The sequence below is a fragment of the Cenococcum geophilum genome (genome assembly GCF_001692895.1).
Source record: "Cenococcum geophilum 1.58 unplaced genomic scaffold K441scaffold_16, whole genome shotgun sequence".
Lineage (NCBI taxonomy): Eukaryota > Fungi > Ascomycota > Dothideomycetes > Gloniales > Gloniaceae > Cenococcum > Cenococcum geophilum.
In genome coordinates this window covers 2496536-2632690 of record NW_027137574.1, presented here as the reverse complement: position 1 = coordinate 2632690, position 136155 = coordinate 2496536, and the positions used below count along the sequence as shown (strand labels likewise).

General features: G+C 41.8%; 35 protein-coding genes across 35 annotated transcripts; 17 read left to right on the top strand and 18 right to left on the bottom strand.

Moving 5' to 3' along the window:
- Positions 1–28219: 28219 nt before the first annotated feature.
- Positions 28220–28612, top strand: K441DRAFT_555453 (uncharacterized protein; the record flags this gene model as incomplete). Its single annotated transcript, XM_067643277.1, has 1 exon — positions 28220–28612. The coding sequence occupies one exon, from the start codon at positions 28220–28222 to the stop codon at positions 28610–28612; it is 393 nt and encodes a 130-aa protein (XP_067505324.1).
- A 1011-nt stretch (positions 28613–29623) lies between these two features.
- Positions 29624–31478, bottom strand: K441DRAFT_555324 (uncharacterized protein; the record flags this gene model as incomplete). The annotated part of the gene is made up of 2 exons (XM_067643270.1): positions 29624–29776; positions 29817–31478. The coding sequence occupies 2 exons, from the start codon at positions 31476–31478 to the stop codon at positions 29624–29626; spliced, it is 1815 nt and encodes a 604-aa protein (XP_067505323.1).
- A 567-nt stretch (positions 31479–32045) lies between these two features.
- K441DRAFT_658561 (cell wall biogenesis protein-like protein Ecm15) lies at positions 32046–32824 on the bottom strand. The gene is made up of 3 exons (XM_067648370.1): positions 32610–32824; positions 32532–32554; positions 32046–32477 (listed from the first exon to the last, which is right to left on the bottom strand). Exons 1-3 carry the CDS (start codon positions 32782–32784, stop codon positions 32304–32306), a joined length of 372 nt encoding a protein of 123 aa, XP_067505322.1. The 5' UTR covers positions 32785–32824; the 3' UTR covers positions 32046–32303.
- Positions 32825–33332: 508 nt separating this feature from the next.
- Positions 33333–34367, top strand: K441DRAFT_526492 (uncharacterized protein; the record flags this gene model as incomplete). The annotated part of the gene is made up of 2 exons (XM_067642163.1): positions 33333–34022; positions 34086–34367. Coding segments are annotated over 2 exons (972 nt in total), but the record flags the coding sequence as incomplete, so codon positions are not given.
- A 276-nt stretch (positions 34368–34643) lies between these two features.
- Positions 34644–35592, bottom strand: K441DRAFT_658559 (uncharacterized protein). The gene has a single exon (XM_067648369.1). It carries the CDS (start codon positions 35465–35467, stop codon positions 34829–34831), a length of 639 nt encoding a protein of 212 aa, XP_067505320.1. The 5' UTR covers positions 35468–35592; the 3' UTR covers positions 34644–34828.
- A 302-nt stretch (positions 35593–35894) lies between these two features.
- On the top strand, positions 35895–37570 carry K441DRAFT_75299 (uncharacterized protein). The gene has a single exon (XM_067654431.1). The coding sequence runs from the start codon at positions 36328–36330 to the stop codon at positions 37417–37419; it is 1092 nt and encodes a 363-aa protein (XP_067505319.1). The 5' UTR covers positions 35895–36327; the 3' UTR covers positions 37420–37570.
- A 715-nt stretch (positions 37571–38285) lies between these two features.
- K441DRAFT_705053 (uncharacterized protein) lies at positions 38286–41981 on the bottom strand (the record flags this gene model as incomplete). Its single annotated transcript, XM_067653564.1, has 7 exons — positions 41851–41981; positions 40234–41798; positions 39650–40200; positions 39174–39312; positions 39059–39144; positions 38937–38977; positions 38286–38890 (listed from the first exon to the last, which is right to left on the bottom strand). Exons 1-7 carry the CDS (start codon positions 41972–41974, stop codon positions 38286–38288), a joined length of 3111 nt encoding a protein of 1036 aa, XP_067505318.1. The 5' UTR covers positions 41975–41981.
- Positions 41982–42067: 86 nt separating this feature from the next.
- On the top strand, positions 42068–42996 carry K441DRAFT_75292 (uncharacterized protein). Its single transcript, XM_067654430.1, has 2 exons — positions 42068–42509; positions 42565–42996. The coding sequence occupies exons 1-2, from the start codon at positions 42161–42163 to the stop codon at positions 42711–42713; spliced, it is 498 nt and encodes a 165-aa protein (XP_067505317.1). The 5' UTR covers positions 42068–42160; the 3' UTR covers positions 42714–42996.
- Positions 42997–44901: 1905 nt separating this feature from the next.
- On the bottom strand, positions 44902–45254 carry K441DRAFT_658556 (uncharacterized protein). The gene has a single exon (XM_067648368.1). The coding sequence runs from the start codon at positions 45198–45200 to the stop codon at positions 44988–44990; it is 213 nt and encodes a 70-aa protein (XP_067505316.1). The 5' UTR covers positions 45201–45254; the 3' UTR covers positions 44902–44987.
- A 337-nt stretch (positions 45255–45591) lies between these two features.
- K441DRAFT_676690 (uncharacterized protein) lies at positions 45592–46806 on the top strand (the record flags this gene model as incomplete). Its single annotated transcript, XM_067650986.1, has 1 exon — positions 45592–46806. The coding sequence occupies one exon, from the start codon at positions 45592–45594 to the stop codon at positions 46804–46806; it is 1215 nt and encodes a 404-aa protein (XP_067505315.1).
- Positions 46807–47099: 293 nt separating this feature from the next.
- Positions 47100–51044, bottom strand: K441DRAFT_75136 (uncharacterized protein). Its single transcript, XM_067654428.1, has 6 exons — positions 50687–51044; positions 49903–50625; positions 48918–49791; positions 48679–48865; positions 47928–48581; positions 47100–47876 (listed from the first exon to the last, which is right to left on the bottom strand). Exons 1-6 carry the CDS (start codon positions 50937–50939, stop codon positions 47394–47396), a joined length of 3174 nt encoding a protein of 1057 aa, XP_067505314.1. The 5' UTR covers positions 50940–51044; the 3' UTR covers positions 47100–47393.
- An 867-nt stretch (positions 51045–51911) lies between these two features.
- Positions 51912–52814, top strand: K441DRAFT_676688 (HAD-like protein; the record flags this gene model as incomplete). The annotated part of the gene is made up of 2 exons (XM_067650985.1): positions 51912–51920; positions 52086–52814. The coding sequence occupies 2 exons, from the start codon at positions 51912–51914 to the stop codon at positions 52812–52814; spliced, it is 738 nt and encodes a 245-aa protein (XP_067505313.1).
- Positions 52815–53202: 388 nt separating this feature from the next.
- On the bottom strand, positions 53203–54703 carry K441DRAFT_658553 (uncharacterized protein). The gene has a single exon (XM_067648367.1). It carries the CDS (start codon positions 54569–54571, stop codon positions 53660–53662), a length of 912 nt encoding a protein of 303 aa, XP_067505312.1. The 5' UTR covers positions 54572–54703; the 3' UTR covers positions 53203–53659.
- A 133-nt stretch (positions 54704–54836) lies between these two features.
- Positions 54837–56275, bottom strand: K441DRAFT_75097 (uncharacterized protein). Its single transcript, XM_067654426.1, has 3 exons — positions 56079–56275; positions 55623–55978; positions 54837–55542 (listed from the first exon to the last, which is right to left on the bottom strand). Exons 2-3 carry the CDS (start codon positions 55942–55944, stop codon positions 54935–54937), a joined length of 930 nt encoding a protein of 309 aa, XP_067505311.1. The 5' UTR covers positions 55945–55978; positions 56079–56275; the 3' UTR covers positions 54837–54934.
- A 285-nt stretch (positions 56276–56560) lies between these two features.
- Positions 56561–58711, bottom strand: K441DRAFT_555013 (WD40 repeat-like protein; the record flags this gene model as incomplete). The annotated part of the gene is made up of 3 exons (XM_067643256.1): positions 56561–56780; positions 56836–57997; positions 58066–58711. Coding segments are annotated over 3 exons (2028 nt in total), but the record flags the coding sequence as incomplete, so codon positions are not given.
- A 1053-nt stretch (positions 58712–59764) lies between these two features.
- On the top strand, positions 59765–64677 carry K441DRAFT_75152 (P-loop containing nucleoside triphosphate hydrolase protein). Its single transcript, XM_067654429.1, has 10 exons — positions 59765–59796; positions 59846–59935; positions 60047–60241; positions 60304–60336; positions 60398–60484; positions 60888–61324; positions 61372–61730; positions 61779–63841; positions 63894–63987; positions 64038–64677. Exons 2-10 carry the CDS (start codon positions 59929–59931, stop codon positions 64591–64593), a joined length of 3831 nt encoding a protein of 1276 aa, XP_067505309.1. The 5' UTR covers positions 59765–59796; positions 59846–59928; the 3' UTR covers positions 64594–64677.
- Positions 64678–68647: 3970 nt separating this feature from the next.
- On the top strand, positions 68648–71043 carry K441DRAFT_676683 (uncharacterized protein; the record flags this gene model as incomplete). Its single annotated transcript, XM_067650984.1, has 3 exons — positions 68648–68724; positions 69196–69582; positions 69762–71043. 3 exons carry the CDS (start codon positions 68648–68650, stop codon positions 71041–71043), a joined length of 1746 nt encoding a protein of 581 aa, XP_067505308.1.
- Positions 71044–71097: 54 nt separating this feature from the next.
- On the bottom strand, positions 71098–72050 carry K441DRAFT_74936 (uncharacterized protein). The gene has a single exon (XM_067654425.1). The coding sequence runs from the start codon at positions 71696–71698 to the stop codon at positions 71153–71155; it is 546 nt and encodes a 181-aa protein (XP_067505307.1). The 5' UTR covers positions 71699–72050; the 3' UTR covers positions 71098–71152.
- Positions 72051–73678, bottom strand: K441DRAFT_74929 (uncharacterized protein). The gene is made up of 4 exons (XM_067654424.1): positions 73201–73678; positions 72983–73146; positions 72649–72932; positions 72051–72583 (listed from the first exon to the last, which is right to left on the bottom strand). The coding sequence occupies exons 1-4, from the start codon at positions 73506–73508 to the stop codon at positions 72404–72406; spliced, it is 936 nt and encodes a 311-aa protein (XP_067505306.1). The 5' UTR covers positions 73509–73678; the 3' UTR covers positions 72051–72403.
- Positions 73679–73698: 20 nt separating this feature from the next.
- On the bottom strand, positions 73699–74829 carry K441DRAFT_658547 (uncharacterized protein). Its single transcript, XM_067648366.1, has 2 exons — positions 74390–74829; positions 73699–74202 (listed from the first exon to the last, which is right to left on the bottom strand). The coding sequence occupies exons 1-2, from the start codon at positions 74639–74641 to the stop codon at positions 73804–73806; spliced, it is 651 nt and encodes a 216-aa protein (XP_067505305.1). The 5' UTR covers positions 74642–74829; the 3' UTR covers positions 73699–73803.
- A 10-nt stretch (positions 74830–74839) lies between these two features.
- K441DRAFT_74927 (uncharacterized protein) lies at positions 74840–75466 on the bottom strand. Its single transcript, XM_067654423.1, has one exon. The coding sequence runs from the start codon at positions 75305–75307 to the stop codon at positions 74897–74899; it is 411 nt and encodes a 136-aa protein (XP_067505304.1). The 5' UTR covers positions 75308–75466; the 3' UTR covers positions 74840–74896.
- Positions 75467–76414: 948 nt separating this feature from the next.
- K441DRAFT_555749 (uncharacterized protein) lies at positions 76415–78671 on the top strand (the record flags this gene model as incomplete). The annotated part of the gene is made up of 4 exons (XM_067643296.1): positions 76415–77093; positions 77146–77206; positions 77264–77517; positions 77749–78671. Coding segments are annotated over 4 exons (1917 nt in total), but the record flags the coding sequence as incomplete, so codon positions are not given.
- Positions 78672–79857: 1186 nt separating this feature from the next.
- K441DRAFT_74902 (uncharacterized protein) lies at positions 79858–80545 on the bottom strand (the record flags this gene model as incomplete). The annotated part of the gene is made up of 1 exon (XM_067654422.1): positions 79858–80545. A coding segment is annotated over one exon (202 nt), but the record flags the coding sequence as incomplete, so codon positions are not given.
- K441DRAFT_507206 (uncharacterized protein) lies at positions 80024–80224 on the top strand (the record flags this gene model as incomplete). Its single annotated transcript, XM_067642064.1, has 1 exon — positions 80024–80224. A coding segment is annotated over one exon (201 nt), but the record flags the coding sequence as incomplete, so codon positions are not given.
- Positions 80546–80787: 242 nt separating the features above from the next.
- K441DRAFT_74900 (uncharacterized protein) lies at positions 80788–82518 on the bottom strand. The gene has a single exon (XM_067654421.1). It carries the CDS (start codon positions 82232–82234, stop codon positions 81176–81178), a length of 1059 nt encoding a protein of 352 aa, XP_067505300.1. The 5' UTR covers positions 82235–82518; the 3' UTR covers positions 80788–81175.
- Positions 82519–83808: 1290 nt separating this feature from the next.
- K441DRAFT_506072 (ankyrin) lies at positions 83809–84177 on the top strand (the record flags this gene model as incomplete). The annotated part of the gene is made up of 1 exon (XM_067642053.1): positions 83809–84177. A coding segment is annotated over one exon (369 nt), but the record flags the coding sequence as incomplete, so codon positions are not given.
- A 542-nt stretch (positions 84178–84719) lies between these two features.
- K441DRAFT_716949 (uncharacterized protein) lies at positions 84720–85855 on the top strand. The gene is made up of 2 exons (XM_067653986.1): positions 84720–85324; positions 85411–85855. Exons 1-2 carry the CDS (start codon positions 85064–85066, stop codon positions 85597–85599), a joined length of 450 nt encoding a protein of 149 aa, XP_067505298.1. The 5' UTR covers positions 84720–85063; the 3' UTR covers positions 85600–85855.
- A 205-nt stretch (positions 85856–86060) lies between these two features.
- On the bottom strand, positions 86061–87634 carry K441DRAFT_695724 (uncharacterized protein; the record flags this gene model as incomplete). Its single annotated transcript, XM_067652834.1, has 6 exons — positions 86061–86454; positions 86512–86597; positions 86653–86740; positions 87063–87105; positions 87182–87419; positions 87466–87634. The coding sequence occupies 6 exons, from the start codon at positions 87632–87634 to the stop codon at positions 86398–86400; spliced, it is 681 nt and encodes a 226-aa protein (XP_067505297.1). The 3' UTR covers positions 86061–86397.
- A 394-nt stretch (positions 87635–88028) lies between these two features.
- K441DRAFT_555759 (NAD(P)-binding protein) lies at positions 88029–88987 on the top strand (the record flags this gene model as incomplete). Its single annotated transcript, XM_067643297.1, has 4 exons — positions 88029–88084; positions 88137–88421; positions 88484–88644; positions 88710–88987. 4 exons carry the CDS (start codon positions 88029–88031, stop codon positions 88985–88987), a joined length of 780 nt encoding a protein of 259 aa, XP_067505296.1.
- Positions 88988–89347: 360 nt separating this feature from the next.
- K441DRAFT_658539 (uncharacterized protein) lies at positions 89348–90840 on the top strand. The gene is made up of 5 exons (XM_067648365.1): positions 89348–89493; positions 89550–89648; positions 89726–89840; positions 89890–90006; positions 90057–90840. The coding sequence occupies exons 1-5, from the start codon at positions 89404–89406 to the stop codon at positions 90581–90583; spliced, it is 948 nt and encodes a 315-aa protein (XP_067505295.1). The 5' UTR covers positions 89348–89403; the 3' UTR covers positions 90584–90840.
- A 302-nt stretch (positions 90841–91142) lies between these two features.
- On the top strand, positions 91143–93822 carry K441DRAFT_609400 (MFS quinate transporter-like protein QutD). The gene is made up of 6 exons (XM_067645511.1): positions 91143–91794; positions 91881–92090; positions 92139–92552; positions 92610–92757; positions 92889–93096; positions 93151–93822. The coding sequence occupies exons 1-6, from the start codon at positions 91523–91525 to the stop codon at positions 93519–93521; spliced, it is 1623 nt and encodes a 540-aa protein (XP_067505294.1). The 5' UTR covers positions 91143–91522; the 3' UTR covers positions 93522–93822.
- Positions 93823–94413: 591 nt separating this feature from the next.
- K441DRAFT_609397 (uncharacterized protein) lies at positions 94414–97685 on the top strand. Its single transcript, XM_067645510.1, has 3 exons — positions 94414–95987; positions 96027–97139; positions 97304–97685. Exons 1-3 carry the CDS (start codon positions 94580–94582, stop codon positions 97453–97455), a joined length of 2673 nt encoding a protein of 890 aa, XP_067505293.1. The 5' UTR covers positions 94414–94579; the 3' UTR covers positions 97456–97685.
- A 119-nt stretch (positions 97686–97804) lies between these two features.
- K441DRAFT_658534 (uncharacterized protein) lies at positions 97805–98270 on the top strand. Its single transcript, XM_067648364.1, has one exon. The coding sequence runs from the start codon at positions 97930–97932 to the stop codon at positions 98092–98094; it is 165 nt and encodes a 54-aa protein (XP_067505292.1). The 5' UTR covers positions 97805–97929; the 3' UTR covers positions 98095–98270.
- A 1665-nt stretch (positions 98271–99935) lies between these two features.
- On the bottom strand, positions 99936–100467 carry K441DRAFT_554955 (uncharacterized protein; the record flags this gene model as incomplete). The annotated part of the gene is made up of 2 exons (XM_067643253.1): positions 99936–100146; positions 100202–100467. The coding sequence occupies 2 exons, from the start codon at positions 100465–100467 to the stop codon at positions 99936–99938; spliced, it is 477 nt and encodes a 158-aa protein (XP_067505291.1).
- Positions 100468–101359: 892 nt separating this feature from the next.
- K441DRAFT_658531 (glutathione S-transferase II) lies at positions 101360–102817 on the bottom strand. The gene is made up of 3 exons (XM_067648363.1): positions 102160–102817; positions 101958–102103; positions 101360–101908 (listed from the first exon to the last, which is right to left on the bottom strand). Exons 1-3 carry the CDS (start codon positions 102419–102421, stop codon positions 101510–101512), a joined length of 807 nt encoding a protein of 268 aa, XP_067505290.1. The 5' UTR covers positions 102422–102817; the 3' UTR covers positions 101360–101509.
- Positions 102818–136155: the final 33338 nt, after the last annotated feature.

The following is a 136155-nucleotide window of genomic DNA, read 5'->3' as shown; positions in this document are numbered from 1 at the left end:
ATTAATTAATAGTTAACCTCACCAGTTGGCTATAGAGTAATAAGGTTCACTGCCGCCCTAGCAGCTTTGATTATAAGTAGTAATCTAGTACCTAGTAGTAAAACCAGCACCTAGTAGCTCTAGTAGTATCTAACCCTAGCTAGCTTAAAATATCGCGAGATATTCTACAGTATGTAAATCAACCCTTAGTACGACCTCTTTACTAAGCGCTATACCCCTAGCTTAACAGCACCAAACGCCTAATAGCCCTCGGGTAGTACCCTATTAGTAGCTACCTTAGCAGCTACCTTAGCAGCACTTATATAGTATACTAGCTTATATAGTATCTAGCGTTACAGTAACCTAACAGCCTCGCGCAGTATCTAATTACCTAATAGCTTTACGTAGTAACCCAGTGTAATAACATAACCTAGTAGTAAACTATTACCTAGTATGCGTTATAGCATACAAACCAATACCTAATAGCCTTGTGTAGTACTCTAGCGTCACAGCAACCTAGTAGCGTTAGCAGCACCACTTAATACCTAGCAGTATTAGCAGCACCCAATACCTAATAGTCTTATGTAGTACTCCAGCGTTATAGCAACCTAGCAGCGTTAGCAGCACTAAAGTACCTAGCTTCGCCATAAGCAATTAGCTCTAGAAGAGCACCCTATATAAGCTTGACACCCTGCTACGTCCCTAGCAGCTCTGCTGCGTTAAATACCACGTCTAATAGCGCGCCCGTAACGCCAGCGCGCTCCCCCCCTCCCTTTATCTTCTGCCCTCTACCCTATAACCGACTACCGGTACCGTGCTAAAACGCCTGTAAAACGCCTGCGTATTGACTGCGTATTACCTGTGTATCGCTTGCGTATTATCTGTTTTAGCTATTACCTATGGTAGCTACGAACCCTTAATATGGCATAACAGCTCCCTAAAGGATGGAAAAGCGGGAATTGCTTAACCACTAGACGGCCTTGTTATATTAATATTTATAACAACGAAGCCTAATAGGAGTTTCCAACTATAACCGCTTATTAGATATAAATTTAGGATATATAAAACACGATTAAGCGACAATAAGATGAGATTTGTTAAGTACGGAGTAGAGATATAGAGATGCGAACTAGGTAATAAAAAGAGATCTGTGAGCTACGAGCTCTTTTTAAAAAATAGTAAAAAGAGATCTAAGAGCTACAAACTAAGTAAGCTCCGTCCGTATAAGCTCCGCTAGCTTTACCCTCTTCGTTAACTAAAGCTAAGGAGCCACGGTAGCTAAGCTCGTATAAACCTCCGCAATCTCGAACCTGCGAAAAGTGCTCTACTACATTCCCCTTAGGTTAAGCGCTCTTTAGACATTTGCCAGATTGTTAACTATTTTAGTGTACTAAGTGCGGATCTACGTTCCCTTTGAATACTACTCTCTATAAGTATATTCGGGGGTGTTGTTATATAAAGGATGTAAACGGGAAGATAGAGGATTAGTTTTGATAAGAATTTGTGCTGATACGCCTATAAATACGACCCCGTTGCTGGCATTATACTGCTACCTAAATGACCCTGTGCTGGTACCGTACTACTACCTACACAGATAATAATCGTGCCGATATGCATACGATATATTGACTAACCGATAGCACTAATACGCCTGCTATTATGACCCTACCGACCGACTGATAGACGAGCTCTATGTTTAACCACTATTACCACCCGACGCTTGCACCGTACTGCTAGTGCTAGAATATATGGATAGAGGGTACGTGGTCACGTGTTTTAGGATGGCTGTTTTACGTATAAAGAAAGAACTGCTAGTGTCGGAATATATGGACAGAAGTTACGTAGTTACGTGTCGTCGGTCGTGTCTTTAATTAGTTACCCTTATGGTGACTAATTAACCCCCTACTTAGGCACCGTGATCCTTATGATCCTCTGCTTTCTATACCTATTAGACAAGAATTAATTCATCAGTTAATAGGCTATATAAGTGCACTTGGGTGATACCGACAAAATCCTTCCTCTTTCTATTAATACTTATCTAGCTTAAAGGAACTCTTCTTTTTACCCTTTATATAATATATCTAATTAGAGCTGTATAAAATTAGCCTCTATACCTCTACGCGGTAGAGCCTAGGAACCTAGCAGCTACTATTAGTATTTTATTAGGATTATACTAATAGACTACTAGAGTAAACGTAGAGACATGCGTATAGCAGCGCAGCGCTAGTACTGCGACGTGGTAGTAGTGCGTAGAATTTTTTTACTAGGAGGGTAAGCCCTAANAGAGGCTTACGAATATAACTATTACGTCTTTACGTATACGTCTAGTATACTTAAACCACGGCATCTACTTACGGCGTCCCCCTTTCTCTTATATGGTATAACGATATACTATACGGCACCTATACGTGGTTAAACTATATATACCTTGTAGGTAGAGTCTATCTACCTTCTTATTGTGTCTTCCTCTACTTTAACCCCCCTAACTTTATTCTATTATATTAGTAGTATAGGTACTTAGTTATAGGGGCTTAGTATACTTCTATTGCTAGTATAATACTAGATTAAGTACGCTATTAGATATAGAGAGATAGGAGGTAGGTTAAATACCTTAGGGAGGGTTATAGGAGGATAGTAGGTAGGCGTATATACGTATATATGGTAGTAAGAGGCTAGGGATAGGCAAACGATATCTAATAGCAATCTATAATAATATAGAAGTATAGTATAAAGGGTAGATAGGGTAAGATAGGCTATTAGGGACTATTAGTCTTAGAGTAGTTAACCTAATAGTATTTTTCCTCCTATTAATATAGTATAGGCGTAATACTTAGATGGGTATATGCTGTATTACTACTTACGTCTCCCTTAAAGGTTTTTTATACCTAAATTATTGGTATTTATCTATATAGACTAAGTTTAGGACCGTATAAGATATTAATTAAGAAGGTAGCCTTAATTTACTAGGACCTATATCTTATAACCTTCTAGTATTAGCTTTATTAGAATATTAACTATTTTAAATACCTAGCTAGTAAACCGGTTAGTTATCTTATTAATAGTAAGATAGACTCTAGGGTAATAATATTAATAATAGTAAGTTTAAATATACTTACTAAGGTCCTAAATACGTTTAAAGGTACTATAGAAGGCCTTATTACGATCTTTTTAAGGTATAGTATAGTAGAAATAGCGGTTAATCTGCTGCTATCTCGTATAGAAAATATATTCGCGATAATATATATATATATCGTTCTACGCCAAAAGTTCTATCGCCAATAGTCTTTAATAGTTAGGTTTAATATAAATTCCTATATAGATTAAGTAACTATAAAGTATGCATAAAGCTCTAGCTTATATATTAAACTTCTATATATATAGGCGTCCCTCTAAGCTATTTATCCTCTAGTGTTAAAATACAGCTCTATATATAGCTAGTAAAGTTTACTAGTTTTTAAGTAGCTTATTAGTAAAGAATAGCTAAATATACTATATGCATCGCCTAGATTAACGTTATATAGAAGATTTAGGCGTCTATATTCGTTATTATTATTAATATATAAGGGTATGAAATTAAGTAGAGGCCTAGGCTAAGGGGGGGGCTTTTTTCTTTAAACCAGCTAGCTAGTTTAGATATATAGTTAGTAGAATTAAGTCCTCGTTATTAAAAGCCTATTTCTTACCATAGTGTTAATATATATAGGGTGTTGATAGTATTGTTTACATTTTGGTGGTGGAGGTTTTGATGTTCTTGAGGTCGCGCATAGGCCATATCTGCACGGCCGACGACGGTGTAAACTAGGCCGTTTCGGGCCTGGCGCCCCGACCGTCCGCGCCTGGACGGTTACCATCCGAGAAGAAGTAATATACCCTATATGGGAGTCCACCTTATGGTAATAAGTAGTAGTGGATATTATGTTTATACCTTTTAGCCGTCTTAGATTTTGGTACTTGGCTATTACTTAAGAATATATATCTAGATGGGTGGAAGCTCGCGCCCTTTAAAATAAGGATATAAAAAGTATAGCGAAGTTTCTTTATAAAGATGTTATCTGCCAATAGGGAGTATTTAGATAACTCTCTATAGATAGTAGAGGAGAGAATGTTAATGTTACCGCTGTGCTTGCAGAGCTCTATAATATTAAGAGGGTTATAGCTTTTGCTTATTACGCTTAGGTATAAGGCTTTATAGAGTAAGGCTATAAACCTATAATAGACGTTTTAGTGAAGATGGATGGCTTATAGCTGGATAATCTTTATACCGTTTTGTGGGTAGATAGGACAACTATTAAGTAGCCTATAAGAATAATACCGGTAAGAGTTATATGCGGATATAAGTATGTTCTTCCTATTAAACTCTATATACTTACTTAGCAGACACTACCTTAGTAAATAGTCTAAACTACTATAGAGCTGCTAGTACTTTGTGCAAAGCAGTTTAACTAAAGAGACTTAAATGTAAAAGAGGTTATTGCGCGTATAAGATGACTAAGGGTAGTAAATAAGAAGTACTTTAATAACACCTACTATATTCGCTAGGACGGATTTAAGGTTAAAGATATAATTATACTTTATAATATATAGCTTAAGTAAGACTATTCTAGCAGTTATAAGTTAGATTTAAAATAGCTGGGCCTGTTCCGTGTATATAAGAGTTACCCTTATAAAGGATAGTACTTAATTAAGGATTTTAACGACACGCTATTTTATAATTAAACTCTAGGGAATAGATTAAAGAAGTTTTATTAATAATAGATATCTAAGGTTTGCTAAGAGGACTAGCTTAACTAATTAGGCGGAACTATACTATAAGAAATAATGGTAGAGCTAGAACCTAAGGAGGATGTTATATAAAATCTACCAGTATTATAATGCCGTGTAGTTTAAGAAGTATATGTTTTAGAAAGATTGTTTAATAGAACTAAGTATGAAATATTTAACTAGGGGATAGTTAAGTTTTAAGGTGGGGGAGGGGATGTAGATAATAGCCGTATAATCTATCTGTTTATTTACTATATTTCCTAAAGCTCTTTCTATTACGCTTTTTTATTTACTTTTTTAGTTATAGGAATTTAATATATGGTGGCAGTAAGGTAAGAATAGAAGAATGTTTGCGTATAACTATCTAGTATTATTTACTGTAAAGATGTTAGTTCCGCTTACCGCCTTTACTAAGCTAATAGTAATTTTCTATCCTAGGGATAGAAAATTATAATTGGTCTATTTAACGATTAGAGCTGGTAGAACTCTATACTATTACCTAAATTTGGTAAACTATTTAGATTAGAAAACCCTATTTAAAACTTTACCTTTTTACCCTTAATAAACCTTAAATATAGTTATAATTAGTTAAAGTTATAAATTAAATAGAATTAATAATAGTATATTTATTATATCTTTATCTAGTAGACCTTTAGTACTATATAAAGGAGCTAAGTAATAGATTAGTGACGTCCTTATAGAAGTTAGAGGCTTCGCAGTTAATTAGCGTTAAGTAGTACTCCTCTAAATTTGTAATAAGATTCTGCTCTCTTAAGAAAACTACATAGATACTGCTAGTGTGGTAGTTAATTTCGTTAACTAGGATAACGGGCTGTAAGTATCTTTAGAAAGGGACGTGTTCTTATTAATCTTTAAGGATATCTCTAACGTTAGTAAGATAGTAAAAGATTAAAGAAATTAGTATAATAAAGCTAGAGAAACTATCTAAAAGTTCTAGGGATAAGGTGTTCTTAATAGTTTACTTAAATACGCGGTCTTTTACTACTTTCTTTTTACTGCCCAAAAGCTTACTGTCTACCCACTTTATGAAGTAATGGTATAAGTTAATGAGGCCCTAATTAATAGGCTCGAATATCTAGGACGCGGTATTAAGAATACTACTTAACTATAGCTGACTAATTTTGCGCTCGCGCTAAAGATGCTAGGAAGGGCAGTATTAGACTAGGTGGTGAATAAGTATAGCTTAGGAAGATACTTAACTGGCTTTTTTATTTTAAACAAGGACCTGCTGCTAAGAAGTAGGAGACTAACTACCGTAGGACTAGAGGTTATTAATATTGGAATTAGATAAGTAGGAGAGAGCTTAGCTCTTATACTGCGAATATATTTATAATATGCTTTTAATATAATAAATCTCTTAGCCTTTTAGCCATTAATACCTGTTTAAGGAGGAGGTATTAGTATTATGCTAAGTCCGTCCTAATAAGGATTACCTATATTAGTTAACTTACCTTTATTATCTATAAATGAGAGCATTCTCGCAGCTAGAACGCCTGTTAGCTCGCCCTTGCGGCTGCTAGTATCTTTATTAAGAAGGAATTTAAGAAGAGGGCTAACGATTACTTACCTAGAAGTAGGAGGGCTAGGAGTAGAATTAATGTTTAATAAAAACGTTATTAAGCCGGGAGATAATAAGGAGTATATTAAGGAGGCTATAGATACTATAGCGATACTCCGCGTAAAATAAGGGTGTAACTGTAAGGATAATATACCCGCTTATCTTAAGGCATCCCTAAACTGAACTACTAAAATCGAACTAATTAAGGTTATAAAGCTCTTGCGTAGTTAGTATAGGGTAGCTAGTTCTAATCTAGAGATATATAAGGTTTACTAGATGTATATATAAGCTATAGAAGGACGTATGGGTTTAGTAATAAAGGGTTTAAACTATACCGCACTGTGTTATAGACTCCGTTTAATATATTACGCTTATAACTACCTTAGCACTATAAAGACTGATCCTACTATATACTCTTGGTTTAGAAAGGCTTATAGACCTTTAGTTTTATCTAATTCCTTAAAACCGTATAAGTTTATTTATAACTTAGCGCTAAGGTTTTTATATAATAGAGAGGCTTTACTTAATTAGATGATGTTACTAAAAGACTAAGAAGTTTCTTAGCGAGAAGGATCTGTAATTTTAAACGTGTTTAGATAGTGGTGGGATTTTAGTATCTTAGTGATGGTTAATAAGGAAATGTGTATATACCGCCACTATTAGCGTCTAATTAATGGGCGGCTAAATTATAGCTGGTTAAGAACGGTGGTTTATGGTCTTTACTAATAGCTAATAAGATAAGACCCTTAGTATTATTGTTTCTATTGCGCTCTTAGACCTAATAGCTAGTGGCGACTTATTTCCTACTCTTATTATATAAAATTCGCGGTTAAAGGAGACTCTATAGCTTTCCGCTATATTAATATTAATATTCCCTTGCTCCCTAAAAGTGGATATAATGCTAATATAATTTAAGGGGGCGTTTCTTTGGATAATAAAACTAAGAATAACTATACGATTATTTTACCTGGCATATATTACTATCTAGAATTATAATAGGAAGATCTTAAGGCGCGAGGATTAACTAAGGGCGACGGATTTGTTTATAAGATCTCTAACTAAGACTAGACTACTAAAGATATAGAAAAGTATGCGACTAACTAGGTAGCTTAGCTATATAAGAAAGGAGATATATGTATAACTATGCCTTACCTTCCTTATAGAGCGAAAGGACCTTTAACTAGAACCCGGTAAATAATGCTACTATAGTTTATTAGTATTTAGGACGATTATAATAACCTTAAGGTTACTAAAGGAGGTACTTAGGCAGAGTTAGCAGATGCGTACTAAGACTTAAGAGCGCCGCCTTATACGCCGTCTGGACATACCAATCTTTATAGCACAATTCTATATTGCTTCCCTGTAGTAGTTAAGCTTATAGCTGCTAGCGCTATATCTAACGCCTTTTTTAGTAAACGATAATGGGATTCTCTAGTAGTAATTTAAGATTGTGACCTTTTTCTTAATAGTAACTGGAACGAAGTTAGGAAATAGATATATTTCTACCATTTTAGGGCCGTTAAGAACCATAAAGATGCGTTTAAGCTGATACATGTAACTAAGATAGAACGCTTTAATAGCCGCTTTTACTTTTACCACATTAATAATGGAATCGATTCTTTAGCTGTTATAGTAGATCTAAGTAGAGTGCCCCTAGTTATTATAGAAGATAGAGTTATATAGAGTTGCTTAAAGAATTATAGGATAGAACTAAGCAAATAGAAGGGTATAAAAGAGCTATATTATTTAAGAGCTGCTAGTTTAAAGTCTCTTTTACTACTTAGCTAAGTAGCCGAGAATAGTCTTATTTAACTAGAATAGAGTCTCCTTATTTACTATCTTGGGTTTATAGTAAGGGTAAGGAACATATATAATTACCTACCGCGCCTTTATTTTAAAGATAAGGAGTTTTAAAGTTTTAGAAGTTATTAGGGGACAACAACTTAGGTGGGGGAGGTATATGGTGGTATAATTTGGCCCCTGGATTTAATATTTAGATTAGGTATAGCTTTGGGAGAGCCTAGGCCTTCTATAAGTTATATAGATTGGTTTAAAGCCCTTAGAGTCTTTAATAACTTAGGCGACACCAATAGATATATAATTTTCCTTTAATATACTCTTTTCTTTCTCTTCTTACTGCTTAATTTTAACTTATGGTGATTAACTAATAGACTAACCGACCGACTAATAGATAGTACTAAGACTTTCCTATTTTAGAGAGGTCGTACCCTCCCATATTATATCTCTATAAGGATGTATTTAGAGCATAAAAAGGAAAGAAAACGCTATCCCTAGTATTATTTAATATTAAGGGTGCGTATAATAATATAGCTATAAAGCCGGAAATTAGGAGACTATAGCAGTATTTATAACGGGACTAGCCTAGTTATAGTAGGAATGTCTTAGTAAAACACTTAACAGATAAATTCCGACACTTTAACTAAATTCTGCCAAATTTTGCTAGCTTAATTAACTTCTGCCAAATTCTGCTAGATTAATTGAATTTTACTAAAGTCCGTCAAAGACCGCGTGCGTATATACGCACGCATTAACCACCAAGTCCCTAACTATTTAATTATATGATTCTCTTATTATTCCCTTCTCTTCTTTACGCAACGTCTTATTCTTAGCAAGAGCTATATACCCTTAGATTTAGATAGAATTTATATTATTCCTTTAAATCTTCCCTAAAGTCTCTTCGCGCCCTTATATTACATTATGTTAAAATAACTACTATTAAAATAGTAAACGAACTCGAACCCTCCGCGTTAACTATAAGTTTATAGCCCTAGTTAAGGAATAGTTAACTATAATGCAACAGTCCTTTACGGATGCTTTAGCCCAACAGCGAGCGATATTAGAAGCTTAGTACTAGCAATTAATAGAAGCAATCCGCAAAGAACTTTATAACCTTAAAGTATTTACGTTAAAGACCCTAATAGTAACACCTATAAATAAAATTAAAATAACTATACGCGAACCTAACCCGTTAAATATAAACCCTAAACTAGTAATAGCAGCTTAACCTATACCTATAACAAACCTAGTACCTACTACAAAATCTAAAAAGCTTCCTAACCCTCTAATATTTAATAGAAATTAAAATAACCTACGTCCCTTTATAACTAAGCTTTATCTTAAACTTTTAATAAACTATAATTAATACCCTACTAAAGCTAGCAAGATTAGCTATAAAATATCTCGTTTAAGTAAAGACGCTATATAAACTATAGACCCATTCTTCCGCAATTGTTACAAACGCTTTAAGTACAATGTTACGACTACTAGGAGAAGAGTCGGAAGAAGCTAGTTAGTTAATACAAGCACGGTCTAGGATGGAACCCGTGGAACTATATAACGAGGAATAGTAGCTAAGGTTATATAACGTGCTACGTATTAAACGTAAGGGATAAGAGGAATTTACGTACCTTATGTATAACACGTATATCACGTATAAGAAGGATTTTATAGGAGTATAGTTATATATTTAAGGACCTTTAGTCCCTACCTAGATAGTTCCTTTCTTATAGTAATTCTTAGAATATAATTAGAGTTAATCTATTGGGTAACTACTCTACCAATTATTATTACATTGTTAACTTATCTGTTCCTACACACCTAGCCCATTAATAGAACCCACTGTAGTTCCTACTATAAGGTTCCGTTACATAATTACTACTATAGTTATAGTTAATAAGTTAAACAACATGCCACCAAAAGCAGCCACTATAACGCTATTGACGGCGGCAACTACTTTAAGATCAGGCAATAACACCAGTATAGCAGACACTAATTTATAACAACCCGTAACAGTAGGACAACTATAAGAGATAGTTAACCGGCTAACGGAAAATAATATAACACTTAAAAATAGGATTAACGGGATAGGAGTAGTAAAGATTAAGCTACTATTAATTAAGTAGTTTGTAGGAAAGAGACCGAAGCTTAAGGGATTCCTTATATAAATGTACTTTAAGGTTTTATAAGAAGGAGCTAAACTACTAATACTTATAGATTAAGTAGCGTACGCAGGATTATTCTTATTAGGAAGAGCACTTAAATGGTTTAAGCTTTACCTTATAGAGATATAAGCAAATGGAATAACGACTATAAACTAAGAAGTATGGTTTATATTCTTAAGCTAGGGCGGGTTTATAGAGCGACTTATATAAATATTCAGGGACCTAGAAGTAACAACAACAGTAAAAAGGAAGCTTTAGGACCTAACGCAATAAATATTAGCAATTAAGTATACAATATAGTTCCAAACGCTAGCTATATAAGTTAAGTGGAATAATAAGGCGCTTATAGCACAGTATAAATAGGGACTTAAGGCTAAAGTCTAGGACGCAATTATTCTAATAAAAGATGTGGATACCCTAAGGGAATTAATAGATTAAGCAATTAAGATTAATAATAGGATCTTCTAAAGGGAATAGGCTAAGAGAGGCCAGAATAGAGTTCTATAGTTATATAAGACGTAAAGTACGCAATAACTAAAGCTAAATTAGAAACTATAGTACGGCGTAGAGCTAACAGACCTAAGTAGTACTAAAGAAACCCGTAAGAGGTGGGGAAAACAACTATAGAAACCTAGAAGTTAAGGATTAAGTAATTAAAGGACTAAGGAGCATAGGCTAAACCAAAGATCTTAGTAGCAGAAGATGTTTGAGCGGACTCTATAATAAAAATAATAGTTTAAAGACGGAGCTTGTATAAATTGTAGAAAATAGGGTTATTTTGCTAGAGACTATAGAGGTAGCTAAAATCACTATATAGTAAAGGGAACTAGACCAATAGTATATGACATACACGTATAAAGAAACGATAGCGTACTACGGGGAATAAAAGAATGTTTAATCTAAAGCTTTGCGTTTTATTATAACAACGCATGCCGAGTTTATAAAGATACTAAGTATAGCGCAAGCTATTAGCTATAAGAGCTAGAGTTAAAAGGACTTAAGGGAACTATAGAGTTAAATAAAGAATAAGATCGACTCTATAAGCTAGATTAAGATATTACAGTAATATACGGATAAAGATTAGTAACGATAATAATGGAGTCGGAGTACTTATTAATTAATAGTAATAAGGTAAAAGAGGGAACTAACTAGGGGTATCTAAACCTTAATAACGTAACTAAAGTAGAGACTAAGACCGCTATAGAGCAAGGTTTAGTAGCGGGTATTATAACACCACTAGATACGGCATCTATTGCTTTATAAGACGGAAGGAGTAATATCTATAGGCGATTAGGTAAGTAAATAACTGCTAGTGCTAGCTTATTACTTAATAAAGGTAAAAGGCCAAAGGCTTAAGATTCTTAAGATAAGATAAAAGATAACTAAGATTCTTAAAACGAGATAAGGCACGCTTAAGGACCTATAATAGATGATAATTAATAGAGCAGAGCAATAGCTTAGTTTAGTAATATATAAATAAGCTTAGGACGAAGTTTCCTAAAGGTATAAAACTCTTAAGACAAGATAAGTAAGATTTAAGACTCTTAAAATAAGATAAGAACACTAGCAAAGCCTAGTTGGACTAAGGCTAGAGTATAGCTTAGAAAAGAAGCAAGCTCGGGATTAAAGAATCTAAGGGACTAAAAATTTGGAGTATAAATAAGGACACCCGTAAACAAAAAGTAAGAGACTTTACTATAGATTAAAGAATCTGCAATATAAACAGTAGTTAGGCTAGGAGACAGATATATAAACCTAGAAGACTTACTAGGGGAATAAGGTATTTAGCCTAAAGATTAAAAAGTTAATACCACGATTAAGAAGTAAGAAGACTTTAAGGATCTAGCTATAAGACACAAACACTAAAAGACTAAGGAAGAATTTAGAGTAAGGATCTTCGCATGGCATAAACAAAGACTAGATATAAGATCTAGTATATTAGGTTATATATAAGATAGAGTACTAGTATAAAGAATTATTAATAGGCCAAGGGCAGGCGCGCTAAAAGCTAAGTAGCTTACTAAACTAGAAGATAAAGAGGATCTAGAAATTCTAACTAAGTTTAAGGAACGGTATATAAAGGGCTATTATAATACAGTAATAAAAAGATACTTCCTTACGGATAGACTGTATATACTCTAGCAACTATACCAAAGGTAGTATAGACAAAGGCATAATAATAAGTAGGAAGATTTTTATATGTAGCTAAATAAAAAAGTTATTTAAGATTACCCGATTACGGAAAAGGCTATAAACTATATTAAAGGAGCCTTAATTATAATGTTAAGGGATCTAAAGGAATAATTAAAGGACTAAAAAAGCGAAAGATATATCTTAGTACCTATAAATAAAGTTACAACGTTTAGATTAACACAATAAAGGTTTAAACTTAAAAATAAAGACGAACTAAGAGTTAACCTAAAACACGTAGCACACTATACGCTATTATAGATCATATATGTAGATAATATATACAAGATACACAAGAATCCGAAAGAAAAGAATTAGAAATACCCTATAAGGATATATTAGGCGCCAAATAAGCGATAGTATAGGAATGCCAAGTACATGCACGGCTAGTATTTAGTAGAAGTTTAGGAGTTAGGAGACTTAATACTTTAACTAGGAAGATTTCTTACGGAAGAATGCTTAGACGGACGATAGTGGTGGGAATGCCTAAAGAATATATATCTATAGTATATAGAGGACAAAAAACAAATAAAGTATTAGCTAAGGAGTAAGTCAAGTACACTAGGATCTAGTAGCTAATAGTTAGGAAAAGTAGAGGCCTATAGGACCAGAGGGAGCTAGTAGTAGAGCCTTAAACCCTTAAGGGAATTTAAGAACAACACCTAAATTTATAAGTTAAATAGCAAGATTAATAGTTTAAAGCATTAGTAGATAATAGAGTAATAAGAAACCATATATCACCAATAGCAGTTAAAAGGATAGGGTTACTACACAGATAAAGGGAGCACCTATATTTATTAGTGACAATTTTAGGAGATCTAATAGCCTATAAAGGAGGCATTATTAATCTTAAAACAGGACCTATTTAAATAACCATTAAAGGAAGATAAGTTAAGATATCTTTTAATATATTACTATTAGGAAATAATAAGGCAGTATTAGGAATGCCTTAGTTATAGGAATATAATCCAAAGATCGATTAAATTACAGGTCAGGTTAATATTAGAGATACTTAATACCACAAAATGCAACAACAAGCTAAGATAGTATGGTACTAAGTTAGAGCGACATATAAGAAAACTAATTAAGGATTAAGTTATATACCAAAAAGATACTATAAGTATAGCAAGAAACTATAGTCGCTAGAAAGCGAAAAGCTGTTAGAATATATAGCGTAGAACTATAAAATAGAATTAGAACTAGGAATAAGTTTAAGGTTTTTTCTAATCTACAAACTTACTAAAGAAGAGGGGAGAGCACTAAAAGAGTTCATCTAGGAAAACTTATAAAAGGGATATATTAGACCATCACAGTTATTAGTAGGTTATCTAGTACTATTCGTACTAAAGAAAAATAGGAAACTTAAACTATGCATTAACTACAGATAGTTAAATAGCATCACTAGAAAAGATAGATATCCTTTACCACTAATTAGCGAGATCTAAGACAGGATTAGTAATATGTAAATCTTTATAAAGATAGATTTAAGATAGGCGTACCACTAAATTAGGATTAAGGAAGGCGACAAATAAAAGGCAGCCTTTAGGTCAAAGGAAGGACTATATAAGCTATTAGTAATGCAGTTCGGACTTATAAATGCACTAGTAACATTCCAAAAACGTATTAATAATATATTAAGAAAACACTTAGATAAATTTATTATAGTATACCTTAACAATATTATTATCTACTTAATAAGTAAGAAAAAGTACGGGGAACACGTTAAATAGGTCTTAAGGAAACTATAAGAAAAATAGATGCTAGTAGCAATTAAAAAATACAAGTTCTTTACTAGAAAGACAGATTTTATTAGATTTATTATTAAACTAGGCCAACTTAGTATAAATCTAAAAAAGATTAAGGCTATAGTAAATTAATAAGAACTAGAGAACGTTATATAATTAAGGTTATCCCTAGGGTTTTACAATTACTACAGAAGGTTTATAGCTTAATGGTTAAAGGATATTAAGCCATTTATAAGGTTAATAAAGAAAGAAGAACCTTAGGTATAGAAAGAAGAATAAAGGAGACTATTTAAAGAGGTTAAGGAGTTATTTACTTAAGACCTAATCCTTAAGATCTACTAACTAAAACTAGAGATAGTGGTTAAAATAAATACATTAGACTTTATACTAGGGGTATACTTCCTATAGAAATATAAGGACGGATAGCACCTAGTAGTATACTATAGTTAAAAGATAATACTACTAGAACTAAACTATAACATCTATAATAAAGAGTTATTAGGTATAGTTATAGTACTTTAAAAATAGAAAGCATTCTTATAAGGTATAAAAAAGCTATTTATAGTTAAGATAGATTATAAAAACCTAATAGGGTTCCTAATAACAAAGGAACTTAATTAAAGATAAGTTAGATAGGCAAAAATGCTTATAGAATACTATTTTAAGATTTAGTATACTAAGGGTATAGATAATACACAAGCAGATACTTTAAGTAGGAAAGCTAAACTACAAAATAACGAAAAGCTATTAGGGGCTTTACTACAAAAAGACACAAACGGATTAATTAGATATAATTATCCGAAAATTATAGCGACTAAAGAAATTAGTTAGACCTATAAATTACTAGAGAGTAACTGGTTATAAAGAATCTAAAATATATAGGCAGAGGATTAGGACTTAGAGTAGTATAAAAACTAAAAAGCGACGTATATACCTAGGAGTATTATAAGAGAGTTTATTAAGTTATTCTATAAGGGACTAACTTAGGGATATAACGGAGCTATAGGCTTAGTATTAAGACTTTAAGAGAAGTATATTATTAATAAAATCTAAGGACTAGCAAAATAAGTTATAAAAAAATATCTAGATTGCTAAAGAAATAAACTAATAAGGTATAAGCTATACGGAGGGCTATAACCTATTAAAATACTAGAGAAACTATAGGAGGTTATACTATAGGACTTTATTATAAAGTTGCTAAAATTAAAAGATCCTATTACTGGGCAAGATTATAACGTAATCTTAATAATAATAAATAAGCTAATAAAATAGGGATACTTTATAGCATATATAAAAGAAATCTTAGCGGAAGATATTACTAAAATCTATATTAAAGAAGTGTTTATAAGGTATAGAGCACTAAGTAAAATTATATTAGATAGAGATCTAAGATTTATAGCAGCATTTTAAAAGGTATTCTTAGCGGAATAGGAAGTTTAAGCAGTAACTTCTACCGCATATTATCCGCAGACAGACGGTTAAACGGAAAGACTAAATTAGACGCTAGAATAGTATCTAAGATATTATATTAATTATGCACAGAATAATTGGGTATTATTATTACTAGTTATACAGTTTATATATAATATAACACCCTAAGAAGGAATAGGAGTATTACTATTTAAGGCAAATTACGGATACAAACTAAGAATATCGTTATCGCTATAATAAGTAAAGAAAATAAGTAGCACAGCTAAGCAAAGAATAGAGATATTAATAAATCTTTATGCAAACCTTATAGAAATAGTAAAGGTGGTATAGTAAAGAATAAAAAAGTACTATAACGCTAAGAGATCTAAGGGACCAGATCTTAAGGAGGGAGATAAAGTATAGCTACTATATAAAAATTTTAAGAGTTAATAACTAAGTAAGAAGTTGGACTATATTAGATTAGGACCTTTTAAAATTACGTAAAGGATTTTATTGGTTACGTATAAGTTAAACCTACTAGCTAAAATAAAGATCTACCCTATATAGTATATCGCAATGCTAGAGCTAGTATATAGGAATATTAAGCCACTAGTTTATAAAGCAGACACATATAGAGGGCAAAAAGAGGATAAATAGCAAGTTTTAAAAATCGTTAGTTATAAGGATATTAATAATAAAATATAGTATAAAGTAAAGTAGATAGGCTATAACGAGACTACCTAGGAGCCACTAGAAAATTTAAAGAATGCTATAAAAAAGGTATAGAAGTATCAGAAGGGAAAAGGTTAGGTAATATTAATAAAGAAGAATTGCTAAAGAACAAACCACCTAAGGGGGATATAGGAAGAACAATTGCCGAACTACTTAGAGTTGTTTCCTTCTCCGCTAGAAGAGAACCTATTCTTTTATCGCTAAGTTCCTATAAACCTTATTCTATAAGTTTCCACTCTTTAAAACGGACCTTTTTATAAACTTTCTTAAGACAAAGTAAATAAGTAGACGCTATAATATAAGCATTTAGGGCTTTCTATTCCGCGTTATAAGAACACTTAAACTCTATAAGGGCCTACGCTAGGTTACTATTAAGCTTCGCAGTAGTAAGTTAAATATAAAACCCTATAATAAATTACTTAGGGAACTTAGAAACTATTAAGAGTTATAAGACGCGTATACTTAGCGTTAGAAATAGAACGAATATCGTAAGACAATTAAACGTTTGCTTTAGTGCACTCTAAGTAAGAAGAGGGTTATTAAGACAAAGGACTCGCTAACGTAACGCAAACTAACCCCTTTTTCGCACAACGAGAACACAGAAACGGTATTATTTTACTAAGCAATAATATTGCAGCAATAGTGCGGGCACGACGTTGTATATGTAAGGAAGAAGGTGCTTTAGGCATTATAAGTAATAATATTAACTAAATTAATTAAATAGATATTATACCTCTAGTAAACAACCTAAAGATGCTAGGTATCTTTAAGAACAAAGATAAAGAGAAGGGAGATAGTGTTACGAACGCTTTAAATACGATATTATAACTACTAAGAGAAGAGTTAGAAGAAGCTAGTTAGTTAATATAAGTATAGTCTAAGATAGAACCCGTAGAACTATATAATAAGGAATAATAGCTAAGGTTATATAACGTGCTACGTATTAAATGTAAGGGATAAGAGGAACTTATATACCTTACGTATATTACGTATATTACGTATAAAAAGGATTTTATAGAAGTATAGTTATATATTTAAGGACCTTTAATCCCTACCTAGATAGTTTCTTCCTTATAGTAATTCTTAGAATATAATTAGAGTTAATTTGTTAGGCAACTACTCCACTAGTTATTATTACGTTGTTAACTTATCTATTTCTATACACCTAGCCTATTAACAGAACCTACCGTAGTTCCTACTACAAGGTTCCGTTACGGCAATAGCACCTTTATTAATTTTAAAATCTTTATCTCTCTACTAAAACGAATATATAATAACACTAGCCGTAAACACACAGCTATTACTAAACTTAAAAACCTATAATAACGGAACCGAGACTTTACTAGCTTCTTTTCGGAATTTTTAGGCCTTATTAGTAAACTAGATTAAAATAAAGCTGCTAGAGTTACTACTCTCCATTAAGCTATTTCGGATAAAATTAGAGTATAGTTAGTAGGTAGAGAACTACTAAAGGACTTACCCAAATTTGCTATAATATATTAATAAATTAATAAGGACCTTTAATATAATAAACAAACTCGTTCTTTAAAGCCAACTATACCTTATATTTAAAACTTTACAAAACCAGTATATACCCTAAAGTGCGATCCATCTCTAAGACCTAAAAGCCCTATATATAACCCTATGGACCTTAATGCCACTTAATCCTATACACCCTTAGGAACTAATAAATAAAGAACACGAGCCGCAAATAGAGAATATTTTAGATATAAAAAAAAGGGATATATTTAAAGGGATTGCCAAACTTACCCTTTTAAAAAGGTCCGCCGTAGCTCCTCTTAGTCCTTAAGTCGCACTTATTCTATAAATTATACTCGGTTGCTATAAAGCATCTTACCTTTAATTAACTTGGAAAACGAGTCGTCCTAGGGCCAAGTTGCGCCTTAGGACAAGAAGTGGAAGAGTATAAGTGTTTAGGCTCTTCTAGCGCTAATACACAATATAACTCCCTTAATATACTTAGCGAAATTTAAATACTTAGAAAATAGAAGGAAGTATAAATCCTTATAGATAGCGGAGCTACTAGTATAGGCTTTATTAATACAAACTACGCAAAAACTTAACGCTTAAATTTAAAGAAACTTAATAAGCCCTAAGGCCTACGAGGCTTTAATAGTAAGCCTTTAATATACGGCAAACTAACGCACTACGCTCTTATAAAGATGCGGATAAGCAAATACCATAAATACGTTTCCCTATTTATAATACCCTTAAAGCATTATAAGGTAATACTTAGATATAAATAGCTAAAACAACACAACCCTTTAATTAGCTGGGTTAAAGAAACACTAAAATTCCGTACAACCTACTACCGAAGTTATTATTTAAAACACTAATTGCCCTATAAATATATATACGACTATTTAAATTTAATATAATATAAATTACCCTTAATATAAACCCCAAACTAATATAATAAAGTTATAACTACTAATCGCGGTAAAGAATACGAAGATAATATATTAAAACCCCTTAAAATTCATATAATATAAGCCGCACCCTTTTATTTGCTAGCAAGAAAACGAGACTATAAGATCTTTACTATAACACTAGAAGACATTAAAAAGGCGTTAGAACTAAAGTAATATACTAACCCCTAACCTCTTATACCTAAAGAATATCATAATCTAATTAATACGTTTAAGAAACGATTTGCAGACTAACTACCCCCGTATTAAGACGAGCACGATTTTAAGATAGAACTTAAACCTAGTATAACGCTAAAGTTCGGCCTATTATACGGTATATTATAAAAAGAGCTACTAATAATATAATAATACCTTAAAGAGCACCTAGAGAAAGGATTTATTCACCCTAGCTAATTACTATTTGCCTTACCTATACTATTTATTAAGAAACCTAAAGGAGGCTTAAGGTTCTGTATTAATTATTAAGCCCTAAATATAATTACGATTTAAAACCAATATCCAATTTCTCTACTTTAAGAAACGCTTAACCGCTTAATAAAAGCACAATACTTTATAAAGCTCGATATAGTTACTACCTTTAATTAAATCCGTATTCGCGAAGGAGATAAAAAGTATATAGCTTTCCGTATATAATAGGGACTTTTTAAATATCTAGTAATGCCGTTTAGTATAAAGAACGGTCCTAATACGTTTTAGTAATATATTAATAATACGCTTCGCGAATTCCTTAATATATTTATTACCGCGTATATTAATAATATCTTAATCTATTCGTCTTTACTTTTTAAGTATTAGAAGTACGTCTAAATAGTCCTTAAACACCTATAAGACGCGGGCTTATAATGCGACATTAAGAAATATAAGTTCTATACGTCCGAAGTTACGTACTTAGGCCTAATTATATTCCATAACAGAATTAAAATAAACCCTAAGAAAATTGCTGCAATTATAAACTAGAAAAGTCCTAGTAGTATATAAAATATCTAAGGATTTCTAGGATTTGCAAATTTCTACTATTAATTTATTAATTACTTCTTAAAAATTATTTAGCTATTAGTAAACTTAATAAGGAAGAATATAAGATTTAAATAGACTACTAAATATAAATAAGCTTTTAATAACCTAAAATATCGTTTTATAACCGCTCTAATTCTTACCTACTTTAATCCAGACCTTAAATATATTATTAAAACAGACTCGTCTAATTATATACTAAAAGGAGTGTTATTACAATATAATAAGAACGGCGAGCTGCGCCTAGTAGCCTTTCTCTTCTAGAAACTTACCCCTATTAAATTAAACTATAAGATATATAATAAGGAACTACTTATAATTATTAAATGCTTTAAACAATAGCGTCTAGAACTTAAAGGATTGTTATTTCTAATACGCGTATTAACGGACTATAAAAACCTGCAGTACTTTATAACTATAAAGCAATTAACGCAGCGCTAAATTTGTTAGGCCGAATACCTCTTATAATTTAACTTTAAGATTACGTACCAACCTAGCAAACTTAATTGAAAGCCTAACTTATTAATATAATAATTATAAAACTTACCTATAAACGCCTCTAATAAATAGGTTATAAATTAATTACAAATTCTACTGCCCCCTAAATACTTTAAGAAACTACGCCCTATATTTCTAAACGCGGAGCTTAATAGGAATAAATTAGAAATTAATAAATTAATAGAGCACAAATATAAGAACAACCCCTAGATAGTAAATATAATAAAAGTAATTTAAATAGAGAAACAGCAATATAAGGATATTACACTCGCTAAATGCGAAATCCGTAATAATCGGTTATACTATTAACAGAAAATAGTAGTCCTAAATTCCAAACCCTTACGATTTAAAATACTTAAATTTATATATAATTCCCCTATAATAGGGCACCCTAGCCGTATAAAGACCTATAAGATTATCTAATAAGCATATTACTAGCCTATAATGCACAACTATATACGAAAATACGTTTAAGTATATAGAATGTGCATATAGCATCAGGAAAATGTTTATGCCTCCTGACAGTACTGACAGGTTCCTGACAGCTCCTGTCAGGGCTGTCAGGAGCTCCAGGAGACACTCACACTCGGCTTCCTGTCAGGAACCTATCAGGAGGTCGTCCGGACCACACGGACCACACGGACCTCCAGGACCTCCAGGACCTCCAGGATCTCCAGGACCTCCAGGACCATCAGGACCATCAGGACCATCAGTACCATCAGTACAATTAGGATAATTAGGACAATCAGGATAATAATTAAAATAACAAAATTCTAGATTTTAAAATAAGGTATATTAATACTCCAGTATTTATAGCAGTTAAAATATAAAAATTGGTTTAATTTTAGGCCCTATTCTATATACAGGATGCTTTAAGCTATCTAAATAATCCAAATCGATCCTTCCTACCTACCCCTATATCCGTGTCTACTTAGGCGTCAAGCAATCAATCAATCGATCGATCGATCGAGGAGATGAGGGGGAAGGCTCTCGCAGAGGTTCCAAATCGTCAATTGGCGGTGTTCCCGATGATCCACCGGCCGTGTACTGATTTCCTAACTAGGCCTAGTGCCTGCCTGCCTGCCTGCCTGCCTGCTTGCCTGTCCTGCCTGTCCTGCCTGTCCTACCTGTCCTACCTGTCCGACCATCCTACCTGTCTGTACCTGTCTGTCGGTGCCTACCTGTCTGTGCCTACCTGTCTGTGCCTGCCTGTCGTGCCTACTTGTCTATGCCTACCTGTCTGTATCTGCAATTCGGGGCAGAGGTCGGCCCGATCGAAGGCTCTGCTTGATTCGATTGCGATTAATTGTATTAATTCGAATCGTTCTCTATGGCCGTTCGCTGGCTGTATATTCGAACGGTGGTCGTCTAGGGTGCCTCCCTAGGAGGCCTTGATTCGATTCAGTGACAGGCCAATATCGAAGCTCTGGTTCAATTCGATCGATTAATTAATTGAATCGTTCGTGGTGTTTGCTGGCTGGTCGTTCGAACGGTCGTCGTCTGGTTCTGGCGACGGTCGTCTCCTACCTGCCTACCTACCTACCTATCTGCCTGCCTGCCTGCCTGCCTGCCTGCCTGCCTGTCTGCCTATGTCAGTATCTAATTCAATTCGGGGGAGGGGTCGGCCCGATCGAAGGCTCTAATCGATTCAGATCGTTCTCTACGGCCATTCGCTAGCTGTACATTCGAACGGTAGTCGTCTAGGGTGCCTCCCTAGGAGGCCTTGATTCGATTCGGTGATAAGCTAATATCAAAGCTCTGGTTTAATTCGATCGATCGATCAATTAAATCATTCGTGGTATTCGCTGGCTGGTTATTTAAAAGGTCGTCGTCTAGTTCTGGTAACGGTCGTCTGGTTCTGGTAACGGTTATCTGGCTCTAGGACGGTTATCTAATTCTGGCAACGGTCGTCTGGTTCTGGCGATGGTCGTCTGGTTCTGGCGACGGTCGTCTGGTTCTGGCGACGGTCGTCTAGTTCTAGCGACGGTCATCTGGTTCTGGCGACGGTCGTCTGGTTCTGGCGATAGTCCTCTGCTGGCTGCCGTTCTAGTGCCTCCTAAGGTAGGGAGGATGTAAGGAAGGGTAAAAAATAAGGTGGCTACAAAGGGGGTAGCTTGGCAGAGGCACGTGTAGGGCTATCGGGAATATAGCGGGGACCCGATAGTAATGTGTGTCATGCGGGGCTTCGTGTAGAGCCTCCGTACGCAGAGCTTCGCGCAGAGCCTCGTGCAGAGCCTCGTGCAGAGCCTTTGTACGTAGAGCTTCGTGTAGAGCTTCGTGTAGAGCTTCGTGTAGAGCTTCGTGTAGAGCTTCGTGTAGAGCTTCGTGTAGAGCTTCGTGTAGAGCCTCGTGCAAAGCTTCGTGCAAAGCTCCGTGCAAAGCTTCGTGCAAAGCTTCGTGCAGAGCTTCGCGCAGAGCTTCGTGCAGAGATTCGTGCAGAGCTTCGTGTAGAGCTTCGTGTAGAGCCCCGTGTAGAGCTTCGTGCAGAGCTTCGTGCAAGCTTCGTGTAGAGCTTCGTGCAGAGCTTCGTGCAAGCTTCGCGTAGAGCTCCGAGCAGAGCTTCGCGCAGAGCTTCGTGTATGTAGAGCCTCGTGCAGAGCCCCAGTAGTGTTGCTTGAGGGGTGTGCATAGGGTGTTGCTTTGGGGGGGTATCCTGACAGGACGATCAGGAAATACTAGTTTCCTGTCAGGAGCGCATCAGGATAGTAGGGTCCTGTCAGGAGCCTGTCAGGACGACCAGGACGATCAGGACGTTCAGGACGTTTAGGACATCAGGACGTTTAGGACGTTCAGGATAATCAGGAAAATCAAAATCCTGCCAGGAGCCTGTCAGGAGCCTGTCAGGACGACCAGGACGATCAGGACGTTCAGGACGTTCAGGACATCAGGACGTTNAGGACGTTCAGGACGTNCAGGACGATCAGGAAAATCAAAATCCTGCCAGGAGCCTGTCAGGAGCCTGTCAGGAGCCTGTCAGGACGATCAGGACCTCCAGGAAAATCAAAATCCTGTCAGGAGGCCTCCAGGATCTTGGCACCCCAACAAAATGCTGATGTATGGGAAGACCTCCCATATAAAGAAGTAAGGAGTACTTTAACCATTACCAATTCCAATATAAAGATGGCGAGATATCTTAATTAACTTTATAGTTAACCTACTTAATAGTAATAGGTTTACAAATATTATAGTAGTTATTAACCATCTTATAAAAATACGACACATAATTTCTATAGACTTAATTAATACAATATTAGTAGCTAAATATTTTAAGTACGTCTTTAAACTACACGGACTTCCTAATTTAATAATATCCGACTATGGAAGCTAGTTTATTTTAAACTTCTAGCAAGCCCTATATAAACAATTAAGTATATAAATACAACTCTTAACTGCATTTTATCTAGAGATAAACGGTTAAACTAAAATTACGAACGCGATTATAGAACAATACCTATAAATATACTACTCCTACCTACAAAATAACTGGGAAAAGTGGCTACCTTTAGCTAAGTTTACTGCAAATAATATAAGAAATAAATTAATAGGCGTAACGCCGTTCTACGCAACCTACGGATAAGACCCTTAACTTAAATTTAAACTATAACCTAAAATTAATACAATAGGACCTATAATTAAGAGGATTTAACTAATTAACGTGTATAACTTCGCTAATTAAATAAAGCAGTTAATGGAACTATTATAAAGTAAATTAGCGTACGCTTAAACAGTATAGAAATAGCATATAAATAAAGAACGAGCTCCCGTATAGGACTTTAAGGAAGGTAATATAGTTTACCTAAATACACAAAACCTAAAGACTTAATGACCCTTAAAGAAACTAGACTAGAAGTTTACGGGCCCGTACTAAATTAAGAAGAAACTAAGCCCGTACGCTTATAAGCTTAAACTACCAACTAAGATAAAAATATATCTAATATTTTACGTAAACTTGCTATAACCCTTAAAAAGTAAACCTATAACTTGCGAAGTGCTACCGCCACCTTCTATAATTGTTAATAACGGTAACAGTTCTTACTTTATTAACTTAATTAATAATATATAATAAAAAACACGATCTAAATAATTTAAACTTCTTATTAAGTGGAAAAGATATAAAATATAAACTTAGGAAACCTATAACTAGATTAAGACCAACGCGCTTTCCCTAGTAAAGGAATTCTATAAAAACTATCCTTTATAACCTACTCTAGCTAAATAAATATAATATAAAGGTAAATAACTACTACCTAATATAAATACACGAAATATAATAGCAGGAAGCTTAAAATTAAAAAGAACTTAAAATACGTTATAACGTTTATAATATAATTACGTAATATATAAGATATTAAGAAACTTTAACTGGCAGTTAAAGTTATCTAATTAGTTAGATTTACCTTGCTAAGACCTACCACGAAGATATTAATTCGGCTTACCGCCTTAACTAAGCTAATAGCGATTTTTTATACCGGGCATAAAAAATCCTAATTAGCCTACTTAACGATTAGAACTGGTAAAACCCTATACTACTACCTAACGCGAAAACACAATACGCGATAAGTTATAAGTCTTAACTAAATTTAAATTATTTAAATTATTTAGACCTTTAGCTAAAAGGGGGGGTACTATAACAGGAATAGCCTAGTTATAGTAGGAATGTCTTAGTAAAACACTTAACAGATAAATTCTAACGCTTTAACTAAATTCTACTAAATTCTGCTAGCTTAATTAACTTCTACTAAATTCTGCTAGATTAATTAAATTCTACTAAAGTCTGTTAAAGACCACGTACGTATATACGCACGCATTAACCACTAAGCCCCTAACTATTTAATTATATAATTCTCTTGTTATTCCCTTCTCTTCTTTACGCAACGTCTTATTCTTAGCGAGAGCTATATACCCTTAGATTTAGATAGAATTTATATTATTCCTTCGAATCTTCCCCAAAGTCTCTTCGCGCCCTTATAGTATTAGATACCTTAAATAATTATATAATAGGTATAGGACTTTTATATAAACTATTAAGCCTATATCCTAGTTAATGGATATATATTAGAGGTATAGGCGCTCTTATAAGCGGGTCTTTTATAGGGATTAACACTAGCCCTAATACTTTTTCTATTCTTTAACGCGGATCTTATATAAAGCGCACTTAGAAATAGTAGCTCTATAGCCTTTATAGACAACTACTTAGTATAAGTTATAGGCCCTACAGCGGAGGAAAACACGCAGATTATCTAAGGCGAGATTATACTAATACTTAAGAAATAGGAGAGGATTAGTGGAGCTTAATTTAAAGCAAAGAAATTTTTATTTATTTATTTTACTAGATATAAAGAAGCGGGTAAGGATACTACTACGCCGCTCCAATTTAAAGGAAAAGGAATCCCCCCAATATAGGAAGTTAAAATCCTTAGGGTAATTCTTAATAAGGAGCTACGGTTTAAGGTATACCTAGTAAATAAAGTAAGTAAGGCCACTAAGGTAGCGCTAGCGTTGCGTAGATTAAAGGGACTATAGTTTAAAAGCGTTAAGCAGCTAGCTAAGAGCTTAGTCCTACTAGTAATAGACTACGCATTGCTAATATAGTACCCGCTTATAATATAAGAGTTAAAGTAGCTCCTCTAGTAGGCGCAGAGGATTACAGCATAAGCTATTATTAGGGGGTTCCGTACTATTACTTTGCTAATAGTAGAGGTAGAAGCTAGCTTGCTCCCTCTTAAATAAAGGCTATATAACTAAGCTATTGCGTTTTAGGTATTAATCTATAAACTAGGTAAATTACACCCTTATTAAATAATTTAAAGATAAAGGCTTTATAGATAGTACCAATTACCGCTTTAGAGGATATTTAGGTAAATAGGGTGCTAGAGGTTAAACCGTATTTATATTTACTATAGGTGGCTAAGCCTAATATAGTAATATATAAGAACGAAGAGTATACTTAGGCTATTACCGGAGACTATAAGCTAGGGTAGGTTAATATATACGTTAATATATTAGTACGTAATAGTAAGGCAGAAGTTAACGTATATACTATACTATCTAAAGCAACGCTTTTAAAAACGGTAGTAAGCTTTAATTAGGCCGACGCTTACCTAATAGAGCTTTTAGTAATTAGCAAAGCAGCTAACTAGCCATAGAACCCTACGTATACGGCTATTAACTAAGTAGGTTTTTTAATACTAGCTTTTAGTATAAGAATATTCTCTAACTTATAATTAGCGTTGCTATTAGTATAGAGCTAGAGGGCTAGAGCCTGCTAAAAAGTAGTTATAGAGATCTTAAAAAAGCTTTAGCTAAACAATATTACGCTATACTAAATTTTAGGCTACTTAGGATTTGTAGGAAATAAGAAGGCTAATAAGCTTACTAAAGTAGTAATAAAACTAGAGAGCGAGGAGCTACTATAGAGAGACGGCCTCCTATAGTACCTTATAATGTAAGCCTTAGAAAGAGCTAAGATAATAATAAAACCGCTTCTATTAGGAAGATTTAATATAGGTAAGTTTATAAGGAAGATTAACGCAGTATTCTACCTTAAAAAGGCTATAGGATTATACTAGTAGCTAATTAGCTTAGAAACTGCTATTTTTATATAGCTATAGACTAGCAAGTTATTTCTAAAGAAATATCTCTATAAAATTAATATATTAGAGATAGTATTATATAACTATAGGCTTAAAAAATTAATACAGCACTTCCTCTTCTTTTGTAGGAGGTAGGTATAGTAAAGGATTAAACTAAGAGAGTAATATAGAGATTAATTTGGGGATCTATTATATATATTAGGAGGCTACTTACGTAGATAAGAAGGAGGTAGGAATATTAATAGCCTAATTAAGCGCTAGAAGCTAGACATTAGCGTAGTTAAAGCTATAATTAAATTTATAAAGGAGACCGGACGTTTATATTTAAGCGTATAAAATATAAAGAGTATAGAAGTTAACGTTAATAAGCAAAAACTCTTAAGAATTCCTCTAATTATCTAACCGAATATACCGCGAGCCTCCTCTATACGTGCCTCTACTAGTATATTACTAATTAAGAAACGTATAACGCTAGAATAGCCCTATGGACACAAGGCGTTAAAAACTACTTAGACTCGCCTCTAAACTCCAACTTTCTTCTAATAGTAACACATTACTTTCCTTTATTTTTTCCTTGGTTAAGTATAGTGTTAGGTAATAGATATATAGTTCTTATAGTTAGCTTCTAAACTAGAGCAAGCATATTAATGGCAGGAAGTATTTAGTTAGCGCTTTGTAACGGCCCATACCCTAGTTGGTATATGGCTATAATAGAATATATATATATACATACATACGTTTTTATGGCGGTTAAAGCTACGATCCACTTTGCAAAGGAGATAGAACGTTTACACCCAAGCGAATAACAAGCCGATCTCAATGAGCGGATACACTTAAGAATCCCCTCTCCTACCTACACCTCCTAACTGACTACACTGGCGGCGCGAAGAAATTCCGAAGAGAATGCGTTAATTAGCCTAAAGAGGTAAAAGGCTAACTGATAAGAGGGCGAGAAGATTTAATAAATAAGAGCGTGAGAAGATTTAATAAATAAGAGCGTGAGAAGATTTAATAAATAAGAGCGTGAGAATATTTAATAAATAAGAGCATGAGAAGATTTGATAAATAAGAGGGCGAGAAAATTTAACAAATAAAAGGGCGAGAAGATTTAACCAATGAGGGCGAAAATATTTGACCAACGAGAGGGCAGACGAGCGGTATTAAACTCCTTTCGGAACCAACGTTCCTCCAGGCACAGTGAATTTCAACCTCAAACCTGCGGGAGAACCTACGTCACTCAGTTTCACGCAGTCAGCAGTAATACAATTAACTCGCATTAGAATTTCAACTTAGTATCAAATCGACTATGCAAGCATCCTGCCAGTGTGGTGCCGTCCAATTCAAGACGCCAACTCCCGAACCTCTAGATCTCTACCACTGCCACTGCATCGAATGTCGTAAACAGTCATCCTCAGCTTTCGGGACATCTGCCATCTTCCCAGCGTTCCCTCTCCCAGATAATCTGCCGCTTTCATGTTACACCCGTAAAACTGACAGCGGTGGCTTACTGGACTGCTATTTCTGCACGATTTGCGGGGCACGGGTCTTACACAGCCGCCAAGGCAAGAAGACCGTGAGCGTAAAAGGAGGATGTTTGGAAGGGCTGGACTGGAGCAAGGCAAAGCATATTTGGTGCTCCCGAGCGGTTGTCAAGATCCCCGAAGGTGTTCAGAGGTGGGATGAAGAACCCGACGATTGAATATTAGCATAGAGACGCTATTTTGGAGGCGCTATGACTTTGAGATTAGTAAATTCACCGGAACGATGTCGCTCATTGTATTCCATTGATTGATTATTCGAACTAAGGTGTTCTCCATGCAAAGAATGTTTCGAGATATACTCTGTGCGAAGGGGAGTTTGTCTAGTGGTTCTCATGCAACACATGTGTAAATGGATATTCATGTGCCTTTAAAAGGGTCTACAAGATCTAAGGCAAAGATATATACCAAAATTTTGCGGCCATAATACTTTTAGCCCCAGACGCAAGTTCTTTTAGTCCTTATGGTCATTGACCCACTTCAAAGACCTTTGGAGACATGTCCAAAGTATCTTATCATGGCAAAAAAAGGGTCAATCTAGAGTGGCCTTAATACGGAAGAGGGCGAAACCTTTACTTAGCTGCCAGTTAAAAAAAACCAGCTACTAATTACCTAAAGAGATTCTTGAGCCTTTGATTAATCTCCTGGACTGTATTTTGTCAGCTAACTCAAACGCTTCACGGTGCTGAATCAGGCAACATTACGTCCCAAATATCAAATCTGGTTTAAATTCTTAGGTAAATCTGGTTTTTAGCCTTCAAGGCTAACAAAAGAAATGAAGCGAGAGTGGAGTGGGTATGTACGCAACCAAACGACAGAATTACAAATTGCCTGTACAAAAAATTAAAAAGAAGTTCAGCGATGGACTGAGGGTATTTCTAAAGTTCCAAAACCTGTTTGATAAAGACGCGCCCTACCACCGAACCCAAATTGTGGGGCCCTGTTCCCATTGATAAAATATAGAGTGGAAGATGGAAAAGACTATAAAACAAAACGCCGCCGTACGCCCACCAACGGAGATTCCTAACACCTACACTATTGTACACGCTTGATTTAGCAATATTAACAATGGGAATAGCAGCAATAATGGACACGAAGAGAAATAGTATACAGCGATTCGTAGCTCATAAAGTCATTAATCATTACTGAAGCTCTTGACTTCCTCTACCAGCCTATGCAACATAAGCTGGCGGAGCTTCAACTTCATCGTCTTCGCTTCTCGCCCACAACCCCTCAACTTTGTTCGAATGAGGTCTGGATTGCCGATTTCCATTTCCCGCGTTTTCTCTCTCCAGCTTTGCCTCCTTGTCTTTCTCTTCCTGCACCTTCCTCGCAATCTCTGCTGCCATCTTCATCATCCATGACCTTCCTCGCAATCTCTGCTGCCATCTTCATCATCCATGCCTGCTCGAGGATTCCACCCGGTAAAGCAGACTCGGTGTATGGAGGAGACATTGGCAACCGTGAGTTGGAAGTAACGGAGGCATTTTGAGGGAAGGGAATCTTGTCGAGCGACAAGGAGCGGAGCATTCGAGTAGGGTGTGGGTAACGAATAGGAGTTGAAGGAGGCTTCGAGGTCGGGGATGTAAATGTTTTGGGTTTCTCTGAGAGATCTGGCGTGGAGATTTTGGCTTTCGACTTTGATTTTGAAGATTTTGGTGTGTCAGCCAGTTTTGGTGTTGTTGGAGTTGCACTTTCCGATGAGTTCTGTTCGAGGATTTGAGATGGTTCGCCAACGTCTAGACTGCCATTTCGACTGTGGAAGCGTAGACCCATTGTAGGAGATCTTGGAGGTGATGAGATATCTTCGTTCTCCTCGGGAATAACGGACGTATCAGAGATTATGATACTCGGCGCATCTACAGAAGGTTCAGTGCTGACACTTGCCGAATCGGTGTCAGTCTGATCACGACGTAGGTTTACAACCCTGTTCTTTCTTTTCCGCGAAGGGTGTGTCCGTGATCTTCCTCCACCTAATCCAGTTGAACCGAAGCTCTGCAGTGTTGGCTGAGAGCTAGTTGTTTCATTCCCGGTGCTACCAGACGCGATTGATGACGTGTTAGATTTCACACTGTTGCTGAAAGAGGATTGTATGCGAGACAAGCTAGATAAAGTGAGCGAAGGCGTGTTTGTACCAGAGTGATCGCGTTCGGCTGCTCCAGCCCAAGCTCTGAAAACAGCTTCTCTCATCGAAGGCGTAAAGAGTGAGAGGGTACGATGTGATTCGGTAAGGGCGGCAAGACGAAGAAGGTTCTTCTGAGAAAACGATGCGTGTGTCTCAGAAGGACCAAGAGAGAGTGATGAAATTTGACTTTCGTCAAGAGGATTTCCGAATGCGTCAATCGCGTCTTGAGGGGGACTCGCAAGAGGATCTATCGGTGCTGTGGTATCTTTGGAGCTATCAGCTGCTTTCTCATCGTCCATCTCTTGATATTCCGGAGACCAGAGTCGTAGTGATAGCCGATGAAGAATAGCCGGTAGATCCTCCATGAAGAGCACCCGCAATTGTCCCTCGATTTCCTTTTGTAAGTAATCCCGAACAAACGGTATCGAATCAAAGGTTGAAGATACTTTGAGCGATTCGAGAGGATCGTTTCGGAACACTAATGTAAGACCCTTTTGACGGGAAAAGACCAGTATGACGAAACCCGACAGCCGAATATCCGATAGGGTTATTTGTAGAGGTATTGTTAATCCAGATGCCGCAGCTAAAGGCTGAGGAGATGCGAATGTTGGTTTTGCCGATAGGTATGTGTTTAGAGGATTGGCTTGTACTCTGGTCTTGAGAGTCAAGAAAGCGTCTCCGGTATATGACATCTTGAAAATCCCTCGAAACCTATCTTCCGCTAGGTCACCAACCTCAAGTATTTCCAACTCAGGTGGTGTCGATCCCATATTCAACTCCGTTACGATGATATCGTCGACGATGATAGGAGGTTTCGGGGATTTGTTAAGAGCTGTGGTTAACATATCCCTCGCGCGCGAGGTATCCGCCATAAGAGGCGACCAGTTGAAGTTGAAGGCCATCTCTTCGATGAGGGATATGGTCGCAAGAGGATGAAGGTGTATTAATGGAATTTAATAGATGGATGGTTCAGGTGATGGAGCTGATCCTGTCGCGTGCATGCCTTTGGTCGCCGCGTGAACGGGAGCTACCATGAACTGGCAGGAAAAAGAATGCTGGACCAGGAGAAGTACAATAAGTGAATTAGCTCGGTAAACAGTGAAGGAACGCGGGAGAGTAGGTATATATTTCGGAATTGAAATGGAAAGACGGTGTGGTGTGAGAATGGGAGGGAAATTTTCGGGAAAGGATGCGGCTTTGCTTTTGCCTTGCGAAAGCTAGTGCATGCATTTGCGCCGGGAGCGATTTTTTCGTCATGATGCATGCTGCGTCACGTGTAGCCACACCCGAACACAACAACAAAATTGCTCCTGAAACCCGGATAGATTTTCAAAACTGCCCTGTTTTTCTTCACCTAACAGGCCTTGCCCAGGCATCTCAGTAACACACCTCCATGTTTTGTATTCCTCCTTCCACGAAGAGAAAAGGGGTTGTAATTGAGTCGTGTAATGAAGATGGTCATTCACTATTGACTGCCCAACGAACCAATACTCGATAGTTTCTAGAACCGCACGGGCACATAAATAAGGAAACGTCTTGGATTATCGCAGTAGCTAGACATGCCGGTGGATGTCTCGGAATGCCGAAAAAAGCCATATATAGAAATATTTGATTCTCCGAAAGCCTCCTTGCTTCCAATACACCAAGCCACCGCGACTATCTATCCAATGGATTTCCCAAAGGGGTTTATTGATCATGCTTGCCAACCAGATGAAAGTTGAAAAGCCTCATTTGTTGGACTCCTCCACCGCCTTCTCATCCGCATCCAATATTTTGCGGACAGCAGCAACCTTGTCATCGAATGATTGCTTCTTATCAGTCCTTGTTCCGACGCGTATATCGCTTTGAATTCTAACTACTCCATTCGCGTGCAGCATGGCATGACATTGACCAATGATTCTCTGCGGTGGTCCAATTAGCGTTCAACCGAGCGCGACGTCAAATGGACAACTCACCATCACTTCATCCCACGAGCCCTCTAGAACATCCTCATTAGTGGACATTGAACACTGCGGTGTGAACGAGCCACTTACCGACAGTAGTTCCTGCCGAATGCATTGAGTAGTTCAATCCAGACCGCTTCAAAAGTCTCTGTACCTCAGCAACTTCTTTTGACACTGATGCTGTGGGAGTACCAAGTGGAATAAGACAGAAATCCGCGGTGCAAGCTGGAGGAGTTGCAAGATCTGAGAGGCTATGGGACGACATTTTGGAAGGACGCTCAAATGGGTTGTTGGATATCAATTCGGCTCTTAAAAATGGAAAATTTCGTAGTGGCGCAGTCAGTAGCGCAGGAACGTCTGCCTTACTGTACGCGAAAGAAACACCTATGGTTAACCCCTTACCCAATCACAACATCTCACCATCCACCCCAGAGGAATCTTAAAGGCATATTACATTCATATTCTTTTCACATCAGAATTTATACCATCATTTCCAGGTGTCCTTACACAGCGATCATCTTATTTACGGAGTAGCGGCGGTCTGGGGCTCATTTGGACAACGACATCAACAGAGGGTCTCCTTCCTTACTGGATGCTTATTTGGTTTATAGTCATGAACTCACAATGTAGGACTTCTTTTAATTCCCTAAACGTCGTAAATATTATCCTCTGCGAATTTATAAACAAAAATCACTCTGTCAAACATCTCCCTCGTTTCTTCTACTAATCATGGCATATTTCTGGAATGATTACAGAATGACAATCTGTTACCTCGCCTCCGAGGATCACATCGGCAAATATCAGGTCTACACTTTGCGATACTTAGCCGAAGGAGCTGCCAACATCGTCTTAGCCATTCAGCCACTTCTTATTCCTCTTACTCTATGGGATGATGCCTTTGCAGTCTTTTTTGTTGATGAAGGACAATACCCTCTACCTCTTATCGAGGGAAAAGTCCTCCGCCTCAGTAAAGATGTGCCGAATGCCCCCAAATGCCATGTCATCGACATACATTTCGAAAGTAAAATTAAACCAATGTTCGACGAAAAGCATCTTGTTGCCCATGAACTTATTTCCCTCGACGACTCAGTTATAGAAGTCCTGAATTCTCGCCTGGCCAAGATGGACTCTTCACGGGAACGACCAGAAAGCCGTGTGGGTACTCTGGTCGAGACAGACGAATACAAGGGACTCTTGATCACGGACATGTCTTCACAACCCGGAATATCGACAACTTTGGAACTCAAACCGAAATGGCTCCTCCAATCTCCAAATGCCCCACCACACGCTGAACGGTGCCGCACCTGCGCAACAAGGGCTCAGAGGGATTCAAAGGCCAGAGCGCAAGGTAAACCACAAAACCACCCCATACGACCGATTTGCCCGCTTGCCCTAGTTTCAGGGGATTACAAGACTATCGTATCGATAGTATCCGGACGGTTATGCCAAAAACAAGCTTTCAAGGAACAGCCAGTTCTAGCGCAAGTGCAGGTAATCAATAACGTCGCAGAATACCTCACCACAGGCCCTGGCTTCAACCTCCTCAAACAGCTTGAGAAAGCTCAGAGACAATTCGACCCCGTCGGCATTTTGTCACACCAGTACCTTGACGACTATGATGGAGAGGATCACCATTGCGCTGGGGCAGAGATGCTCAAGCTAGCCATGACCTTACGGGATTGTTCTATGTTCATCAGAATTTATTTTGATGGGAGGACTCCTGCAGTGGAAGCCCGCCTAGCTGATTTAGACCCCAAGTCGGGAGATAAGATGAAGGAATGGAAATGGAAAGAGCTAGCACTCATTAATGGTGGATGGTATATGGGGAAGGAGTCGGATCGAGTTCCAGAGACTATCTGCTTGATGGCGCAGAAGAGGAATAAAGAGTTGCCATGGTATTTCTAAGATCTTCATTTCGGACTTTCTCAAGTTTGAAGATACCCATGTTGCTCCCTTCTAAGAGCGATGAGTTAACAATCATCTTTCATTCGTTATCCTATTTGTGTCTCAGCTGCTTGTGCGAGTATGAATAGGATGATGAGGCTCAGAATAATGGTTCTTGATTCCTTAATTGCACAGTTGTGTAGCTCTAATATGTTCTCAGCACTTCTCATATTTAATTACGAATGTGCGGAGTCTTTGAGACATCCGAAGTAAGCTTGAGCGCCAGGCCCTGCCTCTAGATATACTCTATGCTTTATCTAGTCATACAAGCACAAGAGACAAAAGTCTCTATGTAAGCTCTAAAATGGGTATCTCTAAATCAAAGCCGTAGCAGCCATTCAGTCCAACTCTCTTAACCAAGATGCCTACTCCTTGCTCACTCTTCCTTTATCCACCTTAATTTCGAAGAGCTCGTTAGCTAATTTCCCGACCTCTTCATGCCCCAGTCCTACCAATCCCTTTTTAATGCTTTCTACAGTTTCCTTCGCCAAACCTCCAGGGTCCCGCGAATATAGATCAACGCCTGCTGGTGTAAACATAGTTTTTGCAAAATATGTTACAACCCATTTGTTCTTGCTATCATCCTCTCCGTACCCAAGCACCTCCCACCTCGACGAGGCTATCATCAGCCAGCCTTTCCCACGCCAATGCCACGCCCAGCCGCCTTCTTCAGGCTTGTCCAGACCATGCACGCTCTTTATCTTATCGCTATCAAGTCCCTGGTATGTTACAAGGTCGTCAAGCGACACCGGTGAGGCGTTGGCTGAGCCTTGAGCAACAGGCGTATACTTTATCTGCACGTTACGGGCTTTCGTCCACATAGGAAGCGTAGAATGAGTTACATGCCATGTGCCGTCCAACCATTCGATGCTTGGAGGGCTGGTGGGATAGGCTGAGGATGTGTGGAAAGGTTTGGTGCTTGGGGGGCGGACTGTAAAGGCGTGCTGAGAGGTCGCTGGGACTGGTTCTGTAGAAGATGCAGGTTCGGCGGTAAATGCTGCCATTCTTGCAGGCTGTGTTTCGTGTATTCTCCACAAGTGGAGCGTCGAAACAGCTTAGAGGTAAGCTGAGTGCCGCAAGAGGAATAGTAACCCTGCGGCTGAGGGAGTGGTGAATATGGTGGTGGTGGCTGGCGCAAGGCTCACAATCCTTGGTCTTTCGCTAGCGGGTGGGATGAGCACAGCAACGCCTTCAGATTTGCCACTCCAACAGGCCGACGGCCATTTGACCGGTTCATGGGCGAGTATATCATGCTTTCCTATAAATGTGCATCGTGCGACCGGATTGGCACTAAGCACGCCGTTTCAACATCTCTAACGAGCGTCTGAGCCGTCTAGTGCATGCTTTCCTATAAATGTGCATCGTGCGACCGGATTGGCACTAAGCACGCCGTTTCAACATCTCTAACGAGCGTCTGAGCCGTCTAGTGCATGCTTTCCTATAAATGTGCATCGTGCGACCGGATTGGCACTAAGCACGCCGTTTCAACATCTCTAACGAGCGTCTGAGCCGTCTAGTGTTGCGGGCGAATTCGGTGACGACAACTGAAACTGCTTTGTGGACATCTTGGGGCTGTGCAATACGCAGGCGTACGCAGCAACCACTACGAACAATTCTTTTTACAAATGATGACTGCAGGTCGATACTTTTTTTCTTACTATTTCATAGCCTTTTAAATCTGACAGATCTTCAGCTGGTTAAAAACCCTTCCTTCGTCCTGTTGTCGTGATATTAAACCTTCGCCTGCATAACTTTCCAGTCGCTATTTCATTCTCCTTTGGACGCATGACACTCGCTGTTCGAAGTTTAAAAAGGTTCTCTTTATTGTAGAAACTTTCCTAAATCCTTCGCTACCATCTTCATCATGTTCCTCAAATCCATCGTTCAAACCATCTCCGTGCTACCATTCCTATGGCCTTCGATATCAGCACAGTCGACGACAGCGTGCAATAACTCTCCCAGCCTTTGCGACAGGGCATACAACAACATAACACATCTGGGAGCGCACGACAGCGCCTTTGTCAGGGATTCCACAACCGACTTTTCCACCTCAGGCAACCAGTTCTACAACTCAACTGTGCAGCTCGATGCCGGCGTCCGGCTACTCACAGTTCAAGTACACAAAGCGAATAGCAGTACAGGAGCAACAGAATGGCATCTCTGCCATACATCCTGTGAACTTTTCGATGCTGGTAAACTCAGCGACTGGCTGACGGCCATCAAAGCTTGGCTCGACGCCAATACCAATGATGTCGTGACCATCCTTGTTGTAAATTCCGACAATGCTGCAGCCTCAGATCTCGGTACTGAATTCTCAACCTCTGGAATCGACAAGTATGGCTACGTACCACCCTCCAGCACTTCGGCGCCGACTACTTGGCCAACTCTTCAAACCTTGATCTCAAACAATACCCGCCTGATGACCTTCGTTGCCTCGATCACTCCCTCCACGGCCTATCCTTACCTTATGGACGAGTTCACCTTTATATTCGAATCAGAATTCACCAACACCTCCCCTTCGAACTTCTCCTGCCAGCCAAACCGCCCTTCGTCTGTTGCAAACCAGCCCACCACAGCTCTCAACTCCGGACGTATGTTCTTGATGAACCACTTCCTCTACAAAGACCAAGCCTTTGGAATTCTCGCTCCAGACGTCAACGCCATTAACACGACCAATGCACAGACAGGCACCGGATCTTTAGGTGGCCAACTGAGCACTTGCACGACGTTGTACGGCAAAGAGCCAACCTTTGTGCTCGTTGACTTCTTCAATGTCGGTCCAGCTATCGCCAGCGTAGATGCAGCAAACGGTGTCACAGGTGCGACAGGGCGGAAGAGCGTTAGCACTGAGGTGCTCCAGCAGAGCGCCAACAGCAACACTGGTCTCAGGAACAGTGGTAGCATTTTCGGGGTGGTGATTGCAGTAGTAGTGGCAGTGTGGTTTGGCGGGGCATAAAATCCGCTTTCATTTGCCTTTCACGATTTGGATGAAAAACTTCCGGTGTTTACGGTTATGGGTTAGAATTGCCGTGTTTGCAAGGTATGGGGGATATATACCAGGATTGCTTGTTTGCATTGCGGCGGCGTTTTGCACAAGGGTGGCATCTTCTCACTTTTCGACGTTCCAAAATTGGAAGTCTGCATGGCGAAACGACACGTCTGCCGCTTGTATCTATGAGATATCCCTATCGTGAATCTTGTAATAGTGCCTTGAAATAATAATGTTAAAAGACTTATTGAAGAGTCCTTGACACGCTTTAGTCTACTGAATGATATTTCCTAACGTCCGTCTCTGCGTTGCGGAAAACCCACCGTACCGGAAAATATGAGGGGTACTTTGACTTCAAGCGACTATAACTCTGCGTACACGTTATACTTCACTATAATTATATATATATTATATACTATAGCTGCTTTATAACATTTAAGACCCTTCCTACTCTATAAATTACGTTTGCATTATCGCCTCCTTACCTAATTTGCAGAGAGCCTTCTTTTATAGCGTACTAACATCCCTTTACTATAGCACCACCATTAAGCTCTTACTACTTATAATATATATATAAGGGTTATATCTAAGCCTTAGAGCCTTATTACGATGGTAGAAAGTCATTATTAGCCTTATGTCTACTGTAGCGCGCAAATTCATCTAGGGTCGCTACCCCGGTCGTCAGTACCTCTAGCCGAAGCGATTTTTAATCCTAGTCAGTGCAAATAGTTACCTAATCATTATAGCGTAATTTACTTACAGTAGCTCTATGAAATTGAGATAATAAAATAATACAAGATAGTAAGTTATCTCCACATAAATGTTCTAAGCCCTTAGGATGTGTCAAGCTGAACTTTACATATCCATACTCTTCCAGTTCCAACACCGATGCCAATCGTCTTCCCTGACACCGCTGAGCATGACGGCCGATACTCTGAGGGTAGCCACACCAGGTTCTCTGAATTATATGTTATCCATACACCATCTGAGCTCAAAGCTGGGCTTCGATACTCAGGATTATAAGGCTCTGAAAAGGTTAGAAGTGCGGTTGAACCTGATAGGTCACTAATGTCGATAGTGCCAATTTCAGTGTGAAGGTATGAGTTAGTGATGTCAAATGAGATGCGTTTAAGTATCTTGCCGATACTGAGCGTATGGAGGCACTCGCTGCTGGTCAGGTCCCAGATCTTAACCGTCTTGTCGCCCAATGCCGACGCCAGCCGGGCCGAGTCGTGGGAGAAGGCTACGGCGTTCACCGAAGCCGAATGGCCCTTGAGCGTCTGCAGCGCCTTCCCCGACCCGGCGTCCCACAGCTTGACCGTATCGTCGCCCGATGCCGACGCCAGCGCCTTACCGTCCGGCGAGAAGGCTACGGCGTACACGCGAGCCGAATGGCCCTGAGCGTCTGCAGCGCCTCCCCCGACCCGGCGTCCCACAGCTTGATCGTCTTGTCGTCCGATGCCGACGACCCGTAGCGCGTTTACCGTCCGGCGAGAAGGCTACGGCGTTACGCGAGCGAATGGCCCTTGAGCGTCTGCAGCGCCTTCCCCGACCCGGCTCCCACAGCTTGATCGTCTTGTCGTCCGATGCCGATGCACAGTCTTACCGTCCGGCGAGAAAGGCTACGGCCGTGCACCCAATCCGAATGGCCCTTGAGCTTCTGCAGCGCCTTCCCGACCCGGCGTCCCACAGCTTGACCGTCTTGTCGCCCCGATGCCGACGCGCAGCGTATTACCGTCCGGCGAGAAGGCTACGGCGTACACCCAATCCGAATGGCCCCTTGAGCGTCTGCAGCCGCCTTCCCCGACCCGGCGTCCCACCGCTTGCACCGTCTCGTCGCCCGATGCCGACGCCCAGCGCCTTACCGTCCGGCGAGAAGGCTACGGCGTGCACCCAGGCCGAATGGCCCTTGAGCGTCTGCAGCGCCTCCCCGACCGGGCGTCCCACAGCTTGACCGTCTTGTCGTACGGCTGCGACACCAGCGCCTTACCGTCCGGCGAGCTACGGTTCCCCAATCCATTGGCCCTTGATCGTTGCAGCGCCTTCCCCACAGCATCCCACAGCTTGACCGTCTTGTCGTACGATGCGACGCCAGCGTCTTACCGTCCGGCGAGAAGGCTACGGCGTACAGGCGAGCCGAATCGGTCCTTGAGCGTCTGCAGCGCGCCTTCCCTGACCCGGCGTCCCACAGCTTGACCGTCTGTCCGATGCCGACGCTAGCGCCTTACCGTCCGGCGAGAAGGCTACGGCGTGCACCCAATCCGAATGGCCCTTGAGCGTCTGCAGCGCCTTCCCCGACCCGGCGTCCCACAGCTTGACCGTCTTGTCGTACGATGCCGATGCCAGCGTCTTACCGTCCAGCGAGAAGGCTACGGCGTTCACCAAAGCCGAATGGCCCTTCAGCGTCTGTAAACAGGGGTTCCAATTTTCTGACACCTCAGGCATGCATGAGAACCAGGCTGGAACTTCATTCGAGAAGGTCTTCTTGATAATGCTCGCCTTCGGACTGAATATTAAACCCGCGCAGTATAATTGAAACGGTGCCACTTCTAAAACCGGTCGAAAAGTTAGAATAAAGCGTGCTGCATCATGTACTAGAGCTTGTAAACTTAAACGTGCTGCTTCCTCAGGGGTTTCTGAAATGCTCTTGTTCTCAAGGTTTAGGCTGGACAGAAAGGTTGATTTGATTTTGTCACGGAGCGTCAATCGTATCGGAGGTTGCTCTGTCCGCTCATCCTTGCAGGTCAGCTACGGTCATCGTTCCTCAAGACGAAGGCTTACTGAAAATACGGAATCCAGCATATGAACCATAAGAACTGCATCAGAGACACAACCAAGTAACGCAAGTGATTCAAGCCAATGAAGAAAGTGCCTCCGGAGGAACACTTCGATATCATCGCAGCCGCGAATGCCCGTATCGCTTCGTTTATAATGGTATACCCAGAAGCGGCATGCGTACTGGACATGAGGTTGAATATGTCTGTCCACTTCGATTCTGCTTAAGTCGGCTGTGCAGGCTCCTGGATGTCCGAGATTACAGATATCGCGCCGTAGGTGCTTCGACATTACTTGGAGACAGTTTTTGTACATTTCGCGATGGACTAGCTTTTCATTGATGTAAAATTGGGGATTCGAACATCTCCTCTGATTAAGGAGGAAGTCACGGAATGATGGATGGAGAAGCCGAACGGGATGTGACTCTGTTTCTGGCACATTAAGAACCGAATGTAAGTTGGTTAAGGTCCTTCTTAAAGTCTCGACGTCTTTCCCAATCAGCTCCGCAAGACTAGATACGGATAGTGAATCTAGTAGCGTTACAATAGGACCAACAACTTGGCGAAAAAGCTTGTGCAACATCCAGCTTTCTTTTTCATCGTATTCTCCTCGGACAGAATTGGTGAGGACGGTGGTATATATCTCATCAAGCTTGCGCTCTGGTGGAAGCATACCGTTGTCTTCCTGTAGAAGAGAAGACAGTCGTGTTTCTGCAAGCTGGCTGTCTTGTCCGATGAACCGACAGGCTGTTGCAGCCCATATGAACAGACCACCCGAGTTCTGGACTAGGCGTTCGATAGCTCTCCCCTCCGGCCAGCCGTCATTGAGCCGACATTCCCGTCCGATGAGTCCGAGCTTGTCCCTTAGGAAAACAGAAATATCGTGGTCTATAGTCGACGGCTCAATATCATGAAGCACAAAGTCTTGGTGCTCGTCTCTCCGCAATTGATTGAAACCGTACCGGATCGGAACCTCAGGCCTGCTCGTCAGAAGCACTCGTAGCTGGATAACCTTCAATGACTGAACTTCAGCTAGAAGTCGTAGAATGATCTGAACATTATTCTGATCTTCGCATTCATCGAGCGCGTCAACAACAAGGACATATTTCGATCGGCCGTCTTTGTCATCAAGATTCGATAAGGGACTAAGAACGAGCTCGTGCCACTGATCCTGGAGGGACTGGCTTGCAATATCATTGTGCAGAGAAATGGCATCGCAAATCTTGCGCCTCAAGGCTGGTATGGTATTTGCAAGTTGGAATGCAACGCTTGTGACGAACTTTCCGGCGTGGCTGATGTCTCCGCCGGTCCTTGAGAAGAAGAAGCTCCCCGCAAGTTGGCCTTTCTTGTAGTACTCAGCGGCCACTGTTTGCGCTATCGTAGACTTGCCAGTGCCGGCCAAACCACTTAACCAATAGATGCTTGGTAAACTATCTCCACTAGCCCAGTTATATATCTCTCGGAGGAGGTCGATGCGGGTATCGGGAAGGCAGGTCGGCTCGTGTTGTCGCCGGTATGCGCTGAACGGCGCGTCCGCAGCCATGGGCAAGGTTTTGAGCACATCGTTTAAGTCTAGCTGCCAGTCAATTTGACGTCATTATAGAGTTAAAACCGAGATGCTTACCTGACCTATCTTCGCTGTTAGCATAATTGATGGTCCCAAGGTTGATGCCGGCAAAGCTCTGACCGCCTTCTGTTGCGGACGTGTTGTGGATGGCGAGATGGTGGGGCAAAGAGCCGCTTGCCATCGCCGCCGTTGCGTTATGGCTCGATGCAATGCTCAGCGACGGAATCTTATTGTAACTTTGGTCCGCAACAGATGCATAATGGATGAACGAATACTTTGTCGGGCTGGTTGGAGCAGCAGCATCATGACATCCGCGAACCCTCAGCTTCGCCTCAGCTGAAGCGCAACCTCACGGCAGCGTCAAGACATGCGCGATGATTGGTTGGAACCCCTCGGCTTCGAAGATACTCCCGACACTGTCAAAGGTATCAGCGCCGACCTTCGGGCAGTTGAGCCCATGTTGCAGAATCTAAAGAATACATTACAAGATGATTCCTCGCAAATCATCCCGTGCGACCAGATCAAGCATGCTGTCGAAAACTGCGATAGAGCATGTGTGGCATTTCAGTCGCGGATCGAGCACTGGATGAAGCATTCTACAGAGGATAAGATATTTTGGGTAGATAGATGGAAGATAGGACTATTTGGGCAGGAGAGGATCAAGACAGCTCAGCGACTGCAAGGGTACTCTCAGCGTAGCACTGTCTACTTCAACCATGTACTCATCTTTCCTCGGGCACTTATCGGCTTCTGTTTGACTAACGCCCTTACATAGTATTATCACGTCACGTCAAGAGAACCTGATGAAAGAAATGAAGGATATGATGCTTCGGCAGAATAAAGCCGTCCTTCGGCAACAGATCGCCCCAGCAGACAATGAAACAACGAGTAGAACACAGTCTACAGCAACTCACAGTTAGTGGAAGCAGTAAGCTAAATGCTAGGTCGAAGCAGAGCGGGGAATCGGAGCAGAGCAGACAAGAACTACTCCAAGAGCTTGGGAGACAGCAAGCCGCTAACACTGCCTTTAAAGAAATGTTTGAGGAAGCCCTCTCCAGAACAGTGTACGAACGTACGGGACAGAAGATCAAAGGTGTCAAGGCAACAAACAATAGTTCAGCTCTGGCGGGATTCATCAACAAGTCCGGAGAAGAGTTAAAGATTGATCAGGATATCTCTGATGTCACTGCTGATAACTGGAGTGTTGCAGTTGCTAGAGTCATTAAGAACGTGGATTTGAAGGATTTGCGTCCAGGTTGGCCAGGTGGGAGTGGCCGTGACGATGTCCGCAGGGAGTCGTAGGAGCCGAGTTCTGGAGAAGAGAGTGCTGTCATGTAGAACTAGTGCCTTAAGTCGTTTGTCAACCAGCGGGAACTGAGGGCCTGCAATAGAGCAGTCAGCTAGGCAATCGGCTCGTTTGGCAGCTGCACAGGAGCACCTGGCGAAGCACTAAGAAACAGCGCACGATTAATGTGAGCGGGGCACCATGCACCTGCCTCGCAAGAATGGCAAGGACAACAGAATCTCCATGAAACAGTGACGCCCCCAACCCAACATTTCCGGCCTTGGGATGCTAACCCATGGCTTAGTGGCATAAAGGCCCCCAGCTATCTGGATTCGTTCATGACACGAAGCGATTCATCCTGTACGGCCGGTCAGCGATCGACCAAGCGCCACTTCAAACGTATTCAGCGCGCTTGTGTTTGCGCCAGAGACGAGTATAGTGAGAAGACAATTCAGAGAGTGCGCGTCACGATGGGTGCGAAGATTACCAAAGGCGGATCAGAATTAGAATGCGTTGCTGCAGACACTCGATGTCGGCGCTTTCATCGAAATTCTGTCTTTCTCCAACGACGGCACCTCTCTCCAGGCTGATTAGGGATCATTGTCTATCTCATCACCTTTCTCTGATAATATAGTTGTTCCCCAACCGCAGCTTCCATCTTCTCTCTTTGTCAAGCACTAATGAGTTGGTCACCATACCGAGCGGATTCTTTGGCTTCCTCCCGAGCATCGGCCCAGCGTCTTTGCTGCTCAAGGGCGTACTGATATGATGGGACTTTGTAAATCTGTATTGTAACTTTTATAACTTACTGTCTTATTATTTTTGTTATCTCTATTTCATAGAAGGGGCCGGGGATCAACGTGAATATGTAGCTTGCTAATTTACCACAGCGAAGCTTCGAGCATGCTCTAGATCAAATGACAAGATGGCTACTTATAGAACCACGTGTTGAAGATTTGCCACTTGAGCCTCGTTAGACGCAGACGAACACCTTCATTACGCTAGCAGGGAGGACGGCCGACCCGCTCCGGCCACACCCTTGTGAGGTGGCGAATTCTGTAGCCGTTTTTAGAGAGTTGAGTTGGTTGACCAGACGCATGGCTAAGGTTAAGTTAGATCGCAAGGCTGCGGGGCTGAGGTTGGCCAACTTGCCAAGACTCCGCACAGCCACAGGCTTAGACTTGCTTGATTGACGTAAGTAAATTACTTCCTGGATGTCACGTGGAATGTGCGGGGTCGTTTTACACTAGCCGAAATTGGTGATCGCTTTAATTAGAGGTATTAACCCGCGTGGCAACCTTACATAAATTTGCGTACCATAGTAGACACGAGGCTAATAATAACTTCCCAATATCGTAACGAAGTTCTTAGGCTCGGATAAGACCCTATTATAAGTTTTATAAGTGGTAAGAGCTTAATGGTGGTACCGTAGTAAAGGGATATGATTACGCCCTAAAAGGAGGCTCTCTGCGAATAAGGCGCGAAGGCGATAATGCGAGCGTAATTTATAGAGATAAAGGGTCTCGAATATTGCAAAGTAGCTATAGCATACGACTTATATATAATTATAGTGAAGTATAACGTGTGCGCAGAGTTATAGTTGCTTAAGGTCAAAGTACCCCTTATATTTTCCGGTACGGTGGGTTTTCCGCGACGCAGGGGCGGACATTACAAGGTTTGTGGATCATCTTATCCCGGAGAGCCTCTTCCAACTCATTCGAGACTCGATTATCCACATAACTATTAGATCTCCAGTATTTGGTAAACTACTACTAGGTCAGATCACTTCCCATTAAATTTTTTTCGGGCCTTTCATCTACGAAAACAAATCGAACGTAGGATACATCGGGAAGCAGGGTACACACTGCCTAAACCGAAGGTTTTGATAGCAAGTCATCATTTCCTTACTTCAAGTATGTCCGCTGCTGTTGTATTTTGAAACATAGGAATGCTTTCCTATGGATGAAATAAAATAGTGCATGAAATCACATGTCAGTCCCAACCCACCCAACACACCTCGCTCGCCATAATGACACCACGCTCCCAAGGACCAGAGCGCCAAACTCCAGTAGAATGCAGCCCATTCCGATAACCACCATAGATGAGCACCGAACCCGCTCATGCTCGGCAGTGTAAGAATAGAGAGCGTTTTCGTTGGACCGGCGTATCACTCCAGCAAGGTAGTCGTTCATCATACTTCAATAGTGTAAATTATACTTTATCAAAAAAACTCTTCTACATCAACGACACTAAAAACCGGTCGAGAGCTATTGCTGCCCGCTGCCTGCCTCTTCGTTTCCCGAGTGCTCCTTCCCTTCACTCCACCTCTCCAAATATCTCTCGACTCCAGCACCGTCCAGCCCTGTGTTTAGAAATCAACCTATCTGGCAACACAAGCACTATCCCGCTTATATCGCTCACCCGTTCACCTTTCTCCATTTTCCATTCCTCATTCCCAATTCCTCATTTCCCATCACCCATTCCGTGTCTCCCATCCCATATCTCCCCACACGATGCCCCGCGCAACCCTCGCCCACACCGGCGCCGGCCCCGAACTCAACAGCCTCATCGCGCTCCTGAGCGCCGGTCCGGCGTCTGCTCTCCAAAAACTGAACCCCTTCGCGCGTCCCGCCGCGCCGCCCAGCACGCCTGCAGAAGACCACACAGGCCTCTCTGCGTCTGAAGATGAGGGGGAAGCCGCAAGTGCTGGGGAGGCCGATAGCAGGCGGAGAAGGCTTGCCATGGCCTATGAGTGGGAGATGGATTCGGCGAGCGAGGGCAGTACGGTGGGAGATGATTTTGAGGGGGTGGATTGGCGGGTCAAAGGGACGGTGTGGGTGGAGGGCGGCAGTGAAGGGATGGACAAGGAAGCAGTGCTGGAGGAGGAAGAGCAGGAGCAAGAAAGTGAGAGGGCGGAGATTGACGATGAGTGGGTGGGCGTTTGGATTGTTGGGATTAAGGAGAAGAAAGCGCGAGGAAAGGAGGAGGACAAAATGAAGGCAGTTGCTAAGCAGGAGGTCGCACCTGCTAAGACTGCTCTGGTAGAGAAGAGGCTAGAATTGGTCAAGGAGTTACATTCAAAGGCGATGGAGAATCTGCAAGCGGAGAAAGAGGATAAGGTGGACGCTACGGGTTGCTTTCAGCCTCAATGCTACAGCTCGAAGAGGCAACCGCCCAAGTTCTCTCCTCATCGGAAATTCCCTCCCGAATTCCCAATAGGTAGGTGGGACGAAATGAAGGATGAGAAGGCCGGTTCAGACGTCCAGCAGCAATACCAACTGCAGGCTCAGCAACCGGAAACGAACTCTGAGCCTCAACCGCCTATATCACCACATCCGGAGCCTAAAAGAAATGGCAAATCGAAGATACCACAACGGCGGACCACTTCAAAGCAACGACCGCACTCTACAGGGGACATACAACGCGTTGTCGACCCTAGTACACCAACTCAGAGGAACATGCGACCTCGCCTGCCACTCACATTCGGAATCCCACCGTCAGCGGAACAAGCACTCACACTAACGCAGCTAATGCCCGGGTCAGCGCAGCCCCAGCAGTATCAGCAGCCCCAACAGCAGAAGCAGCAATCTCGCCACGTCCACCCTCAACCACCACCACCCCGCTTCGCATACCTGACCATCGACCAACAACTAACGGGAGCACCAACAACGCAGCACCAAGCAGCGCCGCGACCCCACGTCACCCTCCCCTCACCCCCGGCAACTTAATCGCCGCAGCCGAAGCCTCCCTAGCCTGCACCCGCCCCTTCTTCGACCCGCAAGAAGGCCCCAGCACCCAGCCCCGCCCCCAAGCCCCACTCATCCCACCCATGCAACCCTAAGCCCCGCCGCGTGTAACATTCTGCGAAGCCGGTGGAGCGGAGCGTGGAGGCGAGGAGGGCAGAGGAGGTGGTGGTTAGGGAGGGGGTGGCGCGGACGATGATGGAGGCGTTGGAAAGGCAGGGGGCGGGGTCGAGGACGGGTTCAGAGGGGGATGAGTAGGAGGACTGGCGTGGAGGTGTTGTTGGGTAAAAGGATGTCGTCTGATACGACTGCTGTTGTTTTGGTGGCCTGATTGTTTGTGTTTGTAATAGGTGTTAGGAGTGTGGAAGCTAGTAAAGTTGTTCAAGAAAATTCTTGTGTCGAAAGTCTTTGTTTCGGAGGGGATCAGCCAGATCAATTTGTGTGGTGTGTATCGTATTCGTAGTTTAGAACAATTATTAGGATTTTGGTTAAGTTGAATCTCCTCTTGATGATATTTCCTGTTACTTCACTCCCAAGATGTGCCGCTTCAAGGTCTTGTAAGGAGTCTCTACTCAGTCATCCATCGTTATCCCCAGCCCACCCACACCCTTCTTATGTACCTTCATAGAAGCCCGTCTCTCCATAGTCTCGGAGTAACTCGGCGGCGGCGTCTCCTCTGACCACCTCTTCTTCAGCCTACTCTTCGTGTATCTCGAGGCGCCTGAAACCACCGACGACGCTCCCGGTGAATACGACACCGCGCCATCTTCCTTATGCGACATCTTGAGTCGATGCTGTGACAGGATAAACAGCGGGATGGGCTTGTTCGGCCAGTCCTCCTCATCCCTGAGTTCCCAGTGGTGCAGCGGATCCTTACCGACGCTGCGTACCATGGACTGGTGCACCTCGTGGATCTTCTTAAACATGCCCGCTTCCCATTCAACGAGCAGGCGCGTGCGTGCAAAAGGCTCAATGACTTTGAGGCGGCCGGAGGGCAGGACGAATTTTTCACCGCGCGGGACTCGACTGAAACTCCAACGGGGCAGTTGTTTGTGCTGGATTTGTGAGTTTGGGCTGTATTGGTTTGAGCTGGCAAGGGACCATACCTTTTCGTTCCCGGTGTATCGTAGCTCTAGTCCTTTAGGCATCGGGGCATCTTCGTTGATTACTAGAGCTGTTTCTAGAACTGGATATCCCAGGTGGCCCGTATTCAGATCTTTGGTTTGGCAGCATGCGGCATACTTGTAATCTGTCTGTAAGCATCTCCCTGAAATGACGGCCATGGTACATTTGGTTTCCGAATCGGCTAGAAACCCTGTCCAACTATGAGAATTTTGCCGCAATTTGACTCTGAATCTTTGGTGGTCCTCGGGCATCCACAAAGCTCTCACTGTACCGTCTTGGTCAATGCTAGAATGCCGTAAGCCCTCTAGACACCACGAGACTAGTTGCGCTAGATCTCTGCGCCATTCACGGTGATTCTTGTACAGATCCCGAAAGGCACGTGGATCCTTGCTTTGAATGGCTTCGTCGAAAGCTTTTTCGCAGGGGAATGGTTCTTTATTGGTTTTGCACGCTTCAAGCCAGTTGCGCATGGTGGTGGAGTTAAGGATAGATTTGAGGCGCCGACGTCGCGCATTGTGGCTGCAGAATGATACTTCTAGTCCGAGCCAGTGTTCGAGAATAGCTGGATTGCGGTTGCCATCGTGGTGTTTCCATGCATCGCAAACTGCGTCCTTGTGAGTGATGCCGGATCGTCTCTGAAAGGCATGTTAGATTAAAATCGTGTTTCATAACAGCGATGACATAGCTATCTCAGAAAGAAACCTAAGAGAGGTGAACTCATTCCCGGCTTACTTTGTAAGTTTTTGTCCCGCCCAACGCCATGCCATAAGCTCCAACCGACATAGACATAGATTCTTGTACGACCTCTCTAGATTCTGCACGAGTCCCGAGATCCTCAAGCATATTTGCAGATCGAAGTTGCTGGATCACTCTTTGCGATCTGTTTCCGCAAGCTCCGTTTTCTTTCAGCTGTGATGTCCTTAAGATAGGTTAGTAACGGAATCGAAATTCAGAATAAGCGTGATACTCACTTTTTTTCTATCTCAGTTGCAGCCCCAATTAATAATTTCATTCCTTGTCGGAGGGCAACAGGCTGCTTAGTTTCTTTCTCGCCAATAGCAACCCAATGACAAAACACTTCATTCTCTTCTAGCTTAGGAGTGACCGCCTCCACAGGCCAGGATAAAATTGAGCCAGGCCCAGCATCGTATTTGAGAATAGTGTTAGAGCCTTTGGTCTTTTTGGTTGCCCACACAGGCCCCCAGATATCCGAAAATTCTTCAATGGTAGTTGAAAGATACAACGGTGCATTATCCTCCCACAAGAGCTGACTCTGCAATACCCAGACTTTGTGAGAGCTCAAGAATCCATCCAGACATCGTAGTGATCTCCGACGAAGCATAATGCCTTCACTACCATCGGTAACATAGGTCCATGCGGTGGTAATTTTTGCGAGATCGAGGTCTTCCCTGAGAAATTGGTGGTCAAATCGCTCGATATGAGCGCCGCAGTATGAAATTATGCCAATATCGAGAATCAGACAAGCTTTACGCCATCTTCCAGCAACTCCGGTCCCCTTTGGCAGGCCAAGTCTATCCAGCAAATTATCGCATTGACTGGTGATACCCTCCAAAAGGGTTCCAACTTGAGCTGGATACCGCGACTTTGGTTTTTCTACAATGGAAGCAACCTCCTTGAGGGTATTTTCGAAAGAGTCATGAAGTCGAGATATTTCATCAATTTCGACGTGGACAAGCTCTGCTACATTTGGACGGAGACGATTGACGCTAAGAAGATTGATAGAAGAATTACAATATTGGGCGCTCATCATCCTTTGAATATTAGACTTTATTTGAATCATTAAATTTCGACATTCCAAAACATTAAAAGCCCAGTAGGCAAGATCTAAATAAGTCAGTCAAATATATTCAAATGAGACTTAGTGAATCAAGATCATGTTAACTGGCGTGGGTTGGGGCACTTGAAGGGATCTCAAGAAGATATTTATTAACGCACCTGAATTATTCTTAACAGATCGAATGGTATCTTGAGACGATTTTACATATTGAGAAGATTCCGGGCTAGATTTACAAAACTTCATAATAACATCATCGTAATCGGGGAATTCGGGATTTGAGGCATGTTCTCCATGTCCATGAAAACCGAATTTCAAATTGTATTCTTTTCCATGAGGGTACGCCTGCCGCATTTCACTCTTCATAAGAAATAAACCGGAACTACCAGCAACATTGGCTTCTAGCTCTTCAAGTTGCTTGTAGTACTTTTGAGGGTTGATAAGCCGTTCATCGCGGTTTATCTCGGGAGGCAGGTTATCCAGAGAAGCTGTTGATAAATCTGTAGCAAAATCCGAGTTCTCATCTTCAAAACCTTCATCTTGATCAAACACGGATACAGTATCATCGGAATCATCATCAATACTGACCGTCTTCTTTATCTCAGCTGACTTCTTGCATGGCGTAACAGGAAGTGGCGAAGGTGGTGGGCGTTGCACAGCCGATAAAGGCGTAGTGGTGATAGAAGTCCTCTGCAACGCTCCAGTGGAAGATGATCCAGCAGCTTGTGCATATGTGAGAGGACCATCACTATCTTGTCTCTTGAGAGTGATAGCTGGGGATGATTTTGTGTGGGGCTGTAGGACAGGATCATAATGTCGCGAGTCTCGTCGCCTGGGTGGTCTTCTGTTTCTCAAATCCTTCAAATCATCCTCATCCGCAGGATCTACTGTGTGGAGTTCATATTAGACATTTATTGACTATGATCTACCAGGGTAGCGACTTACGTAGCTCCGGCTTCGGGCTTCTGGCGCCAGGCGACCTCTGCTCACTGGGACCATTGAACAACCTCGGAGATGGGGCGCTTGAGCGTCTCAACTCATGCTGAGTCTTCGGGGTCAGATCTCTGGCCTTTTCTTTCTTACCACGTGGTGTGGATAGTGATGCAGCTTTCACATCCTCCCTCCCGCGGCTCAAGGCTCGCCCGGGGTCCAGGTGCACCAGGGTCTTATTCCGCCTGGTTGGACCGCCGGAGGACATATCGCAAGTGTCAGGCAATATAGACCCCTGCCGCGATTGGGCTCACGCGTGATATGCCAGCAAATGCCTGCATATGAAAGGGTGAACGAAAAAATAGTGTTGGACGCTTTGACGCTTGCTGGTTTGCTTAGGGCGGGCAGCGTCGGTGAGTGTGCGACAGCGAGATGCGTCAGTAGGCTGCATGCTTGCCGAGCGCCTTTTATGCAGGTTGTTAATCGTGCACAGCCCCAATGCTGAAGCCATCGAGAGGGTCCAACGAGCGGTCTGCAAAGAAATTGATATGCGCTACCAGTGGTGGGTTGCTCCGCGTCTCAATTGAGTAATGGCAGACTGGAGACAGAGACGAACAATTCATGAAAGAAAATCTCGAGTATACAGCTGTATGCATGTCTCATTACAAGCCTGCGGCATACATCTAAGATAACTACTCTAAGCAGTCAAATCCCACGAAACAGTTGTTACATGTGACTATTGTGAAACCCGAGGGGAAACGGACAGAAGGGTGGGAAAGGAAAGATTTACAGAGGGTTATCCAAGCGGTATGTCAGTAGGAAAAAGCACCAAGACATTGGCTTTAGTGATTTCTAGAGCCTCGAGTCAAGACGCTAGATTGTCAACGGCGCTTCTTCAAAGCCGAACTTAGTCCACTACCACCGCCGTCTTATGCAGGTGTGGGGGAAGCGCGGGACAGAATGTCCACTCCACGCATCTGTCTGTGCTACCTCCGTACAAATGGAAGTATATAATCCTCATCTCCTAAGCTACCTTTTCTCCCTAACTATTCAGTCCCCTCTTCGTTTTACCTCTTTCTTATACCGCTCAATTGAGGCTTGTGGCCCTTGTAAAATCCTCCTAGCTTAAACCCCGCTGTCGTCATCGTAGAGTGTTGAGCTGTTTACTCGCAATTATAAACACATTCACACATCCTCTTTACCACTGCCCCTCTTCAAATAACCAATTACCACGATTTAAATGGCCAAGGTAAGGCCTTCGATCTATTCTTCTCCTCTACTTCCCAGAATCCAACTTACAGAGACTAAATGAGTCGTGAACCCCACTACTTCACTATCCTTCCAATCAGCTTCCTTCTTCTACCAATACTCCCTCGCACACATTGCAACAAATTGCTAATACGACATCTCATAGATAAAGTGGATCCTCTTCGACTGTGACAATACGCTCGTGCTCTCCGAAGAGCTCGCCTTCGAAGCCTGCGCCGAGCTCGCCAACGAGATCCTCGAGAAGAAAGGCATTTCAGACCGCTACACAGGCCCCAGCCTCCTCAAAGACTTCGTTGGGCAAAACTTCCGCGGGATGATGCTGTCCCTCACCAAAAAATACAACTTCACACTGACAGATGAGGAGTTCGACAGCTACGTCGACCGCGAGCTAGGCAAGGTGATCGAGACGCTGGAGAAGAAGGCCCGGCCATGCGACGGCGTCATCCCCGAGCTCGAGAAGCTGCACGAGAGCAAGAAGTACCAGATGGCCGTCGTCAGCTCGTCGGCCCTCAGCCGTGTGCAGGCGTCCATCCGCAAGGTCGGCATGGACAAGTACTTCGACCCCAACCAGGTGTTCAGCGCGGCGACCAGCCTGCCCAAGCCTACCAGCAAGCCCGACCCGGCGATCTACCTGCACGCGTGCAAGGTGCTTGGCACGGAGCCGGCGGCGTGCGTGGCGGTTGAGGACAGCAGGAGTGGGGCGACGGCGGCCAAGAATGCGAAGATCCCGCTGATCGGCTATGTGGGCCCGTACGAGGGCGAAGAGCAGGACCAGATGGCGAAGATGCTGAAGGAGGAGTGCGGCGCCATTGTCGTGATGCGCCACTGGAGCGAGTTTGAGGAGTGCTTGAAGAAGGTCGAGGAGGCCTCTTGATTGGATGGCACGCTGTGACAGTACATGCTGCATCATCTGGCGCTTTGTGGGACTCAGCATAGAGCTTAGAGCTTAGATCTTAGAGTAGATAAAACTCGATCTCATGACATCTTTATGCGGTCATGGATGATGAATAGACAAAAGTGTTTCCGCTACGATTTTACATCTGCTCTACGTGACGCCGTGAGATATCCGACGAGACAGGAATAATTTCCAAAGAATCAACTTAGATAAACCAGCATATTTCACACACCATTTTGCTGAAGAATTGAGGATGCTCCAAGCCGGTAGGAGTCATGTAACGTGACACACGGGGTTTTGTTCGGTCCCTGAGTTTTGCTCGATTTGAACATCAATATGCGACAAAATGCTAATTTGGTAGTGAAAAGGGGGGCGGTCTACTAGCGCGAGAAAAACCCAGGAACCGAGCAAAACCCCGTGTGTCACGTTGAACAGTCCCGATTCTGAATGTCACCCGGTCTCAAAAACCCCAACCACAGGACCATTGTGAAAATTATTGCCAATAAAGCAAAGCATCAGCATCGACATTAACTCCCCACTCCCCCACTCTCCCCGCGCACGCCACGCCCCGTACCCCAGAGCGCACCGTTACAAATCGCAACCCAGAATCCCACAACTCACGACTCGCCGTGCCAAAAAGTTGCCAACGTGACCAACGCCGCCCGCCCCACCGCCGTGCGCCACACCCGCTCCAGGAGACCAGCCCCCCAGTCAATCTCTGCTAAAGCAAAAAACTCAACCCACGATAGCTAGTGACTGTGAAGTTCCAATGGCTCCAAGCGGGCAGTCGTCCACGCTATTACCCCCAGCATCTCGCACCCGGCTCACCGACTCGCCTGCTCTGCCCTTCGCTCCTCCGCATCGTCATCACTCGGCGCCGTGACCGTGATACCGGGAAGCAGCATCAACAGCGGCGATGGCGGCGTTGGCGGCGTGAGCGTCGCATTGTCGCTCGCGTGACCAGGACTAGACTCCGAGCCAGCGAGGTAGCCGGACATCGTGCTGCTCTGCACGCTGACGGAGCGCAGCTTCTTTACCAAGATCCCGTTGGAGAGGTAGAGTGGGCCCTCTTCATCGTCGTCATCGTCACCGCTGCTGCGCGACTTGCGCTTCATCCCTGGCTGTGCGATTGTGATGTCTTGCAGCTGCTCGTGCAGGCCGTGGTCGTCGCGGTTCTCGGAGATGCCGTTGCTGGCGTCGATGAAGGTGAAGTGCAGGTTCGTAAGTGTGTCTTTGCTCTCGACTTCAGACCAGTCGGCTTCATCGTCAGCATCGCTGCCCGCGGGCTCGGTGCCGCTTGGGTGTTGGATTGCTGTGAATTTTTCGGGCTTGTTGGCGAGCGCGGGGAGGGTCTCTGTGGAGCTGGAGGATACGAGGTCATGCGGGACGCGCTTATTGATTGAGATAGAGATGGCGCGGAGCGTCTCTTCATTCTCGTTGATTTCATTGGAAGGACTGCGAATTGGGGACCTGGAGGTACCTTTGAAGGAGCGAATGAAGGACTTGATTGCTGATGAAGACGACGTCTCGCTGAGCGGATTAGCTGAGTCTCCTTCTGAATCCGATGGAGAGTCTATATCAGCGGTTGGGGTGCTCATGCGGGGTTTATGCTGATCATTAATGTTGAAAGGACGAAAACTTCCTGGAGGCATGGTGATTTGGTCTTTGTCTTTGCCTTTGCCTTTGGGCGCATCGGTCTTTTTAGTATCACGGAATGTTGTGAAGCTTGGTCTCATAACTGATCTCTTAGATAAATTTGCGACGTTCCCATTGCTCTTATCATCCACAGTCTTTTCTTTAGGAGACTGATTTTCGGAGGACCTCTGATCTGTTGTCTCCAAAGGCCGACAAGGTATTCCTGGAGGAAGCGGGTTACTAACGCTTAGAGGTGTCATGTATGTCATTGATTTCTGTAAACGTCCCCGAGCTATGGTCGTAGGTGGTAGTGGTGGAGATCGAGGGAAATTTGCGAAGCCAAACTTTCGAAGGACATCTATAAACACGGGCAAACCTGTCAGTATCGATAATATGGTCTAAGTTTATGAGAGGATTCCAGTGGTCATAAGTTGGTAAAGTCACGGAATACAGCAATTAATCCTTTAGAACATACCTTTACTACGGTAGAAGAATTTGAATGTCGCGTAGTCAGGCTCGTCGAAGGAAGTGTAGGTGATGACCTGAACTGATTTGCGGCCAATGCTGTAGCCTTTATCAAGGCCCATTGTGTGAGTTACTTTATTGGCGTCCGCCATGTCCACATCGGCACCCTCATCCTCCCTATAAGACGGATTAAAATCTCTGTCATCATATTCATATCCAACCTTTATCCGCCGAAGGATGATCCTGATCACACCCACTTTTGCCTCCTCTTCATCTCCATCTTCTTTTGTTCCAAGGGAATTCATGGCGTTGATGATGGCATCTTCATCTTCCTTATTGGCTTCCTCTTCCTTGACGTCCCCGGACAGCAGCAATTTGTCAAACATTGACTCGATACCAACATCCTTGAACACCCATTTGTGCATCATAATTGTACCATCGTCGGCTCTAGACCATCGAGAAGTAAGCCAGACCTTGCCATCTGGTTCCGAGAAATTGCGGTGCCTTGGGTCAAGGTAAATAATAACTCGGCGTTCGTATTTAGTACGACCATCAATGTGAATAGTTGCAAGGAGATGGAATCTTGGCGCTCTTCGGACTGGTGATTCTGATCGTTGGTTAGTGGATGCTGGAGCCAGCTCACATACGAGGGAAAATTCATTAAAAGAATAAGGCAGAGTAACTTACTGTGATTGTAATCCCTAGAGTCCCACTCATCCGACTCGCTCATATAGTCATCACCCGACGGGGAAGGACTGCGATTTCGGTGGCGGTGGCGATAGCGACTGGGACGTGTTATTCTTCGAGGACGCGATTCAGGAGATTCGTGACAGCCCTCTTCAAAGAAGCTGATATCCGGTGTCAAGGATATCTTGAACGATACATCTGTTTCGGATTGCACGTAGGCAGAGCAAAAGTTACGCCTAGTCATCGACTTGACGCCATATTCATCTAGCTCAACCCCTTCCTGCGTCGTAACTTTGATGGTGACTCCTTTGTACTCTGGCATTTCGTAACCCGGCTATTGGGAAGGTCTGAGGTGTCTAAAAAGTTTTTGCTCTGTCAGTGAGTCGGAAGGAAGATGGTGATAGTTGCTCGATCCGGTAGTTTCGCTCTGAAATCGAAGGAGAGTATGAAACGCACCAAAAATCCCCGCGATAAACTTAGCGTGACAGTCTTAGCTCTAGATTGCTGTCCGCCCAAGGTGGAAAGAGGTTAGAGCTAAGACCATAGAAGGAAGGCCGGAGTTGAGTGGTAGGAGAGCTAACAAGCCTTAGACGAAATCGCCAGTGAATCAACGAACTGCTCTTTATTCAAGTTCCGCAAATCAGACATGAGACGAAATCGCCAGTGAATCAACGAACTGCTCTTTATTCAAGTTCCGCAAATCAGACATGAGACGAAATCGCCAGTGAATCAACGAACTGCTCTTTATTCAAGTTCCGCAAATCAGACATGGAAATGGTAGAATCGGCTCACAAACCCGAAAATTTGCCAGACGATTTTTGAAACTGCGAAAGTTTTGGCAGCTTACAAATGAAATATAGTATACAAACCGCAACGCTAAAGCCCGCCATGCGGCATCCGTCTCAACGCCGCGAATATCATGGGTATATTTCAATGCGTCAAGCTCCAATCCCAATCTCATAACCAAGCAACACCTCCGTTGAACTACCCTCCCATCCTCTATTTCCACCAGTAGAAATCATAAAGGTGCAAGTCGGATCAATATAAAGCTGCGAAATGACGCCCGTGCGATGACCAGGAACAATGAGATAAGGAACTGCTGAATGTTTTCCTTCTTGTTCTTTCAGATCATAGAGACGGAGAATGTCATAAGATGCGCTAAAAACCATGAGTGAGTAATTAATTTGAAATTTGTGGAGAGCGATTAACTTACCACACCAAATGCCTTGCGTTAGGCATGGCTCGCACAGCACTAACAGAACCACTAACGCCTGGAAACTTGAACGTTCGTCTTGGTTCCCTAAGACCTTTGTGGAGACTATATTCGTCCACTGTTCCGTTTCTCCGCCCGGCGTAGATAAAATTCCCATCGGGTGACCAGCACGCATTCATGCACCATGGTGGGGTAGATCGTGATGGGACAATTCGAGCAATTGGATTTGACTGCCGTCGATCCCATATTCTTAATGTTCCATCAATAGAAGCATCAACAAAAGTAGTATCCGATGAAGGAGGTTGATCGGCTTGAGTAGAAGCACCATTGGCGCTGCCAGCGATCGTAGACGTCTCCTCGGAGTGCGGAAGTCCGTTCAATGTACCTGTAGTCTGGGAATCTGTTTCTCCATTCATAACAGGCTCGGTCTGAACGGAAGGTAATTCATTGCTTGGACCTGGTTCGGGTTCAAGCTCAAGTGGCTGTACCGGACCTCCTACATCCATCATATCTCCCTGGGCATCTTCATCTTCTTGCTGTTGTATTCCGTTTGCGATAGCCCTAGAAAACTCATCATCCTCATCATCGGCGAATCCAGGAACTGCAGATGCTCCGCCAGATGGGTCCTTGTCATCTCCAAAGAGAGAGTCCTTGTCGCCAAACAGGGAGTCTTCAGGCGAACCTTGTGCATCTTCGTTACCATTCTCTTCTGGACGAGATAGACTTCCTCTAGCCGATGCAGAAACACCGTTAGGTAAAACACCATTTGTTAAAGGCTTGGCAGCATTGTTTGAAGAGAAAGTACCATTCGAGATAATGGCCGGGCCACTGTCTATCGGAACCGGCAGACTCGACAGTGGACGCTGTTCAATCGCGGATATTTGACCACCGCTACTTTCAAAACGGCGTTTGACCTGTCCAGTGTTGAGATCCCAATCATTGATTGTCTTATCCCAGCTGCCCGAAAGTACAGACTTCTCATCTTGGGCCAATGTCAGGACGGAGACAGCCGAGGTATGCTTGCGAAGGCAAGCTATCCGTTTCCCTTCTTCGTGCCGAACAGGCTGTAGATTTATGCCACCAGAGTCCAGTCCAGATAAGAGCCAGAGGCCTTGGTGATGTACAGCAAGGGAATATACAGGAGACAAGTTTACCGGTTCGTCTGCTGCATTTCGGTCTGCAAAGCATAAATTAGTACATCCCACAAACTCTTGAAGTCAGCTACCGTACCTGACCCTTCCTCGTTCTCCCAGTAACTCAACAAAACTCCCGCTTTGGTAACGCTGTCAACGAACGGGTGCCGTTGCGCAACCGTAAGAGCTAGCTTCCCATTTGCCGTGTCCACCCAATTAAATTTTCTTATATAACCATCCGCTCCACCACTGAAAACCCATCGCATATCTGGAGTCGCTGTTATAGCGTTGATTGAGGTACTATGAGGCGCGGCAATCGTAGGCACAATATCGTAAACAGGTGCGGTAAGTGCTTCAGGGCGTACGCTGGGTCGGAATGGTAGCCCGGTGGCTGAGGATACAGATGCAGCTCGTGGTGAGGGAGATGTCAACAAGACTGTGGGATTCGGGTAGAGTTCACTGCCCTCACCAGTTCCTGGCTGTCTGGGAGTCCCAGGAACACCATTTGGAAGAGAAATATGGCCAGAATTTGAAGGTCTACTTCTGTGTTGGGAGTGTGAGGGTGAATCAGTATCCTCCTGCTCGTCCTCGTCGTCATTATCTCCCTCATCCTCATCATTATCATTGTCTCCTTCAGCATCGATGTCTCCATCAGCATCCGCATCTACATCTCCTTCGGCGTCGGCATCTGCATCGACATCATCGGCATCTTCCATTGCCTCGTCAACATCGTTCTCGGAACTCGTCCCGGGTGAGCCTTTTAATGTATTAGTGATTGACTAGCTGCGTAGAGTATGGATGCAAACCGGCTCCATTATCGTCATCATATTCGAAGCTCACCATCTTGCTAGGCGTTGTCCATCAATTCGGAGCTTAGCGCGGAGGTGTAGACGCGGAGGAGCCCGTTCGCGCTAACGGAGATAAAAAATAGTTTACAAGATTCAATGAAAGACTATAGATAGTTTCCGAGCAGCCAGGTATGGTGAAGAGGAACTTGCAATATCAGTATGAATGAAAACTTGTGTATGTACCTTTCTCTCTCCGTCGAAATTGTTAGAGGTCGCGCGTGGGTATTTCGCCAAGACCGCTGACGGCGGGGACTGAGTGGGCCGGGGTCTGCTCTAGGCAAACTTCTTTGGACATGTTCAGCCTCAACATCATCTCTTTCCACATCTACAGGCGTGGATTAGAGTGTTATCCGTAACATACAACGTCTTACTCCCGAAAAATGAGAGATTCGGGGAGAGAAGCTAGATTTCAATTCATGAAGTTCTCCATGCGGTGGAACCTGCAGTTTCGAGTGAACCCCCAGCAAGCCAGCATGAACAAACAGATTGAGACACGTAGAAACATGGTCCCACAAAGCTCAGGAGTCCTGGAACTTGATTCATGCAGAACAGGTCTAAGTTAAAGAGGTTTTCTGTAGTTGCTATCCTCTGTTCCTTACTCTCGACACATCCCGCCAATGCAGCTCCGTCTAGAGCTTCGATTGTCTCATATTATGTCTTCGTCCCTTGCCGTATGCCATAGATTCCCTTTATGTTCTTCTTTCCTATCATGGAACGTGCGTAGGTTGATTGAGCTGTCGTGCCTTCCCAGTCATTGCGGAGTTTGCTCGCAATCGTCTTCAAAGTGCTTGGACTTCCCTAATTCCTCCAGCGTTATATATTTGTCTCCTTGACCCGAAACTTTTCAGACTCTATTTTCTTAGTCAATACAGCGTCTAGAATGATTCCTGGTTCTCAGATTGGCTTTCGCTTTATTGCTCACCGAACGTGAATAGTCCCTTCCACATCCATCATTTCATTCACTCAAAAAGTTGAATCAGGTGATCCATCTCAAATGTAAACAATCTTTCCAAAGCTAAAACTCTCGAGGCCTTTCACCACTCATATCTTTCTGCTTCCATCTGACAGGAAGCTCAACGTTTTAGAAGTCTTCCTTAGAAGACTCATCGCTGATGTACGGTACGTTCGGTTGAGCTGTCTTTTCCTCCTCCAGCATCGCACTAATTGGTCATAACCGGTGAACACCTTGCTCGTTTCTCCCCCTCCTCCTCAGCTAAGATTCTTAAACAGCCATGNCTCGTCCAAATCCGCAGTTTATTCATTACTTCCCGCCCCCGCCTATCGGCTCAGCACCGCAGGCGAGCCACGATGCAACAGACTCATCGATAGTGACTGGAGAGCCGTCTCGATCGATCCACGAGGACGGATACGGCCAGTTTCTACCAACTATGAATGGGATTTATCCGAATGTGCAAAGCTGGCAAGGTACGGTTGGCTAGAGAATAGCCGCATATGATTCTTTGAATGCTGACATTGGTTTTTCACAGCAAACGTACTATCTCCAAGCCCAGTCACCACAGGTGAGAATGCTCCTCACTTCGACCGTTGGGGTTTCCTTCTGTACTAATGACTTTTCTCCAGAACCTCAATCCGTGGATTTGTCAACAAACATGTTTTCAAATTTAATTGAAGTTGGGCAGTCGAAAGATGCTAGAGAGCTAGATGAAGGTGAGTTGACACATTGATCAGATGATTTCCTTTAAGCATTTGCGTGCTTCACGGTGATTGGTGAGACTTGTCATGGTTATTCAGCACAGTGTCATGTCACTGGGCGCTTGAACAGATCCATCGCCGACATCAGTTGAGTTCAGTGTGAAGATCTTACCCGGTGGGCTCAATAATCGATTGCCAAATGGCGGTCAATGTGATAAGATCAGCTTTCCAAACATTCAGAAGGACCATTTGAGCTGCTTTGTTGTCTCCTAGCTTAGATTTCATCAAACCCAGCCTTTGCCATTTCCTCCAGAGTTTCCACACTCTATGTTCTCTAACAGATCACGAATGCAAAATAACCACATCGCAGTCCACGAGTTGGACTATGAACGGAAGGCTAATAACATTGAATGCACAGAAATGAATGAGCATATCAGCGAACGCTTCTCCATCCACCACACCACTCAGAGTTACGAGCCTCCTCTTATCCCTTTCACGTCTCCTCCGCCTCAACAAGCTAGATTTAGCACCCAGATTCGTCAATACTTTGAGACCCCCAGTCAGCCCTTGACTGGTGGAGCCTGGTTAGCACGATCGGAGGTCCCGACCTCCGCCGAAATACTTGATATCCCTGACGAGGGCCAGAATATCATCAGCGAAAACGGAGATACTCCACTACAAGTCAACAAGATCTTAGGTCCGTATAGCTCGACGGAGGAGTATCTGAGCTCTCAATACAATCTTTTGAGAGAAGACACGATCAAACCGTTGAGAGAGGCAGTGGGTCAAATCAGAGCAGACCCTTTTAATTTGCCGGAATCCGGATATGGTAATGGAGTCGGTATATATGAACAGGTAAGCATGCTACGATTCCAAAGCAGCCATCCACTAACATCTGCAAGGTCCATATCAGCTCAGTAATATTTTCACCTCGAGGGCTGGCAATCCGCGTGGCGTTCTCACTCAGGAGAGTAGGGAAGATGATCCGTTGGGATCAGTCGAAAAGATTAGTCGCCGGGTCTCTAGTTGCTTTGACTCCCGAGACCGACAATTTTCGAACGAAATGTATACTCGCGACAGTGGCGGCGAGACCATTGGCCGCATTAGAACAGAATCCCCCAGAGGTTGACTTATTCTTTGCCAGACCTGAAGAGATTGAGATCGACCCATCTGTATCATGGATGATGGTTGAGGAACGAACTGGATTTTACGAAGCCAGTCGCCACACTATGTTGGCATTGCAAAAGTTGATGAGAGAGCCGTAAGTATGCGATGTTTTCTGAATAAGAAGATATCTAACCATCAATAGATTCCCGTTATCAGAACACCTTGTTCAAGTCCAACAGAATGTCAAAGCACCACAATACGTCATGAATAAGCCTCATACGAATCTTAGTTCCATCGTGGCTATCGAGGATGCCTCCTCATTTGAGAATGTGAACATTCTTGAAGACTGGCCAGATACGACTACTACGGGGCTTGACAAATCTCAGTCCACTGCACTGAAACGAGTTCTTACGAAGCGTCTTGCAATAATCCAAGGACCTCCAGGCACCGGAAAAACCCATGTGTCTGTCGTGGCTTCGAAGGCGTTGCTCAGCAATATGACAATGGGGGATCCCCCCGTCATTGTCACATGTCAGACAAACCATGCACTAGATCAGTTACTTAGGCATGTTGCTCAATTCGAGCCCAATTTTGTCCGACTCGGAGGCAGGTCTAAGGACCAAGACGTCATTCAGAAAAGAACACTATTTGAAGTTCGGCAGGCCACATCCAAGCCGCCCGTTGGCGGTGGTCTTCGAGGCACTGCTATGAAGCGCCTGAAAGAAATCACGAAGACCTTACAACTGCTTCTGTCACCACTTGAAGCTAACAAAGGCCCACTAGATCACATATTGTTGCATAAGCTAGGTCTGATTACACAGGCTCAAGCGGATTCTCTGGAGACTGGAGCTGCTAGCATGNTGGGAGTTCAGAAAGATTCTCTAGGCATTCACATGGAACTATGGATGGGTAAATCCCTCATCCCTGTACCGCGCACCGTCAGCCCAGAGGACTTCGGCTTTGAATTTGAGGAAGCCGACCTTGAATTTGAGCAGTTGAAGGAGCTTGAGGCTGAGACATTTGCCAAGGATGACGACGACATCGAGGCTTTGAAAGGACCCGTTACTCTTCTCGGAGACAATTACACTGGAAAGCTAGTTGACCTAGTAAAAGATGGTAAAGTTTGTCAACTCCTTGAAGAGCAAGACCTCTACAAAATCCATTATAGGATGAGAGGCCCGATCTATCGCTACCTCCAACGTCGGGCAAAAGAGATTATTCTTGTGGAATTCCGTCAGCAGGCACGAAGATATGAGCTGTACGTTCTACAGCGCCGTGTTGATATGTGGGAGCAAGACAGCGCCCTCCTCAAGCAACAAAAGGTCATTGGTATGACGACAACCGGTTTAAGCAAATACCGTGCATTAGTTGCCAGTCTTAACCCGAAAGTGGTCCTCGTCGAGGAAGCAGCGGAGACACTTGAAGCGCCTATTATCGCGGCATGCATGCCTTCCCTAGAGCATCTCATCCTCGTCGGTGACCACAAGCAACTTCGCCCTCACTGTCAAGTCAAAGAACACGAGGGGGAGCCGTTCAATTTCAACATGTCTCTTTTCGAGAGAATGGTCAATAACGAAGTCGAATTCGATAGCTTGAGACGACAGCGTCGCATGATCCCTGAAATTCGTCGTATCCTCAAGCCAATCTATGGAGATCATATTTCAGATCATCCTGTCGTCAAAGATCCTAAAAACCGTCCTCCAGTTGAAGGGATGGGTGGTTGTAATTCCTTCTTCTTCACACACCAATGGCCAGAGACGCAAGATTCGAACATGTCATCATGCAATCTCCAAGAAGTCGAAATGATCGTTGGCTTCCTCGATTATCTCGTATACAACGGTATCAATATTGACGACATCACTATCTTGACCTTTTATAACGGCCAAAGGAAAGCCATCCTTCGAGCACTTCGCCAACACCCAAATCTGAAGAGTCACAGCTTCTTCAAAGTAGTCACCGTTGACTCCTACCAGGGAGAAGAAAATGAGATTGTCCTTTTATCACTTGTCCGCAGCAATGACAAATTCAAGATCGGTTTCCTCAATGTTGACAATCGTGTTTGCGTTGCATTGTCTCGGGCTAAGAGAGGCTTTTACGTTTTCGGCAATGGCGAGCTCCTATGCCAAGAAAGCCTAACCTGGGTCGGTGTCGTCGAAACGTTTTATGACAAGCGGGGAAGCACGCCAAAGACAGGGCCCGCGAAGCGTCTCGGCTTCCGTCTTCCTCTACAATGTAAGAAACACGGACGGATGACTTTCATTGAAGGTAAGCGTAATTCGCCATTGTTATATGAACTTGAGTAATGACTTCGCTTTAGAACCGGATGATTGGGCTATGATCAATGGTGGCTGTGAGAGAAAGTGCCGCAGCAACCTTCCGTGCGGACACATATGCATGTTACGATGCCACCCGTGAGTTATCCTCGCCCCTTGTGAATTCATTTCACTGATTAAAATTTAAGGTTCCCACACTCGGCAATCAATTGCACTCAAAGATGTCAAACCACACTCGACTGCGGGCATCTGTGCTCAGCTGTTTGCTGCGACCCCCATCGTTGCACCATCTGCGACAAAAACGATACTGGAGTCAGGGCTGTTATGAAGACTGTTGCAAGGCAGCAAATAACAGTACCAAGGCTAACCATATCCTCCGGTTCCTCTGGCTCAGAAGCAGTGGACTGGCAAAATTTCGCGAATGGTGGAGTTCAAGTCCACGACACTGCTAACCGCCAGCTTGCTATCACCCTACAATCAACTACCTTACAGGAAGCTACTATACAAGCTCGGAATAAACTAGACGATGAAGCTTTGTGGAGCTTATTCGGAGTTCATACTACCGCTTCCGTGGTGCCTGCTTCCACTACTCCTACCAAGGTATCAGTCACTCAAGCCAACAACAACTTACTAATTGATATCTCGGATGATCCGCCACCTGAGTCAAGGTGGAGGTGGAAAGAGACCTTTACTCCGCTCCACCATAAGCCCAAGCCTATTTCTGAGGGCAGCTTACTCGATTAACTATAAGCCATATCCACGTCAAAACACATAAAAACTTCCTCGATACTCGTAGAAAGATAATACTACTCTAGCCTGAACAAGCGAATATAGGAAATTAATGGATGACTTTGCCATGTGATTGGTATGATGCTGGCGCTGCGTGACTGGCTTCACCGCTGTATAGAAACTTTATTGCCTAACCGCTTTTTTCAACTTAAGTACTGTACAGTTGCCTGTTCCTGGAATCCAACTTCTATATATCAATATCAAAGAATATATGCAAGAAACCATGCAACAGGGCGGAGAACGAAGTAAGATTAAACAGCAAGCATGCCTAATCGAACTGGGCTCGAGTTGGCAGCGATTCTAGGTTTGCTACGTGGTCTAACATATTACTATCTAGGATATCCTTTCGCCATTCGGCCCATTCCTATGCCACTCCTTGATTCTATCCATAAATAGGCGGCCTACAATAATACAGAATGCTTCGACAGATCCCCCGTGGCCACTTCTTCTGGAAATTGAATTATATGTTATCCGACATCTTAAAGGTTTATGGCATACCCTGGGTCAGCAATATTCCATCTTTCTATGTGACTTTCAAACACATCCACCGTTGCCGTCGAATTTCTTCTTCTGCTTAATTATTGCATTCCCAGTCTTTCAGAATTTGCGCTTAACTCAAATCATCGTTCAGAGCACCTCATCTATGCTGCACCTTATGTGCCTTATGCTGTTATGGAGACAAATAATATGAGAGTGAGATGATGAATGATTACTAACATACGCCCTGGGTCAGTCCGGCGTAGTCGGATTTATCACGTCATGTCCTGGTATCCCTTTGTTGCATCTGCCGTTTTGGGAGATATTGTCTACACTACTATTTATGTATGGGGAGGCTTTAGGAAAGGACATTTGCTAAGTAGCCAGTGGTGTTACAAGGAGTGCGAAACCGCTTGGAGGCTTCCTCAGCCACCTTTGGGTCTTGCTTCAATTGGCTCACAAAATAGTCATATTCGGAGACCCAAGGAATTTCCTGTACCGCACTCACTATCTTAAGCAATTAAAGATCCTCCCTGAGTGGCCGGCTTCGGTCTCCAAGATTACCAAAACAGGAGTGGCATTTCTTATATATTGCTCATGCACTCGGATAGGCTTTACCAGAGCTTTATCAAGTCATTAATCACTGAAATTGTGGGTTCTCATACATCCTTTGTTCTAGACTGCTTCTTCAGACTCATTGTTTCCGATATGCATGGCGGTCTGGCACCTTACCGATTAGTTTGCCTTGAGACAAATGAGATAAAGAATTCCATCCTCTTCTGTTGGCCCTACCGCATTGCCAAAAGCTTTTAGTGTTCCTCATATTATTTGACGTATGGCATCATTTCTAAACACATGGCGCGAAATTTCTGGAGATACCGTGAGAGAGATCAACCACAGAACCAATTCCACTACACTAAACTTCTAATTATGGCTTAAGAAATGCTACTGGAGAAACTGCCAGGAAAACCAAGGCTCTGGATTTGGATTCTAGCTAGAGTCTTTCAAAGTATTAACTGCAAAGAACCGGACCATATGGGACAAACTCTGCCCGCGCTGTCTCCACGAAGTAATCGTCGAGATGTACGGAGAGTCGCCAGCTGGAGGTGTCAGAATTAGGGGGAGAACTCACGTGTAACAAGTAATGCAAGAGTCTTGGTAGAAATGGGCATCAAGGGCTCCGTTTTCATGCCAGTGGGTGGAACTCCTCATGAATCTCTAGAAGATTCTGATTCTGATGAGTAGCTGGATATTCAAGAATTTTTTGCTTGGTCACACTTTGCCTTGGTTTATTCTAAGGACTTCTCGGATTTTCCGGGATTCTCTCTAGCGCCCCAACTGGTGCTACACCTAGTGTGGGACTACTAAGTGGAATTAGTCGGTGTTGACTATCATCGTTAGCTTACTCATGGTGACGAGTGTCACTTGTCTAAGGTACCGATTACCGTCATCAGCATCAGAAGACAATCAGTGGCAATGACATGATAGCGCTGTCCTTCACTAGAACCAGGCAATTATTACCGGGGTGATTTAAAGATAAGGATGAGGATATTGCTCATGAGCCACTCCAGCCCATCATCAATTCGCTGCGAGCTAGGAGGGAAAATGCGGGACGGAAAACTTGCGGCTTGCCTGATGCGCGGTCACTAGTTGTTCGTGTTGTGGTGTTATGGTGTCACGGTACAATATACTGAGACCAGGACGGCGAGACTAATCTGCTCCCGGTTAATTTCTGTGCACCAAGCGCAAACGTGGCCCAATATGTGATGTTCGTGCCGTATCCTTCGCAAAGGAACGTTGTTGGCTTTATAAACTATGCTGGTCACTGTAGAAGGGAACATCTAGGTTTTGTAAGACGTGCCGCTATAGTAAATTATGGAAAATATTGCATTGGGAAAGCAAGGAGCAAAATCCTGATGATGATGTGGGAGGAGGAACGAATATTTGCTGTGCATATCGGCATTTTAATGACAAGACGGTGTATGGAATTTATTGCTTGTACAAGCTCCGTTATTGAAGCCTAGGGGTAATCGAAGATCTCGTAAAGTACAATAAACCGTATTTAGTAGATATACTTAAACTATGTCATTGAAATAGCATCGACGATGTTGGTCATAGATCGGAATGAATACCTTATGGGGCCCAGACGGTAACACTATTCTTAGTGGGGGGTCCTCCTTGGTTCAGTGCCCAAATAACAATCACCGATAAGTAGGAATTTAAGTGGCTTAAATATTCAAGTAGATAGCGAGAGAATAGAGGTCGAACGCGTTAGTTCATTCGCCCAGGACAGAGATGCACGTGTAATGTTTGACATGTGAACTACAGAAAAAGAATGGGAAAAAGAAATTGCAGGCTGATGAGTTGACCGGACGGGTCTCGGCACCCACGCAAGAATCTTTTCTCAGCTGGTTCATGATGAATGAGGATAGAGTTTTCTTTCGGTATTTCTCTTCAGAATTTGACGGTGGTGGTGCAATGGGTGTGTACATTTGATATGATACTTGCCCTAAGAAGTGACCAGATCACGTAATATAATGTAAACTGGTGATACCTGGCGATGTGACCACTTTTGGTTCCCATTGCTCTTGCTGTAGGCCCTTGATGATAAGTTATTGATGATAAGTCTATTCTGAGCGAATAATGTAATAGTGGTGGTTAATGGTTTTTTAGAGTGCCATCGGAGTGAGGCTCCCTCGACGCAAATCTCTGAGAATTTCCTTGCAGGGGTAACTAGGCTTCTAATGTATATCAATCTCCCATTTAAACGTTGACCGGACGCCGTTTTCACATTCCCACATGCAATCAGCGATGCGATCGCGATGGACTAGTAATAACCAACCCCGCAAGCCTGGCAAGCCTGACAAACTCCAGGCTGCTGCAAACTAATGCATGAGGGGCTGCAAGGCGTCGTAGGCTCACAGCGGGGATGAATCCTACCATGGCTTGTGTCATTGGAGGCATATCACGAACCAGCGTTTGAGAATCGGGATGAGAATGCGTGATTCGACGACGGGATCATCATTTCATCACGACGGTTAAATATTCTCACTAGATTCTGCTAGGTTCTTGCCGAGAGGGGATCGGGCATAAGATGAGATGTACATCCTGAGATGGGCCGTTTTCCTTTTGGTGTCAAGCCGAACGGCAGGAAAGCGCCGGCTCAGCCCAGCCTTCGCGCGTTGCCATGCAGGAAGATGCAGAAAGCCACATGCGAGGACTCCCAAGCAGTGCGCCAATGGCAGGCGGCAATTTAATCGCGAGGCTGGGGAAATGCTGGAACGTGCGGAAGCTGTGGAGAGTGCTCAGCTGAAAAACGACGCTGAGCGGTCCGAGGACGAGCACCCACTGTCGTCGGTTTGCATAAATGTGAGATGGCCGGTCCAATGGCCTCCGTCCACGAGTGAGCCGTGAGACCCACTGGCACCACGAGCATTGGGCGAGACTCAGTGCGGTCCACAAGCGCTGGAGGGCGAGGGCGAGCTCTGGCTGGTGCAGCGGAGGGTCAATTGACGGCGTTTCAAGCTCGCAGATGAGCTCGCGGCCGTCGCCATCTCCGAAGAAGCTCGGCTCTGTTGCGATTGTTTTGAAAGCTGTTTGTTGTTTGTTGTGAGCGATTTTGAGGCCGCTCATCCGTTCGCTGACGGCCCAGGTGAAATAGGGGGCTGGTAGATGCTGTGCGTGCGACACGCTAGACGGGCGATCAAAACAAAGCCTTGCCTGTTGCAGACAGCTCCCTAAGCTCCAGCCAACCCCCTCCCAGCCAGCTTCGCGAGAATCGTCCACCCACAGCTCGCCCTCGGTTCCCCCAGCTACTTCTTCTGCTCCCCTTCCATTCCTCGCCAGAACAACTCACCAACCTACCCACCTTACCTCACCGTCTACATCTTGCACCAATTGCACTTCTTCACGTTATTCCCATCACATACCAAAGCTCAAGGTCGAGTCAAGTCATTGAAGCTGGCTACTTAAAAGGCTCTTCACTTCCTCCCCTCTCACTTCTTTGAGAACCCCTCTCTTAAGGAGCCAAGAAGTTCTTTCTTGTCTTCCTTTCGAATTGTTCCCGTAACGGTTCGAGAGGCATTCAAGAAAGGACGCCGCGACTCCAGTCAATCTGGACTTTGACGCCCGCGTCCCGATCCCCTTCAGTGTCTTCCCGTCCTCGTATCGGAGTGACGCTGTCACAGAACAAACAACACAGGTCAAGGTAGAAGGAGAAGTAAACCTACCTTCTCAGGCTTCGCACGTCGGACGGGAAGGTCACGAAACTAGCTTCACTTCCTTCTCCGAGACCGTCCCCGGCGAACGCACCGACCGACGTTACGAAGAGGAGGTTCGTGTTTACGAACAAGACCGCGTCCGTCGTCCGGTTCAAAGAGAAGAGCGCAGAGAAGAGGTCCGCATCTACGAGAAAGACCGCCGCTATCCCAAGGACCGCGTCTCCGAGGTTGAGATCAGCAGAGAGCGGTAAGTCAGTGCGTGTTTTGCATTATTGACCACGAATCATCATAAAAAGCCCCCTGTGCTTGGCGGAACGCCACGCAGAGCTAGCCTTTTCTTTTATTGTTGTCCGAGTAACACGGCTTCTCCACTTTTCCCAATCCCTTCCCGGTTCTCAAAGCTGACCTCCCTTTCTCATCAACCAGATACCAACAACCCTTCCAACGCTACGTCGGAGCTCAAATCGACGTCAAGGACAAAGCCTACGACAGAGACTTCAACACTGTCCAAGGTCCTCCTGCCGACTACGCTCCCTCTCAGATCGACGTGACTGAACGTCAGATCCGTCAACGCACTCGACCTATCGTCGGTGGATACGCCGAGAAAGGTTACACAAGCCAAACCACCGAGCCCAGCTTTGGTCAACCGGCTCAGTTTGTCCAGGATCGTATCCAGACAGCTCGAGATACTCAACCAAGCTACGGTCAGCCAGCCGAGTTTGTTCAGGAACGTTACACTTCCAGGACAGCTCAATCAACTCAACCTCGCTCCGGTCAACAGGACGTAGAGTTCGTCCAGACCTCTAGGACAGCTCAACCAGCTCAACCTCGCTACGATCAACAGGACGTAGAGTTCGTCCAGACCTCTAGGACAGCTCCACAACCCTCTCAAGCCCGCTTCAGTCAACGAGACGTCGAATTCGTTGACTCTCGCTCTCAAGCACCAGCAAGAGAGCAGATCCGAGTAGAAAAGACTACTCGGAGAACGGTCGATCCCCCTAAAAAGCACAAACTTGACATGGGATATTACGACGAAGACGGTCACTATCATTCTTTCCGCCACGGTCTCCATAAGGTAGCTGATCGTATTATCCACCCCATCCACGGTTCCCGTCACCACCACCACCATCAACCAGAAGAACGTGAGGAAGTAATCATCAAGGAACATTACACTCCCGCTGCTCCTACCGGTACTGTCGCTCCTCGTATCTCATCTTCAGTTACATCAGTGTCCTCATACTCTGAACCTCGCACAATGGCTCCCAACACCATCACCATTCCTTGCCACCACATCCGCATTGGCGATCTCCTGATTCTTCAGGGTCGCCCTTGCCAGGTCATCCGCATTACCACCTCTTCCCAGACCGGACAGCACCGTTATCTCGGTGTTGACCTCTTCACCAAGCAGCTCCACGAGGAGTCTAGCTTCATCTCCAACCCGGCACCATCCGTCATTGTCCAGAACATGCTCGGCCCTGTCTTCAAGCAGTACCGTGTTCTTGACATCCGTGAGGACAGTACCGTCGTTGCCATGACCGAGACTGGCGATGTCAAACAAGGTCTTCCTGTCCTTGACCAGAGCGGTCTTCTCTCCCGCCTGACAGAGTCGTTCGACAATGGTCGTGGCAGCGTCCGCGTTCTTGTCATCAATGACGATGGTCAAGAGATGGCTGTCGATTACAAGGTCATCCATGGTTCAAGGTTGTAGATGGTAAACCGTTTTGTCAATGGTAAGTACTATCATCCTTTCATTAATTAGTCATCAATTAATATCACCTAGGTCGTCATCAAACACTCTGCATGTGTCACGAGAGCATCTAGGAGTTTTGTTTCCGGTCGGCCGATTTCTCATCAGATTGTGTCAATAAACATTTGCTTTCTTTAGTTTTGCTTGCTTCTGCTCTCTGTATACTTGGTCTTGCTATGATGTTGCCTTCTGGTAATTTTCTCTCAACATCTTTCTTAGAGTGTATCGGCTTGGGCTTCTCACCATCCATTGCTTTAATCCAGCGTAATGCCATTCGTCTCTGCTCTAGCAATGAACTTTGGGTGTTAGAAAGGGAGAGCGGTGATGGAGGGCTGACGGAAGCGTCGGCTGATGGGTACTGCTCTGCTCTGGCTTGGCTAGGTGTGCAGGGAGTTTGTCGATTGGATGTTTGGAAAAGCGTGGAGTGAGTGTTGAGGTTGTGGATAGTTAATGCTAGGGTTGTTTGTTGTTTACTCATGNGTTCCATGTTGTGTGATGTGAGGGACCCTGATTTTGCGATGACTATCTCCACGGAGTGTGGGGTAGTTTGCCGTCTTTCCCACTCATCCATCTTACATTGTAATCGGCTGCATGCGGAGGTGGGGTAATTGGACATAAGCTGTTGCGACAGCACTGTCAGGCATCTGCTTTCCTCAATTCCGTCACCATTGCTTTCTTCTCAATCCTTTACTATTCAATTCAGCACCCATAGTTACTGGTGGCTTTGCTCTTGTCTTTTCGCCCATACTCACCTAGTTTCAGTCATCTAATGGTCCATTTCCCTTACTCTAGCTCTATCTCCATGGCCCCCTCCGCGGACTCCGCCACTATACATACACCTCCCCCGAAAATGAGACTTTCCTAGGCCTCCCGCCCTTTCCGAAAGATGTTCCGACCGCCCCGCTGCTACGTATTGAGCTGAAGAAGCTGCTGGAGGGGAATGGGGAAGAGGAAGAGCGGTGTTGGAGAGCATGCTGCGAGCTGGGGGTTTTCTACGTAGATTTGAGATCTGGTAACTATACGCAGAATGGAGAGAAGAAATCAGACGACACGGAACACGACAATGGATATGTGGATCAGCGGGGTATGGGCCGGATTGATGTGAAGAGGGAGGAGAATGGGAAGCTGGAGGTGGACGGCGATGCATTACTTGCTGACACGGAGAAGCTGTTCAAGGTGCAAGATGTTAAAAGGCTATTTCATTGATTCATGGGGAATATCTCGCAAGGCCGTAACATTACGTATGCCGACAGAATGACTATCCAGAGTCCACCCCATAAATCCACAACCAAACTCTATAGCAGCTAACATGTGGCATCATCTATGCCGGGAAAAGTCTCGCCTTCCGTATACGTCTAATAGCGACTGTCCGAAGATTATCGACCGAGAGGTCAAAGGTATCGTCTGGATTTCTACCAGCGGGTATTGCGGACCCGAATAGCTGCCCTCGGGTAATAGTAATGACTTGAGCTGTGGTAGTAATCGGTGTTGGGAGAATGGTCTAATTCCGTCAGCCACTAACTTTTATATTTAGATTTAAAAGATGTTAGACTGTTAAATAATTACCTCAGTTTGTAGCAGTCTCTTGTTCCCGGCTAGATCCAGATTATAAACTTCAACAAATGCCTTTACCCGTTTACCTATTATTTTAGTCCACTTAATAAGTAAAACTACTTGAACAAAGCCTGCTCCGCCCTTAAGCCACAAACTTGTATCCTGATGAAGTTTCGGAACAGACTCTGACCATCCAGCCTCAACTATAACGGTCGGAATATCTTTATCTTGTGGAACAATGGCCTGATCCGGTTGCTTAGATGAATTAATGTAGGGTGGTCCAAAGTTCGTAATAGCTATCCATCTTTAGTGGAGACGAAGCTTAATAGAAGATAATAACATTTACTAGTTCCAGAATATATCTCCAGGAGATCAGACTCGGCGGCAGTAATAAACCCAGAACGTTCCATTATCTTTATTTCCTTAAGTAGCCATGGCTGATAGCAATCATGGATGAAATTTGGCATAATGTTAATGTGTAGAGTCTGGGTGTATGAATTGTAGCTGACCCTAATATCGAGGAATATTAGTAGGAAGTCTTTGAGAACTACAGTGGAAGTTTACCTATGCCCTACCGCCTCTACTCTTCTATCTTCATCTAGGGAATTCGCAACTGAGAATCCAGTTTCTGAGTCAACGCCTTCATAAGTCAAGAGCTGATGCTCCGTGGCTGCTGCGATGGTGCGACTAATTTGGATGAAAAGTTTCTGGGCCGGGAGCTTTTGGTTATTCTCGGTGTTCTTGCGATTACTCTGCCTTGTTATGGGAGTCTGCTTCACCTGATTGGAGCAGCTGTCATCAGATATGGACATGGAGGAGCTGTCAGGTACGGACGAGGAGCTGTCAGATGCGGATAAGGAGGAGTCAGACATGTTGGAAGGTGTTGTGTTTGTTGAAAAAAAGGCTGGTGGGATATAAAAGAAAGATCGTCAGTATTCCTTAGCACGGCAGCGTCCAACGAGTATGTGGTCTGTGCGCGAACACCAGTTTCAAAATAACACGTGCCGTGCTAAGGGATAAAAAGTTATTGCTACCTTGAATCGCATCGTAAAGAGCTGGATCAAACAAGAAATGACAATGCAGGAAACTGTGCATACTCCAAACCTCGACACTCAATAAACCAGACGAAAAGTTAGTAATCTAGCCGTCCGATACCATCACTCTACCTCACTTTGAACCCCATACCTTCAAATTCACATGCTGCCGATGACACAATTGGTCCCTGCACATCACGACCGCCCAGCTCGTGACGCCCAGAAACGTCCGCGAAATGACGGGTGGCAACCACGCAGCATTCGCACCTCTGCTTAATGCCCTTATTCCGCTAGCGCTGCCGGCTTGGTTGGATGAAACGCTGTGATAAATGCGGTTTTGGTGGGAATTTATGCTGGAGGCAGCGAATAGCGATGAGTGATGGGATGTTATTGGAATGGATGAATGGGATAAATGGGATAGGATAAACGAAGGCGAAGAGTCGATCAATATGCCTTCCGTCAGAGCCCTGGATTGAGGAAACTTGGAATAAAAGTGTGATGTTATCCAAAAGACAACTACATACGTACGTGCCTGCCTACCTATTACCTACCTTTAACGTCTGAAGTCGTTCCTCCGTTCCACATACCGACACCGGGCACGTATCTGATCCATCTTCAGTCGCGCGCCACATCCGCTGTCTACAGCTCGAAGAATCAGATTAGATATTGCTATTCCTCTTCCCTTCCGTAGTATACAGGTGGCTGATTTTAACACAGACGGTCTCCTCGTCTGGATCTCCATAGGCATTCACGCGACCGCAAACCGCGACTCTAACGTCAGCTACGCCGCCTACCTCGCCGTAGACGGTTGACATGACGACCCGAACGTGAGCCCGGTTGGCGGTGGTGCGGGCGGCAATGGCACTTTCAATGGCACCATGCCTAATGGTACTATGCCTTCCGGCGGTATTCCGAGCGGTACGGTTGTTCCCCAGGTTGCGAGCGCTGCGGCGGTCAGGAGGAGCGCGCATAATTTGCGCAAGCTATTTTCGGGGGCTGCTAGGAGGGTGTTTTAGGTGTGAGGTGTAGATAAGGGTTTTGTGGGCAAGCGGAAGTTGGGGCAAACAGGGGATAGGCGACTTTTTTCTTGTGCTATAGACATTTCCTTCAACATATATATATATATATATATATCCGGGCACTCTTCGCGAAGCCGCTGCTATTAGATTTTTTTGAATAACAGATGTTTCAAGTTTCTAAACACTAAAGTTTTCGTTCTCGTGAGTTCATTCTACGGCTTCTTGAGGTCTTTCCCGGCTTCCCTGGCCCACTTTTCGGGGCTGACGAGGTTTGAAGAGAAGAGAGAAGATGGGCATTAGAGGAGGAAGAGGTGGTAAACTGATAAGAGAATAATAATTTAAGATTATACGGAAAAGACCAAAGAGGAGAGAAGAGAGAAGAGAGAAGAAGCTCGAAAAAGTTCGGAGGAAACTATGAGACCTAAAGGAGAGTAAGAAATGGTGGAAAGATATTTTGGGAACAAGAGAATGATGAATGATGACGGGAGGACGAAGGAAGGGAGGTGCGAATGAGGGAATTAAAGCGTGTAGATTGGAAGATACAAAGAAAAGGCAAAGTACGGTCCTAACGCGCTGGGAAGGGAAAAGAAAAAGGTGCAGAAGATAGGAAATTTGCATTTATGCTCTCCTAAGTGCCATATCACGTTAAAACTTAGTAAAGCCTTTTCGTTTCCAGGCCTATTTATATGGAGATAGCGTTGTACTGAGTGAGAAAAAGTTATGCAGAGATGAGGTTGACGTGTGAATCTATGGTGATGAGGAGGGATTGTACACAGGTCATTTTAGAAATTTCCTAATATCTCTTAAGAGTATAGTGCGATCCCTTCGTAGACCTTTTGTGTAGATACATAAAGATTGCGCTTTTTATTACTCGGCGGTATCCCGTCCCGGAGTTCCCGGATGGTGAGCAAAAATGGAAGGAATTTGCTGTCAACGTGTTTCGCTAGGTATATTTTTTAGACCATAGAAAGATCTAGCCTATTTACAATCCTCTACATAAATTTTACTCGAGGATTGAGACATCACAGTCAGATCAACAACAAGTGTAATAGTGATGAAGCATGCCGGAGTTGTGCTCCGGCAATCAGACTTCCCCGTCGGGCCTCCCAGCTGAACTCGGGCCAAATTCAAACCCCGCCTGTTGAGTCCGAATATCGCTCCGCCATGCCCACCTCACCTCTATCTAGCACCTAGCTATCGCGTCGGGCAATATGGTCGTATGGATACCTCCGCCCAATTACCACCTGCTGGTCCGCCGTCCAGTGACGGCAACACTTCAAGAATCAAGAGGGCCAACCAAGCTTGTTTGAATTGCCGAAAGCGCAAGTCCAGATGCCTATTGTAAGTCCGCAGACGGACAAAATAACAGCATGCAGACCCGACTGTGGATCTCCAAGGCGCATGTATAATCAATTTAGACATTTATGCTGACAGTTTCTTAGAGATGTTGACGGTATAGTTCCATGCCTTCGCTGTAAACGCGACAGCCTTGAATGCATACTGGGTGGGTCTAATCGAGGAGGACGGCGTGTCCGGAAAAGCACTCTCGATGCCCAGATTCTACCTTCTCCCAATACATATCCTCAAGAAGACACCGGCTTTCATGGCCTTGGTAATGTCGGCACCGTAAGCCCTTGGACGCATACTGGAGCTCAAGAAAGAACAGCTGTAGAAGACAACCAGCAGCAGCTTTCGCGAGACGGTCAATTACCGAGTTCAGACTCATCGTCTACCCCAGATGACATACCATTCCCGAACCTACAGAATCCTTCGGATGCGCTTGGAATTCTAGCGCGCGTGGCGGAGACTAGCACGGGTGAAAATGAGACGCCTACGAATGGACATCGTGCTTCGCATCCTACGCCAATGGCGCAACCGGGAGGAGCCATTCAAACGCAGCAGATCTCATACCGGCTCCTCGAACTAGGGATTCTTACGATTCCGAAGATATACCAGTTACTTATGCGCTATCAACAGCACTACCACCCCTATTACCCTTTAGCGACACCTAAAATATTCGAAACTTCAAGGCTAGCGGAGATGGCCCAGCGTGAAGTTCATCTCTTAACGGCTATCTTGCTTATATCCTCTAAAGACTTAGTTGAGGAACCTCAGGTCTACGAATCATGCTCCGAATATATGAAGACGCTCGTCTCCAACCTCGCCGCAGGCGGTGATGCCGACGTTGAAGCAGTAGAGGCTCTCTTAATCCTCGCAGAATGGGCACCTTATACCCAGCGAGCGTCCGGAAAAGTGGGACGCGGAGAAGAGGATAAGGAGAGCTGGATGCATGTTGGACTTGCCCTGCGGATTGGTTATTTTCTTGGTTTGGATAAGTATTCTTTTCGGGTGGTTGATGACGGAAAGGATAGTCAGCATAACCGGAAACGGCTTGTTTGGACAGGTAAAGTGTAGCGTAATTTATGAGAGTGGCAAAGGGCTAATACTAGGATCAGCTTCCTACATATCGGACCGACAAATTTCGATCCGGATCGGGAAGGCCTTTTGGTCAAGAGGGTAAGCAAGGATTTTCCTATGTAGCGTTTCTTTTGGAGTTATGCTGAGATAATCCAGCCCTGGCCCGTTGACCACGCTTCGCCGCGAGGACTATCCATCTCTATTACCACAAAGCCCGAACGAAGAGGATTATGCCAGCATATTTCAAGCCACGCTCGAATTAACCCAACTGTTTAGCAATGTGCATGATGTACTATATTCAAATCCGGGATCGAGTTTTCGTTCACACCTCAGTGGAGGATATATCAAGTTTATTGATGATTTCCGCTCTGCGATTTATGGCTGGAAGAGCGTTTGGGGAACTCTAACATGTAAGTCTCACAATTCCTCTAAGATGTTTAAAAGTCTTCAATACGTCTCCGCAAGTGTGGTTTTGTTTCTGTAAGAAGAATCCGAAGCACCTCCGTCCTGACACTGAAGTGCATTATATTTTGGTTCTTGGAAGGCCACTTAAGCCGCCGAATATATTGAGCAAATTCCAAAACAGGCGCTTCATTTTGACTTTCTATTCCAAATCCGCAGCAGACTAATTATCCACACAGGCTCTCCACAACTTAAAGCCACACTCTTAATGTCTTATGACTATTTGCGGCTCTACACAAACGCCTTCGCCTTTCAAGCAACGGTCCGCCGTGCTCTTCCAGCCTCTACCACTTCTACTTCCGATCCCAATTCCGCTAATCAAAATCCTGCCCCACTCCCTAACCACGCCATCCAAGCGCCATCCCGAGTCTTCTACAACAACGTTGCTTCAGTTGGCGATGCCCGTTTCATCTACGAAGGCCTTGACGCCGCTAAGGCTATCCTCACAACCGCCAACAACTTCGTCGACCCCGAAAAATCACTCCGTTTCATGCCCCTCCGCTTCTACCTCTACCTTGTCTACGCCGGCGTATTCCTCTACCGCGCCCGCTGCGTCGGCGTGATCGGCAACGAAGAAGAGCGCCCCATCCGCACCATGATCCAGGAAATCATCACACGGCTCCAGCGCAGCAGCGTCGGCGCCGGCAGCGGCATGCAACACCCCGGCAGCCGATACAGCCAGCTGCTGAAACTGCTATGGGCCAAAGTCGGGCGCAAGGACAAGAGCTCACGGACGCATTCCTCAGCCTTCAACACTACCCATGGTGCCCGCATGCCGCTAGATAATAACGGCATGCCGACCACGCCTGTACCTGGCCCGCCGCGTCCGCCGCCAAGTCAGGCGGGCAGCGGTACGACGGGGGAGTCGCCGGCGGTGACGGAGCAGATGGGCGATTTTAGCTGGACTGACCTTATGGCGGTGGGCGAGTTCGCTATGAATGGAAATGGAGGTGCGGGCGTGCATCAGCAAGACGATGGAGGGCTGTGGGCAGGGTTTCTGCCGCTGGATATGGGCATGGGTATGGGAATGGGGACAGCTGGACAGGGGGCTGGGTGGGAGAATGGAGGGTTTGAGGGGGGAGAGTTGGGAATGGCGTTTTAAGTAATTTGAGGCGCCTGCAGGAAGGATGGAAGGTTTTGGGTGTATTGAAGAGGGGTGGGAGGTTGCCTGGCTGCCTGGTTGCCTCCATTGATTGGCGGTGGATCACGGTTAATGCGAATGACTACGGTGTACGTTTTTGTACGTGGCTACGTAAACTGATCCGCAAGGAAAGGGAGATATGTATGATGGTGAGTGGGTTTTTAAAAATTGGGTGAGGTTAATCAGTGCTTTCATAGACTAATCTTTGGCTACGTAGCCTCAGTATGGTGATTGGTATTACTTTTTGGTTGTGTGTGCGTTCCCTAGGGGTTACACACGTCGCCTTTCATTCAGTATCATAAGGCTCCAGAGGGTCTGTAGTCCTATATTCTTCCAAACCATATTTCTAGATTCATTTTCTACTTTTGAAACCCATCTATTCAAAATCAGCGGTCCTTGGTGGGAATCCCTTGGATCTTACTCCTTCTGAGCAGGTTTTGTTTTAACATTTCTTTACTATTACATCCTTTACACCCAACCGGAACATAAAAACTAAACTGGGTGGATAGACTCGGGTAAATTCGAGGGTGAAATTTACTTTATATTCAGAACCTTCAGTCAATGTGCTAGATAACACTCTTTCCCATGAAGAAGTTAACGGTTGGGTTAAACACCATAAGTTTCCCTCTAATTTTGAGAAATATAGTCCTATCTCCTTGCGCTATCGTGAGAGTATGCTGTAGATACGTAAATCCTGGATACCTGAAGTAGTTACCCCGGGAAGAAGACTGCTTGCTCCGAGGGAAGAGCTTCTGCTCCGGGGACCAGACGTCTCGTTTGGAGGAGATTGATTAATATCCCCATAATTAGGGGGGATGATTATGATGATTTGGAAGCAAACATATATTAACAAGTTACCTTTCCCGTATATCCCAACCTCTGCCATCCCGAAATCCTGCAGGCTTTGCTGAGGTAGCCATGCAGAAATACCAGAATCGGGTAAGATGGTCCTTCGAATCTGCAGAATTGCATGTCAACACTAAACACCTCCGGATCCATACTCCCACCACTTCTCGCGTAGCAAATAGACTACCCTAGGTTGCCTAAAGCCTGCAACGGCTATCCCTCCGGATATTACAAGCGTCTGCTACAGTAACAGGCCTCAGGCTCCGGGCCCGCTGGAATTCCATGGCAAAAATACTGCTATAACAAATCTAAATCCTTCATACAATTCGGTGTTTTAAGCTATACAGTTCTAGTACTTAGCTAGCCTCAAATATCAAGAGCGTCTCAGGCAACCTCGAAAGCGCTCCTAGCACTGGTACCTCTACCTCCCCTCTTTCCCCTCCCAACCACCAGACTAACACCCCGCACAGGAAGGTGTGGCCCGGCTCGTCCGCAAAGCCGTCTCCGTCGCCACCCTAGTCCTCCACGTGAAGCAGCACGACGACGAGGCCGGGACGACGCACATCGAGACGCAGCAGACGGCCAGCGGCGGCATCAAGGGCACGACGGAGCAGCGCACGCTCGACTGGCGGTGGGCGCCGCAGTCGGGTTACTTCTTCGGGAACGTGCGCACGCCCGCACACGCGGTGGGTCTCGGTGGCTGATATCGGGGCTGATAATGAAGAACACGGGGCGTTCGGCCGGGAGGATGTGAAGTTTTTGAAGGAGGGGTGGGAGGAGGAGCGGGTTATTGAGACGGTGGTGGAGAATCAGGAGAGGAAGTGGGCTGAGAGGTGATGCTGGAGGGGAGAGGAGACATGTGAGGAGGGTTCTGGAGAGGAAGGTAGGGGGGAAGAAGGTTGAGAGATTGGTTATGGTTTTTGATTGGGTGGAAAAGGAATAGGGAAGGAAGGGTATTAAGCTTATTGCGAGAAGTAATGAGATTGTTGAAATGATCAGACTTATGAGCTTAGGATCTTGCTGATTGATGTCACTATATCTCGAAGAGACTTGACATCAAAGGCGTAGTGGAATTTTCCCTGGTACCGAATATCTCCGTTGGCTATGCCGAAAAGACCTATTACTGCTAAAATACGAGAAAAGGTTAACATCTTAGTACAACCTCGTTGCTCTGATACGAAAAGAAAGGAAAGTAAAAGAATATTCGTATTTATTTCCTATCAAGATTCCTGTAAAATATTGAGGCGAGAAGTCAAGCCTATCAACTGAGGCCTTGCTACACATCTTCAGAAGCACATGGACTACCTTTTTTTACCGTCGGATCCTACGGAAGGCGCCACAGCTGTACCATACGTTACAACCGAGAAATATGACGGCGGGCTAGTGCATTAGGGGCCTACCCCCCCAATATCCGCCGTCGAACCCCGCACGAGGTCGCGCAGCGACCGCTCGCAAGTATCCTCGCACGCAAATTTAGATAAAATGATATATAGTTCGACTTAAATTAGTACTTTACAGGCGGTCGCGTAACATTATACTAAAATTTAAATACCTAAACGCGTTCTATTTTCGCTACTAGGGACAATAAAGGTAGTATATCTTGTTCTAGCGCGTTCAGCTTACGAGCAAACCTTCAACGACATGAGTCCACCGTTCACAGCAAAGCCTTTGGTCCAGACACAACATATCGGTGCCCAAATCCGCAGGATAAGTTGCAGAAGAACTGGAGCGGAATGCTTCTTAAAGTGGCGACGGAAGTCAGCAGCACGACGGAAGGTTGCTGGACAGCCCATGTGAGTGCAGGAGATCCGGTCGCCACTGGAATGCGTGTTGGCAGCATTGGGGGCAATCTGTGCGGCAGGAAGAGAAGGACTTGTAAAGGCCGTGCCATTGCGTTGGGTGGTAATACCTGATGAGTTCGTCATCTCAGGAGTAGGGTCGGTAGTGGATGCAAAGCCGTCGAGGCCCCAAAAACCGTTAATGGGATCGTTAGGATTGATTCCCAGTAGCTCATCATACATAGTGTCGACAGCTCCTTCGACAGAACCTAGGATAGGCTCAAAATGACCATCATCAACGGCTGTATGAGCGCCATCATGAAGAACATCGAGCTGCTCATCATACACATTGTCAGTAGCTCCTTCGACAGAACCCAGGACAGGCTCAAAATGGCCCTCATCAACGGCCGTATAAGCGCCCTCATGAGACAGCGGAGGCACAGAGGACCAGTCCAAGCTAGGATCGGAGAGTTCCCCACCTGCGAAGTGGTAAGGACCTTGAGGAACCGGTAAGGGCGTAAAGGGCCAGTCGAAATTGGCACCGGGGAGCTCTCCGCCGGTAAAGTGGTGAGAGCCGTGAAGAGTCTGCGAGGGCGCAGAGGACCGGTCAGGAGAATCAAAGTGGGTATTGAGGAACGCTTCCTCAGTCGGGCGATAGGGACTCCGCAGAGCTTGTGAGGGCGCAGATGGCCAATCGGCATGATCCGAGGAGTGACCTGAGAATCCATCATTGGTGGTTTGGTGAACTTCCTGAGGCAGGGGCGTGGATGAGCAGTAGGCAGAATTCGAGGCCGAAACATAGCCGCGTTCGTTGGCGGTGGCGTAGGAAAACTGTGAGGGCGCAGGAAACGAATTGGCATCGTGGAAGGCAAGGTCAATGTGATGGCTGAATGCCAGCATGAGCTTAAAAAAAACTTACATAACATCTGAAATCCCGTTGATAGGCGTTGAAGACTCTGCTAATATCGCGGAGGAAGAGCCCTGGGTAGAGTTCGACATAGTGTAGTGAAACCAGACGAAGAAGAAGTGGATCTGGAAGGCGAACGATATTTGTATTGAGCCGTAGGGTAGGGGTAGGCAGTTTGAGGGATGAAGTTAGACTTTCGAATAATGGTGGGAAGGACTCTCCAAATATCCAACCTACAGCTCTTCGCAGAGTACAATGGAGGGCGGCCAATAAAAGTGGCGGCCTTCGCTGGCGCAGCTCGGACGTGCGCCATAGGTCAGCGCGACCACGCTAAAATAACGGCCCACCACACCAAATCTCACTTTCCCTTTTAGCGTGGTCAGCTGAACTATAAAACTATTATAGCCACACAACGGAGCGCCCTACTACCACTCGAGTTCTTGGAATACTCCTTTATTCTCGGACAGAAGCTTCTGTCGATCTAAGCATGCCTGCCGACAAATCCGCATCTGCAGCAGTAGGTCTGGATTCAGAGGCCTCGAGACCACATCCTCATACGATCACTCAAACCCAAGGACTCATCAAATGTGGATTTTGCAATCGTACATTTACCAAACTTGGGCAGCGCAAGAACGTCCCTCTACTCCCTTTGAATTGTACTGTAAACTAACAATCCTTCTACTGCAGCCGCCACGAGAAAACTCATACCCGGCCATATCGTTGCGACAAGTGTGACAAAGGGTTTGCATTAAGACACGACCTTGATCGACATAAGTCCCAGCACGGAAATGTTCACGTTAAATTTCACTGCAAATGGCCAAACTGTAATTTCGAAGTCACTCGAAAAGATAATCTGCAAAGGCACATGAACAAGGTTCATAAACTAAAGGATACCCCAGGACAACCAGAACAAGATGAAGGTCAAACTGCGTATCACGAATCGTTAAAAGAGCAGAAGATTTTACTGGAGCAGTCCAGCTTTTTATTGGCAGTTGAAAAGGCAAGTGTTCCGTTGGTCAAGCGTTTACTTGAGAATGGGGCCAATATTGCATCAACATCGGAAGATGGAAAAACGGCACTGCATGTGGCGGCAATGACTGGAAATGAAGATTTGGTACAGCTGTTACTTTCAGCCGGGGTTGACCCCCATGCAAAGGATAACAAGGGATTCTTGGGGCTCCATCACGCCGCAATCATTGGTCACGAGGAGGTAGTGCGAATCCTGGCTGAAATATCTGAGAATGTTGACGTAATGGGTGATGGATTTACGCCGTTACTATTAGCGGCTGCAAACGGGCGGGAGTCGGTGGTCAGGTTGCTGCTTGAAATGGGCGCTGATCCAGAGAAGAGGGATGCCAAGCATGGACGGACAGCGCTATTGTGGGCAATAAACCGGAGGCATGAAGTAGTGGTTAACTTGTTACAAGCCTGTGGAAACGTCAACCCTAATTTGGGTAAGGGAAAGGGACATACACCATTATGGTTGGCGGCGCGAAGAGGAGACCAGGAGACCGTCAGGCTGCTACTAACCTGCGGTGATGTTAACGTTAATTTGAGCAGGGCAAAGGGAAGTCCGCCGTTATTAGAGGCAGCGAAGAGGGGACACGAAGAAATTGTTCAGCTGCTGCTAGCGCATAACGATATCGAGGTCAACTCAAAGAGTTATTACGGACAGACACCGCTATCGTGCGCAGCAGAGCAAGGACATCAAAGCGTGGTTCAGCTGCTACTAGCGCGTGATGATATCGAGGTCAACTCAGAGAGCTATTACGGACAGACACCGCTATCGTGCGCAGCAGAGCACGGACATCAAAGCGTGGTTCGGCTGCTGCTAGCGCGTGACGATGTTGAGGTTAACTTAAAGAGTAATTACGAACAAACGCCCCTAGGGTATGCAGTAGAGAGAGGGCACCTCGAGGTGGTTCAATTGCTGCTAGCACGCGACGATGTAGATGTTGAGGCGGCCAATGTAAAGAATGTCTTGGGACGAACGCCGCTAGAGCACGCAGCAGAGAGAGGGCACCTTGAGGTGGTTGAGCTGTTCAGATTGCGTGACGCTGTCTCTTGAGTACAAAAGGTGGTCTTGGGTCTGTCCATTCATTACAATGCTGGAAAATAATGCTGGAAAAGTTAGTTTCGAGTTTTGATTCGAGGGGTTTGTCTGCTTTTACGGCGAGATTGGATCAAGGTCATGACCAATGTCATAGAGCCTAACTTAGTTCGCTTTTGCCATCAATAAAGAAGAGCTGCTAGACGTAGACCCGAAGCTTTCGAGTTGGATTCAGATTCCTTTTAGCTGTGATGTCGATAGACTGGAATTTCCATCTGTGTATTACAAAGCGAATCCGTTCGCTAATTATCGCTTTAATAGGAAAAGCGCCAGGGCCTATCTGCAGCCACCAGCTCAGGGAGCACAGAGTCTGAGTAAATGGCACACTCACGACCATCTATAAAGTCCATTGCAGAGTGACATCAGGTCTATTTCGCACCATTGTAGTTCTTTGTGCAATTGGGTTCTAGTTGATATGAAGCTGTCTTCTTTTCATTCACATCTCATTTCTTTACCATTCCCCAAGATTAAAGCAATGAAGCTCAAGACCATCACAATCGCTGGTGTAACCACCCCAACCCCATTACTACAGCCCCCATCCTAACCACACTGATCCAAGAACTCCTACACACCACCCCCAACTCCACATCACCCCCCTCACCCGCCCCACCTCCACCTACACTGCTCCCTCCCCCCTTATCCGCACCTTTACCGCCGACTTCACATCCCCAGCCTCCCTCACCGCCGTGCTGCAAGGCCAAGATGCGCTGGTATGCTGCATCCCGGCGGCGCGACCAAGCACGACGCATGGAAGCCGCTGATCGACGGCGCGGTCGCGGCGGGCGTGAAGCTGTTCTTCGCGAGTGAGTTCGCGTCCGACATCATGAGCCCGTATTTCGCGAAGTTCCCGCCGCTGTTCGTCGGCGACAAGATCCGTGTCCGGGGTTATTTGGAAGAGAGGGTGGGGAGTGGGGAAATTGCGTGGACGGTGCCGAACGGAGGGCCGTTTTTTGACATGTATGAGTTTTGCTGCGTTCTCCTTTTTTTTTTGGAGCGGTCTTGGTTGGTTGGTCGGTGCGGTAGGGATTGCAAGCTGATGAGTGAGTAGGGGTTATGAAGGCCCCGGCGGGTTTCGATATCCCTAGCCGCAAAGCTCGCATCTATGACACTAGCAATAATTTCGCGTGTGGGACCCCTCTCCCGGTCATGGGCTCTACGGTGGCCAATGCTACGCAATCCGGATCCGATTATCAATCGCGCGGTTTTTACCTCCAGCGTGAAAGGTGTTACTCAGAATGCCATCCTTGAGGCCCTGGAAGCGGAGACCGGGGAGATGTTCACGGCCGAGCATGTCGATATGAAGGAGATCAAGAAAGAGGCGGAGTAAGCGCTCGAGAGATGCGAGTTGGCGAAGGCTATCGGGGGTATGACCATTAATTCGAACTTCAATGAGGAAGACAGTGTGGCGAATTTCTGGGACATGGTGGGAAATGAGTTGCTTGGCGTGAATCCGGTTAGTGTCGGGGAAGCTGTGAAGGAAGCTATGGAGAAATGGGGAAAGGATTAAGGGGTAGAATGAGAGTGGTGGTCGGTCTAAAAGAGAAACGTTGACCTCGAAATCAAAGCAAGCCACGTTAGTACACTTAGAATAGCAATCGACGTTCTTCTAGACACTATGTTTTACTCGTTCATCTACTCATAATACGGCAGTCAGTATGTCAAAGCCGACTTCGTCATGTTACAGTATGCAGAAGAAATATGGAGAAAATAGTCGACTGGAAAACGGAAAACCTTCCGCAGTATTGAATTATAAAAAGTTTCGTAATGCACTTAATTATTCTTAATATTTATTCTTACATTTATGAGCGAACTCTTCTTTGCTCGGCGCTAGTAGTGACCATGCCATTGGTTTTTAGAGCGCCCTAATAATAAAATTGCCGATGTGTGTATTATCTTAATTCGAAGTGATTAGTTGCTATCCGCGCAATTCCGAGGCAGCCGAGGTTACGATATATCACTCTCGGAAGCGGTATAATTAACGTGTGTAACAGTATTCGTTAAAAGGCGTTCCTTTACGGGCTTGGATTAAATAGCATACGTATTTCCTCATACATCGTGCTCTACCTCTGCATTTCCAGCTCTTTTACTTCCAGTGACAAGAGCCTAGTCATTCAAGAATCAACATAAAGGATAGGTTACAGTACAAGTGAAGATACTTACGTAAGGCATCGCGTCAGACGCACACAGCGCTCCAAGAGTAATGGTTGTAGCATTCCAGCCAAACCTCTCCTCTATCCCACCTGCAGCTAGAGGTCCGCAGTAACCAGTGCGCAATTCATGAGCGAGAATGAACTTGCGTACATGTCAATGTCCTGGTTTTTCGTCTCTTCTTCTGCCACGAACGAGCATTCGGCGCCAAGCGGGGAGAGGAAGAGAATGATCGTGCAACCTGTAATTATTAGCCTGAGTTTAGAGCATCGCGATGGCGTGTTAGTATGCATACTAGCTAGGGTAAGTAGTCCGCAAAGTAGTATCATCTGATCCTTGGAATTATGGTCGATAAGTCTTAAGAGAATAAGTGAAGGCGTTGTAAGAAGAAATCCTGCAACAGCAACCTAGCGAGCACCAAGTTTATCTGCCAGTGCTCCAGCAAGTGGGCCTGCAAACGCAGGGATGGCGATCGTAAGAAATAGGAGACCAGCTTGAAGAGATGTCTAGTTGAAGGTGTTGTTAACAAAGAGCGGTATAATGTATCGATAATAGAAACTTACAGGAGGATATATTACATTCCAGACAATATTCAAATGATTGACTCTGTTAGGTATTATTTGAGGTTATAAACGCAGATGTAATGATTTCAGATATCGACTTTAAATTCGCTGCTCCTTACTCGTACTCGTAACAGAAAGTTCCCGCCTTCGCACTCATCAGCTCTTTAGTCGTCTTCTCCACTCCGAGAAAGCCCCAGTTCTGCACCGTCTCTAGCGTAACTTGTGGTGTTGAGTTGCCATTGAATATGGTGCTTGTACCGCTTAACGCATACTGTCTTTCCCGGATTCTGCGCTTGCCAAAGCGTCCAAACGCGATCAATATTTGAGTGATGAAGGAAGAACGCAGGATCCGAGGGACTTGCGAAGAAGTCTAGAAGAGCAGGGTCAAGAGAAAAGTGCCCACCTCCATGCACACCCAAATTGATATCTGCGCCTAACATTGTGTTCTGGAAGATCTCGATGTCGGGAGTCGCCATAAGAATGTCGACAGCGGTTTGGTTGCCGTAGCGGGTGGCGATGTAATTGTTTAGGTCGCGCTTAAGGTAAGGGTAGAGAGGTAACTTCGTGAACATAATAGCGGCAATATAAAACTATAGCCGATAGCGCAGTGGGCGCTTTCGATTGATGGATGATAGGTATTAGAGCAACGCCTTCGGGTCGGGTATATTCAGAAGATAATCAGCTAAGGGTACGCTTATAATGTCAACGAATTAGACGTGGCACGGGCCGAAGGTCGGTAAACTCTCACCCACAGTGCCCGTCGCCCCCTGCCCCAATACCCCGCGGCACCTCCCGTACCTTCCAGTTACAACTTATATACGACCTCTTTTCACTAGCAAACATGGAAGAGACACGTTCTGTTGGGAATCAATTTGTCCCATCGCCTCGGTTCGCGCTTAGTTGAACGTCAAGTTTTCTTTCACTATGAGTTCCTCTCCACCATCACCAACGGAACCCGCAGACAAAATGTCCGACAACAACTTGATTGGACGTTTGGCGCTGATCACGGGGGCCTCTGGGGGGTAAGTAATTATACTCTTCACTTAAAAGACTGTGAGCTTACAGTGAGAACAGGATTGGGGCCGCCTGCGCGCGTGCACTCGTCCATCATAACATTGATATGGCATTGACTTATTCTACCAATCAACATGCCGTAGAAGAGCTGGTCGCCCAACTTGAGAAAGAATACCACGAAGTAAGGCCGGAGAGTGGATTTCCAATTATCACAATCCATCAAGTAGACCTTGCCTCAGTGGAAAGAACGATTCGACTCTACGATGATATCAGGAAAAAGCATGGGAGACCCGTAGATATCCTAATCAGTAATGCTGGCTACGGAAGGCGCATTCCTGATATATGGTATGTCTCTGACTGTGTAAGAGTCATGATTTCGAAAGATCATCTTACTAATTTGGAAGTAGGGATATTCCACTCGAAGAATTTGAGCACACAATTAATGTTAATCTACGCGCGTCGTTTCTCCTCGTCAAGGGAGCCATCGACGGAATGAAGGCTCAAAGATGGGGGCGGATCGTGTTTGTTTCCTCAATTGCAGCATACGGTGCAGGGATAAATGGCTGCCGTAAGTCAAACGCTACTTCTACATTCAAACCAAACCATATCGCCTCAAAGCTCACAATTGGCCAGATTATGCTGCATCGAAGGGTGGTCTGACAGCGATGATGAAGAATCTATCGAGTCATCTTGCCGAATATAATATTACAGTCAACGATGTTGCTCCTGCTATGATTGGCGAGACAGGCCTCATCCCAAATGAGTATACAGTCCCTGGACTTGTCGACAGCATCCCATTAGGCCGACTGGGAACGCCAAAGGAGGTTGCTAACGCTGTTCTCATGTTTTGTACTACCGGGTATATTACAGGCCAAAGTCTTCTAATAGCTGGAGGACTGAACCACAAATGAGGGAGGATACGCATTCTGAACCGGGTGAATATGGGTTATGTGACGGGATGAGTAATGTGATGGAGCGAGAACTTGAGGTTGCAGATTCATGATTACATGATATATGTCGATAAAATACCAATTCACTTTCGGAGTGTCCCTAGTGGACAACAAAATACCAGCATTGCACCACATGTCTCTTGGTCAAGCAATCCGGCATCCCTGTTTATAGCTGTAATCAACACTCCTACCCCATGGTTGAGGGAATTGCCTAAATTTTCCACCGATCGGCAACACGGTTCAGTCGGCCCGGAGGAATGCCGTCACGGGGACATTCCCATATAAAGTCCCACGTCGACCCATCTGAGATCAACAGTACTCTTTGGAAGTATTTTCTTAGTATTTATATCGCTATAGCGCCAAATTTTTACTTCGAAATGCTTTCGCCAAAGTCTGCGCTCCTTATTGGTGAAATCACACACGCGCGGAAAGAGTGGAAAGAATGCGGTTTGATAACAAATTTGAAGGTGGAATCGATGCAGCGTTTCTTCAATCCCAGCACGAATTGACCTAACTCTCGTAGGAATATCCATCAGGATCACGTGAAGATTTTATCTCGAAATGCCGCAATGGTGACTTCAACGGTGTGTATGTAATTTACCGGAGCAACGACTCAAACAAAGTACGTTCTATTATAAGTGGAATATAATTTTTGGATCAAAAAAGACTGTGAGGGGATTTTTTTTCTGACTATCATAGATCACGGGAAATTTCAACGAGGAGCTCATTGGCGAACTTCCAGATAGCCTGAAGTTCATATGCCATAATGGTGCTGGATACGACAACATTGACGTGGGCGCATGCTCACGAAGAGGTCTGATTTCTCGCTCTAGCATTCTACACAGTGGCTCACATGTCCCCAGGAATCTCCGTAGCAAACACACCAATAGCCGTCAACGATGCTACAGCCGATGTAGCATTGTTCCTCATGCTGGGAGCTCTACGCCGTATAACGCCCTCTTTCCAAGCTGTAAGACAAGGTATGCATCTTTTCCCCTCCGCGTACAAGGATTTCGTGTTGAATCAACAGGCGAATGGCGGGGAGGTCCAAACTTTCAGCTCGGGCACGACCTAAAGAACAAAGTGCTCGGGATCCTTGGAATGGGCGGGATCGGGCAAGCAGTGGCAATGCGAGCAAAAGCTTTCGGCATGAAAATCCAATATCATAATCGCCGGTTATTACCACCGAGGGAGGAGAGCGGAGCGAAGTATGTTAGTTTTGAAGAGCTGCTGAAGACATCCGATGTGCTGAGCTTGAACCTTTCTCTTAATCCCTCAACGAAACACATCATCTCAAAGCCGCAGTTTGATATCATGAGGGATGGTGTCATTATCATTAATACTGCACGGGGACCGCTGATTGACGAGGCGGCATTGGTAGAGGCGCTGAATGTCGGGAAGGTATGGAGTGCGGGCCTAGACGTGTACGAGGATGAGCCGAATATTCATCCTGGGTTGATAGAGAATGAGAATGTGGTGTTATTGCCGCATATCGGAACGGCAACCTTCGAGACTCAGGTAAGGCCGGTTGTTCTAATCTGTGAGTGCATATGCTAATTGCTGATAGCGTGACATGGAGCTGTTAGTATTGGAAAATCTCAAAGAGGCCATTCAAAACAATCGATTGAAGACACAAGTTCCTGAGCAGAAGTAGTAGCGATGGGGCTGGTTGTGAAGTTGGCGAACTTGGGGGTAAACGGCGTGAGGAACATAGCTCCATGCAAATTCAAGCCTAACAACTTCCACGGCGACCTGAAATTAATATTATAGATCATAGAACAGCCTATAAAGGTGGATGAATCTTCATATAACTTCGTCTTATGAAGTTGCGTTTCTTCTGTATTGTGGCTCGTGCAAAAGCTAGGACCATCCTGTATTCGATTTGGAGGGAGTCTAAAACGACGCTCTGTCCCTCACGCTACTAGCCTTCGCGTTTCGTACATCTCCTTCCGCCGACCATGTGCGCGTTCCGGTAAGTGCTGTTAAGTAATTTAGCACAATTCTTTCTCATCTTCGTCCACAGTTGACATAGTCGAAACCACTTCCGTAAGGGGGTTGTCGGCAAAGTTTCAATCGCCGAAGACTCCACTTCGAAGCCGGAAGGCTTGTTAAAGTCCTCCAATCGTCATCCGTAATGCTATGGACGGTTTTTGAAATGAGTCGTGCAGCGTCGACGGCTTTTGAGGTGCTCTGATAATGGGGATGACAGGCTGTTCCCCGCACATTACTGAGATTACGTGTGGAGCTACACCGTCCGACCCCAGAGAGTATGCCGATCCACCATTCCCCAGCGCCTCGTCCTCGGTATTTGGAGACCTTATCATGAACTTCCAATTGAGTCGATATAAAGCCTACTCTGCCCTCTTCCCTTTGTTTGGCCTCAATCGCATCGTTTGATACTGCGTTGAATTTCTCCACCTCTTGTTTTTGGGTCTTTTAGACTTCTTTTCCCTACTCGACATCACGTCATAGCTAAGAGCCTTATCTGTAGTGGGAATGGCGAAATTTGATATTCGAGTCATCTTGGCCGACATCAAGGCCTACCGTCGTGCATACTTCCTTACAGCTGTTGCCAGCTTTGGCGGCATGTTGTTTGGCTGGGACACTGGCCTCATCGGCGGTGTGTTGACGATGGACGCTTTCCAGTACTCTTTCAATCTCAACAAGCATAGCAAGTCTTTCAGCAACTTGCAAGGCAATGTTGTTTCTGTCCTTCAAGCCGGCTGCTTCTTTGGTGCTGCAACCTCTTTCTATCTTAGTGATAAATTGTAAAAAAAACATTTCCATTAACTCCGCCATTTTGTTCCTTCCTCTTCGGTGGATCGATGATCGAGTCTAACCTGCTCATGCACAGAGGTCGCAAGACTGCACTTATTATCGCGGATGTCATCTTTCTTGTCGGCTCAATTATTCAGACATGTTGTGCTATAAATACAACGAGCTTAACGCAGTTGTATATCGGAAGAGTTATCGGGGGTTTTGGAGTGGGTCTGATTTCGGCAGTGGTCCCGACATATATTGGGGAGAATGCGAACAAAGAAATTCGAGGACGGTGCATTGGATGGTAAGTTCGATTGTAGACGCCTAGTGCTTCTCGTACTGACGGAATCAGTATGCAACTCTTCAACGTTATTGGAATTATGCTCAGCTTCTTCATCAACTACGGCATCAGCCAGCAGATTAAGACATTGAGCGCAGCAAAGTGGCGGATACCCTTCGCCTTACAGATGCTGCCCGGTATATTGCTGCTTGCTGGCATTTTCTTCCAGAATGAGTCACCTCGCTGGCTTGTGGAGAAGAACCGCTTAAAAGATGCTGGTAGAGCTCTGGCACGTGTGAGAGCCAAACCTGTGGATGACCCAATCGTACTTCAGGAGCTCGACGAAATCGTGGCAGACTTCTGCGGGCACGAAAAGCTGCCTCTCAAAGCCCAGCTGAAGGCCGTATGCGAAAGCAAGAGGGTGTTCTACCAAGCGTCGTTTGCTGTTATTCTTATGTTCTGGCAGCAATGGACGGGCACCAATAGGTGAGATAAGTGAATCCTTGAACCAATCAGTTTACTACTGCTCACACCGCTACTCAGTATCAATTACTATGCTCCCCAGATCTTCCAGTCGATTGGTCTACAAGGAAGCTCTGCAGGGCTCTTCGCAACGGGTATTTACGGTATAGTAAAGGTCACAGTCACAGCATTGGGCCTCATGTTGGCAACGGAACAGTTGGGGCGGAAGGTGTGCAATGCAACCCCCTCTTTATCCTTCTCATGGCTCTTGTTGTGCCAGGTCATCAAGACTATGGCCTGCATAAGCTTATCCATCTGCATTCGGAACATATTCGAAAGATCACTAACTAGGTTGTGCAGTGGAGCTTGCTAGTCGGAAGCGCCGGTCAAGCATTCGCTATGTTATACATTGGAATAAACAGCGCAGTCAACCCGACCAAGGCTGGCGAACCACTGACCGGAACGAGCACATTCTCAATCGTCTGTGTGTACCTGTTTGTTGTCTTCTACTCCTTCGGCTGGGGGCCGGTCCCATTCGTCTTATCTTCGGAGTGCAGTCCAAATCACGGTGAGTTTAAGGCACCCGGAGAATTATTTAGCTAATTTAGTTTTCAACAAATAGTCCGCTCCCTGATCATGGCAGCGGCCCTGATGACGCAGTGGCTGTTCAATTTCGTAATTGCTAAGATCACACCCTTGATGATATCTAATATCACTTATGGGACCTTTCTACTATTCGGCGCCTGTTGCATTCTGATGGGAGTGTACACAGTGTTCTTTGTTCCTGAAACGAAGAATGTGCCACTAGAGAGTATTCATCTTCTATTTGAGGGCAACATCGTCAAGGGATGTCTGCAGGACATTATCCCACGGCACTCGCGGGCGATGAAGCTTCAGAATCATCACGTCACGAACGAGGGAGATTCGGATATTGATGGCAAAGTTGGGCACAAAGGCACGGTTACGGCTGTGCAGCACATTGAAGAGGCTTGAACAGGACGAATCATGGGGGCTAGTTTTTTGTATATAGATCTCCAAGTATCTTTACGAGGTCCGACGCAGCGCAATGTGTCAAACAATTGAAGATCTCGGCATGAGAAATCTCATAATAGCACTTTCAGTAATTGTGACGACCATTTCCGAGACTCAGGCGAAACCCTGATTTCGAGCGGGTCGGCTGAATGAGAGGTCAAACAAGGTCACCCTGAGCGCATAGCGGCGGTGGCGTCTAGGACAAGTCGGTAGTGTGCCAGAGGGCGTGTTGCTGTGGCAGATAGGCTCCGGTGTATTATACAAGAGTAGAAATAGAAAGACAATGCTGACTTCTGTTGACGCCCAATGCTATAGCCCGGAAAGAACGGGCCAAAAATCGGGCTTCGTCTTTGGTCATCGGGTAGGGATCTCATTAGCGATGGTGGGGGGCCATACGCCCGCCAGAAGCCCTTGGCGAAAGCCTGGGAAAGCAGGGTCCTAGTACGTATGACGGTTTGTATTGTAGATCACCGCACGTCAGGCCTAACGTCGCCCACGAGAGAGAACTACGCTCGATTTTCCCTTCTACTCCCCCGAACCTCTTCTGTTTTGAGCCGCCTCCATCCTGCAATCGTCATTTTCAGGCAGCGCACCGTTCGCACTTGCATATTCTCATTTGCTGCCTTGCATTCAGCTTGCCTGAAGTGGCAGCTCAAATGACCTTGGGTTAACCCTGTTCACACTGCACCCATCACGTTGTTTTTCCGATAGAACCACTACCTGAATTCACCGGCCCTGGCATCCGCGGAGCTCTTGGGCTGCGATACAAGTTGCCGATCGGGCTAGCTGAAGATCTAGAGAGACTCGACCTCGACGCCACAAGGAAAACCTGGAGAGACGACTGGCAGCCTCACGACAATCTCCACTTGCCAGCTCATCTTGCCGCTCAGTACCAGATTCCCCCGAGCATATGTAGGTTGAGATTAGGCGTTCTTCACTGCCAGAAAAGCTGCCCGAGACCCTTTCGTTCTGTATACCTTCTAGACCTTCGCTGAGATTCACCGGCTAACTGTTTCACGATGGGCAGCGTCCTCACTCCACCGCCTAGTCCTAGCTCGTCCAAAAAGCATCGACTTTACAAATATTGTTCCCCAAGACGCCACTCTGCTATACCAGAGCTGACTGTCGACACACACAATTCAACCATGACATCTCGAGGCCATTACCGGCCGGCATCTCCACGTCGGATTGTGATTCCTGGGAGATCTTCAACGGGAACATTCTCGGAGACATCATATGATCCCTATTACTCTACAACAAGGAACGGTCGGGAAGTCATTATTTCCCCGAGAACAAGTGGAGAGCGAATAGTAACTCCGTCATCACACCATACACATCACCACCACCATCACACCCCCACTTCGGCCGTTGTGAAGTCCTCAGACCCGAAATTCGACACATATTCTGGCCGGCCGCGACGTAATACACTCACCGAACAGGAAGCGCGGATTCCGCGACCCACACCGAGTATTCCAATCCGCACACATGGCAACGTCATCCATACTACCCTTGATAGGCCCCCAAGTCCTCTTGCCCGCTCTTGGGATTCGCGTGGAGACACTTACGTTACACCCTCTACTTCATCTGCGCCACGGAAAGAGCACACAAAGCTCTATGATGCGGACGACAGTCACTCTGCTAAGCTCATTGCTGAGAGGGAAGTTGAGCCGCGCAGACGAGATAGTAGAGAACAAGGCGACTACCGAGCCAGCGGAGGCCGTACATACCATCGCAACGCCCCAATTGGGCGGCCCAGCGGTTCCAACGATGAGTATTATTCATATACTGACGCAGCTGGGATGTACCGTGACACTGAGCCGTCATGGCGGCGACCGCGACATGGCAGCCTTGAACGAGATGAGCGGCCGTCCAGTTTGATTATGGATAGCGCCGGGGGTCCTAGAATTTCTTCCAGAGGCCTAGGCCCACCTCCGTCGACTCGGGGTTTTGATAAGATAAACAATGGAATAGCCAGATCTGGCAGCCTCCACGAACACGGCCGATCTTCTTCTAAAGATAGATCCATTGACTACGGTGCATATCGTGAGGCTGACCCTTACGGTGTTCCTCCAAGAGCATCTACTATCCAACACCACCACCCTGTTGCCGCTGTCCATCAAGACCCTCGGGACGACCGACGAGATGACGCATACGTTTACCGCGAAGGTCACGATGACCGACGTGAGCGCGATAGTAGGCGCCACATGTCAGGAGGAGGTCGCTTTGAAGACCCTGATGTAGCCAGTCGCGGTTTTGGTATCCGACCTACTGGCGACTCATACCCGTCACGTGACGATGGTCTTGAGGACCCCATCTGGGATCCTCGTGAGAGGGGACGTCCCGGAGACAACTATCCGGACGCGTTCTATGCAGAGAACGACCCTCGATATATTCCAGATCTTCGTCCGCAGGAGCCTCGCTCAGGGCGTGATCGAGAATTGGATCGCGACAGACAGCGGGAGCAAGAACGTCCTCGAGATCGAGATCGAGAACGCGAGAGATACAAGGAACGCGATGGAGATCGAGACCATCGGGACAGGGACCTGGACGACCGCATCCCCGGAGCCGTCCCTATTGCTGCCGCTAGTGCATACGGAGCAGCTGAGCTCGCTGAACGGAAGTACCGAGATCGCGATGACGATGGTGAGCGCGACAAGACTAAATACCGCGACCGCGATGGCGACCGAAATCATCGGGAGAGAGACCCAGCATCTATTCCTATTGAGGCTGTTGACCGAGTGCCCAGGGACCGGAAATATGATGACGATGAGGATAGAAGCCGGAGACATCGCAAGGGACATTCCTCAGATGAAAGCGGGGACGAGCGTCCCCGACATTACGTCGACAGAGACGCCGCCAGAGATCGTGATGACCGCAAGAAAGAATCTCGTGATAAAGCAGATGCTGCCTTGGATCCAGATGAGGAGTATCGCCGCCGCGTCCAGCAAGAATCTAAGCGAAGTGGTAAAGGATCACGTGAACATGACACCAGCGACTCTGAACGAGAAGAGCGTCGACGACGCAGAGAACGAGAGCGCCACGAGCGTGGTCGCGATGATCGTGATCTTGCAGGAGAGAGGGACGGTGCTCGTCTCCCTCCACAACCTCCTAAGTCTTCCGGGACCAAGGACATCGCTGATGAGGATCCCTCTCGATCTCGACACAAAGAGCGCTCCAACAGCGTGCTCGACGCTCGCATTGTCCAGGAGCCCGACTCCCTTGCCCTCATTGAACCCACCACCGACCGTGACGGTAACCGTGTTCGTATCGTCTCGCCACCCAGAGACTCCCCTCCGCCCGTCAAGGGCATTCTCCGCAAACCCACGGACAAGTTCCCAGAAGACCCAAATCCCATCCGTGAGGGCGTTGCGCCACCCAAGGACGCGAAGAAGGGCAAGGACATCCCGCCGGGCGCCCGCTGGACGAAGGTCGACCGCCGCCTCGTCAACCCGGAGGCACTCAACGAGGCCAAAGAGCGGTTCGAAGAGCGCATGGATTGCGTGATCGTGCTGCGGGTGTTGACGAAAGAGGATATTCAGAAGCTGGCAGATCGCACCGACGAGATTCGCAAAGCTAGGGGTTAGTTTTCTCCGTCGTGATTTTATATCAGTGCTTGAGCGTAGCCCTCGGTTTCTCGGCCGTTGCCTGGCGGCGCGTGGAACCTGCCCGGCCTGCTTGCGGTCGGGATTGGCTTCCTACCCACGTTTTTTCGAATGCTTGAAGCGATTACTAACACCTCGCAGAAGACGACAACCACCGCGATCGTCGCGACCGTGACCGCCGCAGCAGCCACCGCAGCCGCCGCGACGATGAGGGCCGCGACCGCCATCGCGACTCCTATTCCGAAGAGGACGAGCGCGACAGCAAGCCGCGGATGATTGAGAGCGGGCAGTAGGCTTGCAGCTCGGGACTTTGAATCTGGCGGGCGCTTGGTGCTTTTCTGGGGTGTTTTAGTGCTTTGGGAGTTGGATTGAGTGGGAGGTGACCTTGCTTGCATAACGGTTGGTGTCTTTTTTTTGGCGGCTGTTCTCTTGCGTTGCGTGCGGGTGGGGGTTTTTTAAGAGGAAATTAAGGGATGAGGAGAGAGGTTGGATGGGCAATTATGAATGGTATGTTGGGTGGTGGATGGTATATAGCATAGTTACTCAAATGATGCTCTACAAATTGATGTGCTATCTTCCTATGCAAACTTGTGGATTTCGACACTCCTATTGTAAGCAACGATAAAAGAGAACGCGATTGGGTGCGCATGNTAGTTTGTGGATGTGTTTGCAGGGCGCTAGGAGGTATATGCATGCTTCAGTCAAAACTGACTTAATATCTTAGCAGGACTGACATCAATTCTACGAAGCCTTGAGGCCCGCTAAAGATGGATCCACAAGCAATCGCAAAACCACGCCAAACCCCTTCTTCCCGTCTACCAAGCTCCACAAGCCCCCGCGCAACACCACTCCAACACACCCCCAACACACCCCCAACCTCACCCCTCCCCATCCCCACCACACGCCCCTCCGCCGCGCCGCCTCCGTCCTAACCCGCCTCCGCGCCCTCTTCATCCCCTCAAACACAACGTCCTGCCCCGCTCCTCGCAGAACCACACGTGCCGGAACCACGTATCGCGATGCTGCCGGATGGCCGTGCGCGCGGCACGCACACGCCGCGTGGGCCGCATCACCTGCAGCGCTGCCAGGCCCCGGCGTAGCATCATGGCCAGCGTGTGGAAGGCAGCCGTTTCGGCGAGCGCGGAGAGTGGGCGGCATAGGCGGGCTCGTTGAGAGGGAAGCTGAGTGGTGGATGGGGAGGGACGGGGGGAGGGAGAGAGGGAGAGGGGGGCTACGGGTTCGGGTTCGGATTCGGGTTCGGGCTGGGACTGGACTAGGACTAGGACTGGTTAGCGGGGGGTTAGGTGTTGGAGGAAAGTGAGGCTGCCGCTGATGTGAGCGGGGAGGTCGATGGCGGTTACCTGGCTGAAATCGGGGTGGGGCTCGCCGAAGGGGTCGGCGTCCGTGGAGAGGTGGAAGGGAAGATGGAAGGCGGGGAGGCTTGCTTGCCAGTCGAGGAATCGGCTGAGGAACTCTGGGATGTTTGGGCGCGCGGGGGTGTCCTGGGATCAGAGCCTGGGACGCGTGGGCCGGTTGCGGACATTTCGAGGACTGTTTCTCAGGGGTTTGGTCGACGTTTGTTTATTTTATGGCTATTCTTGGTGTCAACGGAGCTGCTTCAAGGATAAATATAGCCATAGATTCTTTTCTGTTCTCCGGGATGGACCTTCGTGCTGCGACAAACGTTAATGAAGAATATAGTTCCGAAATATGATACTATGTCCTGATGGTTAGAATACTATTTGACACAACCTCAGCTAAAGCTAGAGACCTACTCCAGAGGATTGGGGTGCTTGGTAAAATCATTTAAATTAGCAGTTTTTCTTTCCCTTGATGAGCCATAGTCAAGGCTATTAGATACCGAACAGTGTCAAAGATTCTTTTTTACTGATGCGGTAGTCTGAATGCTCCAATTATGCTTCTTCTTGAGAACACAAGCGGCAATTTCGGTCGTGGAAGAGCTTTTAAAGCGTAATGATGCAGCAACACCGTATTCGCTAGAATTGGTATCGAAGTAAAGCATCCTGAGCAGCTGCATAACGGACGTTTGATTGGCGAAATTTGTGATCAAAGTGTATCATAGCCGCTAGACCCTCTAGTCTACTATACAAGTAATGAGCGAGAGGAAAGGATAAGCATATTCAGTCGGAAGTTTATCTCCTGTGCGGTTAAGAAAATGTTAAGTACAAATTAGAGGTGGAAGGCTAAGATCGAGGTCGAAAGAGGCAGGAAGGACTTGGCATTTGGCCGTTAAATGCCCAAAAAGGGCAGAAAGCTTTCACATCCCTGTCATGTTACGTCACTTACTCCAAATGTCCAGCTTTGTGTTCAGCTACAATTCTGTATCCCAAAGCCTAATCCTTAGTCTATGGTATTAGAATAATCATCGTTTTTTATTTCACATCACAGTAAGAAAGTTAAAATGTTGGTAGTTGATTTATTGATTCGCACTGAACAAGACAGAGTGGTATCACCGGTCTAATGAATTTGACCTTGAAAATGAAAACACCCACAAAAACGGGCGTAGGAGCAATGCAGAGCCAGTCTGCCCGCAGGTATGGCTACCGTCAAGAAGCCTTCGTGAGCGACTAGAAAAAGACAACGCTGCCATTCCGGGTGCTCGCACTACGCCCGTCTCACATCGCCGCACCCTGGCTCATAGATCTCGCTCATGGACAACTTCGCATATCATGAAATCGTCAGCAATAATTAAAAACAATTAGATCGCGACGATCGTAAAAGGGACGTGCAAAGCTGGTGGAAAGGGTCAAGATTACACCTCTGCCCTTCCAGTGTGTAGCGTGCGACCCCTCCTGTGCATGAAGAAGATAACGGCGCCGTAGACTGCAGTCATAAACCAAAGCAACATGTTGACGAGGTCGACCCAGACGGCGTGCTTCATGCGGGTGACACCTGCGTCACCCTCGGGATTCTCGTTGATGTACATCTTGCCAAAGGTGCCGAAGAGGGCCATCCAGAGGATACTATATAATATGTTAGCAAACTTTCAGAACAAAATGGTGAGGAGTGGATACGCACAATAGCAAAGCATCCCACCCGAAACAAGCCCAAGTCTTGAGGATAGGGATCGTATAGACCAAAACCGTGATGCAAGACAAGCCGGCAACAACCTCCGCATACACCCATTTGGAGTCGGCGTATTTGTGTGCTTGCGCAGCATGATGGAGGTCGACGCCGTAGAGGCCTGCGACAGTAAGGGCGAGGACGAATTGCAGGAAGCGTGCAACAATTCGGAGAATCTTGCTGACGGTAATGTCTCCGCTGCTGACACCTGTGCCTTTCATGGTTGAGAACATGGCCGCTGTATTTCTTTCGCGATGTTGGGTTATGAGTCGCGGTTTGAGGAATGTTAAACGGGCAGTGACAATCTCAGGTTCGTAAATTTCGCGTGACGTTACTTGTGCCGGACAAGAATTTTGTAAAGGGTCTGGAGTGAAATGCGGAACAGCGGGCGCGCTGTTATTTATTACTCGAGGCTTGAAAACAGTGTCGTGGTGATTTTTGTGTTGTTGGCGCACACAAGTCTGCACAATGGTATTTGTTGAAGGGATTTTGAGTATGACGAAATAATTAGAGTTGGCTCCAGGCCTTGTGACTTGAGTGCTCCAGATGAAGATCGACAAAGAAGAACAATGCAGCCACAACAGTTGTCGCGATAACAGAATACTTAAAACAATTGAATAAAGAAATGCTCCGAAGTTCAAAGACGGGCCTGAGAGTCGAATGGAATATTAAGGAAGATGTGAAGTGAGTCTATCGTCTGCCAGAAAGCAAAGGGAAGTGACAATGCCAGCGTTATATACCTCTGTCCTCTGCCCTCGCATTGTTGCTCGACACGGTTCCTCCTAACCGTCAAACTTGTTTCATTTGGATGCCGCCCATCATGGTCGCACCCCGCCGAGACCCTGGCTCCAAATCGCTCGGCGCACGCCATGCGGCGCCAGCGGCGGGGCGCCAAATGTATCATTGGCTGAGAGTGCAGCAATGCTTTTGGTCTGTAACTCGGTCGGGAAGTATTTTCGTTCGTGTTTCATCCTGCGCGGTCCAAGAAGAGGTCTATGGAACAAACCAACGAATGCTTCGAGCTGAACTGCGTGTCTCGCATCCTGAGCATTTTGGTCGACAGGCAACCTTCAGCACCAATCGTGAGCACCTCATCGTTTGGAACGAGTCATACTCGTGACACGTCGGGTGATATTTCTATTTCAGAGCTTTCACTAAATCCATTTTTGTGCTATACATAAACACTCCCAGGTGTTGATATCCAACCCGGCAACCTCGTCTTCCGAGTTCCCGGGCGCCCACCTCACCACCAACTTTAATGGTTTATGGGGACTTGTACACATACCCGTACTGCTCCTTCGCTTTGCCGATTGCATCTCTCAACTCCTTCTCTTTGCCAGCGAACTCGGAGTCATCCTTCAGCCGCTGCTTATAGCTTTCATTGCCGAAACCACCCTTTGAAGGAACTGCCAGGCCTCTTTGTACTGCTGGCCGCTCATTTATCCTCTGCCACCACTTCTTTAAATTCGGGAACTGATCAATATCAACACCCGAAAAGTTCAGAATATTCACCCAGCCAAAGCTTGCAATATCAGCGATACTGTATTTGTTCCCTACGAGATAATCTTGAGTCTTAAGGTGAGAGTCGAGGATTCCGACCAATCTCTCGGTCTCGCCGGTATAGCGTTGCATGCCGTAAGGAATGCGCTCTTTGGTGAACCTCTGTTTTGGTATTAATGACTGCACATTTCAGATGGATAATTGCACTCACATTGAAGTGGTTTGCTTGTCCTTGCATCGGGCCCAGGCCTCCGTGCTGCCACGCCATCCACTGCTCCGCTCGGCTGATGTCGAGAGGATCTGTGAAGCTGAACTTGTGGTCAGGATCGTAGTGTCGCGTCAGGTATGCTAGGATGGCTGCAGCTTGTTAGCCAAATGCCCTACAGGTAGTCAATTGCCAGTGAGAGACTCACCAAGACCCTCCTGCACCGCAAAACCACCTTTATCGTGGTCAACGATTACGGGGATACGGCCATTGGGACCGAGCTTCGTGAACCACTCCTCCTTCTGGATATTTTGTCCAATGTTTATGCCCTGCCATGTGTAGTCCTTCCCGTACGCCTCCTTCAGCTCCTCGAGGATTATGGAGGCTTTCACGCCATTCGGAGTGCCCCAGGTAAGAAGTTCAATCCCTTTATTGGCAATGAGGCCGTTAGGACGTTGTGGTTCAGCCATTGTGGTGGAAAGGACTTGAAGGAAGCGTTTGGATGCTGGAAAAGGATGCTGGGTTGAGGTTTGGTTGAAGAGCTTTTTCACGGCGCTGTTGGATGCTCTGTGAAGCAGTGAAAAGCAGGATCCGCTCATAGGTATATAAGAAGTCATGGGACAAAGAGGGGTAATATAGCTGAGCTTCAGCACCCCTCACCCCGTCAAGTCGCAGCTCTGAAAGGTACCCGTGTAACGGATTAGAAATCCAATACGTCGCACTTTCCCCTTTTGAGCCGCTCTTTGATCCTCCGCGGCGCGAGGAGTCTGCTGTCATCAGGTCCATATATGTTGTGGCTGAGGTGCTTTGCATTTCAAATCAATTGCATAGGGAGGTACTGCTTAAATGCGAGGTCAGACGGCAAAGTACATGGAAGAGGCGCATGCAAGCGGAAGTGCAAGTTATTTGGAAGCGTAAGCACATCTAACGCCAACAGAGAATAGCTGAATAATGCTTCCTAATCTGACAATTATTGTTCACTAAATTCCTAACTAATCTTCGTAAATGCGATAGAGAGCTTAAACTTAAGTTGCTCGTTAAAATCAACTCAAGGGCTGCTTATTGATTTCAACTTAGTCCCGCTTAGAAACCAAGCGTTGGAGACAAATTCACCCCGCCACGCTAAAACTCGCTAAGTCTCGCTTAATTTAACCTACTACCAAAAAAGTTTACCTTACCTATTATAATTCTAGTATCTATAACTACTTCGTAACGGCTTTTAAATTAACGCGTAAGCTTAAAATACGTTATAATGCGTTATAAAAGTAATATAGCTATAGTAAAAGGTTTAAGAGATGGTATAGGCAAACCCTAAATAAACTTTAAACTAGATTTTAAAGTAAGATTTAAATATTATTCTAATATATTCTAATTATCCCTTGCATAGATGGTGTGGATGCGACTGTGGCCGTGCACGACGTCGAAGAACATCAACTCCTTTAACACTAATATAAATAATTAACTTTGCTAATTGAATAAACCACCATAATGGTCTGAAATCGTGCATTTAATGACGAGGACTTTGTTCTACCTACCTAATATCCTAAACTGCCGCGTTAGATAAAGAAAAAACGACCGCCAGAGCCTAAACTAGCGCCTTATTTTGAACCTTTCCCTATCCTTAATAAAAACACCTATGGTACCCCCGATCTTCCTTCCTATATCAACCCTAGCGATCCCTATTAAATATTTAAGCTATTTTGGACAGATGAGTTGCTAGATTAGCTTGTGGGGTATATAAATAGGAACGCGGAGCTAAACCTAATATCTAAAGAGAAGAAACTAAAGAACTGTCTAAGGCCGTGGAAACTAATATATAGGCTTAAGCTTTATGCGTACTTAGTAGTGCTTATTTATATAGGTTTGTATATAGAACTAACTATTAAGGATTACTAGCATGATGTAACGGAATTCCCTAGAAGGTATATATTAGATAAGATAGAAGGAGGTCTTATCTATATTTTAGAAGGAGGTCTTATTTATATTTTAGAAGGAGGTCTTACCTATATTCTATCTACGTCCTAGAAGATATGGTTAGATAGATAAGGGGCAAAGGGTTTTACTGGTGTCTTAGAAAGATTATATAGGGAGCTAGTTCTTCTCTAGAGAAGAACTAGCGATTAGTCTTTAAATAGAAGTGGTTAGAAGCATTTATTCTTTAATATATAAAACTTATTCTACCTTTAACTTACCTTTTATTTACCTTTAACTTACCTTCTACTTACTAGTAATACTGTTAATTAGATAATTATACGTTTCGGTTAGGCTAGCCTCTTATAATTCTAATTGCTTATAATCCGTTAGGAACGTATAGCTATTAATTAATAATAACAAATTATACTCCTGTACCCTATAAAGTAACGCCCTTACTATAAGAGGCTTAAAGAGTCTCCCTAGAGGAGCGCATTCCCTCTTCCTATAAAGAAGCCACGGCTGGTCTATCTAATTTTATAAGACCTTTAGGAACGATTACCGCTGGGGAGTTATTAGAGCGGTTGCTATATAAGACCCTATAAAAAATAAAGGAGTTAGAGATATAATTAAGATAAGTATATTAAGACTACTAAGAATAATTGTAAGGATAATTAGGGGAAGCACAGACACCCTAGATATAAAGTGGACTTAAAGGGGTAACACTACACTATATTATAACGTTAGAAAAACCTAAATTCCGTATAAAGGAACCTAATAAGTACTATAGTAATAGTCTTTAGAACTGCAATTGTTTTATCCGATAATGCGAAACTAAGTTTTAGCTGGATCCGAAACGTTACTCTAATAAGTATAATTAGACACTAATTGCTTCTACCTTCCTGCGTGGCACTATTGAGAGTTTATGGACACGCTATAAGAAGAAACTTACTATACCCCTTAAATTTAGCGAACTTAGGACCTGGTTAGTTAATTAGGTCTAAGACCCTACTAATTAAGGGATGGACTATAACTAGTAATACTATAACGCTAAACAGCGGGATGGTTAGACTGTGGTCTAGTTTATAAACTATTTAAAAGAACTAGAAGATAATATACCCTACTTAAATCTATAGGATAACGCTATATGACTTCACTAGCTACTCGCTAAGCTATAACCTAAGATTTAATAGGCCATATAAGAGAAGGGCGAAATTCCTACTTTTTAAGAAAAGCTTATTTTTAAAGCTACTTAGATTAAGAGTGCTAAAAGAGACTATTTAGGTAAGCGAAAGGAACGAGACGCTAATGATAAAGAGCGTAGGACTAGACCTAGCTTTAATAATAGGGGCAGATTCTAACCTAACCGCTCTGCGGAAGGATAATATAAGTAGGCCTTATAGCCCTAGAGCAACGCTAGTTAACCCTAAAATAATAATAGGCAGAGACCTAATCCATAGGAGGGGAACCGGGAGACACGCACCTATTATAACTGCGGTAAGAAGGGCTATATAAGCCGCTTCTGCCGGCAGAAGAAGTAAGAGTTGGCCTAATTGGGAAAAGAGATAGCTTAGTGGACCTTTACTCCCTTATATTAGGCTAGTAAGAGAAAAAGGGAGTAAACTGCCGCATAGTTATTCCTATCTCTATTTAAGTTAATAATAAATGGGTAACGCGAGACTGCCTTATGGACAGCGGTATAAGTATAGGGTTTATTTCTTAATTACTAGTAAAAGAATTAGATTTGGACCTTAGCGGCTTATAGGTGCGCACTATTTAAAGCATTAGAGGCCACCGGATTCTATACTATAGGGAATAGGCTTTTTCCGTGGCCAGCTAGGACTGTAATAGTCTATAGGACACGTAGGAGATACGCTTCTGTGCCGTAGAAATTAAGGGGTATAACCTTATTTTAGGATACCTATGGCTTTACTAAGTTAATCCAGATATTAATTAGCCTTTAGCCTTATATTAACATCAAAAGTCTTAACCGCGCATTGTAGTTAAAGATTAAGAGACTTTCTTAAACTATATATAAGAAGAAGGGTGGGTATATACTATATATGCTACTTTTGACACCAAGAACGGGGATATAGGATATTTATTTTTGGATATCCGGCTATACGCAGTTAAGGAACTAGAGATTCTATAGGAATATACGGACTTAGAGGATGTTTTTAGTAAGGAGGCTGTATAAACCTTACCCAACCCTATGTTAGTTAAGTATAAGATAGATATAGGGGATAAATAACCTCCTTTTAGACCGCTGTATAACCTATTAGAAAATAAGCTAGTAGTACTGTGTTAATATATAGTAGACAATCTTTAGAGAGGATGGATTTGGCCCTCTATAAGCCCGGTAGGGGCGCCGATTATATTTATACCTAAGAAGGATAGGACCCTTCGCCTCTATATTAACTATTAGGCGCTAAATAAGATTACTATAAAAAATTGCTACCTGTTACCCTTAATAGGGGAGCTTATTAATAGGCTGTTGGGCGTAAAGATATTTACGAAATTAGATCTAAAAGATATATACTATTAAATCCGGATTAAAGCCGGTAATAAGTAGAAAACGGCGTTCTAAATATAGTACGGCCACTTTAAGTACCTAGTAATGCTATTTAGGCTCACTAACACACTAGTGATATTTTAGGCCTATATTAATAAGGTATTGTTAGGCCTATTAGACACGATATGTATGGTCTACCTTAATAATATTATAGTCTACTCTAATGACTATAAAGCACATACGTACTATATATAAATAGTACTAGAAAGACTACGGGAATATAAGCTCTATATAAACCTAAAAAAGTGCACGTTTTATACTACTAGTATTAATTTTTTAGGCTTTATTGTTAGCGTTAATGGAGTATTAATAGAGAAAAGTTGGGTGGACGCTATTAGGGAATAGCCCTACCCTATAATATTTAGAGAAGTATAGGTTTTCTTAGGCACGGCGAACTTCTACTAAACGTTTATTGTTTACTATTTATAAGTAATACTCCCAATTACTAATCTACTAAAAGGATTTAAGAATGGCAGGAAGTTAGGACTCTTTATATTTAGGGAAGCTGCTAAGCAGGCTATAAACTAGTTAAAGGATTTGTTTATATTAGCGCCTATCCTAATATACTTCTGTTAGGAGCTACGTATATACCTTAAAACGGATATATCTAGCTTTACCCTAGGGGCAATTATATCTTAATTAAAAGACGGAAAATAGCATCCTGTGGCGTTTTAGTTAAGGAAAATAACCCCTATAGAGTAGCGTTATATAACGCACGACTAGGAGCTACTCGCGATAATCATAGTAATAAAGCACTGGCGATATTATTGTATAGGAAGCAATTATCCTATTAAAGTCCTTATAGACTATAACAACCTAAAATACTTTATAACTATAAAGGTATTAAGCGGTCAATAAGCTAGGTAGATAGAGGCACTATTATAGTATAATTTTAAGATTACGTACCGCCCAGGAAAGATAAATCCTGCTAATAGGTTATTAAGACGTCTGGATTATAAGATAGGAAGAATCTAGGATAGTATAGGGGAAATAATCCCTATATTGCAAAATTTACTTAGGAAGAAAGAAGACTCTTTCCCTAGAACTATAGAATTTCGTAGTAGGGTAGAGGTCCCGGTAATATAGCTACAAAGCGATATAATTATAGAGCCGTAGGATATAGTTATAGACTAGGTTATAGACTAAGCAGATATTATAAAGTTGGCGTACCCCAGAATTAGCGAGAATTCTGCGGAATGTGCTAGAGGTATTGTGGCACCTTTGACTTAACGGTGTATTAGCTGCGAGTTCTTAGATCTAAGGGGGATAGGCGAGATACCTATCCGCAGTGTAGTATACTATATAACGGCAGGAGAATCTGCTAGCACTAATAGTTTAAAACGTCTTGTGCCACGCCTTAAGTCTATAATAGCGGCAGGCGAAATAGAAGCAAGCGATCTATATAAAACCTTTCTAGATTTTTTTCTTTAAGCTTAACAAAGGGACGCCTTTGCCTCTAGGGAGAGGTAGAAAGATATAGTAGAGACCGACTTAGCTAGAGTTACTAAGAAGCTATGGTAGTAAGACTAAAAGGGTCTGTTACGCTTTAAGGGTGCTATATATGTCCTAAAGGACCAAGCAATTTAAGATAAAATTCTAAAGGTCTTCTATAACGACCCTCTTAGGGGTCACTATGGTGCTAATAGAACCCTTAAGGCCGTTTAAAGGAAATACTTTTAGGATAGAATGTCTAAAGAGGTTAAGGACTATATATTAAGGTGTAATATATACTAAAGGATATAGATATCCAGGCATCGCCTATACAGCGAGTTATTAGTGCTTTCTATTCCGTAGGGACCTATGTTAGAATTAATAATAGATTTTATTATAGGCTTACCCCTTACTAAGATAAGAACTAAAGAGGTTGCTAACGCTATTCTAGTAATTGTTAATAGGTATACAAAGTTTTTAGGATACTTTGCTGTTATAATAATAATTATAGTAGCAGAACTGGCAGACCTGTTTTTGGAACGGTGGCTCTTATTTAGTACGCTAAGGGGAATCGTATCTAATAGAGGCACCGTATTTAATAGTATATTTTGGTCTTTATTCTGTCTCTTATTAAAAATATGGCGAAGGATAAGCACTACCTTTTACCTGTAAATAGACGGGCAAACAGAGCGTCTAAATGCGTTGTTGGAACACTACCTCCGCTGCTATATTAATTATTAACAGGATAATTAGATATTGTAGTTGGCTCTAGCGTAGCACGTATATAATATAAGCATCCACAGTAGTACAAAAATAACCCCTTATAAAGTATTGTTTGGGGTAAAAGCAAATAACCCCTAGAACGTTAAGGATATTGTTCCTAAAAGAGAAGTACCGGCGGCGTCTAAAAGAATTAAGTAAATGAGAATTTGTAGAGAGAAACTTAAAAAGTACTTGCTAGACGCCTAGGCCGTGCAAAAAAGGTACTATAATGAAAAATATATGCCGAAAGAATTCAAGATAGGAGATGAAGTTTTACTATCTATAAAAAATATCCAAATAAAATGTATTAAGAAGAAGCTGGATTACCGGTAGCTTAGACCCTTTAAGATAGTTAAGAAAACCAAAGGAAACTAAGCCTATAAATTGGAATTACTAAAATCTTATCTAATATATCCTATATTTTATATTTCCTTGCTAGAGCCATACTAGAGAAGAGATAGTGTGGAACCGCCCCTACCTAGCGAAATTAATGGGGAACTGAAATGGAATGTAGAAGATATTTTAGACTAAAGATAGCGCCAGAAGAAGCGCGAATTTTTAGTTCGTTAGGAAGAATACTCCTAGGTATATAATAGTTGGGAACCTAAGGAGTACCTTTAGCCGGGATGCAATACTGTAATTAAAACCTTCCTAAGAACTAAAGGTAAAGACTTAGAAATGGTTTTGGATATACTATAGGTAAAGTAATAGGGAAGACCCCGTAAATTAAAACTATAGGATTAAGTATAGGTATTAAGAACGGAAATGTTTTGCTATTATAATAGGGATCCTAGAATCCTGTAAGAGGAAGCCTATAGGGATCTATAGGAGAACTACTAGGGATACTATTTAAAGAAGATGCTATATAAAAAGGAGCAGTAGTACTATAAGAAGTGGCCTTGGGGATTTAGTAAGATCCCCTAGGGATAAAAGGAGAGTATCCGGCCTGGTACTGGAGATATATAGTAGAGTTAATAGTACGAAGAGGAGCAAAAGGACAGCCTATAAAGAATTAGAAATTTTAAGGAATTATAAGGCACCTATAGGAANANTACCCGTTTATNATATATNGGGATTATANTAGTNNACTNNNTTTATATNGATTNTNACNNAAGCTTAGAATAAAGGCATCCCTAAAGTATAAAGTTAATTCCTAATAATAGGGCATTCTGGAGGCACCTAAAAGGCACTATATAAAGCTATTCTATAAGAAGGAAAGAGCTAGGTAACAACTTAAATACTAGCAGTAGTAATAGGAGCCTTCTCTTCCATCTTAACGTTATTATTAACGGTATTATTGGCTTCTCTATCCCTAGAAGTATTAGTACTTCTATTAATATTCTTCTTAAAACAACGGGTACTGAAAGGACTAGTATAGGCGGGAGACTAGTGAGGAGAATATTTATCTTAACTTTTGTTGCTATCCTTAGTATCCCTAGGTTCTAAATTGGTATCTAAGTAGGGATTAGAGAGATATTGGCTAAAGGAGTTAGCATAGTTCCTAAATAAGTCACTAGAGAAACTCACCTAGCTAAAGTAGCCCACGTAAGAGTATAAATATTATTATTAATAAGGACGAGCTGTTTGTATATGCGCTTTTGGATACTATATATCCAAGAACGTTGCGTTTTTATAGCAGTGGAAACCCTTATAGAATTAAAGAGTTTGTAAGCAAGAGAAGATACCTTTTGTCCCCGCCTGTCACTATTAGGATATTAGCGGAAATCTTGGATGGCGCGTTAGAGCCTATAAGTCTTATGCGCATAGATAGCGGGGATTTAGTATAATTAGTGAAATCTAGAATAGGACGGAATGGGAAATACTAGGATGTAGGTCTTTCTCCTGCTGCGATAATAGGAGTACTTAAATTTATTTTTGCCGGAGTAAAGCATCTTATAGACGTGGGAAGGATCCTGCGTAAGAGTATAAATATAGCGATGACAGTATTTTAGGGAAACTGCTGTAGGAGCAACAGACGCTGTCTAGGGCGTTATTAGGAGATTAATAATACTGCCGCCGGTTTAAGGACCACGAGCTATTATAAGAGAATACTTTAAGAAGTTAGCATTATTATAAGAAGATAAGGTAGGAATCCTGTTGCTTATAGACGTGTTATAAGAAGAGAATAAAGTAGCTATAAAAGAATAGCTGGAGATACGGAAGCTAAAAGCGGAGATATAGAGGAAACAGTCTGCTAAAAGATGAGATAAATAGTGTTGTTAATAAAAAGACGTATAAGAGGCGATAGCTTATAAACTAGAAGAAAATTAAAATAAAGACGTTATTATTAGAATCTATTTTAGGTAAATGGGGATGGTAGCTTGTAGACGCGTTATATAGGATAACCTCCAGATTAACTTATGATAAACTCTTATAATAAAAAAGGTGAATCCTATCTAATTTTTATTATTATTATTTTAGTTCTATTATAAAGGCATTATAGGAAACTATGGTGGGAAAAGAGTAGAGGAACTAAGGATAAAGTAAGGTTCTATATTAGTGAAGAACTAGCTATAAGCCGTATTATAGAGTACCTTTTTACTAAGAATTTCCCTAGTGGTTTTAGCTGGAACTTTATAAAAGCTTAGTAGAGGCGAAGTCTTAGAGGACTAAAACCCTTAAAGGGGAGGCAATTATAACGGAATTCCCTAGAAGGTATATATTAGATAAGATAGAAGGAGGTCTCATCTATATTCTAGAAGGAGGTCTTATCTATATTCCAAAAGGAGGTCTTACCTATATTCCATCTATGTCCTAGAAGACACGGTTAGACAGATAAGGGGTAAAGGGTTTTACTAGCGTCTTAGAAAGATTATATAGGGAGCTGGTTCTCCTCTAGAGAAGAACTAGCGATTAGTCTCTGAATAGAAGTGGTTAGAAGTATTTGTCCTTTAATACGTGAAACTTATTCTACCTTTAACTTACCTTCTATTTACCTTTGACTTACCTTCTACTTACCGGTGACACTGTTGATTAGATAATTATACGTTTTGGTTAGGCTAGCCTCTTACACACGAAGACTTTAGCTATGGAATAATGCACATTATTAAACAGTATATTTTGTGCGACCGGTGGTAGCAAATTAATTGCTACTTTTACTGCACCAAACTAAGAGAGTAAGACGATAAGGACTTCTAAAATACCTTTAAGAGGATATAGGACCTTAGTAAGTACCTCCGCCTTTGTTACCGGAAGTTCTATTAGCTAGGAATTAACCTTGCCGTTAATAAAACGATTAAGCGCTTTACTAGCCGCGTATTTAAAATTGTTAATATTCTAACCAAGCTAATACTAGAGGGCTTTAAGATATAGGTATTAGGCAACTAGGGCTATATACTTAACTAGATATTTTACTTAAAAGGCAATAAAGGAGGCCTATATAATTTAGATCTATCCTAGTATAAGGAAGGCTTTTTAAAGACGCAGGCAGTTATACTTAATTTTTTTTACCTAATGAGATAACACTACTAGTGAACTCCTTTACCTACTAAATATGCACGTAATTTGGCTTAATAACCTCTTTATATCTGTCCGACTTCTCTAGAGACTCCGTAAGCTTAGAATTGGCGCTATAGAAATAGTTAGGACAACTAAAATAAAGCGTAAGGAGCAGGAGGATTTGGGTGAGGAAAAAGGGGTTAAGAATAAGAAAATTAACTCATTACTAGTGGACCTTAAATTAATCTATAATAACTAGATTCTATAGGGTATATTATATGTAGAGACTTTAGAGGATAGTACGGTGATGAAATTTGCCTAGAAGAACGCTTAGGTAGTCCTATTTATAAGTACTATTGCCAATAATAAGTTAGTTTGATTTTAAAATATTAACACTATAGGCCTATACTAATAATGTTATCTATTACTAGTTTCTGAAAAAGTAGAACGGCTTTGAAAATGCTTAGCTATGACGTTTATCGGCACTGCATAGACTTAGAAGGTGTTCGGTAACAAGGTAAGGAAGTAGCTATAGATTCCGGCGTTTATTAACTACTACAATTGCTTTATAAAAGGCGTTGATACCGCTAACTAGATAAGATTCTATTATACCTCTCTTAAGCGTTACTAAAAGACCTGGAAACCGCTACTTTACTTCCTACTTAATACAGTTATTACTAATTGCTTTAAGCTATCCTTCTTTACTAATTAAGGCTGGCCGAATAAGGCTAGCCGAATAAGGCTAGCCATAAAGCCTTTATTAAACGCCTTATTAACTCCCTCTTCTAAAACTTAATCTATGTCGCTAAAATATATAAACCTTATATTCCTATAAGCTAAATTAAATAGTACCTAGTGGTGGAGTATAGATATAAACCAGAGAGGATAAATAGTAAGGTAGTTGCTTGCTTAGTATGCTTTAAAGTAGGAAAACGAGGTATAGTTAAGAGACTATTGCGAAGGAAGCCTCTAGTAGATCTTTCTAATAATATAGTGCGGAAATCGCGCGATAATGGGAGTTAGAAGAGGCCTAAACAGGTACTAAGAACTTGATTTGGCTATAGGCTCTGTAAAATACTACTCTATAAAATAGGGCTGTGCTAGGAGACCTATATTAAGTAGGTTAATACTATAGATTAAATATAGATAGGCCTTTTCTATATATATTTAAAGCTTTAGGCGAATATTTAGTATATAGTAGAAAGCCTTACTAAAGCGATATAATTAGCTAAGTATAGGCTATACTTTTAAGTACGAATCTATTTATATAAGGGATAATAGGGTTCCTGTAAGAGTATATATATTAGATCCCGCCGCGCTTACGAACAAGTTCGCAAGCACTCCGTGTCTTTTTGGCTAAATGGCGACGTTAGGGCGGGAAACGTTATAGTTTGTCACGGTGTGAGTATAAGCGACGATAATATATAGCAAAGTAGATATTATTAAGCTATGTACGTAAACTGTATAATGAGATTAAGACGTTACGTAAGGAAAGAAGGTAGGAAAATGGGAAGAAAGGGTATATATTGTTAACTTAGTTGCTTAGTTAATATATGTATAGGGCAGAATAGGGTTTAGGTTATAGTCCTAGCAGAACTTAGCAGAATTTAGTAGAACTTAGCAGAATATAGTAAAATGCTATAGATTACCGTTAGATTGCCGTTAGATTGCCATTTCGCGGTTAGTCTTTAATTGCTAAGTTAGTAAAAATAGGTAGATATATGCAAGGTGTTACGGGGGTATCCTATAACAGTACCCCCCTTTTAAACTCAAGCTTCTGCGAGATAGGGCTGTAGTAGTTCTAGGTGGAGTTTATAAAAGTCTTCTGCGGCTTATATAAGTTCTATAGAGTTAATAGGTTCCTATAAGGGCTTAGTAAAGCCTTTCTATTTTATAAGGTATATATATTAGCGTTTCCGTTTATTATACTTAATGTTATTAATTCTTTTAATAAAGTACTTGTTTTTACTATCTACTTTAACTAGTAGGAGAGGGTTTTATATCTATTTAGGCAGGGCGTTTAATATAGGGGTAGTAGGGCGGAGGACTAATATATAGAATACGGGGTGGATTTTAACTGTATTAGGGAGCTTTAGTTAGTAGGCGTAAAAGGAAATAACCTTCTTAATCTTATAAGGGCTAGCGTTCTTCTAATTAAGTTTCTTAGCAGGTTATTTTATGTTTAGGTTTCTTATATCTAGCTAGATAAAGTTACTAATTTAATAGGCCGGTGCTAGGGTTTATTTCTTATTCGCTACAGCTTTATAGATAGATTGGGCCTATATTATTTTATTAGTAAGAAACCGTTATAGTTCCTCTATCTTCTCTATAAATTTATTTACTTTTGTAACTTATAAGGCGTAATAAGCGGGGTAAGGAATATTACTAAAAGGTTTAAAACCCATTTATGGGTACTAGCTGTAATTAGCCAGGAACGGGAAGACCTTTGTAGTTTCTAAGATAGAATTATTTATAGTAAACTTAGTAAATGCGAGCTAGTTAATCTAGTTAATCTAGTTAATCTAGTTATTTTTATAGATATAACGTATATATCCAAATATACTATTCTATTATAGCATTTATACATTCTATTTAACTATCTATTTCTAGGTAATATATAGTAAATAGTAGTGCTTTAATACAAAATTAGGTAGTTAATTCTTTTTAAAATATAGAGACAAACTAGCTGCCTCTATTAAAGATAATTGTTTTAGAAAGTCTATAGAGTTTCCATATATAATCTAGAAATAGTTAGGCGATAGTAGGCGTTAATATATTAGGGCAGGTGATTAAGTGCCTTATTTTAGATAGTCGGTCTATAATTACTATAATATTCATATAGCCTTTACTTACGGGGAGGTCAACGATAAAGTTAATTAAGATATCCTTCCATCTTCAGTCTAGAACAGGTAGTAGCTTTAGGAGGCCATTATACATCTTATATAAAGCTTTAGCTTATTAGCAGATATAACAGCTAGAGACGTACCTTTATATTATATTATATATATTCGGCTAATAGTATTATTATTAAAGTAGTTCTAGGGTTTTTCCTTAGCTTAGGTAACCGGCTACTAGTAGATTATATATATACTTAAGAAGCTTAAGCTTAAGTTCGTTATAGTTAGGTATAACTAGGCGGTTTTAGTAATATAAGCGGTTTCCGCGGGTTTTATATTTACTTAAAGAAATCTTTTTAGAGCGTCTAATGCCATTATATATTAGCTTAAGCGTCTCTTAAATAAACTCGTTATTTAGGTATTCGTTAACTATAATTTATTTAATTAATTAATTAGTTATTTTAAGGACGTATACTATAAGGTCTTTAGTAGGAGGGTTAAATAGTTTAGGGTAAAGCAGGGTCTAATTTTAGTAAAAGCGCGCTTTTTTTAGGGCTGGCGCGTCTTACAAGCGTTAGGTTAGGGCGTTAGGCTTTTAACCTTAAACGCCTAGGCGGTATGTAATTAAAAATCGGAAATAAGATAGATATTCTAACCAATAGGCCTAATAATAACTTAGCTGTTTTATGGTTGTAAAGTACTATAGGTTCTTATAGTTGCTAAGGACCTTAATTAGAAATCTAGCGCCTTCTAGTTTAGGTTGCTATTATTTAAAACATCTAATAATAGCTAATAATTCCTTATTATAGATCTTATAGTTATATTTAGCTAGGCTTAGTCATTTTAAGAAGTATACTATAGGGTATAATACTCTATCCTCATTATATTAAGACAGGATGCCTTTAGTAATATAGTTAGATAAGTCAGCTTCTATAACACTTATTTAGTTTAGGTTAAAGTATTAGAGTATAGGCGCAGTAGTAAATATAACCTTTAAATAGGCAAAGGCCTTCTTATATTCCTTACTAAAGATAAAAACTTTATCCTTTTAGGTTAGAGCTATAAGGGGTAAAACTAGGGTAGATGTTACGGACGCTTTAAGTACAATATTATAACTACTTAGAGAAGAGACGGAAGAAGCTAGTTAGTTAATTTAGGCATAGTCTAGGATAGAGCCAATAAAACCATATAACAAGGAATAGTAACCAAGGTCACATAATATGCTATATATTAAACAAGAGGAATAAGAGAAACTTATATACCTTATATATAAGACGTATATCACGTATAAGAAGGATTTTATAGGAGTATAGTTGTGTATTTAAGGACCTTTAGTCCCTACCTAGATAGTTCCTTCCTTATAGTAATTCTTAGAATATAATTAGAGTTAATCTATTAGGCAACCACTCCACCAATTATTATTACATTATTGACTTTTGTACTTACATTTCTTATATACCTAGCCTAATAATAAGCCTATTGTAGTTCTTGCTATAAGGTTCTGTTATATAATTACTACCTAGTTACGGTATTAATATAAGAAATTAAACAACATGCCACTAAAAGCAGCTACTATAACACTATTAACAGCAGCAACTACTTTAAGGACAAAAGGTAATACTAGTATAGTAGATACTAACTTATAGCAACCTATAACGGTCGGATAACTATAGGAGGTAGTTAACTAGCTAATAGCTAATAATATAGTATTAGAAGAAAGACTTAATAAAATAGGGGCAGTAAAGATTAAGCTACTATTAATTAAGAGATTTATAAAAGAAAGATTAAAGCTTAAAGAATTCCTTATATAGATATACTTTAAGGTCTTATAGGAGGGAGTAAAGTTACCTATACCTATGGATTAGATAGCCTACGCAGGACTATTCTTATTAGGGAAAGTACTTAAGTAGTTTAAACCTTACTTTACGGAGATATAGGCAAACGGAATAACAACCACTAACTAAGATATGCGATTTATATTCTTAAGTTAGGAAGGATTTATAGAACAACTTACGCAGATATTTAAAGATCTAGAAGAAATAACTATAGCGGAAAGAAAACTCCAGAACCTTATATAACAAACTTCAGTAATTAAGTATATAACACAGTTCCAGACACTAGTAATATAAGTAGAATGGAATAATAGGGCGCTTATAGCATAGTATAAACAGGGACTTAAGGCTAAAGTCTAGGACGTAATTATCCTAATAGAAGATACGGATACCCTAAGGGAACTAATAGATTAGGCGATTAAGATTAACAATTAAATCTATTAAAGGGAATAGGCTAAGAAAGGCTAAAATAGAGTTCTATAGTTGTATAAGGCGTAGAGTATATAACGATAAAAGCTAAGTTAGAAATTATAGTATAGCGTAGAGCTAATAGACCTAAGTAGTACTAAAGAAGCCTATAAGAAATGGAGCAAACTATAGAAACCTAGAGGATAAGGATTAAGTAATTAGAGGTCTAAGGAGTAAAGGCTAAATTAGGGATCTTAATAGTAGAAGACATTTAGGCAAACTCTATAGCAAGAGAAATGGTTTAAAGAAGGAGCTTACATAAATTGCGGAAAATAGGGTTATTACGTTAAAGACTATAAAGGCGGGTAGAGTTACTATATAGTAAAAGGTATAAGACTAGTAGATAATATATACGTATAAAGGGACGATAATATACTGCGAGGAATAAAGGAATGTTTAATTAGAAGTTTTGCGTTTTATTATAATAACATATACCAAATTTATAAGGACGCTAAGTATAGCGTAAGCTATTGGCTATAAGAGCCAGCACTTATAAAATATAGAGAAACCAACGAACTAGTTCACAGATTGGATATTAAGGATAATAAATTTAACCTAGGCAAAACATTCCGTAACAATAAGGCAATAAGGGCCGCTTACTAAGAGCGAGTAGACCTTAGAGATATTATACTAGAGGTAAAGGATAATTCTACTACAGAATAGGGAACATTAGTAGGGATTAAAACCCTACTAAACACGATGTTTATCGCTTTACAAGATATAAGAGAAGTAGAATAGTAAACTACTTTAGCACTTAATAAAGGCAAAAGGCCAAAGACTTAAGATTCTTAAAACGAGATAAGAGACGACTAAGATTCTTAAGATAAGATAAGGCACACCTAAGGACCTATAATAGACGAAAACCAATAGAGTAGGGCAGTAGCTTAGTTTAAAAACATACGAATGAGCTTAAAACAGAGTTTCCCACAGGTATAAGACTCTTAAGATAAAATAAGTGAGATTTAAGAATCTTAAGATAAGATAAGAATACTATAGACGCCTAATTAGACTAAGGCGGGAACTAAGCTTAAGTTAGAAGCAAGCTTAGAATTAAAGAATCTAAGGGGCCAAGATTTTGGAATATAAATGAGGACACCCATAGGTAAGAGGTAAGAAGCTTCTTTATAGATTAGAGAATCTATAATACAAATAGTAGCTAGACTAGGAGACAGATATATAGACCTAGAAGACTTACTAGGGGAACGTAGTATTCAGCCTAAAAATCAAAAGCTTAATACTAGGATTAAGAAGCAAGACGACTTCAAAAATTAAAGCATAAGGCGCAAACTAAAAGAAACTATAGAAGAGTTTAGGCAAAGAATTATCGCATAGCAAGAACAGAAACTAGACAAGAGATCTAGTATATTAGGACGTACAAAGGATAGAGCACTAGTACGAAAAATCACTAATAGGCTAAGAGTAGGCATACTAAAAGCCAAGTGGCTTACTGAACTAGAAAGTAAAGAGGATCTAGGGATTCTAATTAGGTTTAAAGAACGATATATAAAGGGCTGTCACAATATAGCAATAAAAAGATACTTCCTTATAGATAGACTGTATATACTCCAGTAGCTATATTAAAAGTAGTATAGGCAAAGACACAATAATAAGTGGGAAGATTTCTATATATAGTTAGACGAAAAAGTTATCTAGGACTACCCAATTATAGAAAAGGCCATAACGCATATTAAAGGAGCCTTAATTATAATATTAAAGGATCTAGAGGAACGTTTAGAGGACTAGAGAAGTAAGAGACGTATCTTAGTACCTACAAATAAAGTTATAGCGTTTAGATTAGCACAATAAAGGTTTAAACTTAGGAATAAAGATAAGCTAAGAGTTAACCCAAAGCACCTAGCACACTATACGTTATTATGGATTACGTATATAGACGATATATACGAAATACATAAGAATCCAAAGGAAAAGAATTAGAAATACCCTATAAGAATATACTAGATAACGGACGAGCAACGGTATAAGAATGCTAAATATATATATAGATAGCATCTAGTAGAGGTCTAAGAGGAAGGAAGCTTAGTACTTTAACCAAGAAGATTCCTTATAGAAGAATGCTTAGACGGACAACAGTAGTAAAAATGCCTAGAAAACACGTATCTATGGCATATTAAAGATAAAAAGTAAACTAGGTATTAGCTAAAGAACAAGTTAAATGCACTAGGATTAAGCAGCTAATAGTTAGGAAAAGTAAAGGCCTATAAAACTAGAGGGAGCCAGTAATAGAGCCTTAGACCCTTAAAGGAATTTAAGGACAATACCTAAATTTATAAATTAATTAGTAAGATTAGCAGTTTAAAGCGCTAATAGATAGTAAAGTAACGCAAAACTATATCTTACTAGTAATAGTTAAGAGAATAGGACTACCTTATAGATAAAAGGAGTAACCTTACCTATTAGTTATAATTTTAGGGGATCTAATAACCTATAGAGGAGGGATTATTAATCTTAAAACAGGACCTATTTAGATAACTATTAAAGGAAAACAAATTAAGATGTCTTTTAATATCCTACCGTTAAAACAGGATAAGGTAGTATTAGGTATGCCTTAGTTACAGGAATATAATCCAAAAATTAATTGGATTATAGGTTAAGTTAATATTAGAGATACTTAACGCTATAAGACGCGATAATAAGCTAAGTTAGTATAGTACTAAGTGGGAGCAACCTATAAAGAGACTAAAAAGGGACTAAGTTATATACTAAAGAGATACCACAAGTATAGTAAAAAACTATAGTCACTAGAAAGTAAAAAGCTGTTAGAGTATATAGTATAGGACTATGAGATAGAGTTAGAACCAAAAATAAATCTAAGGTTCTTTCTAATCTATAAGCTTACTAAAGAAAAAAAAAAGCGTTAAAAGAGTTTATCTAGGAAAATCTACGAAAGGGATATATCAGATTATCGCAATTATTAGCGGGTTATCTAGTACTATTTATACTAAAGAAAAATAGCAAACTAAGACTGTGTATTAACTATAGATAGTTAAACAGCATTACTAGGAAGGATAGGTATCCTTTACCCTTAATTAGCAAAATTTAAGACAGGATAGGTAATGCGCAAATCTTTATAAAGATAGATCTAAGATAGGCGTACTATTAGATTAGGATTAAGGAAGGCGACAAATAAAAGGCAGCCTTTAGGTTAAAGGAAGGACTATACAAACCATTAGTTATGCAATTTAGGCTTATAAACGCACTAGCAACGTTCTAAAAGCGTATTAATAATATATTAGAAGAATACTTAGATAAATTTATTATAGTATATCTTAACAATATTATTATCTACTTAATAACTAAGAAAGAACACGGAGAACACGTTAAATAGGTTTTAAAGAGACTATAAGAAGAATAGATGCTAGTAGCAATTAAGAAATACGAGTTCTTCACTAGGAAAACTGATTTTGTTAGATTTATTATTAAACTAGGCCAACTTAGTATAGATCTAAAAAAGATCGAGGCTATAGTAAATTAGTAGGAACTAGAGAACGTTATATAGTTAAGATTATTTCTAGGGTTTTACAATTACTATAGAAGGTTTATAGCGCAGTGGTTAAAGGACATTAAGCTATTTACGCAGTTAATAAAGAAAGAAGAACTATAGGCATAGGAAAAGGAACAAAGAGAACTCTTTAAAAAAGTTAAAGAATTGTTTACCTAGGAGCCAGTTCTTAAAATCTATTAACTAGGACTAGAGATAGTTATAAAAATAAATATATTAGACTATACACTAGAAGCATACTTTATACAAAGGCATTAAGATAGATAGCATCTAGTGGTATACTATAGTTAGAAAATAACACCACTAGAGTTAAACTATAACATCTATAATAAGGAGTTATTAGGTATAGTTGCAGTATTAAAAAAATAGAGAGCATTCTTACAAGGCATAGAGAAACTATTTATAGTTAAGACGGATTATAAGAACCTAATAGGATTTCTAATAACAAAGGAACTTAACCAAAAATAGGTTAGATGGGTAGAGATACTTATAGAATACTATTTTAAGATTTAGTATACTAAAGGTACAGATAATATAAGGGCAGATGCTCTAAGCCGTAAAGCTAAACTATAAAATGAGGGAAAGCCATTAGGGGCTTTATTACGAAAAGATATAGACAGATTAATTAGGTACAATTATCCGAAAATCGTAGTAACTTAAGAAGACGATAAACTAGAGAAAGTCTACAAGATACTAGAAAGCTTTTAGGTATAAAGAATTCTAAAAGTATAGCTAGAAGATCTACAGACGGATATATACGAAAATTAAAAAGTAAAGTATATCCTAAGAAGCATAGCAGAGCAGTTTATAAAGGACTTCTATAAGGGACTAACTTAAGGACATAATAGGGCTATAGGCTTAGTGTCGAGACTCCAGGAAGAATATATCATTGATAAAATCTAAAGGATAGCCAGAAAAGTCATAAAGGAATATCTAGATTACTAAAGGAATAAACTGACAAGATATAAGCTATATAGAGGGCTACAACCTATTAAAATACCAGAGAAACTATGGGAGGTTATATTATAGGACTTTATTATTAAGTTACTAAAATTAAAAGATCCTATTACCGGACAAGATTATAACGCGATCTTAGTAATAGTAGATAAACTTACAAAGTGGGGATACTTTATAGCATATATAGAAGAAATCTCAGCGGAGGGTATTACTAGAATCTACGTTAAAGAAGTGTTCGTAAGACATAAAGTACTAAGTAAGATTATATTAGATAGAGATCTAAAATTTATAGTAGTATTCTAAAAAGTATTCTTAGCAGAGTAAGGAGTTTAAGTAGCAACTTTTACCATATATTATATATAGACAGATAGTTAAACGGAAAGACTAAACTAGATACTAGAACAGTATCTAAGGCATTATATTAATTATATATAGAATAATTGGGTATTACTATTACTAGTTATATAATTTATATATAATGCAACACCCTAAAAAGAAATAGGCACATTACTATTTAAGGCAAACTATAGATATAAGCTAAGAATATTGTTATTACCACAGCAAGCGAAGAAAACGAGTAGTATAGCTAAAGAAAGAATAAAGGATTTAATAAATCTTTATGCAGACCTTATAGAAACAGCTAAAGTAGTATAGTAGAGAATAAAAAAGTACTATAATACTAAGAGATCTAAGGGACTAGATCTTAAGGAGGGAGATAAAGTATAGCTACTATACAAAAATTTTAAGAGTTAATAACTAAGTAAGAAGTTGGATTATATTAGACTAGGACCTTTTAAAATTATATAAAGGATTTCACCAGTCACGTTTAAGTTAAACCTACCAGCCAAAATAAAGATCTACCCTATACAGCATATCGCAATGCTAGAGCCAGCATATAAAAATGTTAAGCTACTAGTCTATAAGGCAGACACGTATAGAGGGCAGGAAGAAGACAAATAGTAAGTTTTAAAGATCATTAATTATAAGGACACTAACGATAAAACATAGTATAAGGTTAAGTAAATAGGCTATACTAAGACTACCTAGGAGCTACTAGAGAATTTAAAAAACGCTATAGGAAAGGTATAGGAGTATTAGAAGAAATTAGGTTAGGTAGTATTAATAAAGAAGGATCACTAAAGAATAAGTCACCTAAGGGGGACCTAAGAAGAACAATTGCCGAACTACTTGGATCTGTTTCCTTCTCTATTAGAGGAGAATCTATTCTTTTATTACCTAGTTCCTGCAGACCTTATTTTATAAGTTTCCACTTCTTAAAATAAACCTTCTTATAAACCTTCTTAAGATAAAGCAAATAAGTAGACGCCGCAATCTAAGTATTTAGGGCCTTCTATTCCGCGTTATAGGAACGTTTTAACTTAGTAAGGGCTTATAACAGTTTACTATCTAGCCGCGCAGCAGTAGATTAAATATAAGACCCTAAGACAAATCAATTAGGGAACTAGACGACTATTAAGAGTAATAGGTCGCGTATATTTAGCATTAGAAGTAGAGCGAACATTATAGGACAAACGAACATTTGCTTTAGTATACTCTAAGTAAGAGGACGGTTATTACAAAGATAGGTTCGCCAACGCAATATAAACTAACCCCTTTTTGGAATAACAAGAATATAGAGACAGTATAATCTTACTAAGAGATAATATTGCAGTAATAGTGCGAGCACGACGTTAGGCGTATAAAGAAGAAATTACTTTAGGTATAATGAGCAATAATATTAACCAAATTAATTAGACGGATATTATACCTCTAGTAAATAACTTGGAGATATTTTAAATCTTTAAGGACGAAGATAAAGAGGAGGGAGATAGTGTTACGGACGCTTTAAGTACAATATTATAACTACTTAGAGAAAAGACGGAAGAAGCTAGTTAGTTAATTTAGGTACAGTCTAGGATAGAGCCGATAGAACTATATAATAAGGAATAGTAACTAAGGTTATATAATGTGCTATATATTAAACGAGAGAAATAAGAGGAACTTACATACCTTATATATAAGACGTATATTACGTATAAGAAGGATTTTATAGGAGTACGGTTGTATATTTAAGGACCCTTAATCCCTACCTAGATAGTTCCTTCCTTATAGTGATTCTTAGAATACAATTAGAGTTAATCTATTAGGCAACTACTCCACCAGTTATTATTACGTTATTGACTTTTATACTTACATTTCCTACACACCTAGCCTAATAATAAGCCCATCGTAGTTCTTACTACAAGGTTCCGTTACAGTAGAGAAGTTATTAATAAACTATTAGTAGAAATTAGCAAATCCTATAAAGGCTTTTATATCCTTAATATTCTCGGGTTTTTACCAGTTTATAATTACTTTAACCTTCTTTAGGTTTATTTATATACTATTTATAGAAATAAGGAGTTTAAGGTATAGAACTTCCGTTTTATAGAACTTATATTTATCTATATCTAATTATAGACTAGCTCCGTATAGGGCTTATAAAATAAGGTTAACGTACTTCTAATATTTAGTTAGGTTATTACTATATATTAAGATGTCGTTAATATAAGCGGTGTAGAAGATATCTAGGTAGGGGCGTAGGGTATTATTTATATAATATTAAAACGAGCTTAGAGTATTTGCGAGGCTAAAGGGTATTATTAAGTATTTAAATAGTCCATATCGGGTACAAAATGCAGTAAGCTATTCGTCTCCTTTTGTAATATAGAGACGGTTAAATATAAAGATAATATTGAGCTTCGTGTAGTAATAAGCCTTACTTAGTTAGTTTAGCGTCTCTTATATTAACGGGATTAGATATTAGTTCTTAACAGTAACGGCGTTAAGGGCTTAGTAGTCTATATAGAAGCGCAAACCGCCGCCGGGTTTCTTAACGAAGATTACTAGTATAGCTATAGGCGATAGGCTTACTCTAATAAATTCTTTACTTAGGTTCTTATCTAAATACTTTTATAGCACTTAGAGTTTATTTTAGAATATTCTGTATAAGGGTCTAAATCTAGGCTGCTTTCCTTCTTTAAATATAATCTTATAGTTATATAGTTGGTATTCTAGTAGCTTATTAGCTTTCTTTTATAAAAATATATTTAGGTAATAGTAATTATAACGGAACCTTATAGCAAGAACTACGGTAGGCTTATTATTAGGCTAGGTGTATAGGAAATATAAGTATAAAGTTAACAACGTAATAATAATTAGTAGAGTAGTTGCCTAATAGATTAACTCTAATTATATTCTAAGAATTACTATAAGGAAGGAACTATCTAGGTAGGAATTAAGGGTCCTTAAATATACAATCGTACTTCTATAAAATCCTTCTTATATATAATATACGTATACTCTATCTACTTTATTATAGATTATATAGATTATATAGATTATATAGATCACATTACGTAACCTTAGTTACTATTTCTTATTACATAGCTCTATTGGCTCTATCCTAGACCGTGCCTAAATTAACCAACTAGCTTCTTTTAACTTTTCTTTAAGTAGTTATAATATTATACTTAAAGCGTCCGTAATACTATCTCCCTTCTCTTTATTTTTGTCCTTAAAGATTCCTAATATCTCTAAGTCGTTTATTAGAGGTGTAATATCCATTTAATTAATTTAGTTAATATCTTTGCTTATTATACCTAAAGCAATTTCTTCTTCTTTAACTGCTCGTCGTATTCGCACTATTGCTGCAATATTATCTTTTAGTAAGATTATACCGTCTCCGTATTCTTGCTGTTTAAAAAAGAGGTTAGTTTATATTACGTTAGCGAACCTATCTTCGCGATAACCGTCCTCTTATTTAGAGTGTATTAAAGCAAATATTTATTTATTTTATGACGTTCGCTCTATCTCTAATACTAAATATACGCAACCTATTACTCTTAATAGTCGTCTGGTTCCCTAATTAATTTATCTTAAGGTTTTATATTTAATTTACTGCTACGCGGCTAGATAATAAACTATTTATTACTCTTACTAAATTACGCTGTTTTTGGGACGCTAAACGGGATATTAGTTATATAAGGGGATATTACGTAGCTACGGTTCGTAGATAGTATAATGATTGTTATTCTTGTTATTCTTAAAGAAAGGGGTGAGGAACTTAAGGTTCCTCACCACACTAGTGCCGCGGCGGCACGTGACGGTAACTTGCCGTATGTAACGGCAACTTGCTACATATAACGGTAATATGCCTTATATACCTTTATTCCCAACACTAGTAACTCTTCTTTTATAGTTGCTATTTATATATATATATATACCGCTTAACTAGTAGAACAAAAATCAATCCTCCTTACTTACTATTGCCATTATAATATAAGTCTCGCTATCCTAAAATTTGCCTTTTAGCACGTAGTGCTTTCTTAATAATAAGTTGTAGCTAGGTATCTTATTAGGAGGGCCGCTAAGGCACTAGCGGTAAGTAAGCCAATAGCGATTTTCCATCCCAGGGATGGAAAATCCTAATTGGCTAGTTTAAGTTAGGGTCTATAGAATATAACTAATTAGACAACTTTAACCACCGGTTAAAGTTCCTAGATATCTTAAGACCTTATATAACTAAGAAATTTCTAGGGACTCCCTTTTAACCTAACCTTTAACTTATATACGTAGAGTATTTATATTAATAAACGTCTCTAGTGCCTTATTTGGGTTCGCCTTCGTTATTATATTTACTAGGTTATCTTAGCTATTAATCTATTAAATCTTAAAGAGTTCTTAACGCTTATAGGATTGCTAAAGTACTATAATATTAATTATAAGGCGCTTCTCCTTTATAGTACTAAGCTTAACTAAATACTTATAGAGGGAATATAAGTTGGTGTATACGATTATAGGGATAACGGGAAGTTTAAGTTAATCTATAATTATCTTTAGGGTAGTTCCAATTACAATTGCTATATTAACTCCGCTAACTATTCTATATATCTCTAACGCTAGAACACTTTAAGTAATATACTTGCTCTTAGTTAAGCTCTAATAGATAAGATTACTATAGATTATAAAGTTATTCTCTTTAGTAGATTTGTTTATAATAATAATCTTATATCCTAGCTAGGAGCTAAAATCTTTATTATTTATAAACGATCTATTAATAAATATAAAGAGCTTAGCGGTAGGAAGGTTAATAGGTATATAGAGTAATCCCCAATCAAGATGGTTTATTTATTAGAAAAAACGCTTATTTAGGGCAAGGATATTATCCTTAGTTAGTTTCTAGTATTAAGCCGTAATAGAGAGATTAAATAAAGCCTTAGGTTAATAGATAGAAGTAATATAAGCTTTATAAGCACATTACTCTACATATCCTTACTTTAGAGAATTAACGTTAATAACGTTAATCTTCTTGCCTTAACCCTTTTAGCGTAAAGTAATAGAATCCTAATTTAGGGAGAGGATGCATTTATTAAAGAGCAATAGTATTATTAAATTAAGCTTTTCCTTTAGCTTTGCTATTAGATTTGCCTTTACTAACTTATCTTCTTTAAGGGCTAAAAATTAGTCGTCTCCTAAGATAATTATATTATTAGTTTATATGCTAATAATTCTAAATAGGGTTCCTATAGTTATAATAAGAAAGCATAAATTAAATATAGACGTAGTTATTAAAAGTTTCTCTTTATAGTGCTTGCTGTAGGTAGCCCACTAATAAGTTCCTACCTCTGCGATTCTATATAACGGCTTAAGTATAACTATAATCGTATCTTTAGGATATTGGTGGCGAATTTGCTCTAGAAGGTATACTAATATTAAGCGCTAAAGGTACGTTTCTAATTGGGTATAGGCTTAAGTAATATCTCGTAAATAGACCGCTATTTCATTTTTTATTAAGGAGGGAGCTAGCGCAATAATAACTCGCTAACTAGCTCGTTAAATTATAGAAGATTATATAAGAATTACCTCCTTGCTATTATTGTTATAGCCTTAGATAATAAGCCTTAATTTCTTAAATAGGGCGTTAGTAGCTTTACCCTTAATCTCGTTAACCATTCTTAACTTAAAGATGCGAACTTTATTAAACTTAGTAGGGTTATACTTCTTAAATTTAAAGACTCCTCTTGCAATAAGACTGTCAATCTCCTGCTTATTAGATGCTTAGAAAGGAGCTCCTAAGGTTATAATACGACCTTCCTTTTAGAGCTGTTTTGCGAGCTTAAAGTTAGCCTTCTCTTTAGCTGTCATAAAGGCCATTAATAACTTAACTTTATTCTTAATGGCGGCAATAAATTATTCTTTAAAATTAATAAGATATTAGCAATTTTGTAATCCCTTTAGGTAACCTCTACCGCGTTATAGTTGTGGCGTATTTACTACAATTATATTAGGATTATAGTCACCTTCTAGAGTATATTAATCGTGGTTCTCTTCTAGGGTATCTTCTAGGGCATCCTATAAAGGCTTAGAATTATTATCTTTATAGTAAGGCTTAATAATAGTTAAATGGAATTAAGTGGGTCCGTAAGGCATTTAAATAATATAAGTTTAACTATTAATTATAATAAGTTGATATAGGCCTAACTATTCTCCCTTTTTACGCTATACGCGTACCTTAGACTAGAGTGGCAGATTAATTATAGTTAAGGTGTTTAGGCCATTTCTTATTCCTAGTGCATTATTAACCTAACATATAGCATAGAGGCGTTACACCTCCTTTATTGCCTTGTAAATTGCCTTAGCTTATTATATAATAAAGGGAGATAGTAAAGAATCGTTAGTTATTCATAGGTAGGCGCTAAAGACTAGTAATATAAATACGAGTCTATCCGGGCTAGCGGAATTATTAATAGCTTTAACAGCTATTTATAAGGTAAGTTCTTTACTAGCGTCCTTTAGTTTTAAAGAGATAATCTTATATACGTGGCGTAATGGCGCGTGATATTACTCTACTTTTTTAATACTATTATATGCCTTAATAGGGACTTCCTTAACCTTAATTGCTATTACCTTTATTTATTATCAGAACTCTATAAATAAGAAGTTCTTTCCTATATTATAGATAATTTAATTAGGGGGTCCTAGGTAGACATTAATCTAGCATAACTAAAGGGTATTCTATGCGTTCCTAGCTAACATATTCTTTAAGAATCGTACGGCTTAGAAGGAGGTTAAAAAGTTAATAACTTAGAGTACTGGCTTGCCGCTAAGATATATAACGTTAACAATGATATAGAAGTTAAAGTTATAGTTATCTTTAAGGGTAAACTTAAATCGGCCAGGGGACCTCTGGTTTATTTGGCAGTGGTAGTAGTATTTTATAAGATGCTTAATTGCCTTAACCTTAACTTTATAGCCTACTTACTAAAGAACCCTAAGTAATTAGTAAACTAATAGGTGGCCAAAATAACGGTATAGTTGGCGTAACTCTAACTTAGTTAAATAGCTTTAAGCAATACTCTTTTCTAGTTATTAAAGGAGCAGCTAAGGGTAACCCTACTTATATACAATAGGCACCCGATTATCTCCCTATATAAGCATATTTTTAAAGTTATTAAGCTTAACGCCTAATTTATCTATATCCCTAATGTAGAATAGAAATGGAGTGTTCGCGGGAATAATATAGAAGGTAATGTATTCTAAGGGGGTTTAGACCCTAATTATGTTAAGAGAAATCGCGGTACCCTTGCTAAAATATATTATATATTGGCCTGCCGTTAATTAGTTAATCTAGATAGAAGTATTAAGTTATTAAAGAGCTCAAACTTAAGATTCTCCTACTATAAATACTCCTGCGGCTTTAGTATCTAGCATAATACTATAGAAGACATTTGCTAAGTATTTGTTGTTAAAGGAGAACGCGGAGCTCTCCTTTAGCTTATTAAAGATATCTAACTTCGTAATAGAATAGAGTGTAGATTAGTTATTAAGAATAGCGATAGTTTATATACTATCTACCTTACTATACTTAGTAAAGTATTAGTTAGGTAAGTAGTCCTCAATTTCCATATCTATAAGAAGCTATTTAGTCTTATTAACCTTACCCTTAAGATCTTTTACGCCTTTATATTAAACCAAGAAGCTTTAAAAGTAGGCCGTAGTAATCTTATAATTTTTAATATTTTTTATACTCTAACGGAACTTATTATATGCCTCTTTTTACTTATTAAGGGAGTGTCTAGTTAACTAGTAATTTGGCTTCTTATAAACGTAGCACTTCTTTTAGCGATTACTTTAAAATAAACCTCTACGAGGACCTCCATAATTACCTTATAGTTAATATTAATTATACCCTCTTCCGTATTCCCTACCACGGCCACTATATATTTAATTAGTCTAGTTATAATTATATTAGTTAGGAGTACTTAGTTAGGTAGAGTTTTTAGTATAGAGCTGTTAAGATTCTTATATTTGTATTATAGTACCTATAGCGGAGCGTAGCTTAGTATATACTCCTTTAAATATATCTATAGGTTTATATAGCGCCAAGTTACACTTAGGAACGCTATAGCATGCTAAGATAACCTAGTCCCTTAGGCTGTTTTTATTTTAGTAAGTTTTAGTAAGGCTATATTAGATTTTCTAGAGTTTATTAAAGAGTAGTTAAAGGTACTCTAAATAAGTCTTTATTAGGTTAAAAGCGATAACTCTTTAGAATATAGTCTTCCACTATTTAGATATATAAAGCTAGCGATTCTTATTAGTCTTAAAGTGGGCTTTAATAAGCTAAAGTATTATATTAAAGCTATAGTTTCTACCCGTAATATAGTCGTAATAAAATATCGCTGCCTATCCCTTTAGTATAACTAAGAAAGCATAATAGAACTAGTAGCGTTAGATTCTAACCTTACTATAGCAGTTATAAAAGACCTATAGTTTTATTCCGAGTATATCGTATAGTTTTCCTCTAAACTTCTTCTCCTTATCTAGATATACCTTTATTAGATTCGTAACTTTTTATAATAAAGGCTTACTAGTTAGCTAGGGTAAAGGAGCTAAAGGCAGTAGAGGTGGAGGAGGAGTACCTTTAGGTAGGAGAGCACCTCTAGGTGGGAGAGTACCTTTAGGTAGGAGAGTAGCGTTCTAGGGTTTTTATTCCAAATTAAAGTTGCCTTTTAAAGAATATAAGTTAGTTTTAGGTTTCCGTAGTTAATATATAATCTTAGCTTCTATCTATACTGGTTCTTCTATACTAGTAATAACAGCCTAAATATTACTAGTAATTAGGTTACCGTTCTTAGTAATATATACCCCATTCCTATAAAGGAAGTCTTAAAAATCCTAAACAATATTAACATTGCCAAGTGCCCAGGTGTTAGCGGTCTATCTTGCGAAATCCTCCCTAAAATATTCCCATAGCTGTAAATCGGCGTAGTATCTACTTTAGTAGAATATAATACGGTATAGGAGAAAGCCGTTAACTTATTTTACCGTATAAGTTGTTATATTAATGGTAAATTCGTCCCAATCTTTATTAATAAGTTTCGCGTATAAAGCTACCCCTAATAGTAAGGAGTCTTCCCAGTTATTTAAGGTAGGCGTAGCTATATTTTTAGAGGGAGGGAAGTGTTATTAGTATAGGGATTGTCGTTTAGTACGCGTTTATTATTTAGTACGCGTTTATTATTTAGTACGCGTTTATTATTTAGTACGCGTTTATTATTTAGTACGCGTTTATTATTTAGTACGCGTTTATAACGTATATTTACGATTATAGGGCTTAGGACTAGTTCTAGCCTTAAATTGTAAAGACTTATAACGCGTATTATTCTGCGTAATAGATATAAGAATCTATAATCTTAGAAAGGCTTAGGACTAGTTCTAGCCTTTAGATCCTTAAATTTATAGAAGAGTTTTATTTAAGGTTTAGGACCAGTTCTAACCTTAAAAGACAGCTCCCTTTAATATAAGTAGCACTAGTATAGTAGCTTGTTTCTTCTTAGTAGAATACCTAGCTGCTCTATAGTATAATAGTAAAGTTAACTACTAATTAGTGTTGGTTATATAAGGGGATATTATATAGCTACGGTTCGTAGATAGTATAATAATTATTATTCTTATTATTCTTAAAGAAAGGGGTAAGGAACTTAAGGTTCCTTACCACGCTAGTGCCGCGGCGGCACGTAACGGCAACTTACCGTATATAACGGCAACTTGCCACACGTGACGGCAATATGCCTTATATGCCTTTATTCCCAATAGGGAGGCTATTAATACTTAGCAACGGGCTCTTAAGTCTTATCTTACGGCATCCACTTAGTTAATCCGTCTTAAGAAAGTGCGTAAAAAGGTCTATTTTAAAGAGTAGAAACTTATAGAATAAGGTTTACTAAAACTTAGTAATAAAAGAGTAGATTCTCTTCTAATAGAGAAGGAAATAAATCTAAGTAGTTTAGTAACTGCTCTTCTTAGGTCCCCCTTAGGTGACTTATTTTTTAGTGATTTTTCTTTATTAATACTGCCTAACCTAATCTCTTCTAATACTTCTATACCTTTCCTATAGCATTTTTTAAATTCTCTAGTAGCTTCTAGGTAGTCTTATTATAGCCTATCTACTTTACCTTATACTATATTTTATTGTTAATATCCTTATAGCTAACAATCTTTAAAACTTACTATTTATCTTCCTCTTATCCTCTATATATATCTACTTTATAGATTAGTAGCTTAATATCTCTATATACTAGCTCTAGTATTATAATATGCTATATAGAGTAGATCTTTATCTTAGCTAATAGGTCTAACTTAAATATAACTAGTAAAATTCTTTACTTAATTTTAAAAGGTCCTAGTCTAACATAGTCTAACTTCTTACTTAGTTATTAACTCTTAAAATTTTTATATAGTAGCCACACTCTATCTCCCTCCTTAAGATCTAGTCCCTTAGATCTCTTAGTGTTGTAGTACTTCTTTATTCTTTACTATACTATCTTTACTATTTCTATAAGGTTCTTATAAAGATTTATTAATATCTCCATTCTTTACTTTACTATACTACTTATCTTCTTTGCTTAATATAGTGATAATAATATCTTTAGCTCGTATCTGTAATTCGCCTTAAATAATAATATACCCATTCCTTCCTATAGTGTTATATTATATACAAACTATATAACTAGTAATAGTAATACCTAATTGTTTTATATATAGTTAATATAGTGTTTTAGATACTGCTTTAGTATCTAATTTAGTCTTTCTATCTAACCGTCTGTCTGCGGATAATATATAGTAAAAGTTGCTGCTCTAACTCCTTATTCCGCTAAAAATACCTTCTAAAATACTACTATAAATCTTAAATCTCTATCCGATATAATTTTACTTAATACTCTATATCTTATAAATACTTCTTTAATATAGATTCTAGCAATATCTTCTGCTAATATTTCTTCTATATATGCTATAAAGTATCCCCACTTTATAAGCTTATCTACTATTACTAAAATTATATTATAATCTTATCCAGTAATAGGATCTCTTAACTTTAGCAACTTAATAATAAAGTCCTATAATATAACCTCCTATAGTCTCTCTAGTATTTTAATAGGTTGTAGCCCTCTATATAGCTTATACCTTATTAGTTTATTTCTTTAGTAATCTAAATATTCTTTTATAACTTTTCGCGCTAAGCCCTAGATTCTATTAATAATATACTCCTCCTAGAGTCTTAACACTAAGCCTATAGCCCTATTATATCCCTAAGTTAATCCCTTATAGAAATCTTCTATAAATTACTCTGCTATACTTTTTAGGATATACATTACTTTTTAACTCTTATATATATCTATCTATAGATCTTCTAGCTATACCTCTAAAATTCTTTATACCTAAAAGCTCTTTAATAACTCGTAAACTTTCTCTAGTTCTTCCTAAGTTACTATAATTTTTAGATAATTATACCTAATTAGTCCGTTTATATCTTTTTATAGTAAAGCCCCTAATAGCTTCTCATCGTTTTATAGTTTAGCCTTTTAACTTAGAGTATCTACTTACGTATTGTCTATACCCTTAGTATACTAAATCTTAAAATAGTATTCTGTAAGCATCTCTGCCCATCTAACCTATCTTTAGTTAAGTTCCTTTATTATTAGGAATCCTATTAGGTTCTTATAATCCGTTTTAACTATAAATAGTTTCTCTATACCTTATAAGAATGCTCTCTATTTCTTTAGTGCTGTAATTATGCCTAATAACTCCTTATTGTAGATGTTATAGTTTAACTCCAGTAGTGTTATCTTCCGACTATAGTATACTACTAAGTGCTATCTATTTTAATATTTCTGTATAAAGCATACCCCTAGTATATAGTCTAATATATCTATTTTTATAACCGTCTTTAGACCTAGTTAATAGATCTTAAAAACTAGCTCCTAGGTAAACAACTCTTTAATTTTCTTAAAGAGTCCTCTCTATTCCTCTCCCTATACCTATAATTCTTCTTTCTTTATTAATCACGTAAATAGCTTAATATCTTTTAACTATTGCGCTATAAACCTTCTACAGTAATTATAAAACCCTAAAAACGATCTTAACTACGTTACGTTCTTTAGTTCCTACCAATTTACTATAGCCTTAATCTTCTTTAGATCTATACTAAGTTGGCCTAGTTTAATAATAAATCCAACAAAATTGGTCTTCCTAGTAAAGAACTCGTATTTCTTAATTACTACTAGCATCTATTCTTCCTATAGTCTCTTTAAGACCCATTTAACATATTCTCCGTATTCCTCCTTACTTATAGAGTAGATAATAATATCGTTAAGGTATACTATAACGAATTTATTTAAGTATTCTCCTAATATATTATTAATACGCTTCTAAAACGTTGCTAGTGCGTTTATAAGCCCAAATTGCATAACTAATAGTTTATACAGTCCTTCCTTTAACCTAAAGGCTGCCTTCTATTTATCGCCTTCCTTAATTCTAATTTAATGGTACGCCTATCTTAGATCTATCTTTATAAAGATTTACGCATTACCTATCCTGTCTTAAATCTCGCTAATTAAGGGTAAAGGATACCTATCCTTTCTAGTAATGCTGTTTAACTATCTATAGTCAATATACAGCCTTAGTTTGCTATTTTTCTTTAGTATAAATAGTACTGGATAACCTACTAATGACTACGATGGTCTAATATATCCCTTTTATAGATTTTCCTAAATAAACTCTTTTAATACTCTACCCTTTTCTTTAGTAAGCTTATAGATTAAAAAAAACCTTAGACTTATTCCTGGTTCTAATTCTATCTTATAGTCCTATACTATATACTCTAATAGCTTTTTATTTTCTAGTGACTATAGTTTCTTACTATACTTATGGTATCTTTTTAGTATATAGCTTAGCCCTTTCTCTATTTCTTTATAGGTTGCTCCTATTTAATACTATACTAACTTAGCTTATTATTATATCTTACGGCGTTAAGTATCTCTAATATTAACCTAACCTATAACCTAATTAATCCTTAGATTATATTTCTATAACTAAGGCATTCCTAATACTGCCTTATTATTTCCTAATAGTAATATATTAAAAGACATCTCAATTTATCTCCCTTTAATAGTTAACTAAATAGGTCCTATTTTAAGATTAATAATCCCTCCTCTATAGGCTATTAGATCTCCTAAAATTATAACTAATAGGTAAGGTTCCTCCTTTTATCTATAAGGTAATTCTATTCTCTTAACTACTGCTAGTAAGATATAGTTCCTTATTACTCCACTATCTATTAGCGCTTTAAACTGCTAATCTTACTATTTAACTTATAAATTTAGGTATTATCCTTAAATTCCTTTAAGGGTTTAAGGTTCTACTACTAGTTCCCTCTAATCCTATAGGCCTCTACTTTTCCTAACTATTAGCTACTTAATCCTATTTATACTTAGTCCAACTTAGGCTAATACTTAATTCGCTTTTTATCTTTAATATACTATAGACATATATTCTCTAGGTATTTCCACTACTATTATCTATCTAGGCATTCTTCCGTAAGGAATCTTCCTAGCTAAAGTATTAAGTCTCCTAACTCCTAAACTTCTACTAGATACTAACTATATATATACTTAGCGTTTCTATACTTCTGTTCTTCTATTAACTAATATATTCTTATAAAATATTTCTAATTCTTTTCCTTTAGGTTTCTATACATTTTATATATATTATCTATATATACAATCTATAATAGCATATAATATACTTAGTGTCTTAGGTTAACTCTTAGCTCGTTTTTATTTTTAAGTTTAAACCTCTACCGTGTTAATCTAAACGTTATAACTTTATTCGCAAGTACTAAGATGCGTCTTTTACTTCTTTAGTCCTCTAACCGTTCCTTTAGATCCTTTATTATTATAATTAAGGCTCCTTTAATATAATTTATAGCCTTCTCTATAATTAGGTAGTCTTAAATAACTTTTTAATCTAACCATATATAGAAATCTTCCCACTTATTATTGTGCCTTTACCTATACCACTTTTAGTACAGCTACTAGAGTATATACAGCTTATCTATAACGGAATTCCCTAGAAGGTATATATCAGATAAGAC

Bases quoted from the DNA above. Each gene is read 5' to 3' on its own strand.
- K441DRAFT_658556 (XM_067648368.1), bottom strand. From the start codon at position 45,200: ATGAGCGGGTTCGGTGCTCATCTATGGTGGTTATCGGAATGGGCTGCA.
- K441DRAFT_658561 (XM_067648370.1), bottom strand. From the start codon at position 32,784: ATGTCGTCCCATAGCCTCTCAGATCTTGCAACTCCTCCAGCTTGCACC. The intron at 32,555-32,609 runs GTAAGTGGCTCG...AGGATGTTCTAG, and splicing joins TTCGGCAGGAACTACTGTCG to AGGGCTCGTGGGATGAAGTG. The intron at 32,478-32,531 runs GTGAGTTGTCCA...GGACCACCGCAG, and splicing joins GCTCGTGGGATGAAGTGATG to AGAATCATTGGTCAATGTCA.
- K441DRAFT_658539 (XM_067648365.1), top strand. From the start codon at position 89,404: ATGCTTTCGCCAAAGTCTGCGCTCCTTATTGGTGAAATCACACACGCG. The intron at 89,494-89,549 runs GTGGAATCGATG...TAACTCTCGTAG, and splicing joins GTTTGATAACAAATTTGAAG to GAATATCCATCAGGATCACG. The intron at 89,649-89,725 runs GTACGTTCTATT...TGACTATCATAG, and splicing joins GGAGCAACGACTCAAACAAA to ATCACGGGAAATTTCAACGA.
- K441DRAFT_609397 (XM_067645510.1), top strand. From the start codon at position 94,580: ATGGGCAGCGTCCTCACTCCACCGCCTAGTCCTAGCTCGTCCAAAAAG. The intron at 95,988-96,026 runs GTGATCGAGAAT...AGCGGGAGCAAG, and splicing joins GCAGGAGCCTCGCTCAGGGC to AACGTCCTCGAGATCGAGAT. The intron at 97,140-97,303 runs GTTAGTTTTCTC...AACACCTCGCAG, and splicing joins CGAGATTCGCAAAGCTAGGG to AAGACGACAACCACCGCGAT.
- K441DRAFT_658547 (XM_067648366.1), bottom strand. From the start codon at position 74,641: ATGCGCGCTCCTCCTGACCGCCGCAGCGCTCGCAACCTGGGGAACAAC. The intron at 74,203-74,389 runs GTCTGTGTTAAA...ATAGGTAGGCAG, and splicing joins GAGATCCAGACGAGGAGACC to GCACGTACGTATGTAGTTGT.
- K441DRAFT_716949 (XM_067653986.1), top strand. From the start codon at position 85,064: ATGCTGCATCCCGGCGGCGCGACCAAGCACGACGCATGGAAGCCGCTG. The intron at 85,325-85,410 runs GTTCTCCTTTTT...GGGGTTATGAAG, and splicing joins ACATGTATGAGTTTTGCTGC to GCCCCGGCGGGTTTCGATAT.
- K441DRAFT_75136 (XM_067654428.1), bottom strand. From the start codon at position 50,939: ATGTCCTCCGGCGGTCCAACCAGGCGGAATAAGACCCTGGTGCACCTG. The intron at 50,626-50,686 runs GTAAGTCGCTAC...TCCACACAGTAG, and splicing joins AAGCCCGAAGCCGGAGCTAC to ATCCTGCGGATGAGGATGAT. The intron at 48,582-48,678 runs GTAAGCCGGGAA...CATGCCTTTCAG, and splicing joins GCGGGACAAAAACTTACAAA to AGACGATCCGGCATCACTCA.
- K441DRAFT_74929 (XM_067654424.1), bottom strand. From the start codon at position 73,508: ATGTCTGACTCCTCCTTATCCGCATCTGACAGCTCCTCGTCCGTACCT. The intron at 73,147-73,200 runs GTAAACTTCCAC...CCTCGATATTAG, and splicing joins GTAGAGGCGGTAGGGCATAG to GGTCAGCTACAATTCATACA. The intron at 72,933-72,982 runs GTAAATGTTATT...AAAGATGGATAG, and splicing joins GGAGATATATTCTGGAACTA to CTATTACGAACTTTGGACCA.
- K441DRAFT_658553 (XM_067648367.1), bottom strand. From the start codon at position 54,571: ATGAGACCAAGCTTCACAACATTCCGTGATACTAAAAAGACCGATGCG.
- K441DRAFT_658534 (XM_067648364.1), top strand. From the start codon at position 97,930: ATGGATCCACAAGCAATCGCAAAACCACGCCAAACCCCTTCTTCCCGT.
- K441DRAFT_75299 (XM_067654431.1), top strand. From the start codon at position 36,328: ATGTTCCTCAAATCCATCGTTCAAACCATCTCCGTGCTACCATTCCTA.
- K441DRAFT_658559 (XM_067648369.1), bottom strand. From the start codon at position 35,467: ATGGCAGCATTTACCGCCGAACCTGCATCTTCTACAGAACCAGTCCCA.
- K441DRAFT_74900 (XM_067654421.1), bottom strand. From the start codon at position 82,234: ATGCTGGCATTCAGCCATCACATTGACCTTGCCTTCCACGATGCCAAT.
- K441DRAFT_74927 (XM_067654423.1), bottom strand. From the start codon at position 75,307: ATGCAAATTTCCTATCTTCTGCACCTTTTTCTTTTCCCTTCCCAGCGC.
- K441DRAFT_75292 (XM_067654430.1), top strand. From the start codon at position 42,161: ATGCGCGATGATTGGTTGGAACCCCTCGGCTTCGAAGATACTCCCGAC. The intron at 42,510-42,564 runs ATGTACTCATCT...TAACGCCCTTAC, and splicing joins TAGCACTGTCTACTTCAACC to ATAGTATTATCACGTCACGT.
- K441DRAFT_609400 (XM_067645511.1), top strand. From the start codon at position 91,523: ATGGCGAAATTTGATATTCGAGTCATCTTGGCCGACATCAAGGCCTAC. The intron at 91,795-91,880 runs GTAAAAAAAACA...GCTCATGCACAG, and splicing joins TTCTATCTTAGTGATAAATT to AGGTCGCAAGACTGCACTTA. The intron at 92,091-92,138 runs GTAAGTTCGATT...TGACGGAATCAG, and splicing joins CGAGGACGGTGCATTGGATG to TATGCAACTCTTCAACGTTA.
- K441DRAFT_75097 (XM_067654426.1), bottom strand. From the start codon at position 55,944: ATGCCAGAGTACAAAGGAGTCACCATCAAAGTTACGACGCAGGAAGGG. The intron at 55,543-55,622 runs GTAAGTTACTCT...ACCAACGATCAG, and splicing joins CTCTAGGGATTACAATCACA to AATCACCAGTCCGAAGAGCG.
- K441DRAFT_658531 (XM_067648363.1), bottom strand. From the start codon at position 102,421: ATGGCTGAACCACAACGTCCTAACGGCCTCATTGCCAATAAAGGGATT. The intron at 102,104-102,159 runs GTGAGTCTCTCA...AACAAGCTGCAG, and splicing joins TGCGGTGCAGGAGGGTCTTG to CCATCCTAGCATACCTGACG. The intron at 101,909-101,957 runs GTGAGTGCAATT...ATACCAAAACAG, and splicing joins GACAAGCAAACCACTTCAAT to AGGTTCACCAAAGAGCGCAT.